The 141,631-nt window shown below is 42.8% G+C and overlaps 2 protein-coding genes across 6 annotated transcripts; one reads left to right on the forward strand and one right to left on the reverse strand.

The window, feature by feature from the left end:
- The first annotated feature begins 33,035 nt into the window (after positions 1 to 33,035).
- On the forward strand, positions 33,036 to 94,590 carry Scaf4 (SR-related CTD associated factor 4). 5 transcript variants are annotated; one of them, XM_041678482.1, is made up of 20 exons: positions 33,036 to 33,512; positions 54,854 to 54,937; positions 55,588 to 55,632; positions 57,723 to 57,884; positions 59,744 to 59,879; positions 60,459 to 60,598; positions 61,135 to 61,311; positions 66,363 to 66,553; positions 66,833 to 66,941; positions 69,255 to 69,620; positions 70,012 to 70,097; positions 70,990 to 71,180; positions 71,971 to 72,071; positions 72,478 to 72,591; positions 74,492 to 74,648; positions 75,985 to 76,142; positions 76,736 to 76,895; positions 76,982 to 77,068; positions 77,224 to 77,415; positions 90,086 to 94,590. In XM_041678482.1, the coding sequence occupies exons 1-20, from the start codon at positions 33,483 to 33,485 to the stop codon at positions 91,021 to 91,023; spliced, it is 3,624 nt and encodes a 1,207-aa protein (XP_041534416.1). In that variant the 5' UTR covers positions 33,036 to 33,482; the 3' UTR covers positions 91,024 to 94,590. The 5 variants fall into 5 exon arrangements, with proteins under 5 accessions (XP_041534416.1, XP_041534420.1, XP_041534419.1 ...); XM_041678486.1 differs by having other exon boundaries at positions 77,290 to 77,415; XM_041678485.1 differs by having other exon boundaries at positions 70,012 to 70,085.
- On the reverse strand, positions 93,474 to 99,257 carry Sod1 (superoxide dismutase 1). Its single transcript, XM_041678488.1, has 5 exons — positions 99,072 to 99,257; positions 97,047 to 97,143; positions 95,467 to 95,536; positions 94,675 to 94,792; positions 93,474 to 93,672 (listed from the first exon to the last, which is right to left on the reverse strand). Exons 1-5 carry the CDS (start codon positions 99,141 to 99,143, stop codon positions 93,565 to 93,567), a joined length of 465 nt encoding a protein of 154 aa, XP_041534422.1. The 5' UTR covers positions 99,144 to 99,257; the 3' UTR covers positions 93,474 to 93,564.
- Positions 99,258 to 141,631: the final 42,374 nt, after the last annotated feature.

Genomic DNA, 141,631 nt, shown 5'->3' on the forward strand with positions numbered 1-141,631 from the left:
TTAATTGTCTCCTAAAGGCTGATATTTTAACAAAGTTTCCTCTCCACTTATTTCATTATTTCTATTACATTTATGTATTTATCTAAATGTGTGTGTACACTCAGTGCATCTTCTTAGGCTCAAAACAGTAGGCAATTACCATTCTGTTGCAGCTTGAAAATGTTCAAAGACATCCTAGAGCCCACTCTCTTCCAGCTGACTGGCTGCTCAGTGAAGCATCCCCTGTTTTGCTGCTTCAATTTCCCCTCCTTGCATCATTTTAGCTGATCTCCTCCCGACCTCTTCCAATTTATCTGCATCTTCTCGATACCATGGCAGTCCGGCCGAATGCCAGGCAGTCGCCTCTTTGACTCATTATATGCCTTGGGCAGCAAATGCAGCAAAAATCAAGTAAGCATCTTATCCCATTATTATAATTGTCTTTAAGACCCAGACACACAACGAGACTGGGGTAGTCAGGGAATTAAATGCCTTCTGAAGGTCAAAGCCCGCATGTCTGAGGGTTAGAAAAGACAGAAATAAATAATTTCGTATAATTGAAGAGAATAGCAGGAGCAGTGGGTGAAGAACCAAGGATGTTAGCAGAGGTTTTCCTCTGCTCCCACAGTCTGGGAGACCACAGAGAAGTTATTCACCAGCCCAACTCCATTTCCTCATGAGTAAAAAAATATATATGAGTTACACAGGTCATCACAAAAGTCTTTCTCATCACTGCAATTTAGGGAAAGACACAATACCATTCAGTAATACCCAAACCAATGAGTTCAGTGATGGTGAATGAGGCTGAATCTAGACCTGAATTACACCCGAATCTCCAGACCTAATCCTGCTGCCTATCTAAGCATGTTAGTTTTAGGAAAAGGAAAGAGACATTTCTGTAACTGTGAGGGGCAGGGTATGATGCTCTTCTAACTACCAGAATCTACAAATATGCATGTTATAAGGCAAAGAGAAACGAGAGTGTAGGAATTAAGGTTGCCAGTCAGTTGAACTTGCGTAACAGCAGTATGTTGCTTTGTTCAGAAAAATAGGAAAAAGAAAGGGGAAGGAAAGGAAGGGAAAAAGAAAAAAGGTGAAGGGAAAAAGAAAGGAGGGGAAGAGAAAGGAGAGAAGAGAAAGAGAAAGGAGGGGAAGAGAAAGAGAAAGGAGGGAAGAGAAAGAGAAAGGAGGGAAGAGAAAGAGAAAGGAGGAGAAAAGAAAGAGAAAGGAGGGGAAGAGAAAGGAGGGAAGAGTAAGAGAAAGGAGGGAAGAGAAAGAGAAAGGAGGGGAAGAGAAAGAGAAAGGAGGAGAACAGAAAGAGAAAGGAGGGAAGAGAAAGAGAAAGGAGGAGAAGAGAAAGGAGGAGAAGAGAAAGAGAAAGGAGGGAAGAGAAAGAGAAAGGAGGAGAAGAGAAAGAGAAAGGAGGGAAGAGAAAGAGAAAGGAGGGGAAGAGAAAGAGAAAGGAGGGAAAAGAAAGGAGGGAAGAGAAAGAGAAAGGAGGAGAAGAGAAAGCGAAAGGAGGGAAGAGAAAGAGAAAGGAGGAGAACAGAAAGAGAAAGGAGGGAAGAGAAAGAGAAATGAGGGGAAGAGAAAGAGAAAGGAGGAGAAGAGAAAGAGAAAGGAGGGAAGAGAAAGAGAAAGGAGGAGAACAGAAAGAGAAAGGAGGGAAGAGAAAGAGAAAGGAGGAGAAGAGAAAGAGAAAGGAGGGAAAGAGAAAGAGAAAGGAGGGAAGAGAAAGAGAAAGGAGGGAAGAGAAAGAGAAAGGAGGGGAAGAGAAATAGCAAGTGTGCTGAAGAGGTATTAATGCTATTGGGAAATTCTGTGTTTATTAAAAGAACAAAAACAGTCTGCATTAAGTCTGATTTAAACATTGCACGGTTGGACATGTGCATCTCATGTTTATGTGTAAAATGTATGTTTTGTCCATCATTTAATGAATAATTTAAATTCTAAAAAGAATAATTTGTGGGCAGATGAGATGGCTGAGCAGGTAAAGTTGCCACTAAGTTGGACAACCTGAGTCCCCATGACCACATAGTGGAAGGAGAGAAGAGACTCTGCAAGCTGCCTCTCACCTCCACATGTGTGCCACAGCATGCACATACACATATACATGCAAAATAACTACGTGTCATTCTTAACACCGCATGCACATACATATGTACATGCAAAATAACTTCCTGTCATTATTAACACAGCATGCACATACACATATACATGCAAAATAACTACATGTCATTCTTAACGTTTTAAAAGTTATTCGTGTCACATGTAAACGAAATTCAGGTCTGGCATTAGACTGTGATCAACGGGTTTTTCACTGACATTAATGACCAATTAGGCATTAAAAATAATATAGAAAGAGCCGAGACCCGGCAAGTTCTTGCTGCCAAGCCTGATAACCTGAGCATGATCCACACAGTAGAAGGAAAAAGCTCACTCCCAAAAATTGTCCACACACACACACACGCGCGCGCGCGCGCACATACACACACGAGGTGGGGGAGAATAAATGTGATTAAAAATTTTAAAATAATGCAGAAAAGCCAGAGAGATAACTCAGCTAGGAAATTGAGTCCTCCAGGCCTTGTGCTTGATTTGCACAAGGATCATAGTTTAATCCCTGGCACCAATGTGAAGAAAAAGACCAGCATAGCAGTGCACTCCTGTAATCCTATAATGCACGGGAGAAGTAGAGACAGGGGCATCCTTGAAGCTTGCTGGCTAGGCAGTCCGATCAAATTAGCAAGCTCTAGGTTCAATGAGAAACACTGTTTCAAAAAATAAGGTAGCAAGCAGTAAAAGAGACACCCAACATCCATCTGACCACTACATGCACAGTCACACACTCACTAGCACACATGTGCACACACAAACATGTGTAATGTGCACACACACACGTACACACACACAGTACACACACATGCACACATACCGCACACACAAATACACACGCAATAATAACAGGCATTAGAGACAGTTCATCATGGAGGAAAACCCCATATCTTACAGGATGCCTACAAGTCCTGGCTTGTACTACAAAGTACTAGGAATGTCTACAACTACTGTGACTACAAAAACATGTCCTACATATGAGCATGGTAATACATGCCTGTAACCCCAGGACTTGGGACTTGGGGGCCAGTAGATCAGGAGTTCAAGTCAACCCTGGCAACATCATAATTTTAAGGCCAATCTGTCTCAAATAAATGAGGGGGGGGATAGGTAGGTAGGTAGATGGATGGATGGATGGATGGATGGATGGATGGATGGACGGACAGATGTCCCACAGATTTCCAAAAGACTAAGATGAACTCTCAATGAACAACATGGTTCCTACAGTAGACTGTGCTAATCCAAGCACTCCACTTTGAAAGGAGAGAGATGAGTGAGGTATGAAGTGAAACGTCTCATAGGTGCCAACTTTGGGTTTGTATATTTGTCCATCATTTAATGAATAATTTAAATTTAAATTCTAAAAAGAATAATTTGTGGGCAGATGAGATGGCTGAGCAGGTAAAGTTGCCACTAAGTTTGACAACAGTAGTTGAACATATTTATAAGGTACAGTGTGGCATTTCAATTCCTGCATTCTATGTATATCGGCTAGATGTGGTAACTGGCTTGCTTACTACCTCAGACACACAGCATCCCTTGGTGTGGGCAATGTTCTCTACAGACTGTCTCAAAGTACCCAATTAACAGTGCATGACCACAGCTACCCTGCTACACTATAGAATGCTAGAAGTTATCCCTCCAGTCTGCCTGAAACCCCTGACCCACTGATCATCCTTCGTCCCTCCCACCAAACTGGCTTTCTCTCAAAAGCCATTGGTGGATAGAGGATCCCCAGCGTGATGTGTTAAGAGACTGTCTTTGTGCTCAGCAAGAAGACTTCCACTCTCTACCCATAGTGTCCTGTGTGAGCCAGACCAGGGGGCGGGGTAGCCTGTAGAGCAGGTATTTACCATGCAGAGATGCCAACTCTTTTCTCCTAGATGGTTTGGTGGGTTTGTCTTGTTTTGCCCATACATTGAAATCAATGTTTGCCCCCGCCCCCAAGATGCAATTGACTCAGATCACACTCTCTTTTCCCGCATTTTGCAAACTGGTTCAGAATGTAGAACCAAGAAGGAAATACCGGGTTCTAATACTCAGAGCCATGTGCGTTCCAGAGAGCAGAGAAACCTGTGGAAGGGAGACAGAGGAGGGAAGTGCTGCTTAGCAAGACAGCAAAGCCCTTCAGGACAATTCACACACAAGCAGCTCCCTAGTTTAAAACTGGGTTCTTTCTTACACTGAAGACTTCCTTCCCCCACCTGCCCCCTGTAGGGTATAGGAGTAAGCTTCTTTAGAATCTTTCCAGGACAAGGAGGAAGTAAGGGAAGTAAGTAAAGAGAAACTGCCTTCTGAAGAAGGAGGAAGAAGAACCGGCTGCCACCGCTGCTGCCGCCCGCTGCTGCCGCCGCCGCCGCTGCTGCTGCTGCTGCTGCTGAAGATAAAAAGGCCTGTGCTGGTGGCAGTGATGACCTCACAACTACCTTGAAGGTCAGGGCCTTTCATGTTCCTATATAGACAGGTACTGTTTCCACTGGAGAAACTGCACCCCAGCGCTGCTATAGTATCTGCCCAAGGCAACACAGCTAGTAGGCAGAAAAAGAGGAAGGGGTTTCCAGCATCCTGCTTTGAAAACTAAATGAAACTTATTGTGGATAAAGAAAGGTTTTTTTGTGTATATATATATATGTGTGTGTGTGTGTGTGTGTGTGTGTGTGTGTGTGTGTGTAGATAAACAGATAGATAACGGTCTAGGAGGGACTGCAGAGAGATGACTCAGCAGTTAAGAGTACTAGCTACTCTTCTAGAGGACCTGAGTTTGACTCCCAATGCACACGTAGCAGTTTTACAACCATCCCACACCCTGCTCTGGCCTCCATGGACACCAGGCACATACATGGTATACAAACATACCTGTAGATAAAACACTCATTTATATATAAAGCAAATAATTAAATTTAAAATGGAAAAGAATACTGAAGACTCAAGAAGGGAAGTTGAAGCAGTTTTATTTAAGACTTTGGGGGGGGGGACAGACATCAGCCTAGAATGGCAGGTGCACTGACCATGGCTAAGAACAGTCTGTAAATCCTGAATGCATGACCCTTTCTTCCCTTCTTGATAGCCAGGAGGGAACAATCATCCGAGTCTTATCTATTCCTCAGTCACTTGCTTATCTTTGTCTTTTTCTCAACAAATACTGTGTGGTTTCCTGTCCACATTTTGCATTATCTTTGTTTTATTTTAAAGCTCAGCTTTCCTGTGTAGACAGAGGCTACTTGTTCATTCCCAGCTGCCCAGAACCAAAATAATCACACAGAAACTGTATTAATTAAATCACTGCTTAGTCTATTAGCTCTAGCTTCTTATTGACTAGCTCTTACATCTCAAATTAACCCATGTCTATCAGTCCATGTATCACCACAAGGCTGTGGCTTACCGGCAAGGTTCCAGCATATCTTTCTCTTGCAAAGAATACATGGCTTCTCCTGACTCTGTCTACTCTCTCTATATGTCTTTTCTAACCTGTCTATATTCTGTGAAGCCATTGGCCGAAAGCAGCCTTCTTTATTCATTTACCAATAAAAGCAACACATATACAGAAGGACTCCCACACCAGCCCTGTGACCTTGCAGGCTTGACCTTGGCCTTGGCTTTTGGTAATTTTCTAGTCTAAACTTCTAGTTTGGGGAGTATCTTAGCAGAGTTTAGGGGGAATAGTTAGACTAGAAGACATTAGCAGGGTAGAGTGTTTTCCACTCATTTGTAGCTGAACCTAAGCTGGCTTGAGGCACCTGTGAAAAGGAACCATTAGCTGTCATTTCTAACATACATGAATTATTTTTCATCCATAAAGAATGAAGTTCTGTCATCTGCAGGAAAATTAATATAATCGGAGATAACTATTGTCTGAGTTTCCTTTCTGCTGCTGGAACAAGCATCCTGTCCCAAAGCATCTTAGGGGAGGAAAGGGTTTATTTCATTTTAAAGTTATAGTCTATTTTACTGAGGGAATTCAGGACAAGAATTCACACTGGAACTTGAAGGCAGGTCTGCTTGCTCCTCCACACAGAATCACCTCTACTCAGGAAACTTGTTCAAAGCCAAGGAAGTTCAGCAGAAACCATGAAGGAAGAGGCTTTCTGACTGGCAGGTAGACTTACACTCAGCTAGCTTTCTATACATTCTGGGTACATGAGCAGCTTCAGTGACACATGAACACACATGTGCATGAGTAAACACACATGAAAGATAAGGTGAGGTGGGGTGGGGAGAAGAGAGAGGAGAGAGGATGGACTGTCTGCCCAATGACCATGTAGCAGTCAAAGCTGCCACTTCAAGTCACTGTCATGATAGATTTAACGGATCGGTCACTGCAGCTGCCTCTCAAATAACAAAACATGCATTGCATGCAAGCTTGGAGAGTTTTATGTACTCGCGGACTATGCTGTAGGCAAGGAAGGGAGGATGAATGGTAGACACACAGGGAGGGTTCCTTGTATTTATGATTGTCCCTGTGTGTCAGTGGATGTTCAGTGAATGTCCACTATTAACTAAGGGGAAGTTCATACAGAACGTGTCAGGGAAATCCCGGTGCGACATCTGATTCAACGCTGGTGAGTCACTGTGTCTGTTTTCATGGATATAGTCATATTTGCCCTGGATCCCAAAGCCATCCAGCATCTGGTTTCCATAAAGGGGTGATGTTAAGAGGTTAGCACTGGTACAATTCCTTCCACATACATGCTTTGACTTACTTGGTGAAGGAAAGCTTATGTTCTCAATTCTCCTCCTGTATTTTGTAATCCCAGGAGATGTAGCGTACGACTCAGAGATACCAGGAAGAAAGCACCAGATGGAATCTGAGGGCAACTGGTGATGGAGCTGGCAGGGGACCCCAGGGGGTAGTTAAGTGTTCCGGACGGAGCCCAGGTAGGAAGGGTGAAGAACAACTGGACCACGTTAGATCGGATCGAAAGAGTCTCTGTCCTAGTTACCTTTAACTGTCCGTGTGATGTAGCTTCGTGCCGTCTGAGAGGACAACCTGGACTGAGAATTTGCCTGGATCTTCTCTCTTTTTTTTTTTCTTTTTAGACAGAATAGCTGTCCTGGAACTTGCTTTGTAGACCAAGCTGGCCTCGAACTCACAGAGATGCACCTGTCTCTGCCTCCCGAATGCTAGGATTAAAGGTGTGTGCCACCACCACCCAGTTTATCTATTTTTGAGACAGGATCTCACTATGTAGCCTTGACTGGCCTAGAACTCAATATATAGTCTAGGCTGGACTTGAACTCAGAGAGATCCTCCTGCCTCTGTCTCCCAACTGCTGGGATTAAAGGCATGTGCCACCATCCCCAGGTGTCTTAATTTTCGATTGCTATAGGAGGACCCAGCCCACCGTGGGCAGCCCTATTCCCTAGGAAGGCAGTCGTGGACTGTATAAGAAAGCTAATGAGCAGTGCCTGTGAATGAGCCAGCAAGAGGCCTTCCTCTGAGATTCCTGCTTCAGTCTCCTGATTGAGCTCCTGCCCTAACATCCTCAATGACGGACTATAACACCGAATATAAGCCAAGCAAATCCTTTCGTCTTTCCCCCCTTACATCACTTTTGGTCAGAGTGTTGTCTCATAGCAACAGAGATGGAACTAGAACTGCATCTCTGAGGAGTCGACATTGAGTGTGAAAGGCACCCCCATGGGCCATGTGTTTGAACCTTTGGTCCCCTCATTGGTTGAGCTGTTTTTAATCCCAACAACACTCAGGTCACAGAGGTTGGTGGATCTCTGTAGGCCAGCCTGGTCTACAGAACGAGTTCCAGGATAGCCAGGGCTACACAGAGAAACCCTGTCTTGAAAAAGAAAGAAAGGAAGGAAGGAAGAAAAGAAGGAAGGAAGGAAGGAAGGAAGGAAGGAAGGAAAAAAGAATTAAGTCTTAATGAAATATTTGATACAGCATCTTCAGTGTTCTTTGGAGTTGATAGTTTGATTTTATAATGGTCAATGCTGAAAATGCAAAATTACAAACATCATAAATACACAGCAAAAAATAGCACAAGTATGCTTAGGGCCATTTCAAAAATTACTGAAAATTCTGTCCTAATCCTGAGCCAAATTTTATCTAAAAATTTTTCGAGTATATGATTTTTAATTACATGTATGTTGGAGAGTGCTTGTGCACGTGAGTTCAGTTACACACGGAGGCCAGAGGCGTCAGATTCCCTGAAGCTGGAGTTCGGGTACACACGGAGGCCAGAGGCGTCAGATTCCCTGAAGCTGGAGTTCGGGTACACACGGAGGCCAGAGGCGTCAGATTCCCTGAAGCTGGAGTTCAGGTACACACGGAGGCCAGAGGCGTCAGATTCCCTGAAGCTGGAGTCCCAAGCAGTAGTGAGCTGGGAGCCAAACTCTGGGCCTCTAGGAGCAGTGAGCACTCTGTATGCTGAGCCATCTCTCCAGCCTCTCATTCAGCGAATTTTTATGAGGTAAATCAGGAACTCAAGCAGCAACCTTTAAAACCAAATATCCTAACATAATATACTCCAAAGATATACTCATTTGATACTTACATGCTGAAGAATTAGAGTAGGTAAATATCAAAAATCTTTGTTTCCATAATTAAAACATTATTTTCTGTAAGAACAGAAAAGTTTTAGTGGACAGTAAAAACACTGATGTGTAGCATACAATAGTCTTGACTCTAAACTGAGGTACTTCAGGCTGTGTCCATGGATAATGTGTGGTGTAACAGAACGGTGTGAAGCATGAATGTAGAGTGTTCAGAGTGTTCGCTTGCAAGGCTGCAGCGAAGTCACATGATGCAATATGTGTAAACACCACAAGATTCACTATTGTTTAATGTTGAGTTAATTGCCAGATTTCTATGACCCTCCCACTGAGTGACCTAGTACCATACAACTTCCTAAACCACAGTTTAAGAAGCTGGGTTTTAAACACTAAAAGGCATGAATGACAGAGTAATTATACTCATCAAACTCATTGCTCTCAAGATGATGGCATGGAGCCTGTACACCTGCTCGGCTGCTAGTCAAAAGCAGGCAACCTTCTGTATTATGTACATAAGTGCCCTCTGCTGTTCAGAGTGGGTTGGTCCATTAATGTGGATTCTTCAGTTGAACAATACAGAAGTACTAAACAGCAGCTCTCTTAGATTTTTGTGAATTCTTGTCGGGGCGGGTAGCTACATGATGAACAATTTTAAAGCAATTTCACTAGCCATAATTGATAACACCTCTATAGTGAAAGATCAAATCCTTTGCTTCTCAAGAAAGCAGTGTTGTGTGAGAGAAACCAGGTGATTTGACATTCAAGGCTTACTCTTTTTATTGTAAATTATCCAACATCTAGAATATTTTATTCTTGAATAAAAGTGTCAATTCATGACTTATAGAAGATGGAAAAGCTGCTAACCCTTTATAAAATCTTCATAGGAATTCCACAAGACAATAAAGGTCTAAGATTTCAAACAGCTTTGAGAAACCCCATCACATTCACATGTGTGATTTCTTGGAAAATGGATACGGTGGTGTTTAAACTGGGCCGGAAGGGATGAGCTGCATCAGTAGATTCCTATCGATGGAGAGAGAGCCAGAGATGACACAGACTTTGTGAGAGAAAGTCACAGACTCCGAGGACAGTCTGGTGGTAGGGCCCCAGAAGACTCATTAACTGGACGATGAGCTATGTGATTGGATCCAAGCTCCAAAGACGCTCTAAAAGGCATGTGCAGTACACCTGAAGAGAGAAGGGAGAGGATAAAGAGAAGCCATCAAAGGACCTCTTACAAACAGACCCCAGGTCTCCAGGTAATGTTACCATGGCAAAGAAAACAACAGGAAAATATTGAGAGGAAGGGGTGAAAAAAAGAGGGGTATTGACTGGGAGAATGGAGAACCATTTCATAAACATCACATAGAAGCTTTATAAAAGTTAGGGGTTCTTTTCAGCAATAACCATATCTCTTATACTTCCCAGGCTTTTCTATGTATACTCCGTACCCTCTCTCTGTTCTGTTGAGTTGGTAGTGGTAGTGGTGGTGGTGGCGGCGGTGGTGGTGGTGGTGGTGTGGGTGGGGGGAGACAGGATCTCATTATACAATCCTGGTTGGGCAGGAACTCACTATGTAGACCAGGCAGTCCTTGAACTCATAAAGATCTGCTTGCCTCTCCTTCCAGAGTACTGGGATTAGTTATGTACCACCATGCCTGGGCTCCATGATTTGAGAACTGAGCCAAGAACTTGGAATTGTATTTGCACTAGTGATTCCTAAGATTCAACCTGTAGTGGTTTGAAAGAAAATGGCCCCCAAAGGGAATGCCACTATTAAGAAGTACAACCTTGTTGAAGTAGGTGTGACTTTGTTGGAGGAAGTGTGTCACTGTGGGGGTGGGCTTTGAGGTCTCCCATGCTCAAGGTACACCTACCTCAGTTTACTTCCTCTTGTCTGTGGATCAAGATGTAGGATTCTTAGCTCCTTCTCCAACACCGTGTCTGTCGCCATGTCCTGCCCTGATGATAAAGGACCTGCTATGATGATAGTGGACTAAACCTCTGAAATGTAAGCCACCCCAATTAAGTGTTTTCCTTTATAAAATTTCTGTGGTTATGGTGTCTCTTCACAGCAATAGCAACTATAACTAAACAGAAGTCCGTACCAGGAACCGGGGTATTGCTGTGATAGGCCTGACCATGCTTTTATTTGAAGGACTATGGACCTTGGGACTGTGGATTAGAAAAGCAGTTGAACGCTATAAAGTGCCGCTTACTGGGCTATACTATGAGGAGCATAGATGACTGTAGTGCTGAGGGTGATTTGATGAACTGTACAGGCCTTGCTCAAGAGGTTTCAGAGAAAAAGAATGTTAATATATGGCCTAGAGATTGTTCTTGTGACATTTTAGTAAAGAATTGGCTTATAGTGGTATTGTATTTGTGTGGTTTTTTTTAAAAGATTTATTATTATGTATACAACATTCTGCCTCGATGTATGCCCGCACGCCAGAGGAGGGCACCAGATCTCAGTACAGATGGTTGTGAGCCACCATGTGCTTGCTGGGAATTGAACTCAGGACCTCTGGAAGAGCAGCCAGTGCTCTTAACCTCTGAGCCATCTCTCCAGCCCCTTATTTGTGTTTTAATAAATAAAACTTGGGCTGGAGAGATGGCTCAGTGGTTAAGAGCATTGCCTGCTCTTCCAAAGGTCCTGAGTTCAATTCCCAGCATCCACATGGTGGCTTACAACCATCTGTAAAGAGGTCTGGCGCCCTCTTCTGGCCTTCAGGCATACAGACAGAATATTGTATACATAATAAATAAATAAATGAATGAATGAATAAATAAATAAATAAATAAATAAAACTTGCCTGAAGATCAGAATGCAAAGCAGCCACACTAGTCAGCCATACAGGCCTGACAGTGGTGGCAGACACCGTTAATCCCAGCAGCTACACTAGGTAGTCACAGAGCCTGGGCAGTGGTGGTGCATGCCTTTAATCTCAGCACTAGGAGGAATATAAGATGGGAGGAGGCAGGTCTCGCGCTCAGTCTCAGTATGAGAATTTGTGAGACAGGATCACGCATTTCAGTCTGAGGTAGAGTAAGAGCCAGTGGCTGGCTGCTTTGTTTTTCAGATCTTCAGCATGAACCCCAATATCTGTCTTTGGGTTTTTATTATTGGTGATAGAGTGGCTGCTTCTTGCCCTTGTCTGAAGAGTCTGCCTGAGACTAATGTGAAGAGATTTGGAGTAATTCTATTGGCAGAGAAAATCTCAAAACAGACGAATGGAGACTCTCTCGTGTGGTTTCTAGTGCCCATGCTTTTAAAGATTTATAATAAAAAGGAGTGAGCTGAGCAAAAAAACAATACAGAATATACAACTTGAGGAGAAAAAGAGTACCAGGAAGTGGAAGGGAAATAAGTCGTGTTCAAGAAGATAAACAGAGTAAGACATGGAATTAAGAGAATGGTGACCTCAGAACAAGTTCCCACACAGCTAAATTCCTATTTAAATACATACACATGTATATGAATACATAAGTAGTTACTGGCAAGAGTTAAGGAATAATAATAAAGCAGTGTTTGAGGTGTAGCTTAGGGATAGAGCACTTGCTTAGAATGTGTAATGCCCTAAATTCCATCCCAAGTTCAGCAAAAGGAGAGAAGGAGGAAAATCCTGGATAGTCTTCCTAACCAGCTAAGAAAGTCAACATCACACCCATGAATGTATGCAGAATTCCCTGTCGATCCCGCCCTGGTTACCCTCCATCCCTCTCCCTCAACAGGAACTACCCTGTCTGGCTTTGCCACTCCTTGTTTTGGTTGTTTAATATATCTGCATGCTTCCTTATATGTAATCCTGGTTTGACTATTTCTAAACATCATATAGTGTTATTAGCTTGTTTTTCTGAGACTTTCCTTTGTTGCTCAACTTCAGGTCCTAGAGAACCTCCAGTGGAGTGGTGTTCACACTATCCACCCACCCATCCATCCATCCATTGGCACTTAGTTCTTTTGTGATCTCAGTTTCATCTATGCTTTGGTCCATGGACATTTAGATGGGTTCCTTATTTATGTATTAGCTCTAACAAACATGATGCTCTGGCCAATGGTGGAGCTCGGTAGTGGAGCATATGTTCAGCCTATGTGAAACTGAAGGTTCAATACTGAGCACCAAAACCAACAAAAGGCTGCCAAGGGTTTTCTCCAGTGGAGGCTGTATACCACACTAGACTTCCTGGGTGCTCACCAATCAAGTCTGGAATGATAGAATAGTGCTGTGGGATAATGTTCTTGTACACTGTAAAGATTTGTCACTCCTATTAGTTTAATAAAATGATGATTGACCAGTAGCCAGGCAGGAAGTGCAGGCAGAGCAGCCAGACTAGGAGAATTCTGGGAAGAGGAAAGGCAGAGAGTCAGTCACCAACCAGGCACAGAGGAAACAAATGAGAATGCCTCACTGAGAAAAGATACCAAGCCACATGGCTAAACATAGACAAGAATTATGGGTTAATTTAAGTTGTAAGAGCTAGTTAGTAATAAGCCTGAGCTAATAAACCAAACAGTTTATAATTACTACAAGTCTCTGTGTGTTTCTTTGGGACTGAATGGCAACAGAACTGGGTGGGACAGAAACCTCTGTCTACAGAATCGACATAACTCTTCCCCTTTCTGCTAGCTACATAACTATGATCACATCTTTATTCCTGGACACATCTAAACACAGTCAGTAGCTGGTTAAGGAACAGCCATCTGACAGTGACAGGGTAGATGAAAGGGACGTGCCTTGCCAGGTAAGATAAGCAGGAGAGCAGAGAGTATCATAGAGTGTCCTCTAGAGGTCACTCCCTAGAGAGGCTCTTGGATCTAGCAAGATGCACACTCCTTTTGAGGCAGAATGCTTACAGTTTCGTTCCTGGATATGAGTTGCTCACCAATTGTACTGTACCTAACAATGCACTTAGGAATTTTAATGGGCCTCATGTCCCAGGTCTATTAAAAGCATCTGGTTACAGAAAAGGTATCAGGCATCTTCCAACCTAGCCCACTTGTTGGTCACTCAGGCATTCTGATCCACTCTGCAGGAATACTGTATGACATGACGGAAAACTGACAGTAATGGGCTGGGGGAACCTCTAAAACTGGGCATATGCTGAGTTCTGTTTACAAGTAAGAACAAGTGACGCATGAACCAGTTGGAAGCAGGATTGAATATGACTAGTCCATTTGGTGCTTCCTAGCGACAGCTTGAGTCTTTTTTTTTTAATATTTATTTATTATGTATACAATATTCTTTCTGCGTTGTGCCTGAAGGCAAGAAGAGGGCACCAGACCTCATTACAGATGGTTGTGAGCCACCATGTGGTTGCTGGAAATTGAACTCAGGACCTTTGGAAGAGCAGGCAATGCTCTTAACCACTGAGCCATCTCTCCAGCCCCCAGCTTGAGTCTTATTAAACTGAAAAAGGTTAGCTTTGTATCAACAGGACTTTCCCCAAACCTTGGGTTTCTTCACCTCCTATGTAACAAAGCAGGGTTAGAGTGGGGGAGATTGAGGAGGAAAGCAGAAAGGGCAGGAAGCATAGGCAGGTTTCTTGAGGGGCAGCAACTCCCTGTGAAGACATCATCTGCACACATGGCGTGGCCTCATCGTCATCACTCACGTTATTCTGTTTGACCAAGAACCCAGGAGATAGGCACTTCTCTCGCTGGCTACCTTGTGGCTGGTACAACTGCTTTGATAGAAATATGGACCCTCAGTAGCAGGCGACATCATGAATTGTTGTTATGTCCTCACTAGTTAATAAAGAGAAACCCTCACAAATCACTGGGGGCCAAATGTAAATGATGCTGATGGTGAGGCGTGGCCCGTCTCAGCAGATGCTGGTGGCGTGGTGTGGCCCGTCTCAGCAGATGCTGGTGGTGAGGTGTGGCTGTGGTGTGGACTGTCAACAGATGGTGTGGCGTGGCCTGTCTCAGCAGATGCTGATGGCGAGGCGTGGCCTGTCTCAGCAGATGCTGATGGTGAGGCGTGGCCTGTCTCAGCAGATGCTGATGGTGAGGCGTGGCCTGTCTAAATAGATGTGAGTCTTTAATTTGTGACAACTGCAGACCATAAACAAGAAGAAGGAATGTGATTGAGGACCTTCTATCTCGGTAAGCTCCAGCCGCAATCACAAAATATCACAGACTTAAAGAGTAAAAACTAGGACCTGGGGAAATAATTCAGTTGGCAAAGTCCTTGCCTCAAAAGCATGAGGATCTGAGTTGCATTTCCAGAACCCATGTTTCGAAAGAGCTGGGTATGGTGGCACATTTGTAATCCTACTGTCAAGTTGGAAGCCTAGGCCCCTGCCCCTCGCATCTATCCCAGCCCCCAGGCCTGGTCTGGACTCCAAATCCCAGCAGGCCAGGACCTGACCCCTCCCTGGACCACTCCCCAGGGTATTTAAGTGATCCCCCAAAAGAGGAACACGTGGTCTCCCTTTCTTCCTTCCTGGGGTTGCATTTCTGCCTCGGGACCACCCAAGAGCGCAGATCTCCCATTAAACCTGGATATGTCTTAATTTGGCTTGTTTTGATTTGGCTTGATTGGGAATTTTGCGTCAGCGGGAGCTTGTGTTAGGAAATACTCCTAACACCTACCACTGGGGAAGTAGAAACAGGTGGATGCTGAGGCTCATTGGCCCACCTACTTGGTCGGTTCCAGGCCATCTTGTCTCAAGAAAAAAAGAATGCAGGGTAACGGTATCTGAGGAAAAACACCCAGGGTTGACCTCTGGACTCACACAAACACATATGAACATACACCCCTTGTGCACCTACACATACATACAAATACACACACACACACACACACACACACACACACACACACACACACCGCAGTGGGGACAGCTGACTTCTAAGTCTATCTGCACATACATGATGGAAAGGAGGAGGGAGTGCTCCCTTGGGCCCTTTCATAGGGACATGTGTCTCCGTCATGAGGACTCCTCTTTCACGACCTCCTTCCTAATGCCATCACACGGGGACAGGGATGTCATTTGCAACACTTGAACTTAGAAAAAACATCCATTCACTCCACAGCACCCACTACCTTCTGGCCTCTGCTGAGAGGAAGGAAATTACATGAGAACTAGCTGTGTCTCTGCTCGGACAGATAAGCCTGACCGCAGCCTTTCCCTCCCGTGCTCCTCGGAGGTGAGTCCTATCACAGCAGTGCCCTTGCTGCTATCTGGATCTTGTGTGTCACAAATGTCTGCATGTTAAAGGCCTGGTTCTGAAGATGGCACCACTGAAAAGTGTTTGGATCTGTAGGATGAGGGGCCTGATGGGAAATCCTTAGATCTTTGGGAACATGCCCTCTGAGAGGATTGTGGAATTGTGACCCTGTGCTTTTCCTCTTCTTCTTTTTTAGCAATGGAATGAGTGGATTTGATCCAGTCGATGCTTGCGTTATATGGTACCTTGGCGCAGGCCCAAAGCAACAAGGTTAACCAATAAGAACTCCTCTGAAACTGTGAGCCGAAACAAACTTTACTCTTAGTGAGTTAATTATCTCATGCACTTTATCATAGTGGTGGGAATCTGGCTGGCAGGTCCCTATCAACAGAAGATATGTTCCAAGTTCTCCAGACACTTGAAACTGTAGTTAGTACCAGCCACTTTGGATACAACATTTTTTTCCTGTGTATACACACCTTCAATAAAAGTTAACATCTAGATAGGGTAAAAGAAATGACACCAATAACCCTAATAAAATAGAACAATAATAATGGCATACTATAATCAATAATAAAATTGCTGGTACCACTACTTTTGTACTTTGGGGGCCATTATTAAGTAAAGTTAAATGTTACTTGACTAGAAGCGCTGGAATAGCTAAATGGCTGATAGGATAACTGAACTAGCTCCTTACTAATGGGATTACAGCATGGATACATTGGACAGAGAGATGATTCCCAAACTCATTAAGACGCAGTGGAACAGCCTGCACACGCTAAGCATACACTCCTCCAGAGGTCAACACCCCCAGCCTTTTGCAGTCATTTGTAAGACATCCACGAAGGAACCCCTAGGAAAGAGCTCTATTGGTCACTTTGCAGACACGGAGATCTGAGAAGAAGGAGGTGGAATAGCTCCTCTAAGATCCCAGGGATGCTGAGCGCCAGGGTCAGGCTCCTCCTCAGAGCTCATGACAACCAATCAAGGTCTCTTCCTACCAGCCCACAGGAAGTGCTGGCTTCCACGACTCCAGACAATAGTAAGTTTATGCAATACTCCTACCTGATTCAGATAAAGAAACTGATTTGAGGAACAGAAACTTGGTCAAAGTTGGTGCACTGTAACAAAAGAGAAAGATGAACACTTAAAATAGAAAGATCTGTCATGTGATCAAGAGCATGAAAATTTCAGAGGTACTGGTCAAATGTCTTCTTTTCAGACTTGGAAACTCTAAAGTCCAGCACAGACTCATCCAGGCCATAAAACAACTGGTATTAGGAGAGAGTGGTCATTCAAAACCACAGTCCTCCCTTTGTGACAGCTTAACAAAGCACTGTGAGGGGCCTAGACTCTGATTCATCCTTATCGCCTCTCTACCCTTGAGGAGAGCAAGGCTGGGAGGAAAACAAACAAAACACTGGCTTTCCAAAATCAAACAACTAATGGCTGGGCTATGGATTATTATGCCCAGATCCGCGATGTCCACCAAAAACCAACAAGGAGTCTGAGTCCCATATGTAAAAATAAAGAACCTTTATTTTATACAAGTTTGCAAACTCAGCCTCTCCGTGTGTCAAATGTATTGGAATAAATGGAGAGCCCCGAGCTCAGTTAGAATTAGGTTTTTATAATAGTAAAGATGGGGGTAAGGGGCTTCTGAGGTTTAGGACCCCTGATTGACTGACACTTGTCTAGAGGTGTCCTGGTGCCTGTGTGCTGGCAGGTGATCCTATCTACAAAGGTTGGAACGCTACGCATTTCCTTTGGATGGTCTGTTCTTGGGTGGTGTTCGGGTAATCTCAGATTGTGGTTCTTCCCGCAACCAGGTATTGCTTCAGGGTAAAGTCCTGAGACTCAGGCCTCTATTAAATTTATTGATGGTTGAGTCCTATCTGGCAGGTGATAATGGTTGGAAATAAAGAACTTCCTTTGGGTGGTCTGTTTCTATTTAGCTTATTATGGCTGGCTCCTACATGAATCAATTGGTGGAGGTCTTGCCCACCATGTACAAGGTCCTGGGTTCAAAGAACAATACTGAATAAAAGCAGATATAGTGGTACCAGTCTGTATTCCCAGATCTAAGAAGATAGAAGCAGCATGATCAGAAATTCAGAATCAGTATGACTCTATAGTAAATGAGACCCTGTCTTAAAATAAAAAATAAAATCATGTAGCTTTTGAATCTCAGGCGGCTGGGTTTGTTTTGTGGGGCAGAGTAGAGGACGGTCAGGAAGATGTAAATTTAAACCCTGCCTTTGTCACTTTCTTATGCTGGTACTGAGCAGCTTCTTCGCGGATCCTCGGTTGACTCATTTGTAAAACAATAAAACTCAGCCATCTGGGGCCGCACAGGGAGAAGAGAATGCCTGAGAAGTGCCCAGTTGAACCCTGACCTAAGGCAGGCATCCAGAGCACTGATCTTTGTTTTCAGTGATAGGCATAGCTTCTTTTTATTATTCTCATTTTCCGTGTTTTCTAGCCATTCGTCATACAACACAGAACTTAAAGATACAACCCCCTTCGTTGGTTTGGTTTCTTATGAGGAAGCTCTTGGCTGGGGATTATAATTTGCATATGGTTTGTCCCCTAACTTATAGAGTGCTAGATCAGCAAAATGGCAGTTTAGGAGATGGTAGAATCTTTTTTTAATAGGTTTTCTTTTTATTTATTTATTTATCTCATTTTATTTATTTATCTCATTATAGACGGTTGTGAGCCAACATGTGGTTGCTGGGAATTGAACTCAGGACCTCTGGAAGAACAGTCAGTGCTCTTAACCTCTGAGCCATCTCTCCAGCCCGAGATGGTAGAATCTTTAAGGAGCCACGCAGAAAGTAATCAGGTCATAAGACACCATCCTTAGAAGAGACTAGCACACACACACACACACACACACACAAACACACACACACAAATCAGAAAGAAAACCCCCAAAAAAAATAAAAGCTCTTGAATATTTTTGAACATTTTACTAAGTAAATATTGTATTTTAAAGGAAATGAAAACACATATACGTAGACAAAACTAAAATCTTTAAAAATTTTAATTTCCATAAAAATTAAACTTTTTAAAAATTTTTTATTCACTTAACATTCCAACCACAATTCTCCTTCCCACCCCTCCTCCCATCCCTCTTCATCTCTCCCCCAACCCACCCCTCATTCACTCCCCCAAAGGGTAAGACCTCCCTTGGGGAGTCAACAAAGCCTGACACTTTAAGTTGAGGCAGGACCAAGCCCCTCCCCCCACATCAAGGCTAATCAAGGCTTCCCACCAGATGGAAGGGGCTTCAAAAAGCTAGCTCATGCACCAGGGATAGATCCTGGTCCCACTGCCAGGGGCCCCACAAACGAACAAGGCTACAAAACTGTCACCCACATGCAGAGGGCCTAGATGGGTGCCACGCAGGCTCCACAGCTGTCGGTCTAGAGTTCATGAGCTCCCACAAGGTTCAGATGTCTCTGTAGATTTTCCCATCATCTTGACCCACTTTGCTCAGATAATCCCTCCTCCCTCTCTTCGACTGGATTCCCAAAACTCAGCCGGTGCTTGACTGTGGATCTCTGCAGCTGGTTCCATCAGTTACTGGATGAAGGAACCATGACCACAGTTAGGGTAGTCACTAATCTGATTGCAGGGGAAGGCCAGTTCAGGCACCCTCTCCACTACTACTAGGAGTCTTAGCTGGGGTCTTCCTGTGGATTTCCCTAGCACCAGGTTTCTCCCTAACCCCATAATGGCTCCCTCTATCAAGATATCTCTTTCATTGCTCTCCCTCTTCCACCCTCCCCCAACTCACAATACGTACTCATGACTCATAAGTGGATACTACATGTAGAGCCAGCCAATAGCCAGACTGCAACCCACAGCTCCAGAGAAGCTGGGTAACAAGGAGGACCCTAAGAGGAACACATGAATCACACTGGGAAGGGGAATTAGATGAGAGCTCCTGGTAGAGTGGAGGGGATGGGGAATCAGAACATAAAAATTAAACTTAATTTATCGGGTATTTTTAAACATTCTACTAAATAAATCTGGGGTTTGAAAGAAAATAAAAACAAAGTATAAGCTACTTGGTGCTGAATCACAATACTGATGGTGGACATGCAGTTATAACTGCCGACCTGGCCACACATGCTACATGTAACATTATATATATATATAAAGAACCAAATTCATGATATATATATGATATATATCATATATATTATATATATCATATATATGATATATATATATCATACATAAAGAACCAAAGATACAGAATTTCATGTCCGCCAGTGTATTAAAGGAACAGTATAATACAGCCATTCAACCTTCAAGGAATGTAGGCTGCTTCCTTATTAAAAATTACTGAACAGCCTGAGAAGATGGCTCAGAGGGTAGAAGCCATGCATTCAAGCATGAAGACACGAGATCAGGAGAATGGCTGGGATTCGCTGGCTGCCAGTCTAGCCAAGAGCACAAGGGACAGTGACAGACCTTTTCTCCAGGGACTAAGGCAGAGAGAGGAAATAACTAAGAGACAGTAATTCAGAAAATAGAAAATATTTCTAATAGGGAAATTAGAAATGTTTATTATGAACTAATTACACATAAAAGTGAGCAAACAATACTCCAATTTTGTGTTGCAAACTAGTAATTATGGCTCCAGCTCACAGTGAAATGGTATTACATGTTCATTGATAACTGAGCTGTTCAGCTCACAGTGGAATGGTATTACAGGTTCATTGATAACTGCGTTGTTCAGCTCACAGTGGGATGGTATTACATGTTCACTGATAACTGCATTGCTTGCTTTCTATTGCTATGATAAACACAGAGACACTGTAGCCAAAAGCAAGTTGGGGAGAAAGGTTTAATTTTTGCTTATGATTCTCAAGTCACACTTCATCAGTGAGGGAAGACAGGACAGGAACTCAAAGTAGGAATGTGGAAGAACCGAAGCAGAGGCCGTGGAGGAGCTGACTAGTGGCTTGCTCCCCGTGGCTTGCACCGGCTGATTCTTACGCAACTAAAGACCACCTGCACAGGAGTGGCACCCCCACTGTGGAGCGGGCCCTCCTGGGGTGGGCCCCCCATCAGTCACTACTGTAGAAAATGCCCCCAGATTTGAATATAGCCTAATCTGACAGAGGCATTTTCTCAACTGAAGTTCCCTCTTCCAAAATGACTCTAGTTTGTGTCAAGTTGACAGAAAACAAAGAGAAAAGCACAAAACAGCACATGGGATAAATGAATGAGGTAATAATCCTAGTAAATTGGTTGAATCAATAAAAAAAAATTAATGAAATTAGCATAAGTGACCATGTACATCCTATGTAATACTATTTGTTTCAGGATCAGTAATACAAGTTGTTCTTGAAAAAAAAAAAAACAACCTGTTTCCTTAGCAATAGATTTGGGGCACTTCCTTACAGTTTAACAATAACACGCTCAAACACTGCTCCCCTAAGTCAGAACGCTGACACGGCAGAGCTGCTGTGCCTTAAGCGATCTCCTTAATGACATTATTGCTAGAGAGAAGTTTTCTAGGAAATAGATTCAAAAGGAAAAAAAACCTTTGAATTTTTACTCTCAGTGGGGGAGGGGTAAGCTCAGCACGATTCTGATAAAGGGATGTGGGAAATGTCAGGTATTCAGTCTTCCTCAGGTTGGGATGGCAGTAATGCCACTTGGCAAAGGAGTCAATGAAAATGTCATAGGTGATAACGACAGAATCTGTCGGTCCAAACAGTAGCACAAACAGTGAAGACTGATGAACGGATGTCATGGCATTAGGAAACGACAGGCAGGGCAGACAGACTCTAAGAATGACGAGAATTATGGGGGGGTCCTAGGAGAACTTTAAGACACGTTAAAGACAGATTGCCTAAAATGAGCTGTCTGGACACTAAGGGGAAACAATTCGCTGCAAGACGTGTGGTAATGGAGGGAGCTAGAGGCTAATACATCATTCCCGCACATGCACTACAAGTTTCATGGAAGACGCACGCTAACGCAGCCACACACCAAAACGTCGATTCATCCTATTTATAAACCAGCTCTTGTCCTGTGCCTCAAACCATTTCCCAGGGGAAAATTCATGACAGATTTAAACTGATCCGTTTGATTCTTCCCCTCGACTTTCTTATAAGCACAAATCTAGAAGGAAATAAAAATGTCCAGGATTAAGTGGTTGCGTTCAGTAACAAAACTGAGTAAAAGCTGCCTAGTAGAAGCCTGGCTTGAACTTGGAACGTGCTCCAGGAACTGTCTGTGAGCCTGACAGCCAACAGAAGACCTGGGTCCTTTGTTTCCCAGAGGGACTTGAGTCAGCCTTTTCATGTCCAAGGAGCCTAAGTTTTGTCTGAGGAGGGAAATAAACCTTCCCATATAGGTATATATGGGTCCACAGCTTCTCAGCAGGCATGGGCTGAGCAAACGCAATCTATAACTTGTAATAACAGGTTAATAAGGATTGACCCTTATCTGTGATGTAGGTAAGCTGGGTGATCAGTTATGTTGAAATCATTTCAGCCTTTGTTATCCAGTAGAAATAAAAGAGAAGTATGTACCTTGTTTGAATTATAAAATTTACTGGTTGTGGAAAGTGGCAAAATATTTTCTCCAGCCTGTATTTCACCAGCGCTGGGAGGCAGGACTTTAGTCCAGTTAAACTGCAGCTGGCTGTCACTCTTTGGGGACATCTTGCCGTTCTGCTCGTGGCTGTGGATTTTAGGCATCCTATCTCTCCCTTGTGAGTGGATAGGTCTGCTGATTACTTTTCTTCCCTGGCAGCTTGCAGGGCACCCACGCAGAACCGTGAAAGCTTGTTGTACTCGGGGAGTAGGCTTGACACGTGGGCCAAAGGAAGAAGGAATGTTCTATATCATTTTGGGGTACGTTTGTCCAGAAAATGTAATGAGGACCAAGAGTCAGCAAGCCAGCTTTGTAGTCTGGTATGTAGCATGAATAATAAAAACTCAGAAACAGAAATTAGGGTTCAACCTGAAGACCAGATAAGCAAGGCAGTCAAGTCACTAGAGAAGTCTTCCCTCTACCAAGGCTGGGCCACCGCAGACTAAGCAGATAGCGTCTCTCTCCTCTCATTTTATATTCCCTCTAGTGCTGGGATTAAAGGTGTGACTCCCTACTACTGGGATTAAAGGCATAGGCCACCACCACCTGGATTTATTTCTGCACTGATCTTGTGTACCCAGGGTGGTCTTGAACTCACAGAGGTCCATCTGACTATGTCTCCCAAATCCTAGGATTAAAGGTGTGTGTTACCATTGCCTGACTTCTAGTGGCTTTAGCTTTGCCTCTGGTCTTTAGGCAAGATTTATCAAAATACAATTAATATATCACTACACTGATAACCCATGTCTCCTGCTACCATATACAAAAACCTACAGACAGCCACTGTGGATAAGAACTAAACACTCAGTGTCAAAGATGTAAAACTGTGATAACAACAAAAGAAAGAAAGAAAGAAAGAAAGAAAGGCAGGCACGAAGAGGCTAAAAAGATTACCTAAGAACTAGCAATGAGCCAGGCCGTGGTGGCGCACGCCTTTAATCCCAGCACTGGGGAGGCAGAGGCAGGCGGAACTCTATGAGTTCAAGCCCAGCCTGATCTACCAAGTGAGTTCCAGGATGGTCAGAGTTACACAGTGAAACCCTATCTTGAAAAACAAAAAACAAAACAGCAGCAACAACAACGAAAAGTTAACAGTGAGAGGAAGACAAAACTGTCGAGTTAGACTCACAAGACTGTCACCAAACTTCTCCCTTAAAGACTGGTGAGACTTTCAGGTCAGTACGCACATTGTGGTCGTGACACCCTTTGCTGCCGATGGTAGAGTTACTCACCCATTTCAGACTGTGCACATGAAATGCTCTCTTACTCCCGTTTCCCTCGCCGTTACTTGTTAGCATTTGGCTATCTACTGACTATGGAGAGAATACCAGTCACAAGGCAGGGAGCCACGAAGGGCAACATCCATCAGCTCATGTGCTGTGTTTTCTTATTATGAAAATCAGCACACAAGAAACAAAGCATTTATGGGGGAACTGAAATCCATTCACGGGGAACAGAGCCATCTCAGACTGCCGGAATTGGTACTGTTGCAATCTGGAGCCCAAGTGACACCCTCAAGTGACCTGTGGTCTGTCCCATGGTAAAGGCTTGGTCCCACGAGAGGTGCCACTAGGTAGTGGTGGACCGTATAGCCGAGTGAGCCCTGGAAAGGGGTGGTGTGACTCTCACCTTTCCCCTTTCTCTTTCACTTCCTGGCCACGTGTTGAGAGGCTTTGCTCCTCCACACACTCCCCCTGTGGTGTGCTGCCACTGGGCTAAAGCAATACCGGTGACAGTCTTCATACCTGGGAGCCCAAACCACCCCGTCTCTATAAACTGAACTTTCACACGTATTTATGACAGGAGCAGAAGTGACCACTGCATGGACAAATATAAAAGCTTCCTCTTCATTGCCCTGCACCTTGTGATTTTTTGGCAGGTGTGAATTAATTCAATTATAATAAAAATCGTTGCACTAGAAGCTTAATCTTGAGAAAAATAAATTAATGTTACCTAAAACTGTGTTGCAAATCAATTCCCCTGGTGTCACTATGCCTCAGAATAATATAATACAGCTACTCAGCAGGAGACAGAGGTGGGAGAGGCAGCTTGGACATGTCTGCACACTCGAGAGTGCCTTGTTCATTTACGTGATATGAATGAAGCATCAATCTAGTGCATTCAAAAGTGGTTGCCTTGTTTGTTCGTTTGTTTTTTTTTTTTTTTTTTTTTTTTTTTTGGTTTTTCGAGACAGGGTTTCTCTGTGGCTTTGGAGCCTGTCCTGGAACTAGCTCTGTAGACCAGGCTGGTCTCGAACTCACAGAGATCCGCCTACCTCTGCCTCCCGAGTGCTGGGATTAAAGGCGTGCGCCACCATCGCCCGGCTGTTCGTTTGTTTTTGAGACAGGGTTTCTTTGTGTAACAGCCCTGGCTGTCCTGGAACTCACTCTGTAGACCAGGCGGGCCTCAAACTTACAGAGATCCACCTGCCTCTACCTCCCAAGTGCTGGGACTAAAGGCATTTATAATTGTTATATTGTCATCTTAGTCCAAATTCAGGCCACTTTCATCATACAAGACAGTAGTGATTATTATAAAGGATTATTATAAAGGAACACCAGTTTCAGAGACTATCACTAAGAGTTATAGTCATAGACAATTCTATAGTGACTTAACCAAGATATCCTCCATGACAAAAACCAGAAAAAAAGTAAGCAATTCAAGTTGGTGTAAGCAACCACAAATATATTGGCTCTCGTGATTGCAGATCTACAAATAAACTAGGCTCCAGAGTTGGATTACTCCAGTGGACCTGGTCTAGTATCTCCAGTAATGTCCCGGGCCTCCCCGTCATCCTGTGTCTAGAGATGGGCAGATACCACACACCGTACATGCTTCTGTTGCTTTCTTTCTTCTGCTTTCTCAAACAGGGAAATGTTTCCCCAGGATCTGCAGGACAGGTGCTCTCTGTTGCTCTTTAAAAGAGCAGATGCCCCATCCCTGAGCCAAACTCTGTGTTCAGAGGAACAGCATGTGCTAATTTACATCTGGTTGTCTGAACAAATCACTGGCAAGGGGGACTATATTGTTAAACTTCACTTGAAGAAATCATGGGTTACCTTTTGGGATGAGATTAATTTCTGAAACCTCGTGGTTATTAAGCAATAGAAGAGGTAGGGACCAGTACGATTAGCTCAGCAGATAAAGGTACTTGCTGCCAAGCCTGATAACCAGAGTTCAATACCGAGTCCCACACGATGGAAGGAGAGAACCAACTCTCCAAAATTATCCTGATCTGCAAATGTGCACTCACACACACACACATATACACACACGTAATTTTAGTATTTATTGTTTTTAGCTAAAGGCTGTGGAAACTTCTTCCTGTGTTCAGAATAGAAATCAGGACTTGTTTTCCCAGAACATAAGTTGTTTTTTTGTTTATTTATTTTGGTTTTTTGAGACAGGGTTTCTCTGTGGTTTTGGAGCCTGTCCTGGAACTAGCTCTTGTAGACCAGGCTGGTCTCGAACTCACAGAGATCCGCCTGCCTCTGCCTCCCGAGTGCTGGGATTAAAGGCGTGCGCCACCACCATCCGGCTTGGTTTTTTTTTGTTTTGTTTTGTTTTGGTTTTTTGTTTGTTTTTGGATTTTCCAGACAGTGTTTCTCCGTAGCTTTTGGTTCCTGTCCTGGAACTAGCTCTTGTAGACCAGGCTGGTCTCGAACTCACAGAGATTAGCCTGCCTCTGCCTCCCAAGTGCTGGGATTAAAGGCGTGCGCCACCACCGCCCGGCTCAGAACATAAGTTTTGATGGAGATTGACAGACTTTGCTTTCTATGACTGAAACTAAAAATGTTCTCTCTGTGACCCTCACTAGGCTCCTTTGTAGCTAGGGTGTGAACTTGCAACCAGTCTCTCTCCAGACCTCCCAGACAGTGAATCAAGAGAGATGTAAGGAAACAGAGACTGAACAAAATCAGCATGCTCTGGCTGGGGCTAACTGATTATAGATACGGTTTCTAGGCGAAAAACCATTAAAGAGCCCACACAGGTCTGATAAACAGATGCGTGGGCTTGACCACTGGAAGAGAGACTCTCAATTCCAAACCTAGAGTTTGAGTCACAGCCCCAGAGTCCCTTGAATGAAGTAAGATCAAAGTGGATATAATAAATCTTCGTCATGATCCTCCCCAAAACAGCTGCCTTCCACTGACCAGGTACATGTGTACCTAGATCTTTGGAGGATTGGGAAGTGGGCCTAGCACCAACACTATTTCCTGTGAAAAGAGAAGGCCAGTTTTGATCAGAGAAAGTATTTACGGTCAGTAGGGTAATAAACTATGTTTTCACGAACATTTGTCTTCATGGGGCTCAACAATCTCACGGACCCATGCTCCTCTCTCCAACTCCTGAGGGTATAAGTGGAATACGTAAAAAACAGAGACAGCCAATCCCCATAGTGTTTCTCAGCTCCATAGAGTGAACGGACCACTTGTCAATGGTTACCTCAAGGAGCTCTAGACATTTGGAATGGTACCTCCCAAACATGCCCTTCTCCAGAAGCGTGTCTGAGATGATGGGTCCTGATGATGCGCAGGCTGCGGGGGGGTAGCACATACCAGTTAAACTCTCTAGTTCGGTTTCTGAATACGATCAGATGGGTTGAGGAGCAACGGTGTGTTAGGAATGTCATCAGACCTGCTGCCCGGCTTGGCAGACAACAATAAGTATACAGACTGCCGGACACGTCGATGAACGAACATATCCGCCAAAGACTTGTTTTCTCCATTTGAACACCTAGAACACGGGAAGAACGTTGTCTATCTGTCTGTTTGTTGCACTTGTCTAGGGTAATGGTTAATGTTTCCCCTCCACAGTATGATGTCAGTTCTCTGACGCTGTGCTACAGTTCAGTTTGTGCAAACCCAGATCTTCGCACAGGAGGTTTAGACAAGGGACTCCAAAGGGCTAAAATGACAGACACTCACTCATCTGGGTGAAATGGTTCACACCAGGGAGTCAAAGGCGTATCTCAGAAAGTTACAGAAGACTTGGAGAGGAGCTCGGGAGCACGTCCTCTTGTCTATCTGCCGCATGCCTGCCTCTCTCTGCAGAACAAGTTGCTCTACCTTGCAAGTCTTCCCTGAAAGCAGTGCGGCCTGTGCCAAGTTTTAGACAGGTAGAAGGCATCTGGGTGTGTCTGATGGAGGCATGACCCACCAGCCCTCAGCTTGGAGAACAGAAGGTCCAGAGCTAGTCCAGACTTCAGTGCCGGCTACCCTACCACTTAGCCACTGTAAGCCAGCTGACCCAAGGAGCCTGACAAGTCTCTGGCCCACCAGGATGTGGTAGGAAATATCCAGTCTTTAGAGGACCAGCTCTTGGGTTCTGGGCCTCAAGGCCAATGGACCCTTCATATCTGTGTGTTCTGCACCCATGGGGTCAACCGATCGCAGATTAAAAACATGTTTTTAAAATTGCCTCTGGGGCTCAGCGTGGTCTTGCACACCCTTAATTCCAGGACTCCCTTACTGAGATAGGAGGCAAAGGAAGGAGAATTGTCCAGAAACTCCATCACCACTCTCTGCCTTTCCACTCCCTTCTAGAAAACAAACGAGTCACATTAAATCATGAACAGCTTCAGATATCAGCTAGGGCGCCAGCACACCAAAGTTAACAGTGGCAATTCCTCAACTTTTGCCTGGGAGTCTACGCTGAGGTGTGACGACAGAGACCTGTGGCCCTTCTCACCCTGCTTATGCTGCTCCCAAATCGCCAGCTGGTGGTGCAGACCCACCAGGGTGGGTGAGGAGGGAGTTGGGAAGGGGTAAAGGGTCTAGGTGAGCTCTTCTGGCCGGGGGCTTCTTGTTAGGTCTCTGGGCTGCAGGTGGCAAGAGCTCACTTTGTCATGGCTGCTTTGAGAGCCCTGTGGGTTTTCTGGGCCCTTTCTTCCTACTTGCTTTGATCATTTCTTCCTGTCATTAGTGCCCCACCTGGGGTGAATAGGCGTCTGTTCATGTCTTCTCAGGAAAAGCCACACAACACTAAGCTACAGAGTTCCAAGATGGGCATGGTGGGACACACTGGTAATCTCAGTACTCAGGAGGCTGAGCCAGGTGGATCTCAGCCAAATCCCATAATGTGAAGCCTGGCCACGTTAATAAGGAGAATTTCCCCCAATAAGTTAAACTAAATAGAAGGGAAAGCAGGAAAGACAGCAACGACTGGATACAGTCACGAAGGCTAAGAGTGGGGTGGCATTTCCCGTGTAAGCCTTTTCCACTCAACAGTGCCATGCCATGGCCGTTGGGCTAAGGAGGATGGAACTATAGCCATGCGGTACAGCAACTAGCAACTTAAAGGCAAGAACTCTTAGTTATTTACATATAAAATTTTTTAGGCTAACAGATTCATCACATATAGTTTTGAGCAAGTAAGTAGAAGTCAAAGGCACAAACCAAGCAGGCTGATCTTCGGACTCTCTAATCCTTATGAGGTTTGTATAATAGTTCACATGATCCAATGGAAGAAAAAAAATAATGCAGCAGAGGTAAAAGAGACCTGAGAAGGAAAGAAGAGCTGAAACAAGGGTTGGAGGAGAGAGAGAAAACCTTAGGAAGAAGAGTGGATCATTTACTTGCAGTGACAGGAGAGGAGGCTAGACACATACCGAGGCTAGGACAGGTGGATGCAGAAATGTCAGTCTGAGGAAGTCCTCCAAGAGACATGGGAGCAACATTATCATTTGGAAGTGAGAACGGGGTAGGCACTGGGAGTATGAGGACAGTTCATTCAGGAATGTCAGGTTGGTTTGATTCTCAAAATCAATCTCTGTAGGTTGTTATGCTAGCAAAATGGGGGAGCCAGTGGTCATCTCCGTGGACAAGACAACAGCATCTGAAGAAATTCAATACTCACTTATGATCTCAAAGAATAAAAATACTTGGTGATAGAGCATGTGCTTAGTATGTGACAAGCTCAACCCTCAACAGACAAACACACACTAAATGCCTGTGTAAGGCTTCTGTACATTTTTGAAAAACGAAGAAAGTAAAATTTCCCTAAAATCCCAACTGCTCATGCCACTGAGTGGCTCCCTTTTGACAGTCTTGGCTCTTTCCCGCACCCTTTCTAGTCTGTCCCACCTTTTTGGCAATAACAGCATAAGAGCTTGCAGACAGAAGTTGGCACAAGCAGGAGCCAGGCGGGGCCTATCTGGAATAAGACGTTAGAAATAACCATTTGTTCTCGATTCTTTGCCCTGTAAATAGTTTCTTGACCCTTTGGGGAATGAGATACTTTCTGGCCACATTTCCCACACTTCTTACAAAAATGAGTCAAAGGGTGCAGAACTGACCAGAAGATGACACCCGTCCATTTTTGTCCTCTGGATGTTCATTCTATTTCCTCTCTCAAAAGTGCAAGCTTGTTGACAATGGTTTTCTCAACTTCACATTTTCCCTTCTCCATTTTGAACAAATGAATCGGGATAAATCTAGGCTCCTAGGAAGAAGGCAAACTTGCAAGTCTGCAGTGTCCTGCTGGTTTTTATCATTCACATCTATTTATGATCCTCCAGCACGTTCTAAAGTAGGGTACGTTCTTACTGCTGCAAGGTCAACCACAAAGGACAGCTCTTGTGAGATTCTGTCCTTTGCCCCAAAAAATGTGTAAACAGAAGATTGCCTGGTCTGCCTGCAGTGAGAGAGAGAAGTCCAGCAGGAGCTGTGCACACAGCTGTAAAGGTCCCCTTTCTTCAGAACAGAGGAATGCAAAGAAACTGCAGCTGAGGTATCCAAAGTCTAGCTGATAGCACACATCTCTAGAGCCACTTTTAAACCTCCCAAGCACTGTCAACAGAGAAAACAAACAACCCTTTCCAGTAAGCAACCCCTATCTAAGTTACTCACCTCAACCACAAGGAGCTTTAACCTGAAATCTTGTTCCTTACACATGGACATCTCAAGAGGATGGGTTGCAGAAAAGGTACTCGCCTGGGCTGCCATTCTCTCACTCCAAACAGTTACACTCTTAAACATCCATTGTGCACTGACTCTCCAAGACACCACCTCACAGCTGAGCCTGTCATCTTCCCCCTTAGTCCTCTCTGGTTCCAGCTCAAATTTTCATAATTCCTTAACCCAGACCAATTTCCTTGATATCTAAGATAAAATAAATAAATAAATAAAACCTGTTGGTTGAAGAGGGGAAAAAAAAAATCTCGTCTTGTGAGCATCTTCATGGTCTTCTGAAGGTCACAGACAAGAGTAGTTATGACTTACAGTCAAGTTTCCTGAAGGCTCATGTTTGAATACTTGGTGCGAGCTGGTGGTGAACATTTAGGAGGGAGAGCCTCATCCTGAGAGGGGGAATACTGAGAGCATACAAAGCAATACAGTTTCTTTCCCAAGCTTTCTGCTTCCTGGCTCCCTCTGCCATGGACCAACCCATTCCAACCATCACATTTTCCCTGCCATGTTGGACCGTGTCTTCTCTCAAGCTGTGTCTGTCAGCTATTAGGTCACATGAAGAGAAAAGTAACTAATACACAGGTAGAGAGAAGGAGTATGCCATGCTTGATTGATGCAGGCTCTCCCACAGATAACAGCAATGCAAGTGGACAAGCGCTGTCCTGGATATATGGAGCAAAAGAGGACGAAAAGGATTTTGTCTTTGCTTTAGCAAACAAGTGAGCACACTCCTCTCACCTTCATACAAACTTCCCCCTTATCCTAGTGTCCCCTAATGTCTGCACCATGTGCCTGTAAAATCCCTTGACCTGCCTTCCTCTTCTGTGATGTGTAGTTCTTGGGCTTTTGCCCTCAACACTCTAGCCAAAGTGGAAGATAAATTTGTGGATACTAAACCAACGTCCCCAGAGCTTTCCAATGACTTAATTTTTAAACGATATGTAATAATTAGACGTATTTACTCGGCAGTGTGGAACAGAAGGCGCACGTGGACACTGAGTAATGGTTAGCTCAGGGTAAATGGCACCGCCATTAAAGCAGACTTTTATTTATTCATTTAGGTCTTTCCTTTGGGGGGATTGAGACAGGAATAGTTATCCTGGAACTAGCTCTGAAGACCAGTCTGACCTTGAACTCATAGAGCTCTGCCTGCCTCTGTCTTCAGGGCACTGGGACTAAAAGCGTGTGCCACCACCAGTAATCTTGCTTCTTTGTGTGCGAGATATATTTAGAATCCTCTCTAATGGCTATTTTGTTAACCACAACTATCATACTGAGGTATTTCTCAATCCTTACCCTGCTGGACTAGAACCTTCTCCCCGGACAGGGCTGGTCACTCTCCAGAGGTAATTTTTTTTTTCTTCCCAAACTCTTGTTCTTAAAGTCTATCTGTCCTGTTTCAGTTCCTTCCAGTTGTATAGGCTTGACCCCCAGGAACCCTCACTTACTATCTCAGGGCAACTCAAAAGGCACAAGCCTCCAAAAGAAAACTCCAGCTGTGTGACCTTGGGCATGAAAGTTAACTGAATGAGGCCTCTCTCCGTTGTAAAATGAGCGCTCTACTGATAGGTACTGACACAGAACCTTGGCACGGAGATTAAATGGCAGACTCACATGTCTTGTAGACCCTGGCACACGGAAAGTGACCTACAAGTGTTAACCACTACTCCCTCAAACTCATTCCCTTCTGTAATTACCAAGCTGACTCAAACCCACCACCCATGCAAGCCCTTCAAGAAGCATCATGCACCCTGCTTGACACCATCCCTCCTGAATGCCATCGTGTCCCTGTCCCACTTCCTCAGTATGTCCTTCTTCCACTGCCTGATACCTTCAGCCTCATCATCCCCAGGGCCTGAAGCCATGCAATCCCTGATCCCACTTTCTTTTCACACCCTTCTGAGCGCATACTTTGAACGCTGCCAACCTCCCCTTAGGAACAAAATCCTAACTCTATAGGACCGGGTCTGTGTAGGGTCGGTTGCTTTCCCTAAGTTCCAGCACGTTGTCCTCCAGGGGGAGGTGACAAAACGCATATGTCCCAGAGGGTCCCTTCTTTCTCTAATTCTGTTTTTATCTCACTCGTCATTTTCTCCGGGAAGTCTTTCCGAACTTCCAGTCCGATGAGTCAGGTCCTCTTGTTTTGATAATCATGCGCTCCTGTGTCTGCCCTCTCCACTAAAGTGAGGTTTCTGCAACAGAAAAAAAACTTTCATTTTTCACACACCCGACCAAGCACGTTGGGTCAGGCTGTGAGAACTCGAAGAAAGTGGATCCGAGCAGCGCTTCTACCGAGAACGAAACAACCGGGTTTAGGGAAATTTGCGTCAGGGATTTGGGAGCCCAGCCCTCGGAGGCCGCTCAGGGCTTCCTGCACGTCCGCATGGGTGTCCTTGCGGGCACACAGCCGGAACCCAGGCAGTTGGGTGAGCGCCGTCACGGGTGAGGTCGCAGCAGGGAGTTTAGGAAAATGCACACGTTCGCCCTCCGCGCTTTGTTTGTTGTGGCAGCGGGGCGAAGTCCTGCCCTGGCACGATGCACCACACACAATGCACCCGGCGAGCCCTAGAGACCCACGCTCACCGCAGCCACCACCGGCGGGAAGGCGCCCGGCGTAGCGCCGTCACACGCTGGTTCCCCGGCGCGCGGTGTGGGCGGGGCGTGGGCGGAGGCAAGCGCCAGCGGGGCGGGGCCGCGCGCAGGAAGCGCTTGGAGGCCCGAGCTGTCCCAGGGTGCCCCGCGCGGCGTGCACTCGGGTCGCTGCCGCCATCCTGCTGGCGAAAGAGAGGCGAGAGACAGAGAGGCCCGCCCGCTAGCCGGCCCGGCCAGTGTGGGCCAGTGCGTGAGGGCGCGGGGGGCCGTGTCAGCGCGACGCAGAGCGCAGCCGCCACCGCCAAACGGACATGTTGGAGCCCCGTGCTGCCGCCACCTCCCTTCCCTCCTCCGGCGCACGGGACTGAGCGGGGGCCCGCCGCTTCTGACTGCGCTCGACCGGCCCGGCCTCGCCGCCTCGGCCGCAGCCCCTTCCTGCTCGGCCTCGGCCTCCGCCGCTCGTCGCCTACCGTCCTCCTCCCCCCCACGCCCCAGGCCCTGCCGGCTCCCGGCCCTGCTCCGCCGCGGCGCGAGGTCTATGTGACCGGCGGGCCCGGAGCAGCCGCCGCAACACGAACATGGACGCCGTCAACGCCTTCAACCAGGAGGTGAGGGGTGCTCGGGGCAGGGCTGCTGCGGGCCAAGCGGGCCGCTTCTCCCGCTGCCCGAGGGTTTTTCGAGCACCGAGTCGGGGCGGAGACGCTTCCTGCCCGGGGTTCCGGGGCGGCGGGCCTGAAGCTGAGGAGAGGTCGCGGTGGGGGGCTGACCCCGCGCCCCTCCCCCGCCATGTCCCCTTCGCCCCCTTCCGGCCTGCGCCGGCTCCGGCTCCTCCAACGTGGCCCTTGTGCTCCCGGCCCGGCTATCGGCTCGGCGGGGCCGAGATCCCGCCAGGGGTTGCAGCGGAGCGCGGGTGGGAGGGCGGACTTAGGGGCGGGAGTTCCCGCGGGTTGGGGGACCGGGGCGGCCGCCGCCGCCTGCGCTCTCCTGTTGCTCAGGCCGCCGCGCGTCGGCCGCTGGACTCTGATCCCTGCTGGCGGAGAGTTCGAGAGGGTGTCTACCCTCCTCCTGCCTCCTGGCCTGACACGCTCACAAATAAGCAGAGAGAGGTGGTTCCTTAGTCTCTCGAGTCTGGAACGTACCCTTTCTCAACAACGTGACACCTGAAAAGTTGAATGGGAGAGCAGAGTATTTGCCCCGCCGTAGTCGGCGAGAAAGGCTGCGAGAATCTCGGCTTGCTCACCCTGCACTCTCCTCCCGGAGTACTTAGTCCTCAACTTCATTCTTCAGGAACATTTACACGTGAAAACCCCCCAAAACCGGGAACAAAGCTGCCTGCCGCCTTAAAGCTCTCTGATCGTCCAGGTGCTGCTTTGGGAGCATAAAGTCTATACCGTCTTATTTATCTTGAATGGGTTTGGGAGGAGGAGACGACCATTGATGCTTTAAAACGCAGTTACAGACTGGAAATATTGTGGGTTGAGTTCGGTTATGTTTCCCGTTTCAAATACTAAAGATAAACCAGCACTGAAGAAATCTGATGTCATAGTTTGACATGTGTTGATGTGGTGTCAGAACTTGCTCCATCGCACGGTAAGATTTCTGTGGCTGAACTTGCAATAGGATTGAGGTGTTACTCCCCTTTCGATTTGTAGTGCCCTAATAGGGGGCCGTCCACTTAATCCCACAGTTGAGAATATTTATTGTTGTACAGACTGTCCCGTCCCCCTACCCGTACCTCAGCTGATGAGTACATCACAGACTGCAGCACTGGCACATGGTGTTAGAAAGTGAACTGAGGAAGTTTACTAGGTGTGATTTTCAAAATAGCCAAATAATATTTCTGGAATTTGGATTCCCAGAATATTGGTACTAACGCTCCAGATATTCCAGAATTCAGCGTTGATTTTTGTGGCATTGCCTGGGACATTTGCCTCTTGGAGGGCAGTGTTTCAGTTCTTTTTCCCACCCCCACCCCCATGGTAGCAGGTGCCTGGCAAACTGTTCTTGGATAGATGGGAGCTTACACAAATGCCACAGTCGTTAAGATTTCAGGCACACCTCCCAAGATGAAAACTAACTTGTGTTTTTAATGAACAAGGATTTTTAGTGTGCTTTTAAAGGCCAGGAATATTCAATCTTGATTTGAGGTATTGTGGAAAGTGGTATCAAGTACTTTGTTAAGGTAGCAACATTAACGTCTGCATTTAGGCTTTGTAGAATACCAGGAGAGTGGTCAACAGATTAAGATTTAATGGCTGCTAAACCTTCTAAGAATGATAGAGTTTGAAGCTTAGAACGGATATAGCCTGAAACTGCAATAATTGCTTTGAAATACCAAACTTAGGGATGTTTGCACATTGAGAAGGGGAAATGCTATTTTGACCTTTTAAATGGCATAATGAGCATTTTCTCGTGTTCATTTTCCTTTTATTCCTCGTCTTTATGAACTTGAAGTCCAATTTGTTAGGCATATGTTTCCACTGCCAATTCTTTCTGCTAAATTGCAAAAATAAAACCTAGTTCTTCTGCCTTTTTGATTTGTAGTACTTCTCTACTCTTTCTCCCTGTTCAGAAAACGTTATTGACTGGGTCCTTGTGGTATCGACTCTCCCAAATCTAGTGTTGTTTTAAACATGCTCGCCTGTTCTTTGTTCAGTTGTGTCTTTAACACTGAGAAAAATCTCTTTTGTCACTTAGGGGTCTATCTGATGGAACTCTAGCTAAGTTTTTCCTTTGGGCTCTGCGTGTGCCAGGTGCCCAGGAGATGTCAGTGAGAACTTAGAAGGAGAAGGAACGGTGTCAGGGTTTCAGAGAAAGAGAGAGTTGGAAGGGGCAGCAGGTCTGCGGTGTGAGAAGTGGTCTGACTCTGGGAGCTGCCGGAAAGTAAGGACGGGAGTTTAGAGGGCCATGTTTTATGTTGAATGCATTTGAATGTCATGTTTAGGCTGTGGGAATCACTGAAGATTTTAAGTAGTACAATAGCAAGATTGAATTTAGCTTGTAGTAGTGTGGTGCTTTGTGGAAAGGCAGGTGTAATTTCGGGAGAGGCATGGAAGGATATGGGCCAAAGGAATTCATGGACCTTGGTGTCTAGTAGTTTTGTAAACACCTTTGTCCCTGTGTTCTGTATGCTGAGGTAGTGATGGTGCTAGCAGTACAAGTCAGTCGTCAAAAGTATGTTTAGCGGAGATCAACATGGGTTTGGTTTTGAAATAGGTTAAGTTGCTCTTGTGTGGAACAGTCATGGCTGTTTTTGGCAAGCAATCGGGCATCTAGTATTTAGAGTCAGAAGTAGCCGAAACAGGGACAGTCTCTCTCAGGTGGGTGCTGGTAAAAATTCCAGGGTGCAGGGGAGAGAAAGAAAATACCTACTATAGCATATTTGGCTTGTCATGCACTTTACATATGTCTAGTTTAACAGATACATATTCCTGCAGCCTTGCACAGACAAACAGCTACATATAGAGAGGTTGGTTTTCTTTCTTTCTTTGGAGACAGGATTTCTCTGTGTAATAGCCCTGGCTGTCCTGGAACTTACTTTGTAGATCAGGCTGTCCTCGGAGAGGCTGATTTTTCAAATATGTTAAATAATAATTCACACAAGGGCACATTTCTAAACTAATGGCAGAGCCAGGGTTTGAAGGTAGATCTCTTTGCTTATCTGATAAACTTTGTAGACTACCAAGGGAGTGGTCAACAGATTAAAGATTTAGACCACTGAACCTTTTAAGGGTAATAGAATTTGAAGTTTAGGGTTGAATGGATAAGGAAATATGAGTCTTTGGTGGTTTGGTTTTGAGCATTTAGAGGAAACGGCTGCTTTATGGGTGATGGAAAGAGAGAGGCTAACAGTATATATACTAGAACTGTTGAATGGCAGGCTATGTGTTTATGCATACTACACCGTAGGATTTTAGTCTTGGTAAGGAGGTAGGCTCTTTCTGAGATTGGGCGGTTGGAGTGGCACATCATAGACCCTAGTCTCTATTAGATAAAAGGAGGGGCCTCTGGTGTATAGACAGACAGAACATCAGTATTACTTGAAATCAATTGTAAAGGAGAGAATGGAGCATAGCATATTCAGGGAAGGGCAGGAAAAGGAAGTTTTAAGGCAACAAGAGAAGGGAGGTGAGGGTCAAAAGGAAAAGGACAGACTGGGAATGATGTCAAGGAAGTCTGTCTTTATAGATGGTGAAGAGAAGAGAGGTGATGTTACCAAAGGCACTCATAAACTTGGTATTTGGGTGCTTTATTCTCTCGATGACACACTGCTAAGTCTTGAGAAAGGTTGACCAAGGCAGGTCCACTATGGCCAGTACTTTGTGCTCTGCTATGTGCTTCTCCTCAATGTGAAAAGTTTAAAATTTTGCTGAAGTTTATTTTTTTTAAGGTTTATTTATTATATATAGTATTCTGCCTGCATGTGTGCTTGCAGGCCAGAAGAGGGCACCAGATCTCATTACAGATGGTTGTGAGCCACCGTTGGTTGCTGAGAATTGAACTCAGGACCTCTGGAAGAGCAGCCAGTGCTCTTAACCTCCAAGCAATCTTTGCAGCTCCCTGAAGTTTCTGAAGTTAAGGAAAGTTACAGAAATTTTTAGCCAGGCAGTGATGGCGCATGCTTTTAATCCCAGCACTAAGGATGTAGAAAGTTACAGGATTTTTTTAATCCTTTAATTATAAACTTAGGCTTTAAAAAGTAACATATCCTGACCTCCCCATTTATCTATAATTTTAAGATCTTTAAGGTATAAAAATAATATAGAAAACAATTTTTTAAATGAAAATATGAGTTATTTTCAATTTTAAAAAGTCCCTTTTCTCATTGTCCTCACCCAAGTCTTACTTTCAGCAGAGACAAGCAAATGATGAAATCTGACACCTGTTAATGATAAAGACAGAGTCTGTGTTTGTACTTATGTTGCTTATTGTGCATATTCTTAAACATGCTCACGAACTAATTCTACAGAGAATCCATGTTGGCTGATAAACTGCAATAAGCTTTGTTGAGTGTGCTCCTGTGCACATCTACTCTGATGACTCCTTTAGTCATAAATGTGAAGGACCACAGCAAACTGTTTCAGTATGTGTTAGAAATTTAAACTGGGGGGGCTGGAGAGATGGCTCAGTGGTCAAGAGCATTGCCTGCTATACCAAAGGTCCTGAGTTCAATTCCCGGCAACCACATGGTGGCTCACAACCATCTGTAAAGAGGTCTGGTGCCCTCTTCTGGCCTGCAGGCATACACACAGACAGAATATTGTATACATAATAAATAAATAAAATAAATATAAAAAAAAAGAAATTTAAACTGGGCATACAGCATGGGGACCATTGATGCAGCTACAGCCGGAAGCTCTGTTGAAAAAGCTCTGAATGAAAAAGGAATACGGGTTTGAACTCAGACCACAAAAAGGGCTTTCTGAGAGTTTTAGCAGCATACAGTGCTGCTTTGCAGTGAGGGAAAAATGAGTAATTTAATCTTCATTTTATATTAAAGTCAGACAAGTTAAGCTCATTTTATATTTAAAGTCAGACAAGTTAAGCTGTGAATATTTGTTACGATGTTCTACTGTCGGTCTTAACTCGGCACTTACCTGAGTATCCTGGTAAGTAGGGAGCTTGCTGCCCCTTCCTCTCCTCACTGTAATTGCTGGTCATGATTGTTCAGTGGAATTTAGATCTCTGATGAGGCTATTCCTTTATTTTAACCTGCAGTGTGAATCATTCTTTTTTGAGAGATCTGACTTAAAAAAAAATTCAAAATGCTTTTATTGTGTGAAGGGATAGGTACTATTAGTTTGTTATTTTATCTGACTGCAGGATGCTGTTATCCTGGGGGGGTGTTGGATCCTTTTACAGCTTGCTTCTGTTCCCTGTTTTCTTTTCATGGTAAAGAAGGAAAGCTGGCTTTTTGAGCATTCCAAGCAATCCCTAATGTTTGAGGTAAAAATATGCTTCTCTTTAACATTTTTGTCAAGTATTTTATTCTAGAAAAAGTTACCTACATAAGTAATAAATTGATTTAGAGATAAATTTAAGAGTAAAAGAAATGTTTCAGCTGGGTGGTGGTGGTGCATGCTTTTAATCCCAGCACTCAGGAGGCAGAGGCAGGTGGATTTCTCTGAGTTCAAGGCCATCCTGATCAACAAGAGCAGGTTTCATGATAGGTTCCAAAGCAACACAGAGGCCCTGTCTTAAAGAACAAAAAAAGAAAAAAAAGGTTTGATTTCTAAATACAGTAAAACAGAATTGGGGATAATCTATACCTAATCATAGAAAGATGGCAATATTGTGGTTTTGTTTCTTTAAAGCCAGAAACAAATTGTAGGTCTGTACACATTTAAATCTAATTTTAAATATACCTTGATAACAGTTTATTATATACCCTGAAGCATTTATGTGGCTTGCAGATTACATTCCTTGCTTTATAGTTAAAGCTCTTACTGGTGTGTTTATTTCCCTTACCATGTAGCCCTCACTCATTAGTCTGAAAAGCAGTGAAACTCGGGGAAACAGTTAAGAATTGGAAAGTAGGGTTGTTTTTATCAGGGATAAATGATCATTGGGCTCATTAAAAATGGACTATCCATTTACCTCTTGAAAGCTCTCAATTGTGTTTGGATAATTGGAGCATCTTGGTATAATCCATGCAATCACTAATCCTAGATGGGCAGAATAGTTGACACTCAATGTAGCTCCCCCCCCCCCAAAAAACATCTGTTTCCACAGAATCATTTTCAGACTTAATAGATACTTGGATAAAAATGACCAGAGAAGAAATTTGGCTGGTCATGGTGGTTCATGCCTTTAATCCCAGAGGCAGGTGAGTCTCTTGAGTTTGAGGCCAGCCTGTTCTACAAAGTGAATTCCAGGACATACCTAGGGTTGCACAGAGAAATCCTGTGTCAAAAAGAAAAAAACCCCACAAAACTTAAACTTTATATACATACATAGATTCATACCAGTTACAGGTAAGTATCACAGTGGAAAGTGTGGTTCGTTAGCACCTGATCTGTCTTTTTAGAGTCGTAAAACTTGCTATGTATTGAAGCAGTATATTAAAATTGACTAATGAAAACTTGAGAGAAATTGGGGTTCAATCTGAAGATCCAAAAAGCAAAGCAGCCACCTACTGGCTTTCACCTCAATCTCAGTTCGAAATGGCAGTCCTGCTTCCAGGAATCTCAGAATGAGACTGAGAACTGTGTCCTTGTGGTTTTTAATCTTCTCTAGGACTGGGATTAAAGGAGTGTACCACCCAGTTTCTATAGTAACTAGTGTGGCTACTGGGATTAAAGGTGTGTGTTACCATTGCCTGGCTTTGAGACTGACCAGTGTGTGGCTGATTTACTCTCTGAAACCCAAGCAAGCTTTATTTATTAAAATACAATTGAAATGCCACAACAGTGTATTTACTGTCGCAGTGGTTGTTAATAACATAATAGTATGCTAATCTCTTCAGGTTTTAAGCTTATTTTATCAATGGCTACTAAATTAAAGCATTACATATTTTTGTTCAGTAGACAGTTAATGACTAGACTTATCTTACCTTTAAAGAAAAAATGAGTTGATAGTTGTACATGAATGAGTAGGTGAAGAGGCAGGAAGTCCCTGGTTGCCAGTAGGAATTTTTAAAAAGCCTACTTGACAGTAGATTGAGAAGTCCTAACGTCATCTATGTGTACAGCATTGATTTTAGTGTTGGTTGTCATCTTGGTCAGAAAGTTACCCTTACTGGGGTCTGCGGGATGGCTCAGCAAGTGAAAGTACTTGCTCTTGAGTGTCTGGTCATCGGGATTTAGTCCCTGGAGGCTAAGTAAATTTGAAAAGAGTGAACCAAGTCCATAAAGTTGTCTGGCCTCCACATACACTCCACATATCACACACATTTGTTTTTTAATTCACTGATGATTTTCACCCCGAAGGCCCATGTCTGCTTCTACTGTGTTTATTAACCACTACACACGTCTACATAAATTCCCGGTTGCTGCTTGTCATTTAGTAATGACTATCTGCATAATTTTTGTTTGTGAACCTTTAGTTTTAAAGCTTAATATTCACAATATATTTGTTCAAAGCTGCTTCTGGCTCTTTGAAAATAAATATGTTAGAAGCATAATCTTGGGGAGGAGGCATTCACATAAGCAGCATAGTCTGAATATTGTTCAAGCACACTCAGGTTTATTACAAAACTGGAGACACGGAGCCCAAGCAAACCTCAGTTCTCTATCCTATTACTTTGAAAGTGAATGCATTTGAACTGGCAGCTTGAGGTGGGGAAGTAGGTATTTCCTGATGAATTTGCGCTGAGTGGATTCATACTAAAGGTATTGAAGTATTGGTTAATCTTAGCAGTAACCACTCCACCAGTCTGTAAGACTTACAAGTCTCCATGAACGAGATACTAGGGTGAGGTAGGGGGTTATTTTATTCCTGGTGCTATTATTGCAAATATATAATGGTAAAAGAAAAAAACCCCAAAGCTATATTGTGTTTAGACCTGATTCGCTATATCCCTTGCTATTCCCCTGGTGTTGTGATCCCTCTCTAAAGTCTGCTATTGTGTTAGAGAAGGACTTACCAACTTTGCAACCTGTCATTGCCCTCTGAAAGACTTCAAGTCTTTCTGTACGTTATCATGAGGTTTCCATTTTGTCTTTTCCTTGTTCTTGGTCAACATTAATTTTTAACTGAAGCAAAATTATAAAACCCTACCTATATAGGGTGTTACTACATTATTATTATTATACATGTCTTTTAAGTTTTTTGTAGATTTATGTGTATAAGTATTTTGCTTGCATGTATGTATTGTGCCATGTACACAGTACTGGCAGAGGCCCGTTAGATTTCCTGGAACTGGCATTACAGGTGGCTGTGAGCCACCATGTACGTACTGGGAACTGAACCTGGTTCCTCTGCCAGAGCAGCAAGTGCTCTTAACCATGGAGCCATATAACTCTTAGGAAGCAAGGTATTTTTTAAAAATTAATGTCTGGGCTGGGGAGGTGCCTGCCTTAGTATAAAGGGTTTGCTATGCAATCATAAGGACTTGAATGTGGCTCCTAAGACCCACATAAAAGCTGGGTTTGGTAGTGCATGCCTGTAACCCTAGCACTGGGGAGGTGGGAACATGAGGATTTCTGAAACTTTGTAGACAGCTAGCCTTGCTGAACCAGTGAGCTCCAGGGTGAGAGGGAAGCTCTCTGGAAGTAAGGTGGAAGGCATGTAATGTTAACTTTTGACTTCCACATATATACCCAACACACTTCATTCATTCATTGATATGGATGATTACCTGCTTTGTGAGCTGCACCTGAGACTGGAGTTAAAGACCGTTGTGAGCCACCTTGTGGGCACTGAAAACTGCATACCTTTTTTCCCTTTGCAGTTTTGGCTGGCTTGTAACAGTTGCAGCCTAGACAGTTTTTGAGCTTGCAGCATGCTTGGCTCTGCCTCTGAAGTTCTGGGATAACATGTGCGCCACCATTGTGACTGTCCAGATTTTTATAAAGTCCCACCGTTGTCCAGTATTCTAAAAACTAGTGAATTGTATATTCTTAGAATTCAGTTTTGTTATATAAATTATATTTCAAAACTTTAAAAACTCAAAAATGTTATAACGTGCCATTTCACTATTTTCTTTTAGCCAGCTTCATGGCTTTGTAAATCCTTTGATGGTTCTGAATCTAAAGTTTATTCAAAGGGTGTCTTTGTTTTTGACATGATATTATAAGAAGTTACCAGAGGAGACACTTCGAGGAAAAACAGGAGTGGGAGATACTGTGCTTGCTCATTAAATATCAGCCAGGTGCTATAGCCAATGTTATATATCTGTCTAAATGCTTTAAAAAAAAACTTTAAAACTTTGTTTTTTTCTAGTAAAATGACTTTATATCCTTGAACCAAGTATTTTTCTCTATCGAAGTGTAGGAGGAAATATCTCATGAAAATGTTTCTTCATAGGTAATTCCTTGAGATACTAGTTCAAGTTCACTAGTGAAGCTAATAATAATAACTTGATCTTGAAACCTGGTAGTAGAGCAGTAGTGTGGGTAAAACGTGGACATTTTAAGAAATTTTTATGTGTGTGTGATGGGGTGTGTGCAGGTGCCACAGTGTGCATGTGGAGGGCAGAGGCTTGGTCATAAACACCTGTAGTAGGAGGACACAGGCCTGCTTTTTGTCCCGGACGCCCAGCTCCTGGCCTCCCGGCTAGTTTAACCCCCCCCCGAAATAACCACACAGAAATTGTATTAATTAAATCACTGCCTGACCATTAGCTCTAGCCTCGTATTGGCTAACTCTCACATCTTGATTCAACCCATTTCTAATAATCTGTATGTCACCATGAGGTCATTGCTTACCGCGAGAGATTCTAACCTAAGTCCATCTCAGGCCGGAGATTCATGGCGTCTGCCACACTTCCCTTCTTCCCAGAATTCTGTTCTGTCTTCTCTGCCTATCTAAGTCTGCCCTATCAAAAGGCCAAGGCAGTCTCTTTATTCAACCATGAAAGCAACACACAAACAGAAGAACCTCCTACACCAAACACCTTTACTTGCTTACCTATCCTGCCAGCCCCATACATTACTAGAAGCATCTTCTGGCACATTTCTTGAGCAAGTGAAAAGAAGTTTTGGATTGACTGCATTTTGGTGAAAATGGGGGTTAGGAATGGAAAAGACCTGGCATTAGAAACTGGGGCTGAATGGCTAAAATCCTGGTGAGGGAATTGCACTTGACTCTGAAGTGAAAAAAATGAATGCAGGATGGATTTTTGGAAATTGTAGAGGAGGTTCTCCAAAATGAAGCATAAATTGGGGGTATAGTTTAGGGCAGATCATCGGAAATTACTTTGAAAACTTATTTTTACATTTATGTGAGTTTATTTTGTAAAATGTTTCTCTAAGGTCTAGAATTAAGGAATTTTATGCATTTGTGGGAAACTGATAAGTGGAAAGAAATGTAGGGAAGAGGGTTCTAGATGCTTGGGTTTAGGGAGGAGGGTTCTGGAGGGCATTATGTGTGGCTTTACTGTTAAAGTGTCTGGTTTGAAACGTGTAGAAATCCGAGGACTAGGTTTATAAAGAAGTAGGTGGGGGAAATGCACTATTTACAGCAAACTAAAGGCCTTGGGTTGGAGTGCATCTCTGTGTGAGAATTCTTGCCAAACGTGGAGTCCCAAGGGTGGTCCCTAGTACCAAGAACAGAAGGAAGGGGAGGAAAAGAATTCAAGACGTTGCTCATGGGAACAGTACAGTAATACAGTATCTTTCTCCTAGTTATTTTAAAATTTTTCTGAGAGATGGCTCAGAGGTTAAGAGCACTGGCAGCTCTTCCAGAGGTCCTGAGTTCAATTCTCAGCAACCACATGGTGGCTCACAACCATCTGTACTGAGATCTGACACCCTCCTCTGGCGTGCGGGCATACATCGAGGCAGAATGTTGTATACATAATAAATAAATAAATCTAAAAAAATAAATTTTTCCTTTTTGTAGTTTAACTGTTTTTGTGTTTATGATAGGCCCGTGTACATACCTTGCTCTAAGCAGTTGGAAAAGGATTGGTTTAAACATTTAGGCTTCAAGGGATTTGACACCAGAAAATGGAATTTACACAAAAATAAGATACTAGTAATTAAAAGGATTCTTCCTTTAATACACAGATGTCAATAAAATACATTTAAAACAGTAGTTTCCCATATTTGTGTTATATATTCACAAAGTTCTGGTAAGAATTTAAAGAGAAGGTTTTTTTTATTGTAGTTTTAAAAAGTATTATTAAAGCTTTCCAAATATAGCTGGCAATATATAGCTAAGTTCAGTATTCCAGCACTACTACCTTCCAGAATTTCCAAGCAGTGTAAATTGTTAACTTCAAATAAAATTTATTTCACTAACAAGTCATACCTGATACTAATGACTCTCTATAGTTGGCCTTTGATTGATTGATTGACCGACTGACTAACTAGTTTTGGGTTTTCAAGATAGGTTCTCTCTAATAGCCCTAGCTGTACTGGAGCTCTCACTTTTAGGTAGACCAGGCTGGCCTTGAATTCACGAGATCTGCCTGCCTCTGCTAGGATTGAAGGCCTGCATCACTCATTTAATTACATTTTAAAAAGACACGGCACATAGCTGTAACTCCAGCACTCAGGCTGAGGCAGGCAGAACTTTAATTTGAGGCTATCTTCCGAGCTAAACCTTGTCTCAAAAAAAGAAGTTTTGTTTGTTTTGATTTTCGAGGGTTTCTCTGTAGCTTTGGAAGTCTCCTGGAACTAGCTCTTGTCCAGGCTGGCCTTGAATTTACAGAGATCCACCTGCCTCTGCCTGGTGTTAAAGGTGTGTGCTGCCTCGGCCCAGCTGCCTCTGCTTTGTATATGTGTCTTAGACCCAAATTAAATTAATTTCTAAACCCATTAATTTAATGTTTTTCATTTTGAAACAAGTGCAAATTAGGGAAATTTAAATTAGAAAATGAAAGGGAAATGAAATTATCCCACTAAATGTTATACCTGTTCATTTTGAGTAAGGTGTTTTAGTATTTCTTTCTCTTCTGCTTACATTGGGATTTTTCCCCTTTGAAGACAAAGTCTCAACTGTGTTTCCCTGTGTATCAGGAGATTGTTTTATTTCTTTTCTGAATAGTAACAGCGAGAACTTTGGAAGCATGTCATTATTGCCTTGGGTACATTTCTGGAGGTAGAATTTGTTGAATGTTATGGAGTCTTATTTGTTTTTTAGTTCTGTTATTATAACTTGATATTTTTCTGAGGAATTGAAAGGCATCAGCTATGTCTCACCACCTTTTGGCTTTATGCTGGACTCACCACTATAGATAGATGAAGAATTATAGTTCACTTTAATTTTTATTTGAGTTTTGCTTGATAGAGTTGTTCATTGATTTACTGTTTATTGACGTTTCCTTTGTTAATCGAGTTCACTCTAGTAGACAGTTTCACTGTCTTTTGAATCATTTTTAGTGGTATTCATGGAGAGAAGGCATGTGCCTACTGCACATGGGGAGGTCAAAGGACTTAGCTGCAGGACCTTTGAGTCGAGGACATCAGACTCAAGTCCAAGGCTTAGCACTAAGCACTTTTCCTTGGGGAGCCTTCTCATCAGCCCTGCTCTTGATAGCTCTGTACACCAGAGTCATCTTTTAGTAGAACAGCATAATAGTATTTGTTTTTATTGTGCTTGCCTTCCCCAACATTAGGAAGAGTACTTTCTCAAACATGGCTTTCGTAAATGACATGTTAAAGCCCTAACATGAAACTGTCAGAAGGCACTGCACGCTACCCTTCACCTAATGGTTCTAGCAGTTAAGTTTTGTGGAATTGTCTTTGGGTCTAATTAGCTGGATAAGCATTTTTTCCAGAAATGATTGTTATCTTTTATTAAGAAATGTGTGTGTCATTTTATGTTTATGTTATTAAACATCCCAGTTGTGTTGACTTTAGTTTTTGATTTGGTGTGAACTAATGTATCTGATACACTGAGTCAATGTACAAAAGAGGAGAAAGAGTGGAATTGAATGCTCTTGATGCCTGTGCTCACTGGAAGGCTTCAGCAGCTGTCTGTCATTCTAAATGTCTATGTGGCTCTTTTAGAAGCCTGTGGGGGTTAGAGGACAATTTCCAGGAAAGAATTCTCGCCTCCATGTGGTTCTGGGGACCCAACTCACTCAGTCTTTGGTGACAAGTGCCTTTGCCATCTCACTGGGGTTTCTTGCTTTTTTTTTTGCTTTTGTTTGTTTGTTTCCCTTAAATTTTATAATTAAATGGAAATAACAGGACTTGAATGAAAAAGTGCTTTGTCATCTTGGAGTTTATATAATAGGAAAGGAGAAGTAAATTTGAGAAAAACAAAATTTTCATGTTTAAGGGAAAGAGGTTGGGCTAAGCTAAGTACTTTGGAAAGAAACGAAGGAAGGAAAAAGTACTTAAGGAATTTAAGAATTAAAGAAATGTTGAAGGTGCTGGGGAGATGGCTCCATGCTTACAGTGCTTGCTGTGGCAGCACATCCCTGAAACCCTGTGCTGGAGGGCAGAGGCAGGTCCTGCTCAGCTAGTCTGGACAGTTAATGCCCTCCACATTCAGTGAGAGACTGTCTCAAACAGGCAGTAAAGGACAGTTGACTTTGACCTCTGGCCTTGGTGGCATACACACACTTACGTGAACATGTACACACCTTTCTTTTAAAAATTAAGAGTGGGGCTGAAGAGTTGATTCAATGTTAAGAGCATTTGTTCTTTCCAAGGTCCTGGGTTAGTCACAGCACATACATGGTCGTTCACAGATGCCCATAAATCTGGTTCTAGGACGCACATGATACATGCTAATGATACTCATAAACATTTTAAAAATTAAGACTGCTATGTAATTTGTTTGTTCGTTTGTTTGGTTGGTTGGTTTTTTAAGACAGGGTTTCTCCGTAAAACAGTCCTAGCTGTTCTGGAGCTCACTCTGTAGACCAGGCTGACCTTGAACTCAAAGAGATCCGCCTGCCTCTGCCTCCTGGGTGGTAGGATTAAAGGCGTGCGCCACCACCGCCCAGCAAGAGTGCTATACAATACCTTATTTATTTTCATTTCCTTGATAGCTTAATTTTCAGAGTAGAACTTGGAGAGTCTGTGTCAGTTCTTCCAGTTCTGTTTCTCTTACTCTTACAAATATCTAGTCATGGCTAGTTACCAACCGTCGGAACTTTCTCAGTTATTAACATGAAAAAACTGTTTTCTCAAGTGAAGACTGCTTAACAGTTTTTTCCAGAAAGGCCATTGACTATGACTTCATCCTGAATCAGTTTGAAAAATAGAGGTCGGATGAAGTTATCAAGTAGTTTTAATAAAGAGCATTAGGACCATCAGTTGAGGTCATCCTAGACATAAGCCCCCCCCCCCCCCCCCCATATTACTTAGTCTAAGGCATACAAAGTGAGCACATAAATTGAAATGAAAGTTGACCTAAATAGACTGGAGAGACTCCTAAAAAAATCACCATGAAGATGGGGTTTTATGGGAGGTGATGATGGAAAGCGGTCCAGGGAGTAAGTTAATCACAGATGTTAACAAAGTAGATGAGCACTGTTTTATTTAAAGCTGTAAACACACCTCTCTTGTGTTTATTGGGTGCCAACAGTGCGATTCCTTGAACCTGGGGCTGTTGTTACCTTATGTATCAAAAAACTGGGGGTTGAATGGTCTTCACATGGAGTGTTTATCCTGGGTTATCTGAGGGGGGCCCTGTATAATCATAAAGGGTCCTTATCCAAGAATGGCAGGAGACAGAAGGAAGAAAGGGCAAGCAAAGATCAGAGAGGGAGAAGGCACTGTGCTGTGCCTTGAGGGTGGAAAAATAGGTCGTGCACATAGGCATGTGGTCAGCCAGAAGAAGCTGAAATAGCGAGGAATGGATTCTACTTGAGTCTCCAGGAGTGCAGCCCTTCTGCCATCTTGTTGTTGGCTAATGAAAGTCTGCCTTCCAAAATTCAGGGCATGGTGGGCACATGAGAGATCCCTACTCTGCCTGAGGCTGAAATGTAGGTCAGTACAAGCAATACTGCTGTAACCACTGGTACTGATTGACAGAGAGTTACTAACTAAAAAGTCTTGGTACTCCTGTGTTTTCACTATAAAAGATTTCTCTGAGTGTAGCATTTGTGTACTATCACATCAGTATAAAAATAAGAGCACTTGGCTCTGCAAACTTGAGGACTATGTGGAAAGCTGGTAGGATTGTGTAAGCATGATTTTGACGCTATTGCTGTGGTGGGTGGAGACAGGAGCATCCCTGGAGCTTAGCTGCAGGTTCACTGAGGGATCCTGTTTCAGGAGAATAAGGTAGGGAGTGGCAGAAGACTGTTCTGTGACCTTTGTGCGCTCTCTCTCTCTCCCTCTCCCCCCCCCCCCCCAGTCACATGTAGGTACACAGACAAAACTGGTCATTTTTTAAAAATTGAAAACAAGATTCTTTGGCTGGAGAGATGTCTCAGTGGTTAAGCGGTTAAGCCTTCCAGAGGACTTCAGTTCAATTCCCAGCAACCACATGGTGGTTCACAGCCATTTGTGATGAGATCTGGTGCCTTCTTCTGGCATGTAGGTGTACATGCAGGCAGAACACTATACCTAATAAATAATCTTTAATAACATACCAAGATTCTCAGGGCATTATGTTGCTCATTTACTGAGTGCTTATATGCCAGGAGTTAGGCTTGGGATCTATGTACATTGCCTTATTTAGTTTTGACAACCTTAGAAAGCAAGATGAGCACTATTAACATGCTTTTTTTCAAATTAAAAATCTTACAGTTTGGAATGGTTAGTTAGAATGACATTTATGAATGATTAAGTTCATGTGTATGGAATTATGTTCATGCTGTTTGTGCAAGTACGTTGGGAGATGACACCTAATCAGATACGGTTGGATGCCATTGTCATGAAAACAGGTTATTAAGCTGTTTAGCTGGCGGTGGTGGTGCATGCCCATCACTTGGGAGGCAGAGACAGGAGGATCTCTGTGAGTTTGAGGCCAGCCTGATCTACAGAGCTAGTTCCAGAATTGCCAAGGCTACACAAAGAAACCTTGCCTCAAAAAACCAAACACAAACACACACACAACCCTGAGAGAAGAAAAGAAGAAAGCTTGATCCCTTGCTTTCCTCTCTTTGTGCTCACTCATTGTCCTTTGCCATGAGATGCCATGGAACAAATGTCTCCACCCAAGAGGGACACCTTCGACTATCCAGCTTCTGGAATTATAAGTTATTTCCTGCAGCATCTGAGAGATTGCAGCATGAGAATTATCTTCAGTTCGAGTGAGGCCCTGGGTAAAAATATAAGTTCCTTAAAAATTACATAGTGGGCTGAGAATGTAGTTGCCCTGCACACCGTTTTAAAAATTTCCTAGAGTGGAGTATTCTATACAGTTACAGAAAACTGAGACATTTGCCAAGGTTTGTGCGGTTAGTAGAATGCCATTTGCTTTATCTGATCCACAAGTGTGAATGAATTCCAAAAGAAGCATAGTCTAAGTTCTTGTGTTCTTTGTCCTAAGTCTATTTACCAGGCAGGGCAAGGAATGAGGCTGAGGAGTAGTAGTCTTTGTGTCTCAGGCTAGCATGAGAGAGGACCATGTCACAGGTAGCCTTTCCTAACAGCTGATGGAACAAAGAGTAACTCAGGCTGGTTGGTGCAAACGAACATTAGGAAAGAGAAGGAACCTCCTCATCCTGGTGCTTTTGAGGTCTGCTGTTATCAGTGTAAGAGGAGTTCATGGCTCCTCACCCTTCTTCATGGTGGACTTTTCCTATTGATAAATGAATGGAAATGCAGGCCTGTTGGGGGGGCGGGGAGCTGTACCAAATGGTCTGAACACTCACTGCTCACAGGTAGCAGTACAGACTACAGATTTAGAGTCCAGTCTTCTAACTCTTAGTCCCTCAGTGTCTGGTGTTTTTCCATATTAGACAATGTTGGATTAACAATTTTATGATTTTCACGCTTTGTGTTTTAAATCGGTTCTTTTTTGTTTTGCCCTTGAGGTTTGTTTGCCAAGACTGAATATTGGTTAGAAATAACCAGTCTTGAGTTTCTTTTCTCCCCTCCATTTTAACATTTAGGCTTTATTTTTCTCATTTTAAAGTGCCTCCCCATCAGTGCTTTCCTATTTTTTAACCACAGTCCACAGGAAGACTTATAATTTACTCTTAGAGTTATGTGTTAAGTGCCCATAAGCAAAAGTGCAGATTTTGTGAAACAGGTACATTTGACTCAGTACTACCTCAAAGTTAATTAGTTTTGCCTTTAAAATCCTGGAACTGTTCCAGAGGGTGAGGCTTCTCTTGGCTGTGTGTTGGGCAGTGCTGGGACTCCTGAGTGGTGGTGTGCAGGCAGCCTGCTCAGGCTGCTCAGTGTTTGAGAATCTCCCATCCCACCACCATGTGCTTGAACGGTGTTGATCTCGTATCTCATTTGTAAGACAGGCTTCTTTTTCTCTTGTCATTATTCCCTAAATAATGCGCCTTAACAGTTGTTTTTACATAGTACTTGCTATGTATTAGATAGTATAAGTGGTCTAGAAATGCTTGAAAGTACACCAGAGAAAATGCAGCATCTATGCCATTTTCTATAAGGGACCTTAGTGCGGAGCCAGTGACACCGGATACGTGCATTAAGTGCATTAGTTGTGACTTGAGCCTGTAGTTTGGAACGCAGCGCAGTACTCTGAACTGGTTCCAAGGTGTCCTGGTAGTAAGCTGACCTCCTGAGCATCTGCTTTCCACTGCATTAATGATTTGATATTTACATTCCACACTTAACTTTTCTTAAGTAAGCAGAGCCTGGCATGATTTCCTTTCTCAGCATTAGCCGAACTTCGTGGGCTGTTAGTTGATTATTGGATCTCTGTTCTGACCGAGAATAACAAATTATGAAAAGTCAGGAGCTGTAATCAAAGTTGGGGATTGTCACAAGGCCAGCCTTTTTAAATCTGAGAGATTCCTCAGGCAATACTGGTGACCCTGACAAATTTTTTGTTTAAGATTATTAAATTGCAACTTGGCTCTAGATGAGGAGAGGAAGGACTAAGTAATTAGTCATTTACTTTAGATATGAGAAACTTATTGTAAATAGAAAATAGATTAACAATTTGTTACTTATTTTTATCCACTTCCTGTTTTGAGACAAGCTCCCACTAAGGCCGGCCTTGAACTTGTAACCTCTTCCTTAGCTTTTCAAGTAACAGGCATCATGGACTTTTGTATTGGGCTTGGCATAATTGATTTTAATTAAAGAAAACAAAATCGAGATTGGTACATGTGAGGAAGGGTGGACATAAATACCGGGAAAAGAAAAAAGGCGACTATTAAGGACAATTTTAGGTAGATCCATTTAGGAGTTGAATTGATAATAAACTAACCTTTAAATCTCCAATTTTGAAGCATTCCTAAAGTGTTCTTCCTCCAATTAACATCAAATTCAAATTCATAACTCTTAAGACTCAAGGAGAGTTGTTAAAACAGACTCAAGGTCCCTGGGAACCTTCTGCTTAACAGTTTACAGTATAAGCTAGGCATGATGCACACACTTTGATCCCAGCCAGCACTGAGAGGCAAAGGCAGGTGGGCCTCTAATTTCAAAGCTAACTTGGTCTACTCATTGAATCCACATCAACCAGGGATACACAGTGATATCTTGTCTCTAAATAAATAGTTCTGAATATGGTCCTGCTGCTTCTCTCTATGCTGAGTTCAGTAGTGTTTGAACTTTTGAGTGAAAAATTAACTCCCCAATACGTTTCTGCTTACATACAATCCTTATGACTGAAAAACTCGTGTCTGGGGTCTGCAAGGTAACTCAGTGGGCAAGGGCTATTTAAAGGCTTTAGAAAACATGAATCTGTCCCTGGTATCAAAAGTGGAAAGAGAAAACTGACTACCTAAAGTCCTCTGTTGTCGGACCCCCCTTCCCCACCACCACATGTACCATGACGTGCTCACACCTTATTCGTGTCACATAAAAATGCACACAAATGAACAAAAGCTTCATGTCCTATATGAAAGAACAAGGTTTGGTTTGTGTTCTTAGCCTCAGAGTATCTTCTGATAGTGCTAGGTGCTTTTTTGAGTTTTAAGATTTCACTTTGCTCTGATGTTCCTTTGTGCAGCTCGTTGTACTTTGTTGTATTTCTTAACTTTCAATAGACTCTGGGTTTCCTTTTAGCACAAATTCTTTGGCTTTCTTTGGAAGATACTTGTTTCAGACATGGACCTGTTAGTATTGTGTTAAAGATCCGTTTGCACATCTTCTGGCTGTTGAGTGCACAGACCACATTCTCTTTCATTGTCAAATGAATGCAACATTCAGGGAGGAGAATATGCCTGCTTGGCTTGGGATTTTTTGTTTCTTGAACTCCCTATCATGGTCAGTGCTCTGTGCATAAATGTAGTTGATAAACAGCATTAGATGCACCATTAGGAAGTGTTGACTTCAGAAAAGACTAGATTTGACTACTTCAGTTCAGATTCACTTCTTGGGCATCACCTAAAATGTGGAACCTTTCTAATAAGAGTCATGTGAAAACAGATCTTAAAGGCAGTGAGGTCACCCTGCTACCTTATGCATGCTAGATATGGAAGTAATGCTTTTCTTCCTTAGGTACCTCTTGTTACTCATTTGCCCAAATGTTGACTGTTGGTATATCTTTTATCTTTAAAATGATTAGTGATGGTTTGTTTTTGCTTGGACGAAGTAGCAGTCTTGTACACTCATTGGGCTTTATTTTAAAAGAAAACAGTGACTTGCTTACTGTTGACAAGACTCAACATGTGCAGTGAGATTCACGTATGAACTTTTCTGCAGCCCTTTCTCTGTTTTCAGTTACATAGATGGGAGGAATAGTAAATGTGTGCTATACGTTTATGAATCAGTTTTAGAGTTTTTAAGTTGAAATACTTAAATTTGTCGTTGTTCACTGATTTGATTAGCTTCGCTCATTACTGTGTGCTTTCTACTTTCCATTTAGTGTTATTCTCAAGGAGAACATTTTTGAGACAGAGGATGGGGGAGTTTGTTTGCGCATGCACACAGCCAGTAGAGGGGACTGGATCCCCTGTGGCTAGAGTTAGAGACTGTTGTGAGTCCTTTTTTTTTTTTAAAGTCTCTTCAGAAAATGAATTTGTATGTGAAATCTTAAGTTATTTCTCCCATTTTCTTAACATGTATAGAAATTGTCTAGCCTTTTCTGCTTAGAGTATCTGAATCCTATATTAGCTATATCTAGCATCCCATGCTTTTTCTATATGTAGGTACTCGCTATCCCCAGTTTAAAGAGCTATGAAATAGTGAGTTTTTAGGACACGCTGCCAGGTAGGGCTGCTTACCCTAGGAATAGACTTGTTTCTTAGACTGGTGTTTATGTCTAGTCAGTGTGGTATGAGTAGCACATACACACTTGAAACATTAATGTTAGCTAGAAGGAAATGGAGATAGCTCACGGGAGGTTGATGCTGCTCACAAAACCCTGAAATGTGCTTGACAGTCATTAGACCGCTCTTGAAGTGAATGTTGTTACCTAAAGAGTGTGTGAGTGAGTGCGTGTGGACTTGTGTGTAGAGAGGACAACCTCTCATGTCTTTCGGCTTCTTTGAGGTTACTCAGTCTTTGTGCTGCAAAAAAATCTTCCCAGACATGGGAACTCTATCCTTGGCTGACCTGGAGCTCACGGAGGTCTGTCTACCTCTGCCTCCCGAGTATCTAGGAGATTAAAGGTTTGCTGTCATACCCAGGCCTCATTTCCTCAGATCTTAAACTGCTTAATCTCAGGGTTTATATTTATAACCCTTTCGGACTCTGATTATTAACATTTTAGTTGAATTTAATTTATTGAATGTATAGAAATTTAATTTGGGGGGAAGATCAGTGCGTGTTTGGGGATCAAGAGGTTACCTGATTGCTGTAAACAGTCTGACTATGAGTGCTGGGCCAGGTTTCATATGAAGTTTTAATTCTCACACTAGCATCACAGATACTTGGATCTTTTATAATGGCGTTTTAAATCTGTTACTTGACTTTTTACGTGTTTGTCTGAATGACCTTAAGGTTATTGAAAGTCCTTCAAAGTCTCAATAAAGATTTGGAATTGAAAATACACTAAATATTGATAAAATCACACTACTGCCAGACTCCGTCCAGAGGAGATGTGTTGTTTCCCTTCACGATTTTTTGGGTTTTTTGAAAGACTAGTTTTGTAACTTTTTAAATGTTTTTGCCTTTATATTCATACTTTTCTTCTTTTCTATGTGGTGAATAGTGTATAGAAAAGTTGCTGATGTTGGACGTGTAGCCAGAGTGACAAATTGTAGTGACAAAGGCCAGTGGGTATAAATATCTTTGTAAAATGGGGGATTGACCCCTGGATTGACCTTTATTTCTTGTTTTTTAAGCTTTTTTCACTGATGGACATGAAACCTCCCATCTCTAGAGCCAAAATGATTTTGATTACTAAAGCTGCTATTAAAGCTATTAAGGTAAGAATATTTAATTTGGAAATACTTTCTAAGTGTTTATTATTGGCAGGGGTGAGGGGCATGCCAAGTGAGGTGCTTTGTGAAGCCCATTCTCCTCTTCCACCTTGATATGGGTTTCAGGGATCCAGCTTAATTTTCTGTGACAAACACCACACCCACTCAGCCATCTTGCCAGCTTCGATTTTGAATTGTTTAAAATATTCTTAACATCAGAATTTATCTCATGAATTAACTTTTGCCGGAGCTTTGTGACTATACTATTTTAGTCCTTACAAAGCAGCTGTGAGAAAAGTCAAAATGTGGGCTTTGGGAAATGAAGTAAGTTAGTTACCCAAGATGACATTTTAGTAAATGGCAGTTTAGAAATGTTTTACTCATGTGGCGGTAACAAGGTACTTTGCTTCAGGAAGGTTGGTCAATTAAGAAAGTTCATTCATTCTCTTTGGAATGGAGTATGTTTCTGTTTTGATTAATTCCTTTCTCAAGGTTTTTTTTTTTTTTGCTGTTGTTGATTTTGAACTATTTCTAATGACTCTTTGAGTTAATTGCTAAATTTTTAAATTAAAATTTTTAAGGATTCGAGTGCTCTCACTAGCTGGAGATGTAGAAATGTATATATAACCTGGCTGTGGTTTCCCCTTCTTTTTCAGCTTTACAAGCATGTTGTTCAGATAGTAGAGAAATTCATCAAAAAGGTAACTATATCATTATTACCATGTTCATTTATGATATATATTCACATATTGTGTGGATTGAAATTGGATGTGTGCTCCTAAAAACACTCTAGAAAAAAGTAGTTACTGGGGTTGGAGCCATGGCTCAACAAGCTAAGACTACTGAAAGCTCTTCCAGAGGACCTGGGTTCTCTCCTAACACCCACATGGGTGCTCACACTCTTCCATAATTCCAGTTTCAGGGAGTCCTATGCATTCTTTTGGCCTCTTCAAGCCCCAGACATGTACATGGTACTCTCGTATCCATAATATTTTAAAAAAAATAGTAATTGAAAAAAAAATTTTTTTTTTTTTTGTTTTTTCGAGACAGGGTTTCTCTGTGGCTTTGGAGCCTGTCCTGGAACTAGCGCTTGTAGACCAGGCTGGCCTCGAACTCCCAGAGATCCGCCTGCCTCTGCCTCCCGAGTGCTGGGATTAAAGGCGTGCGCCACCACCGCCCCGCGAGTAATTGAATTTTTTAAACACGGAAGTTTTATAAGGTATTTTTTCATATTACTCCCATTCGTTGAATATTGTAGAAAAGCTTGGCACTCAGCTTCTGTCATACCTGGCGACAGAATTTGTTGTCTTGGTGTTGGGACCTTTCCCCAAGCCTAAGGGCCTGGCTGTTTCATATCTTTTGGCCTATCCACTCTGTTGACATTTAATTCTCCTGTGAGTTTTTCAGATGAAGTTACTTTTTAATTACTTTTTTTAATTTAATTTTTTAATTTAATGAAGTTACTTTTTTCCCCTGACTTTTCCCTGTTGCCATCACATTAAACTTTTTTAGTTACATGGTTGTGTCTTGTCTTAAAGTGTATCTAATTAGCAAATCTTTCTCAGTAGCATCTGGGAATGATTTCAGTCATCTTAATCAGTTGATCTACCTTGGGGTCATGAAATGCAGAGTAGCTGGCTTTGTCAGTTAGAAGCTTCTTGGCGCGGCAGGTCAAAGTGCAAAGAAGTAAATGGGGAGAACATTTGATTACATGTGTGCTTTGGTTTCCAGTTACTAGTGTGTGTCTGAGTCTGCCTAGGTTTTATTTATGTGTGTGCATTTGTAAGGAAAATGGACACAGTACTGGTTGTTGACGTGCCTTTCCTACTGAATATATTATAAACATCTACAAAATAACCCTCTGGTTGATTATTACTGATTTACTTATCTAGTAAATAGTTATTTTTCATTGAAAGTGCTTCAATAGCTAACCTTAAAGGAAAACATACATACATGTTTTCCTTAGCATAAATTTTTAACCGTCAAAGAAGGCTTTATTTTTGTTGCTGAATTTTCTTCCCAAAGGGCTATACCTTTTCCTACAGAAATGCCTGTAGTGTTTTGTTTTTCCTTCGTCCAGTTTATAGACTCAAATGACCCTTTTACTTTTTTTGTTTTGTTTTTGTTTTTTGAGACTGGGTTTCTCTGTAGCTTTGGAGCCTGTCCTGGAATTAGCTCTTGTAGACCAGGCTGACCTCAAACTCACAGAGATCCGAGTGCTGGGATTAAAGGCGTGTGCCTCTCTGCCCAGCTCCTTTTACTTTTTATTTCTCTGGTAAACCTAACATGTTTAAAGTATTTTTTTAGTAATTTCAAAAGGTGGAAATCATTGAATCAGAGATTCATTAATAATAACTCATTTTGTAGGAAAGTGGGATGGTAATGGCCTCTGGAAAGTTTTGGAGAGGAAGAGAGGAAGTCAAGGATCTGGGGGCAAGTCCTTGGAGTCTGAGTTAGCAAAGAATGTAAACTGTCCCTAGACTTGAAGTTTGACAGCTAGTTAGGTGGTGGAACACTTAAGTAGTTTCTACGCAGTAGATGATGGGTGTATGGAGCTGCATACTTGTGAGATAATGGGTGTCAGATTTATTTTGGGTCTCCCTTTAGGGAGGTGGGGAGACAGAGTTCTGCTTTGGAGCTCTGGATGGCCTAGAACTCACTAAAGTGGAGCACACTGAGTCTCCTAGATCCCTCCTGTCTCTGCCTCTGGGGTGCTGGAATTAAAGGTGTGCGCTACCACACTCACTGGTTTTCCTTTCCTTAGACTAACTGTGTACCTTTATCGTTGCAGTGTAAGCCAGAATACAAGGTTCCAGGATTATATGTCATTGATTCCATTGTGAGACAGTCTCGTCATCAGTTTGGAACTGATAAAGATGTTTTTGGGCCAAGATTCTCTAAAAATATAACTGCTACATTCCAATATTTATATCTTTGTCCATCTGAAGATAAGGTATGGTTAATCACTTCTAAAATTTTGCATTCTTGTTGGATTTATTTTATTTTTATGTGTTTAGATTCATGTTATTTAAAGCCTGTTGTATTATATGAAAATATCTTCATGTAGTAAATTCTTGAGTCTTAAGTTTAATTTCTCTGCAGTGGTCATTTCCTAGTCTAGCTTCCTTGTGAAATGGCACATTCACATGGTCTTTGCACAAGGACTTTTCTCATGTTGAATTGCAGAATCTGAGAAAAGCAGTAATTGCTGGAAGTGTGGTGTGAAGAGTTAGTTGGTTTAGTGGTAGGTCTGAAGTTTTGGTTAGGCAAGGTAAAGTTCTGAGATCTGCCAAACACTGCACATTACTGGAGAAGGTGTTGTTAGTGTTGAATGTTCTTACCATAGTGTAAAGAAACCAAAGGGTTTGTGCAGAAAGCACTGTCTTTAAAGACAATATCACTAGCTGTGCAGGGTGTCACATACCATTGATCCGAAGCGCTTAGCAGGTGGCTGCAGGAAGATCTGCTAGGAATGGTAAGCCCTGTAGTGGAGAGAATACTCCTCCCAGTTTGCTACTTTTTCTAGAAGGCCCAGAATTGTTCTTCCCAACATGCAGGAATGTAAGTGATATTAATCTGCAGTAAGACTGCGCGCGTGTGCGGTTTCACAGTGAACTGTAGAAAGAAGGAATATTGACAGTTACACATAAGTGCTCTGAATAGGTGGGAATTGCAGCAGTTTTATTGAGTACTCACATAACCTCATGCTTTAGCTTCCCTGAATTCTGAAAGAAAATATGAAGCAGAAGGAAATGTGAATTTAAGTTTGATCAAAACAGAGAAAGAATGCTTACTTCCTCTCTCATGTTCCTCTGTTAGACTTGAGACTCAAAGAAAACCCTAAGGTAAAGGCCAGCAGGCATGCAGGTTTAGTTAGGAAACAGCCTTTTCTGAGGCATCTTTTTTGTCTGCCATTACTGTGGCCCACTTTCTCAGCGTGAAATCCTGAGTACAATACTCAGTAATGAAAATGGAGACAGTTTACATAAAGAGGAACACTGTGGGTATTAAGAGTCTGTGTGTATATTCTTAGGCTCTTGAAGCATAATTTTATAAAAAGATCCCTTTGAATAGGAGTTAAAACCTGTACCCATGAATAAGAAAATTTTGTATCTCCTTCATATTTTCTTGGCCATAAAACATCTTTTTCTTGTTATCAGCCACTTTCTTAAAAACTGGTTTGTTTTCATTGTTTTTGGTGCTGTGGTGTTGGGCCTCAAATTTGTAGTCTTCCTTTTTTGAGTGCTGGCATCACAAGCATGTGTGACCATATGCAGTTAGTCTCTTAAATGAGACTAACTTGGTCATCCTGCAGAAAATTTTCACTTCATGAACTTTTCTAAGATGATTGAGTTTTGTCAGTGTTCTCCTTTGTAACTCTTGTAAAGAACAGTGCTATCAAATAGTGTCTGTTTTTTTTATTTGCTCTGTGTGTAGTCTGTGTTTCTTTCTTCAGAGTATACCATGGAGGAAAGGTTAATCTGAGTTCCTTAACTGGGGAGTGATTCCGATGGATTTTTTTTTAAATATTTATTTATTTATTATGTATACAATATTCTGTCTGTGTGCATGTCTGCAGGCCAGAAGAGGCCAGCAGACCCCATTACAGATGGTTGTGAACCACCATGTGGTTGCCGGGAATTGAACTCAGGTCCTTTGGAAGAGCAGGCAATGCTCTTAACCACTGAGCCATCTCTCCAGCCCTGGATTTTTTTTTTGCTGATGAAACAGTAATGGTTTCTCTTTACAGTCAGATATGATAAGCTTTTTCTATAAATATTTATTGTATGTTCATTTTCTTGCATATAACAGAGTAAAATAGTTCGTGTGCTAAATCTTTGGCAAAAAAATGGAGTATTCAAAATTGAAATTATTCAGCCTCTTTTGGACATGGCAGCAGGAGCCAGTAATGCTGTTCCAGTAGCAGAAAATGTTACCAACAATGAAGGTACAGTGGTGTGTCTGACTAGAAGAAAAGTTCCTGAAAGTGCACTGGTGTCTTGGCTCTTTTCCTTCTGTTTGTTTTGTCCTATTGTGGTTGGTTGGTTTTTGTTTTTATCATATTTTATTTTATTCTTTATATGCCTGTTTGTTTTCTAGTGAGAGACAAAAAGGAGTGTGAATTCAGAGAGTGGAGGTGGGGAAGATCTAGGAGGAGTTGGAAGGAAAACCATAATTAGACTATATTGTATAAAAAAGCTTGATTTTTTTTTTTTAACAAAAGAAAACTTTAAAAAGAATTGAGTTTCTGTACATGAAATTTCTGAATTGATAGACCTTTCCCATAGGAAGGAAACTTGAGTTTGCATTTGGAAGGTAGTTTTTCTTCCTATAATTCTTTTTTTCAAACGAGAATGTGCACACACACCCCTACTGTACTAACGACAAGTTAAACTGAACGGAATTTTGTTTTAGCAGCAAAACTTGAAAGGTGTTTTAAACCAGGGGTGGGGGGAGGGTGTTGACTTTAGTTCTTGTTTGGTTGGTTGGTTAGTTTTTTTGCGGCCTAATGCACTTTGCTTTTTAGGCTCACCTCCACCCCCAGTAAAAGCCTCTTCTGAACTTGCACAAGCTTCCACAAACTCCATGCCTACTTTACCACAGTTGCCGAGCTCTGATGCCTTTGCTGCTGTGGCTCAGCTGTTTCAGACAACCCAAGGCCAGCAGGTAAGCTGCTTAATGCTCCAGTGGCTTGCAGAGCTAGGTTCTGTTGGTTCTGTTTCCCATTGCTCCTTCATATGCTCCTTGATGGGAGAGTATCCTTCGCTAGGGAGCTAATGTGATGAGTTAGAGCTAAGAAGGCAATGCGGATGTGAAAAATAAGGAAATGGTAGTACTTCTTTGAAAGACCTTGAGCTGTTGAAGTGGCAGGTGTTGTTGCTCACAATTCTAGTATTTCGGATTGATTATATGGAGTGACATTTTCTGTATTTCTAGAAAAGTCGCTGTTACAATTCCATGTGTTTTCTCTTTTCTTTGAGCTTTGTTTGTCTCTTTGGGATTGTCAGCATACATTTGAACTGTAAGCAATACCCTGTAATGTGTTCATTCACAAATTTAGCCATTAGTGAAAGGTGGATTCTTTGTCCAGTTTACTTACTGCTTATGCTATTTCAGTCCCTCTGAGATTCTTTGCTTTGTAGTAAATTAACTTTGATGATGATGCTTTGTTGTGTGGTTTATCGGTTTTCCCATTCTTTAAGCTGCAGCAGATCCTTCAGACTTTTCAACAGCCTCCAAAACCACAGTCTCCCGCCCTTGACAATGCTGTGATGGCTCAGGTTCAGGCTATCACAGCTCAGTTAAAGACAGCTCCTACACAACCACCTGAGCAAAAAGCTGCTTTCCCCCCACCTGAACAAAAAACTGCATTTGACAAGGTACGCTTCTCACATCACCCCACTTGTCTGTCTTACCCATGTGCATTGTGGGCTCTCTTCCGCAGCTTCTCTGGATTGTTCGTTTTTGTCTGTGGTTTGAGTTTTCCTCCTCAATATCAAAATGTTTTTTCCTGGTTACACGTGTCATGCAGGCTCACTATAAACAAGTTTAAAGAATAAAGAACAGCAAACAGAAGGAAAATCTTCACTAGCCCCACTCGTCCCTAGCAGTGATGCTGTCGGGTTTTGTTGTATGCTTTTCCAGAAGTAATAACTATGAGTCTGTGCTTTTGTTTTGATCTTTATCATTAGGTCTGTGTACATTCTGCATGAATGGTTATTAAGACTCCAGTAGATGGAGCCCTCAGATTATCTGTTTTGCTCCTGATAGACATTTGCTGTTGCTGTGATAACTGTAGTTACCATGTCTGTGATGTGAGTCCTGGGGTGACCCCAGCATCTCTCTGCTTACTCAGTGTGCCTTGCCATCCTTAGCTCTGTTTCTGTGTGATTGGGACAAATACCAAAGAGAACAAATTGAAAGGGAAGATTAATTTTGGTTCCTGGTATCAGAGTTGAATCCATGGTTTGCAGCAGGACCACATGGGCAGATGAGCCTCTTCAATTTAAAGTGGACAGGAAGCAGGGGAGGGGAAAAGGATGCTGAAAAACATGCCCTTGGTAGCTTTCTTTCAACTAAGTGCCATCTTCCAAATTTTCACTATCTCCCAAAAAGGCTACTAGCTGGGTAATTTACTTGAGCCCATGGGAGCATCTCAGAATGAAACTTAATAGGCATGTTTAAAATACTGCCACCAGGGGCGTGGGTAAGCTGTGGGTGAGCTGTGGGGTTCAACCTAGACAGCTCTACTTTTGTCTTGTGTTTTTGTTGGGGTTATGATTGTTTAAAATTTCTTTTTCCAGTTTCATAGTTTAAAAAAAGATGGTTTTAAAATCATAGCATTAAATGGCATGTTTGATTTCATGAGCTCTAAAATTTATGATTATTTCTAAGATAAGATAAAAATTTTATCTGCCAATGATTAATAATCAGTGTTGTAGATAAATGCCAGTTTTCATTATTTTAGCTTAATGATTAATAAGTGACTACTGAATGTAAGAAAGACTGGATTAAATTTTGAGTGGGAAAGGAATAACCAGGACTAGAGAGATGTTGTGGAAAAGGAATAACCAGGACTAGAGAGATGTTGTGGGAAAGGAATAACCAGGACTAGAGAGATGTTGTGGGAAAGGAATAACCAGGACTAGAGAGATGTTGTGGGAAAGGAATAACCAGGACTAGAGAGATGTTGTGGGAAAGGAATAACCAGGACTAGAGAGATGTTGTGGAAAAGGAATAACCAGGACTAGAGAGATGTTGTGGGAAAGGAATAACCAGGACTAGAGAGATGTTGTGGCTACTAAGATTTTTGCTGTGCCGGCATGGTGCCCCGAGCTTCCGTCCTGGTGTCCATGTAAAAGCCGTATGGAGATGGCTGCTCACCCAGCCCAGCTGAGCCTGTGAGACACAGACCTGTCTACACACACACAGGAGGATTGTAAAGCAAAAGAAGCTGTTCCAGGGTGCTTTGAAAAGATGTTTGTATCTGTGCTTGCAGGTCTATTTCCATTAGTAAATGAACATAAATTCCTGTGTGGTTTCCATTTGGAAATCTCTCTGTTCTTTATTACCACCACCACCACCACCACCACCCATTCCACCCTCAGAAGAAAAGCTCTGTATTCTTCTAATAGTTCTCTGCTTTCTGTGTCCTGTGTTTGTCTCTCTAGTCTTTCTGGAGTGAAGTCTGTTTTACATTCTCATTCAAGGGTTTTTTTAAGTGCTTCTATTTTTAACGTGGCTAATTTACCTCTTTTTTTTTTTTCTCTCTATTCCTACTTGTTTTCATGCCTGATTTTTGTTGTTTTGGGGGGGGGTGTTCTTTTTTGTTTTTGTTGTTGTTTTGTTAACACTGCCTGTCACACCAGTGTTTATTTCTGCATCCTAACAGTTAAAGAGATACATATATCTGGTGCTGGGAATTGAACTCAGGGTCTTAGCCAGTGCAGGTACCTGGCCACTGAGCACATGTATACATGCTTTACTTCCAAATGTCCCTCTGCTTAATTATTTCTCAGGCTTACTTGGGCTATTCCTGGTCTTATGTCTAGGTTCTTCATATAAATCATAAGCAGTATCTATGATGGCTGAATGAATGGATGGGAAGATTCTTCTTAGGTTTATTTTATATGCATAAATGTTTTGCCTCGGAGTATATATGTGATCCATGTGCATGCCCAGTGCCAGTGGAGGTCAGAGAGGGCATCAGATCCCCTAAAACTGAAGTTACAGATGGTTGTGAGTCACCATGTGGGTGCTGGGAACTTGAACTGGGTCCCCTGGAAGAGCAGTCGTAGCTCTCAGCTGCTGAGTTGTCTCTGCAGCTGTGTGAGATGTTAGTGTAAGAGAACATTCCAAGGAGCAACAGACTAGAAATTGAGGTACAGTTTTGTGCTGTGGCCCTTGGGAAGCTTCTTCAGGACACCCTAGTTCTTGTTGGGAAGATTGAGACCAGAGCCCTCTTACTTTTCTGTTCATTAAGTGATAATGTGATCTCAAATATTTTACCTTCACAGTGACAGCCATATGACATTGGACCTTACAGCTGTTCTCTATATTAGATATCAGAGTTTTAACATACATCACCCATCAAAACCTGCTTATTGGGTGGACGTAAATGGACCTCTTTAGCTTTGGTATGCACTGCTCCGGAATCTCCATAGTAAACTCCAGTGTTTTTCTGGCTTTCTTTATATAAGCCTTACTGCTTTCTTGTTTTGTTTATCCTTGGATTCCTAGTCTTTTTTAATGTTCCTTAGCACTTTGAATTTGGATAATAATGCCATAGAGAAAAGGCTGACTGTTGTAACTGGCTACAGTATTGAGTGCTTAGTTCTCCTGGGATTTCTAGGTAGTGCTGAATCTGATATTCTTCAACATCTGCTCCTGATACTTCTCTTCTTACACCAGTGGTAGGAAATACTGAGTAAAGACCATGGCTATGGGAATACTTAGCTTGCTGGTTTAACTGAAGTAGTTGTTAGTTCCATCAAGTTTCCAAAATGGAATTCCTCTGCTGACGAGTAGAAGTATGGCTGTGTATGTGTGCTTTCTGTGCTTTTATTGAACTAACGTCTGTTTTCAGCTAGGCACTGGGAGCACTTTTACTCAGATCTTCCTACATCTTTCATTTCCTCTAAACCATTGAAAATTAATTCTTTTGCTAAACTAGAGATTCTATAATTGATTTAAGTCTTTCCAGATCAATATATATGGCTATTAAAACTTAAATAATGTATCTTGTTGGTACCATAAGATAAATTAATATAATATAATCTGCAAAGTACCTGAAGGACAGAAAACAACTAGTGTTTTTTGAATAAAGAAATTTGCTGCCGAATGGCAGTGCACACCTTTAATCCCAGCACTTGGTAGACGAGGCAGACGGATCTCTGTGAGTTAGAGGTCAACCTGTCTACAAGAGCTAGTTCCAGGACAGTTAGGACTGTTACACAGAGAAACCCTGTCCCCAAAAAAACAAACCAAACAACAATTTAAAAAAAAAAGGAAATTTGCTGTGTCATATACTCTTCACACTGGGTTTAGTTCTGTGTGCCGTCTTGTCTCAGGAAAGCCCGTCTCCAGTCATGACTTTGAGTTTATAAAGTATACCATAAATCTGTTCTAGGCAGAACAGTGCAGAAAGCATGGGGTAGAAGCCATGGGCACAACAGGCACAGCTGGAAAGGAACATTTGCATGTTGGAAGCTGAGCACAGGCATTTGAAGTACAAAATATCAGTGTTCACTGTGATTCAATATTCACCAGCTGTAGTTTGGTTTATGTTTCTTAACCTCCTGAACCTTGGTTTCCTTGTATATATATTTTTTTTAAATAGATCTATATCACAGGTTTTTTTATGATTGCAAAGTGTTGTACATTCCCTGTTTTTAATAAGAATAATTTTTAAGTAAGTTATAATGTGTGAGAGTGATGTATATATGCCATGGAATACATACATGTGGAGGTCAGAGGACAGTTTCTAGGCGTCTCCCCACAACCCCCTTATTGGGTTGGGTTCCGAGGATGGCACTTAAAGGTGTCAGGCTTGCATGACAGGCTAACCATCACCCTGGCTCAATAAGTTTTATTTTAAATTACTGTTATTTTTAACTTTTTATCTTAAAATGCTGTTATTTTTATTTTTTTAAATTTATTTTTATTTTAAATTACTGTTCTAGATTTGTGAACTTCTGGATTATTTGAGTTTGTTTTTAAATAATTATTTTTATTTTATGCGCATTGGTGTTTAGTTGCATGTATGTCTGTAAGCGGGTATCAGATCTTGGATTTACAGACAGTTGTGAACTACCATGTGGGTCTTGGGATTTAAACCCGGTTTTCTAGAAGAGCAGTCGGTTGTGCTCTTAACCACTGAGCCATTTCTTCAGCCCTTATTTATTGCTTTAATGAAAGTTTCTGGTAATTGGTATAATCTGTAAAGTTTTGAGAAAGAAATTGCTAGGGTAAACAGCTAAGAGACTTCTGTTCCTGTCCTACACCATAATTTTTTCTTTGATTATATTAGTATATTCTTGACTGGGCAGTCTGTGGACATAATAGGTCTAGCTGCCTGAAAACACACACATGTTGGCATGTACACAGAACTCTAGAAGCTTCAGTAAATAAATATTTAGATACGTAAGTGTATGGCTGAATTTATTATGAAATAAGCGGTTAATATTCAGAAAGAAAACATTGCTTTTATGATTGGAGAAGGAAAGTAGAATTTAAATTGTATTTTTCTAATGTGACATTTATGTCAAAATTGTCTCTCTTTGGACCAAACTCCTCAGGACATAGAAGAGAAAAAGAAACTGTACATTGTGTAGTAGGGGTGTAGCTGATGCAGACATCTGTTACTCTGTAAAGTTTCTGGTTTGGTGACTCAGTCTGTATTTTAAGTGGAACATTGCCGTACACATTACAGAAGCTGCTTGATAGATTTGATTATGATGATGAGCCTGAAGCTGTGGAAGATGCAAAGAAAGAGGATGCTGCTGTCACCGCTGTAGCCTCTGCTGCTGCTGCTGCTCCTACACCCACTGTGGCCACACCTGCCATTGCTCCTGCTGTGCCAGTCCCCTCTGCCACCTCGCCCCCTCCTCCACAGGTGCCATTGTGAGTCTCTTCTTAATTCTTTGGTAGTTGGTAACAGTTACAAAGCATAATCTAAGTAACAGTTAGGGCTGAAACACATTTCAGTGTGGTCTTTATTTTATAAACTTATATTAAGACAATTTGTATCCTTTTCAGAGTTAGAATTTTAAATGTGCAGCTTTTATGTTGGACAATATTTGTTGATTACCTGTGACTCCTGAGTGGCATTCTGCAATGTAAATGTGACTAAGAGTCTTAAGTGCTTTTGAATAAGTAACTAAAGTACTCACCTTGTTTTAGTGGCTATCCTGGGGATGGCATGCAGCAGACAGCCTACACACAACATCAAAGTATGGATCAGTTTCCCCCTCGGATGATGGGAATGCAGCAGGATACAGTGCACCATCAGGTACTGTATCCCCTAAGCCCCAGGTTGAGGGCCATTTGTCCTATCCTGTGTCCAGGCGGGTCCTGCCCAGCATATTTGTCCATGCTTGGAGGGAAGCGTGAGGATTAAGAAAGGGACTAGAGACAACTGATAGAGCCAGGAGGGCATCTAGGAAATACTGAGATTTGCCTCATGTTTATTTCTCAAAGACTTTATATGCCCTGATCCAAAGAGAAGGGGGGAGGCAAGAGACTTCTTTACCAAGATGCAAAGAACAAAGTAATTAACTTTTCAGTACCCAAAGCATCAAATAACCACACCCTAGGTCAAAACATCCTGGTAGTAGCCACACCCTGGGTCAGACCGAAGGAGAGGAGACTCTCTGACCTTTAGTTAAGGGGAAATGGATCTGCTTTTGTGAGCTCCCACAATGTACAGGCATTTTTCATGTCTTGAGTTTATGAATTCAAGATCTGTTTTTGGAGACCTGTTTGTACCTCTGAGCGTTGTGATTACTTTGTAATTTGCTAAGGAGAACTGCAGCCCCAGTGAAAGCTGTGGAATGGCAACTATTTTGAGTTGCTTTTTATCTTAATTACAAGTTTATAAACATGGTCATCTTATAATAATAGATATTTTAGTTAAAATAGTTTAGTGACATTACAGTTCTGTTTTCTTTGCTGTACGTCTGTTTCCTGTGTGCTCTGCTGTGGAGTACTTTAAGCATTGGTGTTGGTGATATAGACCATTGGTATTATGCAACAAAAACATATAGCACACTGGAGAGTTAACAGAAATTAGGGATTGGGTTATCGAATTTATTTTGCTAAATTCTGTAAGCTCACTTTGTTATGAATCTACATTAGGGGTGGAGTGGGGACTTTAAAGACATAGAGCCCACACCCACTACCTTATAATCATTTTAGGTAATCTATGGAATTTGTTTGATTTCTTCTTCTTCTTTTTTTTTTTTTTTAAATACTACAGTGGTTTTTGTGCACAACCAGCCTTGGGAAACATTGCTTTATAGCCTGTGGGAAGGGTGCCTAGATACAGCCTTAAACTACTTGCAAATTTTCTTGTCTATTATTTCCAGATAATTCTTTTCATTCGAAGACATATAGTTGGTACTATGATTTTAATGGCTTATTTAGGAGGCCTGTTCAGATAATGAAGAAAACACATGACCATACTGCCAGATATTTTATTACACACATATTAGTACCAATTTCTGTTTGCTGGTTAGTTGTAACATCCCTGACAGTCCTGGAACTCACCCTGTAGGTCAGGCTGGCCTTGATCTCAGAGATCTGCCTGCCTCTGCCTCCTGAGTGCTGGAATTAAAGGTATGTGCCATCACTGCCCAGCTCTACCAACAATTTCATTCATTCATTCATTCATTTATTTAGTGTGCAGTGTTCTGTCTGTATGTTTGCAGGCCCGAAGAGGGTACGAGATCTCATTATAGATGGTTGTGAGCGACCATGTGGTTGCTGGGAATTGAACTCAGGACCTCAGGAAGAGCAGTCAGTGCTCTTAACCTCTGAGCCATCTTTCCAGCCCCTCTACCAACAATTTCTGAATTCTTATAGAAAGGTATTTTGGGACGTGATTAGTTGAGTACAGTCAGTTGGTGTTGGAATTGTACATGCAGAAACGTCAGCTTGTTCTTTGCTCTTATATTGTGAATTTTACTTGAAATTTTAAACAGCCTTTGGTAGACTTTTTTAAATTGCCCACATAGGAATGACATTAACACACAGTCCCAGCATTTGAGGTACTGAGACAGAAGAATTGTATGTTTCAGGCCAACCTGGGTTACACTGTAAGACCATTTAATTTGTTGTTTTGTTTTGAACTTGTTTCTTTGTAGTTCTGTCTGTCCTAGAATTCCATTTTAAACAAGCCTGGTCTTTAACATATGACACTCAGGTGTATACCATCATGCCTAGCAAACAAAATACTGTTTTTTTTTTCAGGAATCTAGAAATTACAGCCATTTTTTTCTTCTGTTATAAAAACTTACTTACTGTTAAAAAGTTGAAGGAAGATGATTTGTAATTGAGTACCTCTTTGGCTAAGGGCTAGCCTGTCACACTGCTACCTTGGGTAAATAAAACAGTATCTTGAATCACTGTTGAGAATTGTGAGTCTTAGAACCTGTCATCTATGTCATACTTGAATATGTAATAGTGGTTTCGAGAAAAGTTAGACATAGAGAAATTAAGTTGCTTTTCTTAATTAAAATTTAATGGTTTTATATAAACTAACTTCAAAATTACTTTAGGCTGCTGATACTTAAAATAGATTTAACTCTTTTTTTTAAAATGAAAGGTTCCACTTCCTCCTAATGGACAGATGCCAGGATTTGGGCTTCTCTCTGCACCTCCATTTCCTCCCATGCCACAGCCTGGAATGCCGCAGCCTGGGATGGCCCAGCCTGGGATGCCTCAGCCTGGGATGCCTCAGCCTGGGATGCCGCAGCCTGGGATGGCCCAACCTGGGATGCCGCAGCCTGGGATGGCCCAACCTGGGATGCCGCAGCCTGGGATGGCCCAACCTGGGATGCCGCAGCCTGGGATGGCTCAACCTGGGATGCCGCAGCCTGGAATTCCACCCCCAACGCCACCAGTACAACCAACTTTCCAACCTACTTTTCAGCCACAAAATGAACCCCTTTCACAAAAACCACATCAGCAGGTAATAGTTTGTGGGTTGATTTATATGCACATTCCTTCTTCTTTGTCTGCTGTTTTGATTTTTCAATATGTTGAAGATCTTTGGGCACTCGTTAACCCTTTGTTCTAAAAGCTGAGTGGAAGTCGCACACCACAGTACTATAAACTGTGAGTGCTGAAGCTAGTGTGTGTAGGCGCTTAGTTCACAGTGTTTTATGGTGTTCTGTTAAAGTGTCGTTTGTACAGAGTAACTTCCCCTCGGTTTTCATACTGTCGAAAGGTTTTGTTTTTCCCTCAGTGGTGGCTAGTTAGTAATTGGTATGACTAGAAAATTAGTATTTCTAAGATTTTTGGCCTCTTGCCCTTACGATTTCCAGATTTCTCATTTTCTGATTTTTTTTTTTTTTTTAAAGGAAATGGAAGTAGAACAGCCTTGTATCCCAGAGGTTAAGCGGCACGTGCCAGAGAGCAGAAAATCGAGATCTAGGTCAGCATCCAGGTAACTTAAAGGAAAGCTGCAGCTGTGTGTCAGGAGACAGAAGAGTCAGTTATACTGCTTTCTTTAGTTTTGTGTTGAGATAGATAGGGTCTCACTCAGCGTGTGTAGAGCAGGATGGCCTTCAACTTCGAGCAATTCACCTACCTTGTCTTCTGTGTCCTGGGATTAAAGATATGTCCACCATGCCTAGTTTGAGGTTTTCCTGATATTCACAGTGTTAACCCTTGATCCATAAGCAGAAGACGTCAAAAGTAATGCTGTTTTTTATTGTTTTAGTCCCATCTTGGGTTTTAGTTATTTGGTAAAGTGCTTTCCTAGTGTGCTTAAAGCCCTGGACTCCATCATTAGCACTTCACGATCTGGTGGTATATACCTATAATCCCAGCCTTTGGGCGTCAGAAGTTGGAGGCCAGCTTGGGATATATGAGACCCTGTCTCAAAAGACTCAAAAAAGTAAAAATGTCTTCAGATCCAAAGCTCTTCTTCACCTACATTTCATCTGGGTTGATTTAGTGCCGGTGAGTATATGGTTTTGTAGGAGTTATATGTTCAAGTGTTGCCAACAAACGTGGAAATGTCATAGTATTCACAGTTCAAGTGTGTTTTCAATTGCTAAAGAGAAGACATTTGTAGAAGAAGGTAATAGTAGCAGCTGTATTTCCAGCCCTGAGGACTGGCTTCTTAATCATGCAGATGGAATTGTGGGCAATGTTCAACAGAGTACAGTCACAAGTGGTCTAGCCATGTTTACTTGTGTTTGAATTATATCCATGCAGTCCCTGTTAACTGAGTTCTTGTAGAGTCAAACATTCACCTGGTGTGTTTCATTTTTCAACTTAATATGTTTACCTTTTTTCTTTGTGCTTCCATCTCATTGATGAAAATGTATTAGGTCACCAAAAAGAAGAAGATCTAGATCTGGCTCTAGGTCTCGGAGATCCCGCCACCGACGTTCTCGGTCCCGGTCCAGGGACAGGCGCCGGCACTCACCTCGGTCTCGATCTCAAGAAAGACGGGATCGAGAAAAAGAGAGGGAACGGCGACAAAAAGGCCTCCCTCAGATCAAGTCAGAAACTGCAAGTGGTAAGTAATGAACCTTTCTGCACACTTACTTTGTCTTTTCATGGTGTGGGTTAAGATGTTTTATGACTGTTAGCAAAGCCATCAATGAAACTTTATCATTATGATTCAGTTTTATTCTGAATAGTGTTTCCTTATGTCTTCCTTGTGTACTGCACAGTCTTAGTGCTTCTTTATACAAGAAGGTGTCTTTCCACTGGCATAACTATGTCCTTCTTTGATAAAGATTTAGCCGTTTATAAATTATGTTAGCTTGTGCTACCTCTTGATTTTCATCATTTTCAAATATGTATAGTTGGAAATACTCTTTTTGTAAATCATTAACTATTACAATTTAATTCATAATAGTGATCAGTATTTACAATGAGACTCATACATAGGAGACACCATAAAAAAACTCAGGTTAGGAGTGAGTGCCTATACATGTTAATGGCTGGGTTGCTTGGCAATAGAGACTCAGGTTCAAGTCAAGAGTGACATCTTCACAGTGTAAAAGAGCATTATCCTATAACATTCTGTTCTTTGCCGGCAGATAATGACAGGCAAGTTACTTAGGACCTGGGTTTTCATGAGCATTTTTAGGTCTAGTCACAAAGTAACCATTGTTTTTCCAATTTAATGTCCTGGTTAATTTCTAAATACCTAATTTTCTAAACTCTTTAAGTGTCTAAAATTTATAAATGGGTATTCCTATTTAAACTTTGACATTGTAATGTCACGTAGAAATGCCATATAATGATGTGCTGTTCTGCTTGGGATAAAATGACTGTTCTCATCACTGATTTACTTTCAGTTTGTAGTACCACACTGTGGGTGGGACAGCTGGACAAAAGGACTACTCAGCAGGATGTTGCCAGTCTCTTAGAAGAGTTTGGTCCTATTGAATCAATTAATGTGAGTACTTACTGCCCTAAGGGTGCTGATTAAGATATGCTCAGTTCTTGTTGAGACTCTTGCATAGGCTTGTAGGAGGCAGCTGCAGGCTGGGCTTCTCCTGCTCACTTTAACATTCTCTGTAGTTATTTCTTGCACAGCCATGTTTAAGTTAAAATGTTTTTCTTGGAAAGTATGTAACAGAATTTGCACAACTCAATTAAAACCAAATTGAATGAGTTTAACCCTCCAGGTCTGTCTTTGAGGGTGGGAGGGGGACACCCACCTTTGTTCGCAATCAGCAAGTGCTTGGCAAGACCTTGAGCTCTTGTGCACTGATGAGGGGGTCTATTGCTACTGGCTGGGGTCTGTGCCAGGGTCTTTGTTTTTGTCATTGCCTTGTGTAATGCTGAAATATTTTGGACAGATGATTCCTCCCAGAGGTTGTGCCTATATCGTAATGGTTCACAGGCAGGATGCATACCGTGCCCTGCAGAAACTGAGCCGGGGAAACTATAAAGTGAACCAGAAATCCATAAAGGTACATTTTTATCATTTATAAAAGAGTTTAATGCAGAATTATATGGAGTTTTGGGGGGATTTCTTTTAACTATAATTTTGCTGCTTGGAAATGGCCTGAGTCATAAAAGCCTCCTTAAAAAGGCGGGCGGTGGTGGCGCACACCTTTAATCCCAGCACTCGGGAGGCGGAGGCAGGTGGATCTCTGTGAGTTCGAGGCCAGCCTGGTCTACAAGAGCTAGTTCCAGGACAGGCTCCAAAAAGCTACGGAGAAACCCTGTCTCGAAAATCCTCCTAAAAGCAGTTGCACATTAGTTGACATACAGTTTTATGTGACAATTTCCTTAGTTTCTTTTTGATTAAGAAAGTTTTTTTTTCATGCAGTGTATTCTAATCAAGCTTTTCTCTCCCAGATCCTACCCCACCCCCAATTCCATACCCTCTCTCTTTAAAAAACAAGCAACAACCCAAAGGGGAAGCACAGAAAACATCATACACTCCATAGATGCAGAATCCAAAACACACAAGCAAAAGATCAGTGAGACAGAAATGCCCAACAAAGCAGCTGAAGACCAAGTTCCCTCACCCCCACCCCCAAAAAATAAACCCAAACTTGTTTAGTGTTGGCATCCACTGCTGGGCGTGGGGCCTCCCCTGAAGTTACTACATCTAGGGAGACTCCCTTAGAAAAGGGTTTTTCCTTTGTAAGAAGATTTCAATTGCAGATGACTTCTTGGTTAGAGGTGGGAGCCACGTCTGCTTCCCTTTCTCAGTGCTGGCTTGAACTAGAGTCTCTAATATCCTTCATTTTTCTCTTCCACATAGTTCCCTGAGCCCTGAGGGGTATTGATGAAGCTTCCCATTTAGGACTTCTGGGTCTTTGTGTTATCTCCCATCAATTGCAAGAAGCTTCTCTGGTGATGGCCTAGCAAGGCACTGATCTGTGGATATACAAGAATACCATTAGGAGTCATTTTATTGTTAAGCTGACATAACTTTTTTTCCTTGGATTGTCAAGACAGGGTTTCTCTAACATTAGAGCCTATTCTGGAACTCCCTCTTGTAGACCAGGCTGGCCTTGAATTGACAGAGATCCACCTGCCTCTTTCTCCCAGGTGCTGGAATTAAAGGTGTGCACTGCCACCACCTGATGCTAACATAAAATTCTTTTTTTTTTTTTAATATTTATTTATTTATTATGTATACAATATTCTGTCTGTGTGTATGTCTGCAGGCTAGAAATTTAACCAAGATCTTAATGTAGGCTAGATAAGCACTCTGTCACTGCCTCCGGCCAGCATATTTATGTTCTTGTGTCGTTTAGAAACAGGTCTCAGACTGGCCTTGAACTCAGCTCCTAATCCTCCTTCATCTAAGTACTGGGATTACAGCATGCAATACCACATCTATCTAGCTTTAACTGGAGCTTTAAAGATAATATTTTCTAGTAAATTTTTTTATTTAAAAACGTGAATGTTCCACAACTTAAGGTTTGCCATCTCTCCGTTGAATTAACTGGTAAAAATATCGACAGACATAAAGAAAAATACAAGCACACAAACAACCATCTCTGAGGGGTCCAATTCAGTGTTACCCTGTGTTAGCACCTTCGTCTACCCTGGTGTATACTGTAAAAAGATGTTGCCATATCTGTAGACCTTGAGTGGTCTACAGTGCAGTGGGCTTCTTCTTGATGAACTTTTTCTTTGTTGTATGCCGGCTCTGCTGGGTGTGAAGAGATTTCTATCGTGAGGCAAAATGAGAAGACAGAAGAGCCACTAACATAAGTGCTATACGGGGGCAGCAGTCCAGGGTGCTCACTGCCTGCATTGCTCAGATGAGTAGAGTGACGGGGATGTGAATTCTGAAGACTTCTGACCCACTTTCCTTTTCCTTTCTTTGTGTATTTTCACTGGTTATAGATTGCCTGGGCCTTAAACAAAGGAATAAAGGCAGATTATAAGCAGTATTGGGATGTTGAATTGGGTGTTACTTATGTCCCGTGGGACAAAGTCAAACCTGAGGAGCTGGAGAGTTTTTGTGAAGGAGGAATGTTGGACAGTGACACACTTAACCCAGGTAAAACAATGTTTAACTTCTTTCACAGTTCATGGTCGTGTAACAAACAACTTTATTCTTTGCACTAGGAAGAATTTTGGGTGATCTTAAAGTTCCAGGTATAAGCTAGTCTCTCTACTGTTAATTGAAGATACGGTAACCTTTATCTGTCTAAGATGTTAGCATAAAATACAGACCCTGGTTAAATCCTGACTGTTAGACTTAATAATTAGAACTTTGCATTAAAAATGGACTGCTTAGACTCCAGTTGCACATCAGTGGTATAGACTGAGAATCAGGAGATACCTGTAAAACCAGAGCCCTTTGAGTACTAGAAGCATTTCAGGGTGCAGACACTGATTAGAGATGCTTACCAGTAAGATACAAGTGTTTAAAGCCCCACTTTGACCCCAGATATTTGTGGTGATGCTCAACTCTGTATTATGTTTCAATTCATGTTTTATAATAGGTCTTTTGAGAAAGTTAAGCATCCCAAGAAAACACACATTCACACACATGTATTGGACCAGGAAGTTGATTTGTTTGTGGATAGTAATATTATGAGTGCTGGGTTATTAGTAAGATTGTGGTGGAGATAATGGATGTTTAAGAAGTGTTAACTTGACCACCAGAAGGAGGGAAAGTGGTGTGATGATGCTAAAGTGCCCACCCCCTTGGATAATGCATGTTTTCATGTAGGAGGAGCTAGATTTCTCTTCAGGCAGATGAGCCTACCATGCCCCAGTTAAGCCCCAGAATGCAAAATGTTTTTTCTTGCCTAGAAGATGGTGGAAGGGTGTTATAAGAAGGCTGCTAGCTTGTTTTCCTGGCTGCCCGGCAGCTCAGCCCCAAAATAACCACTCAGAAACTATATCAATTAAATCACTGCTTGGCCCATTAGCTCTAGCTTCTTATTGGCTAACTCTTACATCTTAATTTAACCCGTATCTATTAACCTGCATCACCAGCGGCTCCATGGCTTCTCCCTGACTCCACCTTCTTCCTCCCAGCGTTCAGTTTAGTTTTCCCCACCTATCTAAGTTCTTCTCTGCTATAGGTTCAAAGCAGTTTCTTTATTCATTAATGGTAATCACAGCACACAAAGGGGAATCCCACACCAGAAGGGTGTCTTCAGTATTTTTTTAGTGTTAGGGAGAGACTGAGAAGACAGGCATTAGAAGTGGATGTGTCTGGATTCATCCATTCTGCTTACATATTTCTGTTGTCAATTTGAATAATTACTGAAAATTAGTGTAGGGATTTCTTTAATGAAGCTGTTATTTTCTAATTTTCAATGTTCATTTCTATATTTAAAGTTGTAAGTGAAAATGCTAAACGTTTCCTGTTACATTCATAGATTGGAAAGGCATCCCCAAGAAGTCTGAAAATGAAGTTGCTCAAAATGGAGGTGCAGAAGCCTCCCACACAGATCCAGTGTCACCCGTACCTAAGCCTTTGCCTGTGCCTGTCCCTCCTATTCCTGTTCCTGCACCTATCACAGTGCCCCCTCCACAGGTAGGGCTGTCAAGAACATGATTTAAAACTTTAAGGGTCTGAAAGGTTGCTTTTTAAATCTTACTGTTCTGTCTAAAAGTGAATACTAATTTTTCACATTTTGATATATCACCTCTATTTTTGAACAACTTTTTTCATGAATGTCAATAAAACAATTAATTTAGATTGTTTCACAAGTGTTATTTGGATGACTCAGTACCCTGACTTAGAGTGTCTTAGATATTGAAATCCAGAACCACTAGTAATTTGATTTGAACATTGTTTATCTTAGCCTACTACATAAGTTGTCAGCTGTTCTTTCTTAGACTTGTATTTTCCAATTTTTAAACAATTCTGCCTTAGAATATTTTTAAATGTCTCCTATGCTGTCAGAACACCGGTAGAACCCAATGAAATGCAGTGTAAATGGCCAACTCACAGGAGAAGCAGAGCTTAGATTTATAGCATTTAGGTAGGCACAGGTTACCTACCATCTTTTTAATCTAATAAATGTAGTGGTATAATAAAATTTTAAAAATAACTGCTTTTATTTTCTTGGTGCACATACACTGTATTTGAGAGTAGCTAGATATGTATTTGGCTTTTCTTTCCAGGTCCCACCTCATCAACCGGGCCCTCCTGTAGTTGGTGCTCTCCAGCCACCTGCTTTCACACCTCCCTTAGGAATCCCCCCTCCAGGCTTTGGCCCTGGCGTTCCTCCTCCTCCACCACCATTTTTGCGCCCAGGATTCAACCCGATGCATTTACCACCAGGTACACTGGCACAGCTGAGACTACCGACAGTTTGGGGCTCTTGATAAAATGAGCAGAAGGCATTGACCTGATTTCTCTTGCCCTAGGTTTTCTTCCTCCTGGACCCCCACCTCCTATAACTCCACCAGTATCCATTCCTCCTCCTCACACTCCACCAATAAGCATCCCGAACTGTAAGCATGTCTTTCCTCTGTGTTGGCTTGATGTCTTGGAGTTGGGGTAGGAGGGGAAGTGAGCACATAGTAGGGTCTGTAGTCTGGTTAAAGGTTGTTGACTGGAAACATACCTCTTACTCAGCTTCACATGTCAATGTAATTATATTCCTTAGCTGCTATCGCTGGTATAAATGAAGACACTACAAAAGACTTATCTATTGGAAATCCCATTCCAACAGTGGTGTCTGGGGCTAGAGGAAACGCCGAGTCTGGTGACAGTGCGAAAATGTATGGCTCTGCTGTGCCACCTGCTGCACCCACGAGTCTGCCTACCCCTCCTGTAACCCAGCCTGTTTCACTTCTTGGTAAGTTAATTATTTTTTTGTTGTTAGTTTTTTTTTGCCCCTTCAAGTTTGGCTTGGAAGATCTTAAATGGTTTGTGCAGTTCCACTTTACCAGGAGACATCTTCATGGGTGCCATTATGGCCCAGTTGTCTTCAGCAAAACATTTTCATCTGCACATGTTAATTTGATACAAAAAAAATCAATTAAAGTAATTTCTATGAAAGAAATGGTTATATGTTCTTAACATGATTCCAGACTTTCAGCTCTGAGCAGCTGGTTTCTCATATATAATTCTCTGTTCTTATTCCTCTAAAAATCCTGGAAATTTTTTTTTAATATATAGACTGGCAAGTCCATCATCTATGATAATCTTAACAGACTGGTGTTGTTTTCTGTGTGAGGGATGTACAGTGAGGTTAGAGCTGAGGCCATTCTCACCGGCTCCTGGGTTTCCTTCTGCTGGAGCTGCTCCTTCCCACAGCCACATCGTTGCAGTCAAGGGAGGTACAGCCTGGAGGTTTCCCAGTTATCCTTGTGAGGGTGTACTCTAGTTTGCTTCAGTTACATTAAGTACATCAATAGTTTTTATGATAACCATCTTTTAAGTTAAAAATTTGTATTTGAAGTGATATCACCAAGTATAGTTCATATTTGATTCTCCTAATGGGAAGTTAATGCTTCTGTATGGGTCCTTTTTATTTTCAGAGTGTATGTGTGTGCACATTTGCTTTCAGAATCTTGCTTTAGGAAAGACTCTTGCTGACCTGAGATGTAGGATTGTGGGACAGTGGTTTCAGGTAGAGCACTTCACTTTATACAAAAATCTTCTGGATTGAAGTTTTTACTTTGTACCCCATAAGTAGTGAAAAATGCCAATTTCTTTTTAAGGTGAAGTTAGGACTGCTCTTTAGTGTACATAATGAATTTACTTTTAATTTCCTTAGTATACAGAGGAAGGACTGTTTGTTAGAGGAGGATTTGGGGAGATGAATTGTTTAATGAAGGGTTGGTTCAAAGCTTGCACTGTATGGGGATGGCATGGAAGGACACACCACTGGACTGGGAAATAAGGAAAAACAACATTGCCAGACCTCACTAGGTTACAGCTATTTTTTGTATTTCTAGTGTAGTTGTACAAGTATCTGATGTAGTTTTCTAATTGGCCCTTTCCTACACACCCTCTCCACCTATGCACGTCTCTGCCTTGGAAGAGAATCTTGTCCAAGGGCCGTGGTTGTTAGGCTCCTTGAACTGTTACAAAATTGTGTGTATTTGTCATTTTCTTTGGACTTCATAACTTCACTGAATGAGTAGAAAGATTTCATGATCTGCAAGAGTTTGCTAGCTACTGCTTGTAAGTAGTCCTGTTTGGAGTGAGTACCTGTTTCTATCTATTTCTTACTATCACCCAACAGACACTTTAACCTTTGCAACCAACATGAAACAAGTGAAACAAGTCAAGGTTAATTTGGCATGTGCAACATTGCTGAGGAGCACTGAAGTGTTCTCATTACCTCACACACCTTTCTGTGGATTCGCTCACAGGAGAGCTCACTGATTCCATAAGTGAGGTGGGATAGGGAAATGGGAGACTTTTAATGTGGGCTCTTTGATTTTGGTTATCTTTGTCTATAACTTAGAAAATATAAATTGGAAAATGAAGGGTTATTCAAATTCTGGAAGGTTTAAAATTTGAATCAAAGTAAAAACAGAAACTATTTTATTAAAATCAATTCTTTAAACTAACATGAAATAGTCTAGTTCCAGTTAACAGAAGGAAACATCTGGAAACGTGCTGGGCCTTGTGGCACTGTGTTCCCAGAACTCGGGAGGCTGAGGTCCAAGGATCTTGAGTTGGATGCCAGCCTGAGCTACGTAGCAAGCCCCTGTCTCTGAGAAAGAAATCTTGAAAAAAAAAAAAATGGTCACATAAATCTTGACCTTTCAGAGAAATGAGTTTTGGTTTTCTTATTAATACAAAGGTCTAATATGAAAATATTCTTGACCTGATTTTTACATTGTAGTAAAGCAAGCCCTTTGAAGAGGTGAATGGGTTTCTCCCCTGAGCTGCCATTGTGCTCATTCCAAGGCTTCTGGCATGGTGGCCCTAGTCCCTCACAGTCCCACCCTTCCAGCATTCTTCTCTTGCCTTTAGTTGCCATCTCATACTGCCATCTGTCACAAGAGTCAAAAAGGAATCCGACCCCTGCAGTATTCCTTGGACATACCTGTCACCAGTAAATTTCAATAAGTTCTCACCCATACCTCTCTGCCTGCTTGAGAGGGTGAGCTTTTTTCAAGTGAGATGTTTTTCCTTTTTTGTTGTTGTTGTTTTGTTTTTGTGTGTGTGCAAATAAAGGAGAATTTATACAAAAGAATCACAGTTCCACCACTTGGGAACGCAAGAATCACATTATGGTATCACAGTGGACCGGGAGCTGGTTGCCGGTGTAATCCTCCTGTGGGAGCACGGAGACTAGATGCTCCCTCTCTTATTGGTGCTCTAATGTGTACTGTAAGTCTGTAGAAGGAGATGCTGTGTTGACCAGAACACCTTAAACCTCTAGAGGCTAATGCTGAAGTCCCATTTCTTCGTCTGTAAAGGGGATACGATGGCATCGACACGCCAGGGTGTGGTGGTGATTCAGTGGCTAACATACAAAACTGCCACCTGGGAGGCATTTAGTGAACAGTGGGTGCTATCACAGGTAAGAAATGCCATAGGTGTGCTTAGGACATCTAGAAACAAGTGTTTATACTCCAGTCTGTGATGACACTGCTGAGCTCTGACTCATTATAAGCTCTGGTTTGCTCTCAAGGAGAAAGCAAGATTTTTGGAACAATAGTCTTTGTATAGTTGCTTGTGCATTTGAAGGAAGATAAGACCAGATCACAAGCAATCAAATTCCATTGTTTGACTTATTCAGAAAATATGTTAAATCATAGCAGCATTTTACTTATTAGCACAACTCAGTATTGAAGGTCTCTACATAGTAGGTACCAAATAGTTTTCTTGCAGTGTGTCGGTATTTTTGAAGCGACACAAGCCTGTCAAATGTTAAGCCGATCAAAATTTCACACTGAGGACTAGTTGTAATGGGAAGGAAGACAGTGAAGTGCCTGGTGCTGCTGTTGATTTCTGTCATCAGATTTGAGTTTAGGTGTTAGTTTGTAGGTAACTTTACTGTTTCTAGAGCTGAGCTGAGGTGCACACCTCCCCCCTCAGTAAATTGAATTTGGAAGAACATAAGCTTCCATCATATTTTTAAAAATATTTTGATTCTTTGAATAATGCTCATCATTTGAAAATAATAAACGACTAGGCATACAACAAGTATTCGTTATTATTTGATTTTAAAGAACACTGTGTTTAGTTAGCATCTCATGGGCCAAAGTAGCTGAAATCAGTAGTGGTTTTGTCAAACCTAAAGATGACATCTACAGTTGTCAGTCATCTCGGAGAGAAGATGGTGGCAATTCAGTTCATCCCTTTGATTGTATGAGCATTTATGTTTGCCTTTCAAATCCGTTGTATGATATGTATTGCTAATATTATGTACAGCGTATTTATTAAAAAGTTAATTGTAAATGTAAAGTTTGGGTTACTTTGGTGTTCCAAACAATAAAAAAGTACACAAAAAATTGTTTGTTTGTGTTACCTATCTGTCCTGTGTTACAAGGATATCCAGAGTATGCTTCAGACACAAACTGCCAGGTGGCGTGAATTCCTCTGTGGGAAGTGAAGCCACTTCCTGATACATGCACGCACTTGTTAATTCTCAATACGAAGCGATTGTCACCTCACCTTCCCTGCTTTTGTCACACTAATGCAGATGGTGAAGTTTGTAAATAAAATTTGACTTCTGAGAATAATCTTACAAATGGGGGTTACTTTTTCTCTGCTCTAAGTCACAGTGTTTTTGAAGCCAGACTCACATGTTGATGGCCCATTAGTGGAGTTACTGGTCCATGGGTTGATACCCTTGAGTCTCTACCTAGCTGCAGCAGGCATTTAAACTGATCTCGGACTAGGGCACCGCAAGAAAAATTGAAAATTAAATTGTTTAGTAAATTATACTAAAATGTTTTTGATTTTTATATCATTAAGTTAGGAGCCCTAAAATGTGCCTAGAAGTCTTCCCTACATTTTGCTGATTGTTTCAACATGGGTATTTGATTTCTGATGGTTTAGCTTTGGATTTCTCTGCTCAATCTTGAAGTTTATAATTTTTATAGCTAGTAATTTAAACAGCATTTAAATTAGAGCATTACAGCACCAATCTGCTAGTTGCATACTAGTTATAATATTAAACAGCAATAGAAAATTAGAGGAATTACATTTTTCTTTTTTTTTTTTTGAGAGTAATGCCTGATTTATAAAAACAGTGCATTTTGATACTTTTATACTGAACTTTTGTATGGTTACATTAAATTACAAGCTGGAAGGATATACCAGAAGGCCTCTTGACATTGTCTTCTAAGAGTATTCTTTTCAGAGCATTAAACGTACCTAAATTGGTGTTCTAAACACTAATATGTTGTTCCTCTCGTCACTAGTATCACATAGAAATGACTTTGAAATATTCCTCACAGTGCCTTCAGTTTGATATATACAATATTATTCAGAGGATGGACTGGATAAGGCAAAAATAATGGTTAAATCTGTAGCAGAAATTTGCCTAGGATATGAATTTATGCACGAATACAATATGTTATCGCAAAAGGTGAAGCTCTTCAAAGAGAACACGAGGAAAATAGTGTGTGAAACTTCCAAGGGCTTGCACATTGTCTCCATGTCTCCTGAGGCTGTCACTAGGAAGTCCAAGGTTTGTTCACTAGCCTGAAGAGAACCTGTCATCTTGTTTCTAAGGGACATTTTTTGAAGAGTAGGAGGGCATAAACTTGGGAATCTAGATAGGTTTTGATAGACACAGATATTGCTGTGAAGAGTTTCAGGTAAGACTTGTCTGGCTAACACTAAAAGACTGTCTACAGAAAATTATGTTGAATAATAGAAGCTAACTATGTATCAAGTTTACTAGCCAGTAGTGTAATTTTCCATTAAAATCATAGATGTGTCTATTGGTTGACATAAAGTAGTTAGCAAGTAGCACAAAAATGATTTTAAAAAGTAGTTATAAATGGTGCAGACTAATAGCTATACAAAGTCTAAAAAGATCCAAGCCGTCTTTAAAAAATGACTGTCTGATCAGATATCATTTAAAATTCTTGAGTCCATATATGGTATGACTTTTGACAAGACATCTCAGTATACCTTCTTCCTTAGCTTAAAAAGTCTCCCATTTCTCCGAAAGATTTCTGGTGACATGTTAAGGTCCCGTTTGTAACAGTAAATGGAATGTGCTTTCTCTTACTCTTGACAATGACCTTTAGCTTCCAACATGGTCCACTGTGAACATTGTCTGGGAGTGTTCTCAAGGTAAATGTTCATAAATATCATGAATTGGTGAGTCTAGGAGGGAGGAAACCCAAATGTTGGTTGTATTGTTGTGTCAGGGTTTTGAATGTAGGATATCAAAAACAAAATGCCTTTTGTTGGTTGATTGATTAAATAAATACTTTGTATATTTGCCTACAGATAAGGCATTGGTTGAGAAGTTAAGGGTTGTTGGTAGTGAGCTGGAGGGAGATGTAGTTCAGTACACTTGACTCGTGTGTACTAGTTCCTTGGTTAGATTCCCAGCAGTACACATAAAAATGAAATGAGTGGCCGATAGATGTTTTCCTCGGGTGTAAGAACCCTTCCCCATGGAAAATACTACAGTGACCATTCTCTCGGTCAAATTAAAAAACAAGTAGCAGTCAATTTCAATTAAGAAAAAAACTTAAAAAGTGACGTAGTTTTCAAAGTTCAGGATCTCCCAGGTTTGTTATGTTGAAAAGATTCTCACCATTTTGGGACCCATAGCCTCTGCTCTCATCGGCGGTATCTTCTTGATGAGATTGCTCATCACCTCTGCGACCACCGTTCAAGTGTCAGTGTTACTTCTGGGTCTGCGTCTACTGAGAACCTACTCCGTATCGAGTATCCCTTCAGGTGCTAAAGAGAGCAGAATGAACAAAATGAGATCTGTCTCTCTGGTGTTTATTCCTTTGGATAAAAAGTAAACTAATATTATCACATGGAGTCATCCAATGAAGAGAGAAGAAAAGTAGAGGTGGTGTGTTAGGGGTGAAGACATTGAAGATATTGAAATGTGCCATTTGTTATCAGTAAGATGGCCAGAGTGGGCATTTGGAGGAAGTAACATTGAGAAAGAAAACCAAGTAGAGGAGAGAGGAAAATAAGCCACGTAAGTACTGAGATTTGGCATTTCGGGCACACCAACAAAAGAGAGAACCTGGACTAAGAAGCAACTTTACCTGGAGGAGCCACGAGGAACTGGTAGAGCTGGAACAGAGCAATATCAGGCTGACAGATGAGTGTAGGGGAGTTGTGGGAGTCAGGGCATGCAGAGCGAAGTAGTGCTAGGTTTTAAGACAGGCCTTTTTTTGAGGAACAGTCTGGGAGCTGATACAGTAGTTTGTCATCTGAATGCATTTTAAAGGTAGGCCATTCAGGACTGCCCACTTTTTAAGTATGTGCTATTCGTACACTTGTCACATGTACATGAGCAGTTGGTGCTATGACTTTGATTCTTGAGATGCACAAATCTCAGGGGTGCTGGCTATTTTGGAGTGTGAGGGTCATATTTACGTGCTCTTTTAATTTTGTCCAGGTGCAAGTGCCAAGTACACTGGCTAAATTATAAAGGGGAACACTCACACCATTAGATAAGGATAATATTTAATGTCACAGAGGCCTGTGAGTTTCAGAAACAGTTGGTATATGGACATAGCCCTAGAATCCTTAAAGCATTTCACAGTTGAGACTAGGATGCCGGCGCTAAAGGACATAGACCGTACTTGGCAGGATCTCCAAGGAGTTGGTGCGCATTAATGAGTTGCTGGAGAAGCAAAGGGAGGAAAAAGCTCCCAGGGTCTCATGGCAACAGATGACGGAATTAAAGTCATGGTAACCTGCATTGGGAGCCTGGCATTTAGCCACTCATGTACTGTTTTATCCAGCAAAGGGTAGAGAAGGTGTAGCCAGTGGACTAGAACATGAAGAAGTAATCTGGAGGCCATGCAAGGGCAAAGGGTGAAAAGATAAGCTCCCAAGTGCCATCACTGTTGGCTAAAAAAAAAAAAAGTCTTGGTATGGTGGCTCATGGCTGTAATCCCCAAACCCAGCAAGTAGGAGAAGCAGAAGAATCCTAAATTGGAAGCCAGCCTGGAGCATGTAACAAGCTGTCTCAAAACTAAGTGCTGAGTCTTGGCAGCAGGACTTAACAAAATGAAGGCTCTTAGTGACTTGAGAAAAGTTCACTGAAATGAAAGATTTGTAATCCTGATGTAGGGACAGAGAATGGGGGTGAGGAAATATATATAGACGTGATTCTTTTTTTTTAAACCCTGAGGAGAGTTGTTTTATAGGGACAAATGGTAGGTGAATGCTGAAAGATGGAAGAGAAAGAAAGTGAGTTTCTTCATTTTTATTCCTAAATAGTGGGTGATTCTGGAGAAGCTAGTCTGAGAGAGAACCGAAGGGTAGTGTAGGGTAGCTTAGTAGAGAGGTGAGAGTGGGGCCAGCATGGAGCAGAGCAAGGGGCTTTGATGTTGCACAGGCATAAAACTGACACGGGGCAAGTAGGCTTTGGAGGTTTCAGGGTCAGGTGGGAAAGTAACAGAAGGTGGTTTTGCAACAAGAAAAAAAGGTACAATAAAACAAAATGGTATGTTCATACAATGGAAGAATATTTGGTATTAAGTACTTGTTCGTGCTACAGAACTTGGATGAGCCTTGGAAAAATGCCAAGTGGAAGGAGCCACTCACAAAGGACTACGTATTGTATGACATTGTATGATTTCTTTCTTTTTTTTTTCTTTTTCTTTTGAAAATGCTGGTTAGTAGACAAATTCACAGAATAAAAAAATAGCTGGGTGGACTGGGGGAGGGGGAGATGATTCATAGAGCAGGCTTTCTTCTAAGGATAATGAAAGTATTCTGAAAGCACAAAGGCCATTGGCTTGAGGTTTTTATATGAGCACATTTAGAATGTGGAAAAGTTAACCACAAAGCAAACCAGCTATACCTGGTAGACTAAGGAGAAGCATTAACCTATGAAATAGATGCCCTAGATATGGGACTGTGAATTGACTGGGAAAATGGAGAGTTGCTGATGAGAGAAAAAATGTGTTCTGTATTTAAGAGTTTAATTTCTTGAGTCAGTTTGCTTGGGCTTGGGGTGGGAAAGATTTGACTTCCATGCTTAGGCCCAAATTTAAATTAGTATTGGGGGTGAAGGCATAGCTGTGTGAAGTCCTGTGATCAGTCTCCAGTGTCACAAATTTTTAAAAAATACCAGTGTTGGGAATTTTCTAGGAATCTATGATGGGAGGGAATCAAGGACTAATAGGAAGGAGATAATTGAGGAAGTCTCAAGAGAGGATCCTGGGCAGGGTGGTTGGGATTTGGATTGAGTGATAGTTGTTAGTGACGAAGCTTCCATTACCTGCTAGAGGTGAAGCAGTGGCTGCAATGGAATAGAAGGCCAGGTTAGCCAAGTAGAGATTGAGGGACAGATTCTAGGCCATGTACACTTGGTGCTTCTGGTCCTCACCTCTGCACATGGGAGGTCCGTCTGTTCTTTAAAGATCCATTTATGTTTCATGCCCTCTGTGGGACTCCGCTGAAAGCCCTTGTGTGTGTGTGTTTCTATGTATCCTTTTCACATCAGGTGTTGAGGACAACCTCCTAACACCTGTCCCTTAGTCACCATGGTGTGCTGTCTCTGTAATTTAATCGTGAAACAGCCATTTTGGGGATCATTAGGAAATTGGTTAGTTTGCTGGTGTGTTTTAAGTTAAACAGACTTAGGTGTAATTGTGTTTGTTGTCCCACCAACACCACTTTACCCCACATTGCCATAGAACCCTGGCTAGTCTGGAGCCCAGCATCCTTATGCCTCCACAGTCTGAGGCAGGCATTTCAATGTTTTATTTCCAACCTGCTCCCAAGCTTTGTTTACTAAGAATTTGTGAGTGTGATGTGTTAGCTCCCCAGGTCTGAGCTTTTTGTTTAATATTGGCCAATATTAATGCTGTGACTCTGCTCTGCCTGCTGAGCCCTATGTATTAGTATGAGTAAGCTCATACTAATCTACCTATTAGGGTCTGGGCGGCCAAAAAACGAATGAGCAGCCTCCAGACAATGCCTATGTGTATACATGACTTGCTGCCTACACATCCAGCAAGGTAGTCTGTTAAAATAGGACATTTCTTATTGATCTCCTAAAATTGTTTTCTGCATTCTTCATCTTGCATTGACACCTTTATTCATGCAGAGATCTGTGTTTCTTAATTCCAGAACTCAGTCCTGCCCACTAACTGCCATCAGTCTGTCTCCTACCCTAGTTCCTGTCTTTTGTCCTTCTTGGGGGGTAAGAACCTAATAGTCTGGCCCTCTTTGCTTTTTGTATACCACTTACCAGAAAGTTTTCAAAACCAACGGGATCATCCTCTGCTCATGATCCCTCTTTGGTTTCCTCCATTAAATAGGCAAAGACCAGATTCTTTATTATGGCATTCAAGGCCCCTACATTGCCTTGGCTGACCCAAGCAGCTTCATAAGCCTTGTCTATGGGTAGGGTCTCCTTCCTTTGCATCAGAGGTCGTCTGCCTCACGGGAGTACTGAGCTGTTGTGAAAGCTCCCAACCCCCTCCCCTCTATTACACTCTCTCCTACCCATGCTGGTTTTGTATTTTTTTCTGCCTCTCCTTCAGACTCAAAATCAGGCCTCTTCTGTGATTTCTATTCAGGTCTGCATTGTTGGTTAGCCCAACCCTCTCTGTGCCATCTGTAGCACATTACTACAGATTGAAAGGAAGATTACTTTTTAATCCTCAAATGAGTTAATAGTAAAGTTTTGGTTTATTTGTTTTTTACTTTATAACTACCTATTCTAGATAAACCTAATTAAACATAATTATGGCCAGCATATCTTTTTTACTTTACGAATCTGTATTGCACTGGTGTGTAATGCCAGCCTAGATTCCCTAGCAAAAGTTAACGTTACCTGTGTGCCTACTAAAAGATTCACCGTATACATTTTAATTATATCCTTTATTACAGAAGCAGTATAGTTTTGCAAAAACAGCAAAAGGAGCTGCAGTTAAAGGGGTAGGGAGCTGAGTTTACCCAGTATCTGAGGGCCAGTGGTGTATGTGATCTATAAATGTTACTTCTTCCCTGTACCCCGTGAGGACAGCCTTTCTGACACATCTTCCCAGCTGATAGAATGAAAAGGATTTAGTTGTTTACTATTTAGAACAAATACCAAATAGGAAGATCCATGTGTAGAAAGGAGATTTGGGCAGGTGTTTTGTGTCCTTTTTAAGTGTACTTTATGGGAGGTTTAAATACATGATTACTGCAGATTGGCCCAGTTTATTCCTGAATCTTGAAATCCACCCTATTAAAGACTTACAAGTGGTCCTAGGGATAGTCACTTACATTTAATAAAGACTCTCATTTTATCCTCTGTGATAGGGAGTTGGCCTTACATCTTCCATCCACTGTCTGCTTGGTGTTTAAGGACTCACCGTTGCCTGGCATGAGGTCTAACTTTGATTTCTCAGACTTGTCTGAGTACTTAGAGCATTTTGAGATTGTCCCCAAGCGCCTATAGATGAGCACGGGAAGATGCCACAGCAACCTAACAGCATGCATTGGTTCTCTTAGTCCTTGAGAACAAACTTTTTCTAATAACTGTACTGCAAGCACTGGCTGCATTTGCCACTTCAGTATTTTAGTCTTAGTCTAGTCGATAGTCTGTATTATTTTTATTGTCTAGGATTTTCTGGTGGCATTCTGAAAGTCCTTGCCAAATTTACCCATTTTACAGGGCTTCTCAACTTACAACCTTACATTGGGAGTGTCATTGGCCTAAAATTCTTTTTAGCTACTAAACTTTTACTTTAAATTATAATTGATATTGGAAGAACATGGATTTAAAATACTCTGCTCGCTTGGTGGTGGTGGCACACGCCTTTAATCCCAGTACTCAGGAAGCGGAAGCAGGCAGGCAGATCTCTGAGGCCAGCATGGTATACAGAGCAGCAAGTTCCAGGACTGGCTCCAAAGCTACTGGGAGACCCTGTCTTGAAAAACAAAAAACAACAACAAAGTGGAAATGTTGTGCTTAGTCCTGTTTGTTTAGTCACTAAACAAAATGTGTCTAGTGATAGTATCTGCAGTTACCTCAGCAGGCACTGAGCTCTGTCATACTTTAAGTGACAGGTACATGTCAAAAGTAACTCCAAGCGTGGTGATCCACCATCTTTAATTCCAGCACTGGGGAGGCAGAGATAGGCAGATCTCTTGAGTTTGAGGTCAACCTGGTCTACAGAGCAGCAAGTTCCAGGACAGCCAGGGTCACATAGTAAAAAACCCTGTCTTGAAAAAACAAAAAATAAACAAAAGGCAACTCCTGAGTAGACCATGTTTGTGTACTAGAGGACTTTGTTGTTATGTAAATATGTGGCTGAGTTAAAATAGTGTAAGCTGGTGTTCATACATTGCGTGGGCTCGTACATGGGTCACAGCTGAAGTAGGAGTTTTGGTTCCTTGGTAGTACTGGTGCATATAGAAAACAGAGGCCCTTGCAGGGCTTGCTAGTTTTCTACAATACTGACTCAAGTTACACACCTGAAATTAACAGTGTATTTCTGTCATAAAGGCACTTATGACCACTGTCAGCTGATGGTCATAATCCCAGTCTTCCTCACAGACTTTGGTACATGGGCAGATGAGTGACTGCTACCTCTTACTATCTGGAGCCTTTTCTAATGGCTTTTTGATCATAGTGGCTTTTGCTCTTTGTATTTGAAAAGAAATAGATGTGATACCTGTTTATCAGGACCAAAAGAAATCCTTGTTTCTTGTTTTTCCCTCCTCCTGTAAATGCTGGGTTGAACTTACATAATTACAGGGCCAGGATGAGCAGGCTTCCCTACAGACCAGAAACAGGCAGCGAGCTAGTGACTAACCAGCATCAGCATCGTCAGTCTTGCTGCCTTTGGGAGAAGAGTAGAGGGTATATGGCCAAGGATCAATTCCAGCCCTCGTGTTGACCTAGTGGATGACACTTTCAGCAGGGCTTAGAAAAAAACTGAAAAATAAGCTTTATGTGCATATGGATCTTTATCATAGGTCCTAGAATGATGGTGGATACTGCATGGTAACTACACAGCGTAGTCTAACAGAGTGGACACATTAAGACATGGGATCAGGTTGTACACTTTGAGAGAACACATCCCACTGTCTTGACATGCTGGCAGTGAATATAGACTTTTATCTCGTTGAGACTCAGGACTGTTAGATGTCACAACTTCTGAGAGAAGACTGACAAGAACTACAATACTACAATTTCCTCGTTCAGCATTTCTTGTCCTCTGCCTGAATTGGGTACCCAAACAGTGAGTCTACCATTGCTGACCTTGGTTATCACTAATGTGAGGTTAGTTCAGCATGAATTCAGAGCGAAACCAATTCAGGACTAAATCGTGTTTTTCTTTACACAGGAGACAGCTAAAAATCGTTACATTTTTGTTTGTGTTATCTTTCAGGCACTCAAGGAGTTGCACCTGGTCCTGTAATTGGGCTCCAGGCACCATCTTCTGGTCTTCTTGGTGCCAGACCTGGCATGATCCCACTCCAGCGCCCCCCAGGGATGCCTCCACCTCACTTGCAGCGGTTTCCTATGATGCCACCTCGCCCCATGCCACCGCACATGATGCACAGAGGTCCGCCTCCAGGACCAGGGGGCTTTGCTATGCCCCCTCCTCATGGAATGAAAGGGCCCTTTCCACCACATGGCCCTTTCGTTAGGCCTGGTGGAATGCCAGGGCTTGGGGGCCCAGGCCCAGGCCCGGGAGGACCAGAAGATAGAGATGGAAGGCAGCAACAGCCGCAGCAACAACAACAGCAGCAGCAGCCGCAGCCACAACAGTCACAGCCACAGCAGCCACCACCGTCACAGCAGCCAGCACCAGCTCAGCAGCAGCCACAGCAGTTTAGAAATGATAACAGGCAGCAGCTCAATTCAGGTAGAGACCAAGAAAGGTTTGGAAGAAGATCTTTTGGAAATAGGGTGGAAAATGACCGGGAACGTTATGGCAACCGTAATGATGATAGAGATAATAGTAACCGTGAAAGGAGAGAGTGGGGAAGAAGGAGCCCTGACCGGGACAGACACAGAGACTTGGAAGAGAGAAATAGGCGCTCTAGTGGGCATCGGGACCGAGACAGGGATTCTAGAGACAGAGAGTCTCGTAGAGAGAAGGAAGATAATCGAAAAGAGAAGCATGAGCTCACAGACAGGGCAGGTGGTAGCAAAGCCAGTGAACCTCCCCTTAGCCAAGTGGGAAACGTAGACACTGTTTCAGAACTTGATAAGGGGGAGGCCATGGCCACAGTGGTAAAACCTGAAGAGTCACCTGCTGAGGCTACCTCATCCGTTGAACCCGAGAAGGATTCTGGCTCAGCAGCAGAGGCTCCTCGCTAGAGACTGGATATGACAGAATGTGACAGTGACACTTGGGTGTAGAGCTGAGGTGTACAGATGCTGTATAATATTTGCTCCTGCTACATCACCCCACAGTAGTTGATGGGGACTGTAAGCAATTTGATTGCTTCCCTTCTATTTAAAAATAGCCACAAAATAACAAAAAATACTGAAAATATATTACCCTTTTTTGCTGTAACTTTTTAAAAGTTTTGGCTTTTAAAAGTTTACAAATCCTAATTAGAAGTGCTCTCTATTTTTTTTTTTAATTTAAGACAAGGTAACGGTGAAAGCTCCTCAAACAATAGGGATGTTTTTAATAAACTCTATTTTCGTAACAAACTTTAATGTGTGCTATTCTTCATACACTGCATTAAGGTGGAAAAGGATGTTAGCCATCTAAGTTTGAGCTGTTGATAATGTATTGGAGTCTAGACTTTTTGGGGAAAAGAACACTTACATGAATTCTATTTTAATATTTTGGTCATAATTTGATTATAAGGTAAAAATTAGTGAGCTTAACGTTAAACTAAGAAACCTGTGTTCTTTTTTCCCGTTGGCTTTGTGGTAATGTTGCCATAATTAATTTGTAAAGATTTGCTAAGAGAAATAATTGGATTCCCAACATTACACATGACACTACAAATTACCTGATTGCCTGGGCTTCACTTAACTTAGAAAGTTGAGTGTGTTGTTTATAATCATTCTGTTCAAATTGCTAAGGTGTAAAACAAGGTCAAGGTTAATGTATGCAACCAGAAAGTGTTTTTATAGATTAGGTATAGTGTAACATCTCTTGTATGCTTTGTTTCCTTCATCTTCAACAACCCGAGTACACTGCACTTTTTGCTACTACAAACTGAGACTCCAATAGTATTGAAAGCGCTGACATAGAAGTCAGGGACTTAATGTTAGTTAGGTATTACAGTTCTCAACCTTCCTAATGCTGTGACCCCTTATGTTTTGGTGACCCCAACCATAACATTTTTTTTGCTACCTCATAACTGTAGTTTTGTTACTGTTTTTAATCATAAATATCAGATGTGGAATCCCCCCCCCCCAAGGGGGTTCTGACCCACAGGTTGAGAAGCACTGATTTACAGTCTGAACGACTTTTTCCTAAACCTACATTAAGGACAAGTACAATAACTCAGCCAGTAAAGACACTTTCTGCCATCTTTGATGGCCTCAGCTTCATCCCTGGGACCCAAGTGGTGGAAGAACTGGTTTTCCCCTCATACACATACCCTAAAAATAGGTAAATGTGATTTTAAAACTGCAAGGTCCTAAATGGGCTTAGCTGTAGAGTGCCGAGAAGTTCCTTTTTGTATGGTCTCACTTGAATTTTAAATGCAAGGTCTTTATGATAATGCAGCTGTCCTGGGTTTAGTTTTATGCTGACCCTACTTAGATTATTAAGTTTTTGCTCTAGAATACTTCTGAAAAATTATATCCAATTTTCCAGTGCCCAAATTTCAAGAACAGGCTTGCATTCCCAACTAAAAGTACTGAGAAATGACCCACTAAGCAGAAGAGCTCTTGTGACTACACCAGATGCTTACTCTCTGCATTTGAGTCACCCCACTCAGCACTACTTAAGAAATATGTGACAGTTTCCTCAAACTTCAGCATAGCCACTTAGGAACACATTCCAGTTTTCAAACTTGGAAACACCAAAACTTGTACCAAGTATGTGATTGTGAATGAGTAGGACTATGGCTTACACCTGATTTGTCAAAAGTATTTCAGTTGAATGAACTATTTCAGATAGCCACAAGCCAGTTAGGTTAGTTTTTCCTGTAGTTAAGTCAGGATTAAGGCAGGACCTCCAATTTGGTTTCCTCTGCCTCCCCCAGTGCTGCTGTGATTTTTCCAGAGCACCAAAGATGACACCAGCTTCGCCTGAAAAGTAGAGTAGGTAATTGCCTTTTACAAGTTCAATGCAAGTTATTCAGGGGCTTTTTCTTAAATTATAATCACTAAATTTTTATTTTAAAATAGCTATTTTGAATCTAAATGAAGAGCTTTAGGTAATTTCTCTGAAGCTACTAATGAAGGGCAACATATTTTCTAAGACCAAGTTTGGTTTGGGCTACCACAGTCAAGGCCAGCCATACATTTTGACAGTATCATACAAAACACTTTCAAAACGGAGTACTATGAAAGTTAGCATCACTTACTCTTCTTGATGCTTAATATATGTAAAGCACTAGCTGCAAATTTATATTTGTGTACATTAATAGGCTCAAAATAAGTGTCACTTTGTTGTTTACTCACAGGTTTAAATGAGAATTAACTTGAGTTTCATACCTATGTGTAACTAAGTCCGGAAAACAGAGGCACAGGAAACCGGCTTTAGTTCAGTGAGTTATAGAACTATACACATCTCCCGAGCATCATCAATCAGTTCTCATTACAAGTTAAGCAATCAAAGAGGAGTCACACAGTTACACCTTTAATTTTACAGTTTAATGTTCTAGGTTTTTTCTACAGTTTAGCAGGACAGTAGATGAGTTTGAGACTCAGCCACAAAGGGAATGTTTACTGGGCAATCCCAATCACACCACAGGCCAAACGGCTTCCGGCATTTCCAGTCTTTGTACTTTCATCATTTCCACCTTTGCCCAAGTCATCTTCTTTCTCGTGGACCTTTGAAAAGAATAATTAGGAACATTTAGTTTGGGCAATCAAGTAATTAATTAGCACTTTCTGGCAATACCACAAAGACTTAAAATGGTCACGGACATTACAAAATTTTCAAATCTATTAGTAAATTAAGCTAATATTTATACTAGTAGTTAAGAGCAAACAACTAAGTTTTTCCTTGCTAGTGTATGTTACTGTTTCTAAATGAAACACTGAAGACTCAAGTGCCTGTACCAGGCCATGTGGTATTATCCTCACACATACATAACCCCAAAATTCCTTGCTATCAGAATCTCATATCAATGAACTACAGGCCTACAAATAAGAAGCAATTCTAAATATCTTTATTTAGCAACAAAACTAAATCTTATTTTTAGAACATTTATAAATGACTGTTCTGCTTCACCAATAGGGCTGAAGAAAATTCTAAGGATAAAGGGTCAACTGAAAGGAAGTGCCTACTGAAAAGGTAGCTGCCTGAGGTGGGCAAGAGCCTTTACTGCTTGTTCTGCATGAACCAGATTCAGCTCCCGAGGGTAACTTGGGAAGACGGCTCCCATATGGTAACCAAGCGATGATAACCTACAGACTTGAATATTGACATCCATTGCAGATTTTACACTCAACGAAATGTTTAACTGTAAGGGGGCAATCATGGCAAGAAAATCTGGCTGTTTCTTCAACTTAGACCCAGTCTGATCAAATGTAACCTGCTTTCTACTTACTACATCTCAGCAGAACAGTGTTAATGGACCTAGGCAAATTAACTTTTCACTATCATATCCAATAAAAACTTTTTCCTATTCTGAACTCTTAACAATTTATGTGATTCTTTAGAAACGAGTCTTGTTAATGGACCTAGGCAAATTAACTTTTCACTATCATATCCAATAAAAACTTTTTCCTATTCTGAACTCTTAACAATTTATGTGATTCTTTAGAAACGAGTCTGACCATATCCATGTTAGAAGAAATCCTACACATGTTCTTAATACGAAAACTTACCACCATTGTTCGACCAATGACGGAATGGTCTCCTGAGAGTGAGATCACACGATCTTCAATGGACACATTGGCCACACCATCCTTTCCAGCAGTCACATTGCCCAGGTCTCCCACATGTCTAACATGAAAAGAGCATCAGGTGAATAAGTACTGCGCCCACTTCTTTCACATCAGCAGAGTTCAGGAGCTAAATTAACCTCTGACCAAGTCAAACGTCAGTGGACTAAGAAGTACACAATACATAACCAACATGACCACTTTTCCAGATTGACAGCAGTCTGGAAACAAATTTTAAAGCATATAGCTAGGACATCCTAAACACAGAGATCAAGTTTAAAAGTATGCTCTGGGAAGTCATGATTTGGGTCATACTTTTCATTTCAGGGATTGCAGCAAAAGATGAACTCACCTCCTGAGTTAGAATACTTTAGCAAAGCTTTGCTCCCTCCCAGGCCTCCAGTATAAAAACAAGCCAGTCCTTTAAATTAGGGCTTTCCTGAGAGGTTTCACATATAAATGGAGTCTCAACTAGCTTCTGCATTAGTGTCCTGTTTCACAATGACTTTACTAGTGGGGCTGGCAGTACTGTTTTCTGTACCAGTTCATCTTCAATAAATGCTGCAAAACTAAATCATATTCAGAGTCCCCATTTGTCAAGACTTTTACCCACCCCTTCCAGCACTTGGGGAAGTTGGATGAGTGCAAATAAATACAAAAGCAGAGGTAGGGAGACCACTCAGCTGTCTCACAGGTGGGCTCTCCACCATCGTGCACATGGAGCATGCTGCTCACCTCTCTTGATCCGCTGGTCCGCCATGTTTCTTGGAGTGAGGATTAAAATGAGGTCCTGCACTGGTACAGCCTATCCACCAGAAACCAGCAGTTAGATTATGAAGCAAACGCCTGTATGTAACAATATAGGCATTTTCACCACTCCCAACACAGAAAACATTGGGTGACAGAAGCAGGAAGCAACACTGGTATAAACAGCAGGGCTGTATAGCCTTACACACATTCTCAAGCTACCTTCTTCCTCTAGTTGCCACATTTTCCTCCCCATCCCCTTTTGGTTTTGAGTTTTGAGACAGGGCCTCACTATTACAGCCCAGGATATCTGCAGCCTATGGTCCTCCTGCCTCAGCCTTCCAAGTGCTAGGAACAAGAGTGTCAAACCATGCTGGCTCCTACACCTTTTAAGTGGAGCAGATGCAATCTTCAATGGCTCTTCTGAAGTTAAAGTCCCACATCTAAGATCTTGGCTTTTTAAGAAGGTGGCATACCTTTATGATAAAAGCACTTGTCTTTAAAGACCATGTGCCACCAAGCAGCTCACCTATCTGGCCTTTACTTGGTTGGGGCAGGCAGATTCCTAAATAAAACCCTATGCCCAAGGGCCAAGGCTGCTGCCATACACAGCTCAAGGGGTGTAACCAGTATTACAGGTACACTCGGCCCAAGGGATGCCATTCACAAGGAACACTGATGACAATGCAGCAAGTCCTTTCATGCAGGCTTTCCATTGTTTATAACTTCTACCCAGGCCCAGAGAACAAGTACAGGGCAGCATTCAGAAAGGAGTTTAGCAAATCAGAGCTATCAGAGCTGAGGCGAGGCAACTTGGGGAAATTTTAATACGTATCAAAATGGATAAAACACGACCTTAAGTAACTGTGGAACAAATTACACACAGGTTCTTCTGATGCATGCCATAATCCAGCACACACAAGACTAAAGGAGGATGGTACAAGTTCCAGGCCACCTTGGGCTATGTGAAGAAGGGAAGGAAGCAGGGAGGGAGAGGTGAAGGGAGAGAAGGAAAAGGCTCTAGCAACATGAGTGAGGTTCTTCTTACAAGTATGTGAACAAAATTCAAATTATTCTTCCAATATGGCAAAAAAAAATCACTAAATTCAATTTAACCCATCTCTTTTTACTGACTTGAGAAAATACACCTCATTCTAAGCATCAATGTCACATCTCAGCTCTCATCGCTTCTGTCCCACCACGCCTCTCACGCCAAACACTGTCAAAAACCCACTCAACCCCCAGCTCCAAGCACCTAAAAGAATTATCCAAAATAAGTGGGAGCTTGATTTTTTGTTTGTATCTGTGCTTTAAACTCAAGCCATTATCACAATCAAAAAACATCAACTCCTTCACCTTCTCACACTTAAGGAATCAAACATTACTTCCTCAAGGTTGACCTAAGTGGTTATTTTAACTTAAATCTCGAAGAAAGAAAGAGAGAGAGAGAAAGAGAAAGAAAGGGAAGTTTACTCTTTTTTAATCGTTAGCAATTGAGTTTTGACTCAGTCCCATTTGTTTTCCTGGTCAGCCAGGTACAGATGGTCACTAGCCAGCATAACACCAACCTTGTGTATTATCTCCAAACTGATGGACGTGGAACCCATGTTGGCCTTCAGTCAATCCTGTAATTTGTCCTGACACCAAAACTGGTTCACCACTTGCCTTTATTTAAAAAGAAAGCAAGAAAGAAATTAGGGCATCAAGTTTTAGTGTAAATGCCTCCGAACAAAGGGAATTGCTGGTTACACCTTTGCCCTTCACAGTAAAGGCACAAGAGTACCCCCAAACCAAACTAGACAACACTATGCCTGGGTGCATCCACTCCAGCAGCTTAGCTCCAGGCCCCTCTCCCTAGCAATCTCAGCGCTTGCTGTGACACCAGGTCGGCAGTCTCCTGGACTGCACATTTAAAAAGCACCTAGCAGAAGAACAAAACTAAGGGCGCTACTAAATGTCAGGCCTAGGGAGTAGCTGGGCACTGCACTGACTTGTGAGACTCTAACTTGACTCTCACAGAAACGCACACTGGCTACACCAGGACCCTTGTTTTTCACTCAGCACTCGGGTGTTTATCGTGTCCATCTGGGTCTAACCAGAGCTACTTTTTAAAAAAAATCTTATTAGGCATTCAAACCTAGAGAACATCCCACTTAACAAAAAGAAAAGACAGCAATAACACTAGAGTAGAGAAACCAAGGAAGTATCACCCCCCCATCCTCCTCATCCAGGCAGGGCTTGTGATGGTTAACTGAGCTGTAATATTATGTTCAAAATTCAAACTAGTATAACTCCAGAGAGACTGTAACAAGGAGAAAATGCAAGAAGCAACTGCATTCCTAAAACACACATGCTGATATCTTTCTTTTTATCTTATTTGTAAATCGCCAACTTTTTCAACAAAATAAGGGACGGCAATTTTGATTTTGGTAAAGCTGGCAACAGGTTAAATCAAACAGCGTTGATAGCCAAGTTATTACAAGTGCCAAACTGGAATGTGTAACTATCCAAGGGTCCTTTTCGGGTACAAAGGGCACCAGGACTATGCAGCTCCTCTGGGAAGGAGGAAGAAGACAGGAACCTGGACTCAGGTGGACCCCTAGCTGGTACTTTGCTTTCTCACAGCGGAGGACTACATGTGGAGGAGAAAAAAAGGCAAAAACAAACAAACAAAAAAAACTTACACAGAAAAAGAACAGAATGCATTAAAAAAATGTCAAAGGAAGTGCTGACACCGAGCCAGGTGAAGAACTAAATTTCACGTTATCAGTTCCCCCTCGCATAAGGGAGACACTTGCATTCACTATAGAGTCCGGCTCCTCACGTTTATGTAAAACATTCTAGAGCGCACAACCACACTCCATTTATCAAATATTCTCTCGGGATTAAGCTAAGTTTAACAAACTCCTCCTGCAGATGGCAACCTCCCTGAGGCTCTGGACACAATCTCACCACAAACACCGGCCCTGTGACGCATGTGTTTCTGCAGTATTACAGTAGTTTTCGAAAATATCTCTCCATACTTTTCTTCAAAAATGTCCTCAGACACTCGCTGCCCTAAAAACACCCAGTCGGGCGTCTTTCTGGAGCTTTGAGAGCAGAAAAGCACGGAACGACAGTCCAAGGCCATCTTTCTTCCACCCTTCGGCCCGACCCTGACCTAGCACGCAACAGCCCGGGACGTTGTTTTTAACTGCCAGAAACGCCTCCTGCTGCGTTACTCCGAGTCCTCACCACCACGATCGAGTATCTGAAAAACCCACTCAGCCGGTGGCCGCAGAGCCCTGAGCCCGTGGACAGGGACACCGGAAAAGCAGCAGCCCCAAAGAAATAACGGACGCCAAGAGGTCTCTGTCGGGCGGGCCCGAGCGCTCCGGGGCGCGGAAAGGGACCCGCCCGGGAGGCCCCGCGACACCCCGGCCTCCTCCCTCCCTCCTCCCCCGGGCCCAGCCCCTGCCCGAGGCCGCGGTGACTCAGCACCTAGCGGGGCGCAGGCCGCGGCGGAGGCGTGGACGGCTCCCTGCGTCCCAGGTGCGCGGCCTGCGCCCCGCGCCCGGGCCCCGTTCCCCCGGCCCCGCGCCCCCGGGCCTTGCCTTCTGCTCGAAGTGGATGGTGCCCTTCACAGGGCCGTCGCCCTTCAGCACGCACACGGCCTTCATCGCCATGCTTCGCTAGGAGAAGCGCGGCGACCTCGGGACCCGAAGAGGGCAAGAAAGCCGGACGACAGAGAAAGACGCGGCAGGAAAGGCCGGCGCAAACCGAGGTTCCGCCGTCGCCGATCTTTTATACGCCCGAGTCTGGTCACGCCCACCCTGGCACGGAACCAATCGTTACCCGCGGGCTCCGCCCACCCAAAGTGGCGCTCCGGGGCCGCGGGGCACGCTGGGGGCGGGGCCGAGGGAAGAGCTGGCTTCTAGAGCGCGGCGGCCGAGAAAGTTCCAGGGGAGGAGGCGCGCGAAAGACACTATTGTTGCCTCCCCACAGGGACGGCGCGTTGTCGCCGCGGAAACCCAGAACGCGAGGCCTGCCTGGCGCGCCTTGGAGGTCAGAAGCACCCCCGCCTAGAAATGCCGCGTGTGGGCGACTTCGGGGAACGCGCCGCAGTGGCGCTTTGAAGGCTGGGGTGCGCCGAGGCGCTCGGTGTGTTAGCAGTTTTCTCCTCGTGAGGTTAAATTTGTAAAGCCCCTGCCCTTCCTCAGCTTTCCAAGCCCGCCGCACATAGCCCGTTGCTTCTTTTGATTTTGTTTCTTTTCCTGGTGCTGGGGATTGGACGACTGACGACCTCCCACGTGATACACAAATGCTCTACCACTCAGCCATCTTTTTTATTTTAAGGCAAGGTCTCACTGTGCATCCCTGACTGTCCTGGAACTCACACTGTAGACCAGGCTAGCCTCGAACTCACAGAGTTCCGCCTGCCTCAGCCACCCGACGTGCACCACCACCCGGAGTCTTTTTTTATTTTTGAGATAGGGAGTGAACTTGAATTTGAGATCCTGCTGCCTCAATATCGGAATAACTAGAATTGCTTGTCTGCCCTACCATTCCCAGTTAAGTTCTATATATTCTTTTCTTCCCTGTTTGATAGGTCTCTACTTAAGACACCAGAATGGCAACGGAGTGACTCTCAGGAATAATGCTTTAGTGGCTTAAGCCATGACTGGAGGACAGGAGGCCTGATGAAGTCATTTTCGATACCTCCATACAACAGGTGAAACACAGTCTGTCAAGGGAAAGATTTCTAAGTTCTATGGACTGAGGAAAGGGTGCAACTACTTCTGAACTATCTAGAAAGGCCTAGAGAAGTCACTGTAGCTAAGAAGGGGCCTCAAGAAGAGATGGAATTCTTTTTTTTTTTTTTGCCTTAAATCTTTTTTGTTTTTATTGAGCAATATCTTTTTCTCTGCCCCTTCCTCCCCCCGTCCCTTTCTGCCCTCTCCCATGATTCCCCACACTCCCAATTTACTCGGGAGATCTTGTCTTTTTCTACTTCCCATGTAGATTAGATCCATGTATATCTCTCTTAGGGTCCTCATTCATTCTCTGGGATTGTGAATTATAGGCTGGTTTTTCTTTACTTTATGTCTAAAAGCCACTTATGAGTGTATACATATTATATTTGTCTTTCTGTGTCTGGATTACCTCACTCAAAATAATGTTTTCTAGCTCCATCCATTTTCCTGCAAATTCAAGCTGGTTTTTTTTTCTGCTGTGTAGTACTCCTTTGTGTAAATGTACCACATCTTCCTTACCCATTCTTTGGTCGAGGGGCATTTAGGTTGTTTCCAGGTTCTGGCTATGACAAACAATGCTGCTATGAACATAGTTGAGCACATGTCCTTGTGGTATGATTGAGCATTCTTTGGTATTTTGTGATATTGCTGGGTCTAGAGGTAAGTTGTTTCCAAATTTTCCGAGAAATCCCCATACTGATATCCAAAGGGGCTGTACCAGTTTCTACTCCTACCAGCAATGAAGGAGTGTTCCCTTTACCCCACAGCCTCTCCAGCATAAGTTGTCATCAGTGTTTTTGGTTTTGGCCATTCTTACAGGTGTAAGATGGAATCTCAGAGTTGTTTTGATTTGTATTTCTCTGATGACTAATGATGTTGAACATTTCCTTAAGTGTGTTTTAGCCATTTTAGATTCCTCTGTTGAGAGTTCTCTGTTTAGGTCCTTACCCATCTTTTATTGGATTATTTACTTTTTTGATGACCAATTTCTGGAATTCTTTGTATATTTTGGAGATCAGACCTCTGTCTGATGTGGGGTTGGTGAAGATCTTTTCCCATTATGTAGGCTGTCGTTTTGTCTTGTTGACCGTGTCCTTTGCTTTACAGAAGCGTTTCAGTTTCAGGAGGTCCCATTTATTAATTGTATCTCAGTGTCTGTGCTGCTGGGGTTATATTTAGGAAGTAGTTCCCTGTGCCAAAGCGTTCAAGTGTACTTCCCACTTTCTCTTCTTTGAGGTTCAATGTGGTTGGCTTTATGTTGAGGTGTTTGATCCATTTGGACTTGGGTTTTGTGCATGGTGATAGATATGGGTCTATTTTCATTCTTCTACATGTTGATATCCAGTTATGCCAGCACCATTTGTTGAATATGCTTTCTTTTTTTCCATTTTATATTTTTTGCTTCTTTGTCAAAAATCAGGTGTTTGTAGGCATGTGGTTTGATATCTGGGTCTTCTATTCGGTTCCATTGGTCCTCCTGTCTGTTTTTATGCCAATACCAGGCTGTTTTCAGTGCTGTAGCTCTGTAGTAGAGTTTGAAGTCAGGGATTGTGATGCCTCCAGAAGGAGAGCCTTAATTCTAAGAGTTCTCTATCATTCTGGAGCTTTTGTTCCCTTTCTATAGAAGCTTGTTCTTTTTTCATGGGTACACTACCCTCTTTCAACTCTCCAAGAATAACCATACTGTAGTGTATCCTGTTTGTAAGTGGCTTCACGTGAGTTCCAGGCCCTCCTTATTTACTTTGTTTAGCTCCTCCCAGGCTTTTCTGAAGTCTGGTGGTCTGAGGAATGTTCACATAGATGAATGAGGTACACCACATGTTTTGTACAAGAAACAGGGCTCTTGTCTGGCAGTTGTCATTGCGATGTGCTCTGGCAGGGAGACTCTCCAGACATTGAGTATTTGAGTATCTGGAAGTCCCTTGGCTTCTCCGATGAATAATTATCAAACCTGCCCGAAATGTTTGTTTGCCTGCAAGTATTCTAGGAGCTGAGAGGCACACAGTGGTAGCCATTTCCCCCTTCTGTATGCAGGCCTGCGTGAATTTCAGCTTTCCAGGACAGAGTGGACAAGATAGAGGATGGAACTAAGGATCGTTACAGAATTTCAACCTTCCTCTTCCTCCTACCTTACTCCACATATACATACACATGCACACACACATATTGCCTGTAGCCCTGTAATAGAGTTTGAAGCCAGGGATTGTGATGCCTCCAGAAGTTCCTTTTATTGTACAGGATTGTTTGGGCTATCCTGGGTTTTTTGCTTTTCCATATGAAGTTGAATGTTGTTCTTTCGAGGTATGTGAAGAATTTTGCTGGGATTTTGGTGGGCATTGCATTGAATCTGTAGATTGCTTTTGGTAAGATTGCCATTTTTACTGTGTTAATTCTGCCTACCCAAGAGCATGGGAGATCTTTCCATTTTCTGGTGTCTTCTTCAATTTCTTTCTTCTAAGATTTAAAGTTCTTGTCATACAGGAATTCCACTTGTTTGGTTAGAGTTACTCCGAGATATTTTATGCTATTTGTGGCTATTGTGAAAGGTGATGTTTCTCTGATTTCTTTCTCAACGCATTCATCTGTATAAAGGAGGGCTACTAATTTTTTTGAGTTAATCTTGTATCCTACTACATTACTGGATATGTTTATGAGTTGTAGAAGTTCCTTGATAGAGTTTTGGGGTCACTTATGTAAACTATTATATCATCAGCAAATAATGAGAGTTTGACTTCTTTGTTGATTTGTATCCCGTTGATCTCCTTTTCGTGTCTTATTGCTCTAGCTAGGACCTCAAATACTATATTGGATAGATATGGAGAGAGTAGGCAACCTTGTCTTGTTCCTGATTTCAGTGGGATTGCTTTGAGTTTCTCTTCATTTAGTTTGATGTTGGCTTGCTGTATATTGCCTTTATTATGTTTAGGTATGTTCCTTGTATTTCTGCTCTTTCCAAGACCTTTATCATGAAGGGTTGTTGTATTTTGCCAAAGGCTTTTTCAGCATCTAATGAGATGATCATGTGGTTTTTATTTTTCAGTTTGTTTATATGGTGGATTACGTTGACAGATTTTCATATGTTGAACCATCCCAGCATCACTGGGATGAAGCCTACTAGGTCGTGGTGGATGATTTTTCTGATGTGTTCTTGAATTTGGTTTGCCAGTACTTTACTGAGTACTTTTGCATCAATGTTCATGAGTGAGATTGGTCTGTAATTCTTTCATAGTAAAAATAATTTGGCAATGTTCCTTCTGTTTCTATTGTGTGGAACAATTTGAGGAGTATTGGTATCAGTTCTTTGAAAATCTAGCGGGATTCTGAGCTGAAACCATCTGGTTCTGGGCTTATTTTGGTTGGGAGACTTTTGATGACTATTCTATTTCTATTCTTTCACTGTTGTATGTCTACTTAATTTGCTTATCTGGTGTTGATTTAATTTTGGTAAGTGATATTAATCCAGAAAATTGCTCATTTCCTTTAAGTTTTCCAATTATGTGGAGTATAGGCCTTTGATGATTCTCTGTATTTCCTCCTTGTCTGTCTTATAGCCTCCTTTTCATTTCTGATTTTGTTAATTTGCATATTCTCTCTCTGCCTTTTGGTTAGTTTGGATAAAGGTTTCTCTAATTTGTTGATTTTCTCGAAGAACCAGCTCTTTGTCTCATTGATTCTTCCTATTGTTTTTTGTTTGTTTGTTTCTATTTTGTTGATTTCAGCTCTCAATTTGATTATTTCCTGCCATCTACTCCTCCTGGGTGGGATTGTTTCTTTTTGTTGTAGAGTTTCCAGGTGTTCCCTTAACTCACTAGTGTGGGATTTTTCCAGCTTCTTTATGTAGGCTTTTAGTGCTGTGAACTTTCCTTTTAATACTGCTTTCATTGTGTCCCATAAATTTGGGTATGTTGTGTGGTCATTTTCATTGCATTTTAGGAAGTCTTTAATTTCTTCCTTTATTTCTTCCTTGATTCACGGGTGATTTATGTGAGCATTATTTAATTTCCAGCCGGCCCTGATGTGAGAGACTCACAGCTCACATTCTCTCTTGAGGCACCCCATGCTTTGTCATCCTTCAGCTCACATCCTGCCCTTAATGGTCATGCTTAAAACTTTATGAAAACCGTTGTTTAAGGAGTCTGTGTAAGATAAAAGGATGGTATACATGTCTGTGGTTTCGATTGTTATTAGCGTTCTCCAGATAACTTGCGTGTATACTGGAGAGTTACATAAACACAAATCCCAGCCAAAGGGCCTTTGCCCAAAGCCAGACTTCCTTTGGGTTCCAGGAAGTCAGAGTTGGGTTTCAGTTCATTGTAAACTTGCCGAGAAAGCAGGCCATGGGTACAAAGGGCCTCCCTGGAACAATGATCACCACTTTTGAAACACTCAGTGAGGCTGAAGTGGTCTCGTTTGGCTCCTGGGAAGCCAGGCAAGGGCTTCCCATTCCACATGATTAGAGAAGTTGACCTCCCTCCCCAGGACCTGCACAGAGGGGTCCCCAGCAGAGGTGGAGAGAGAACTGCACTTTTCCTCAGGCAGCATCTCTCAGGTGAAGCCAAGAGTTACCCTCACCAAGAGCCTCACCTCTCCTCCTAAAACAGGAGTACAGAATTTTGGTGGCTAGATATTTAATAGTATTTGTGTTCTATAACCTTCGCACTGTTGACATTTTATCTACATAAATTATGGTAGCAGTCCTGTATGTTGTATGCTTAGTAACATCCCTGGCCTCTTCTCACTACGTACAAGAAACACTCTTGCTCACAAGCTGTGACAAACAGAAGTGTCCCCAGACATTCAGCTCTTCCTTATCAGAGCAGGGTGTCTAGAGGTTAGACCCAGGTCCTTCCACATACATACGAGAGAGATGTGGACTCTACCAGGCTGAGAACTCCTGTCCTGAAACACCAGCTGAATGCTCATGATCTTGGCAGTCCCTACTCAAAATGCCCTGTATTTTTCCAGGGCCTAAAGGTACACAGCTGAGCTGGCTATAGCTCTCTCTCTCTCCGTGTGATAAGGAGCCAGGGGTAGAGGAAGAGGAAATGCCAAGGGCAGGCAGGCAGGCAGGCAGCTGTACCTACCCCTTTCCTACACAGAACTCAAAAGTCCAAGAATTCCAAATTTGAACTTGCCCTTTGGAGTTTATAAAATATATTTGTTAAGGCAGGATGAGAGAGTGTAAATTTGACATAAGACATCTGTTGGGGGGCATAGTTCGTCTAAATGTTTCATGCATTCTTATGCCGGTCAGTTTCTTCCAGCTTTGATTTTCCAGGGTCCTCTGACTTTGAGATATTCCTGACTCTTAATCTTGTCAGAATCCAATAATTCTGACTGGAGCTGGGAAGCAGTGTGGGATTCCGACATAGAGGTTTGAAATGATGGCTCCTACTCCAAGCTGCTTCCTCTGAGAGCCTTCATCCCCAGGAAACTGACAGGATCCTAAAGTAGTTTGGGGCTCTTGTGCTGTTGCATGCTGGAAGGGGCTAGAGTCTATCAGGATGGGGGTGGACCATCCGCAGACTCTGGTTCCCTCAGGAATGATGGAGAGGTACGATTCCTCTTCTCCACCACAACTTAGTGGAGCTTTGGTTTTTGTGGTTCTAGGATCGATCCCAGGGCCAGGCACCCGCTAGGCACCTGCTTCCCTCCAAGACATCCTCAACTCTATTTTCACTTCTTACTGACTTCCCTGCTCTAGCCCTGAACTCTCTCTGTCGCCCAAGCAGATCTTCTTTTGTGCTGCTTTTCCTTGGCCTGCAGAATGGCTGGGATTACAGGCCTGCACCTGGCATGCCGCAGCAGAATTTAGCTCTCCCTGAGAACTGCATTTGCTGACCTCAGTGAGTAAGAGGTGAAAACAAAGAAGACTAGAAGTTCGGACTTGCGGTTCCAGTTTTTCCTCTTTCTTTTTACAAACAGTTCTCCCACTTCTTCTTTTATTTCATCTTTCTTTTTCCCTGAAGTACTTTTCTTCTGCGACCCAAAACATCCCCCTTTTATACCGGCATTCTCAGTCACTTGTAGGTTTTGTGTAGCTCTGCAGATCACAAAACACAGAGGGGTTGCCATCAGGGCCTTTGCTCCAGCCGCTGAGGAAGGATCTTCTTTTCTATGAATTTAGGACAATATCAGAACTAAGTAAAACTCCACAGATGGAATGGACAAAGATATTATCTTTTAATGCCAAGGAACAAATATACTCAGTGAAGGGGGATCCCCTCTCACTGCCCCCAACCTCGCACGCAATGGGTACTCCCTCCTGGACCCAGGATTAGATGACACAGACCACGCCCAACACCTATTTTCACAGAGAAATCCTTTATTAAACAAGGGAAGAAAAGTTAAAGTGATTGCTTTCTGACTCGGGCAGAAAACAGCAAATGACCTTGCAGGTGTAACTTTTAGGAGGAGCAAAAGGGGAGGTCTGTGTTAGACTGGGCTAGGATGAGGTGGTAAAGGAGTTAGGGGTGAGGGAGAAAAGGGAAGGGGTATTTGTCCCACTGGGACAGTGGATTGCCTCTGGATAGAGGGGAGACAGACATGGCACATAGCTAAGTGGCAGTTTATAAAGGGAAAAGGAAACCGTGTGTTAGTACTGTTAAGTGTTTTTCCTTGACTGACAAACCTCTCCGCCAATGCAATAATCCAAACCAAACCAGATCAGACCAAATTAGAAAAGAGCCCAGGTTTAAAGGATGGCAGCACTCCATGTGCTCCCCCCTCCCCCTCCCCCTGCCCTAGAAAACACGGAGAGAACTGAAAGACTATGTGCTCATTCTCTGGGGGGCAGTTGAAATAGCCCGTGGGAGTGGTCTCCCCGGGGAGAAGTCACCCTTTGGTGGGCTTTCTCGGAGGTGGAGTTTGGACTGAGGCAACTTCTAGGGGAGGGAGTTTATGCCAGGAGCTGGGGTGAAGCCTCCAGCCAAACATTCCAGGATTTTTTGGATAAGGATGTTAGAGGCTGAGGTGATGCTTTTTACTAAACATTTTTAGACTTCTTGTATATATGGATGCCAAGGGCCTGGGGTGAAGCCCCCAGACAAACAAGGAAGAGGGGCTTAATCCCCCACCTCCCCACCGAGACAGGGGTTCTCAGTGAAGCCTTGACCGTCCTGGAACTCACACTGTAGACCAGGCTGGTCTCAAACTCACAAAGATTCACCTGCCTCTGCCTCCTGAGTACTGGAATTAAAATACCTGAGGTGCGTGTAGCCACCCAGTGAGGTGTTTAATTGGACATGTTAATTAGCTGAGCCAAAGGGGTTTTCTGATTGCTGGACTTCAGTTCTTCCACAGCTGGACCTTGGTAGTCAGCCTCAGGAGGAGGAAGTGACCAAATAAGGGAATAGGCCTTGGTGGCCAGCCTTAGGACTTAATCTAACAGTTTTTAGCAAGACAGAGGGAATGGGGAAAAGGGCAAGGCCTTGCTTGCCACGCTCAAACTGGCCAGAGTCCCTTCACTTAGAACTAGAGCACAAACTAGACAGTCAGAAGTGGCATTAGTCCTACCTGTATGCATTTAAATGTGAGTGTTTGAAAAAACTAACCTTAACAATAAAAATAAGCACAAACTCTAAGATTAGGGCTGGAGAGATGACTCAGTGGTTAAGAGCACTGCCTGCTCTTCCAAAGGTCCTGAGTTCAATTCCCAGCAACCACATGGTGGCTCACAACCATCTGTAATGAGGTCTGGTGCCCTCTTCTGTCCTGCAGACATACACACAGACAGAATATTGTATAAATAAATAAATAAATAAATAAATAAATAAATATTTTAAAAAACAAAACTCTAAGATTAGACCAAAGAGGCTTGACGTATCTGAGACAGATTTGAAAGTCGGCAATGGGGAAAACAAAATGATTTTACATTTGTTAAGCAGGAATAAACAGCCTGAATTAGCACTTTACAAATGAATTGGGAGTTAGGTGTGGAGTTGGGCATCTTGGCAATGAAGAGCATCCAAGCCCTGTGCTGCGATGTCCCAGGTAGGCTTCAGATTCTCAGGAGCCCATCCTTCTCATCTTACCTTACTTAGCAAGCTGTTAGTCGGTCAACCTGGCTGGAGCACATCAGAGCCACTGTAGGAACTTGGGCCTCACTAAATGAAAAGCTGGCTCTGTGTATTTGTATTATAAATGTATATTACATCGCTATGAGATAGGTAAGAGGTTATCAATGTAAAAAACAACAAAAGTTACCAATAGTTATCCTAGAAATGGACTGCCGCTCTTGGCAACGTTTTTGCCTGTGTAGGTGTGTAGGTTACACACATGCCACATCTTGGGTGTGGAGGACACAGGACAGCTTTGTAGAGAGAGTTCTACCTTTACATGGGTGGTGGGGATAGAACTCAGGTCAACAGGCGTTGCTCCTCATACATGAAAAGTAAACTTTTATATAATTAAGCAAACATAATGCAATTTTTATTTTTTTATTTTTTTGTTTTTCAAGACAGGGTTTCTGTGTGTAACAGTTCTGGCCGTCCTGGAACTCGCTTTGTAGACCAGGGTGGCCTCGAACTCACTGAGATCTGCCTCTGCCTCCCAAGTGCTGGGATTAAAAACGTGCACCACCACAGCCCGGCTCACATAATGCAGTTTCTGTCACAAGTGCTCCAAGACAGCTTCTTTTTTTTTTTTTTGGTTTTTCGAGACAGGGTTTCTCTGCGGCTTTGGAGCCTGTCCTGGAACTAGCTCTGTAGACCAGGCTGGTCTCGAACTCACAGAGATCCGCCTACTTCTGCCTCCCGAGTGCTAGGATTAAAGGCGTGCGCCACCACCGCCCGGCTCCAAGACAGCTTCTTACTGACAGGTAAAGCCACCATAGGCAGTTAGCAGGGACAGCGTGATTACGTTTACCTGTGATGATGGTGACTCCATATCTTATGTGGGTAGAAAGAGATGGGGTGAGGCTGACGGCAGAGAAGCCTTTGAGGAGACATGATAAGTTAGGGCCTGTTCTGAAACCGTTACCAGGAGAAGGCAGAGATAATGCCACCGGAGCCTTAAGCTAACAACCTGTGGACTTACAGGGCGAATGAGACAGGTGCTGTTTACTAAGGAGAATGGATTAAGCACAGAGGTTTAATTGAGAATGTGCACATATGGTGTGTAAGATATCTACAATCACCAAGCTAGGAGGCTCCATCTGGACACCTGTCAGACCCCATGTCATTTCTAAGTCTGGGCTGTATCTGCTATCCCCTTTAGGGGACATAATTTGCTTCACTGTCTACCAACATCAGTATTAGCCAGCTGAATGCCAGTTCTGTCACTTTGTTTTTATAGTTTAGTGGTCTCTCTAGAGCAGCGACTCACCAACTTTAGTGTGCATCAGAGTCCAGGTGGAGGGCGAGTGAGATGGCTCAAGGGTAAAGGGGCTTGCGGTCAAGCCAGACAGCCGGAGTTCAGTCCCTGGAACCGATATGATGTAATGCAAGCTGTCCTCCGACCCTCACAGACATGCACATCTAACAAGTCTTTCTCTGGACCTCCAGCTCCCAAATAAGGACATGGAGACTTATGAATTATGAAAGCTTGGCCTAATTTAGGCTTGATTCTAACTAGTTTTTATAACTTAACCCATTTTTTTGAGTTTTGGTTTTTGGTTTTTTGAGTCAGGGTTTCTTTGTGTAGCTCTGGCTGTCCTGGAACTCACTCTGTAGACCAGCCTTGCCTTAAACTCACAGAGATCCGCCTGCCTCTGCCTCCTGAGTGCTGGGATTAAATGTGTGCATCCCATATTTTTTTAATCTATGTTTTTTCATGAGGCTCTTTCCCTCATCTTCATACTGGCTACCCTGCTTCCTCCGCATCAGGCTCTCGACTCCACCTTTCTTCTTTCCAGAGTTCTCTGTCTAGAAGTCCCACCTATACTTTCCTGCCTAGCTGTTGGCCGTTCAGCTTTTTATTACACCAGTCACAACATTACATCTTCACACAGGGTACAAATATCCCACAACACACACACACACCACACACACACACACACACACACACACACTTTTTAAAAGAACCTTGATGGAAGGCTCGTGAAAACAACTTGTATAACCAGTAACCATCAGGAGATGCAAATCAATCCACAACGAGTGAGTCCCTCATAGCTGTTAGGATGGTTGTTCCCAAAGGGCCAAGAACCCTTTTGTATTTTTGGTGGGAATGATTATAGAAAATAGTATTAATTCTCTGAGTTTGAGGCTGGCCTAGTCTACTGAGTTCCAGGACAGCCGGGACTACACAGAGAAACCCTGTCTCAAAAAACCAAAAAGAAAGGAAATAGTATTTGCAGTAATACCATAGAGCCCAGCAATCCCTCTGCTGTCCTGTCTCCGTGAAAACTTAGTTTGTCAGAGATATCTGTGCTCCCAGGCTTGACGCACGATAGCAAAGATATCGAAGCAGCCTGCATGTCCACTGGGGGATAAAGAACTTCCGGTAAAGGTCTCCCTTTCCTGACCCACTCCCCTAGGATGCTGCTCCGTTACAGGAAAGAAAATACTGCAATAATAAACAGTGAAGCTGTGCAAAATGCAAGTGGCTGCACAGCAGAAGAAGAGCAAGTTCCTGGTCTGTCTTAGGGTTCCTCCCACTGGGAGAGACACCATCACCATGGCAACTCTATAAAGGAGAACCTTTCATTGAGGCTGGCTCACAGTTTCAGAGGTTTAGTCTAGTATCAGCATGACAGGAAACATGACAGCATGCAGCCAGTCGTGGTGCTTGATCTGCAGGCAACAGGAGAAACTATGTGCCCCACTGGGCGTAGCTTGAGCATATATGAGACTCTAAGCCCGCCCCTACAGAAACACACTTCCTCCAAGGTCATACCTCCTAATACTGCCAGTCCTATGGGCCAAGCATTCAAACGTGAGTCTATGGGGGCCGTAACTATTCAAATCACCACATGGTCTTAGGCATATGTGCAATCTAAAAATAAAGTCAGTATGGACAGGGTCATGTACATTTGTAATCCCAGTGCTCAAGAGACTGAGGCAGGAGGATTGAAGTTCTAGGCTGGCCTTGACCAAGACTAAGTCTGTCTTAAGAAAGCAAAAATAAAACGTTAGTAAGTACTCAGAGAGTAGAACAGTGGTTGCTGGGTGTGGCCAGCATTCTGACTCTCCTGCCCGCCCCATCCCCCCAACAACATGCTGTCAGTGTCATAGAGAAGACTGCATTGTCCCTTCATTATCAACAAGATGGCAGGGATGTTAGCTTTCAAACCCAGGAACCAATGGCTGAGGTGCCTACTTAACATATCAAAACCGACCTGGCAGCCAGGTTCTCCCGCACCTCTCAGTGCCTGCCTGTTACAGGGCTCTGCTACCTGGCACACCCTGCCTCCTACCCTAAACTACTTCAGCACGGGTTGGGCTTCCCTATATAATCAACCATTTTGTTTCCATTTCACCTTTGGGCCTCTCGGCTGCTGTACTTGGTTCCCTCTCTCCCCTTTCCTCCTCCTCTCCCCTCTCCTTCCGTGGCTCAGGGTCATGTCCACCTGGCCTCTGGCTATAAACCTTCTCCTCCACCATACCTAGGCTAAACCTTCTCCTCCGCTATGCCTGGGATAAACCTCCTCCTCCGCCATACCTAGGCTAAACCTTCTCTTCTGCCATACCTAGGCTAAACCTCCTCCGCTATACCTAGGATAAACCTCCTTCGCTATGCCTAGGATAAACCTTCTCTTCCGCCATACCTAGGCTAAACCTTCTCTTCTGCCATACCTAGGAGCAGTCGTGTTCCATTCCTTTTTATTTCCGTTTTCCAGCCAATTGCGAGTCAGGGAAGAGATGCAGGCTAAAGGGCACATCTTGGACTTGCAGTCTCACAGGCCTGTCATTAAGATAAGACCGATAACGGTGTAAGTACTGGGATTAATGCTTTCCTGAAAACTGCTGGTCAGGTTGAGACAAAGGGCATAAACAGATACTGGTGTTTGAATGAGAAATGTCCCACAGCAGACTCAGGCATTGAAACCCTTGGTTTCCAGTTGGTGGAACTGTTTGGGGAGATCTAGGTGGTACAGCTGTGTGGGGCAGTGGCAGGTGAGCTTTGAGATTGTATAGCCTTGTCCTGTTTCTAGTTAGTGCTGTCTGTTCTCTTGCCATGCCTGCTGCTTGCTGCCAAACCTCACCCCATCACCAGGAACTCTTATCCGTCTAGAGCCATAAGCCAAGTATCTTATCACGTGGTTACTTTATCACGGCAACAGGAAATTTATAATACAGATATATTCTGTTTGGTATCATTACATTAGCAAGGTTAATCAGGCCATAGGCCTTTTCAAATACAGCGGTCCCCTCTTACCCACCAGAACTACACTCCAAGCCCCTCGCTGGATGGATAATACCACTCCCCAGTATGCTGTTCTTGCTATACACACATATAATAAGATTTAGTTTATAAATTAGGCACAGAAAGAGAAATTACAAATAACAAATTAGATGATAATAAATGTTATGTGAATAAGGCTTTTCTTTTTTCAGAATATCTTGCGCTTTCTTCTTTTTGCCTAAGAAGCACTTTGTGGCTTCTTCTGTTTACTTTTTTCCCTGCCAGGGCTTGGGCTCAAACCCTGGCCTTGCCCATCCTTGGCCTCTATCCCGATCCCCACCCCAACACACTTTGTGCCTTCTCTTGACACTTCCAGGTTTCCAGCTTCACTGTTCTCACAGCTTGGGTCTGGTTCCGTAATAGTTCACTGTAAACAGTCGGTAGGAGAACTTGACAGTGGCTCTGTAAGCCATGCCCGCTACTAAGGGACTCTCACCACTTATACAACACACGTGTGATGGAGGAAGGTCATTGGCTAATAAAGGTACTGCCCTGGCCCATTTTATTGGTTAGAACATAGGTAGGTGGAGTAAACAGATCAGAACACTGGGAGGAAGAGGAAGTGAGGGCAGAGACTCCACCGCTCTGCTCTCGGGAGCAGACGCCTCAGGGAGACGCCATACTCCCAGCTCCCAGGCAGACACACGCCATGAAGCTCGACCCAGGATGGACTAGGCTAGAATCTTCCCGGTAAGACCGGTGCTCACCGATTATTAGAGATGGGTTGATCCGGATATCAGAATTAGCCAGTAAGGGCTAGGGCAGAAGGGCCAAGCAGTGATTAAATGAATACAGTGTCCCTGTAATTATTTCGGGACATAAGCTAGCCAACAAGCAGGCAGCCGGGGTGCTGGGAACGCAGCCCCGCCACCCTTATTACTTCATATGGCGCCCAACGTGATGGACTAAATCCACTTAAAAAACCTGAGAAGACTTAAAAATAAGGGAGCGAGAGTTTAACACAGATTTTTGCTGTTTGTTGGTGGCGTGCTGTAGAGAGATTTCCTGATTCAGCAACAGTAGCAGAAAAAAAACGCTGTGTCATTTTAAAGCGCGACTTCCTGGGGCTGTGCCGCCATTGCGATCTCGGTCTGGCTCCTGCGGGAGACAGAGCTTTTGAATTCTAAGAGGAAGGAATTCTAAGAGAAGCTTCCTGACTCAGCTTTAGCTGCAAAGCCTGCAGCTCATTAAGAGGTCCTGCCACGAAACACTTAAACGGTGTTGACGAAAAGCCGAACGCATGCTTTTCGGTTTTCAGCCGTAACAGGAAAAAAGCTGCGCCATTTAAAAATGCCGACTTTCTGGGCTGTCCTGCCAGGACAAACTCTGACTCTTTTACGCAGGCAGTTTGTGCGGTTTGCAAGCACAGGCTGCTGAAGCTCGCTTGCTGGCAAGGACCTTGAAATGCCATAGAGTTGTCACAGTAAACTTGGCTACAGCCAGTACCTCAGCCAGGAGGCTGGAAAGCTAAGGAATGGGCTGGATCCAGCCGGCAAAGCCACGCCTTTAATCCTACCCATATTGCTTGGTAAATTAGACTCCTGTGGTCAGAAAAAGAGAGATATACAGTAAAGAGAGATTCAAAAACAAAGAAAATTTCTAAATGGTTTACTGTGTGTTAAAAATATATGCAGACTAAAAGTTTAAGTTCTTAAAGTAAAAAACAAAAAAAGGAAGAGAGTTGTTGTGTGTAGTAGCACACGCCTTTAATCCCAGTGCCTAGAAGGCAGAGGCAAACAGATCTCTGTGAGTTCAAGGTGTAGTAGCATACACCTTTAATCCCAAATGCCTGGGAGGCAGAGACAGGCGGATCTCTCAGAGTTCAAAGACAGCCTGGTCTACAGAGTTACTTCAGGTCAAAGATACAGAGAACCTGTCTCAAAAACCAAAAAGTTAAAAGTAAAAATAAACAAAATAGAGGTTAAAACACAGCTGCACAAAGATGGAAAATACACAGAGAATTTTGATACTATATGCTATTATGCTCTCTTTAAATTGTTTGAATGCTGAGAAAGGACAAACAACTGCTAAAAGATATTTGTTTATAAATGCTGCTGAACTAATCCAACATAGATACTTTGAAAATGCCTTAAATTTGAAATTTGGATCTAAGGACATGATACTTTGGAAAGGAGTTTCTTATTTTGTTTTCACAGAGGATGAGACGCTGTTCATTTCTTCTACTCCGATTTGGTATGATGGACCACGCCCTCCTGAAGGGTTGGTGTGAACACCTTCAGAAAATTGCTTCGCTCAACTGCCAACTGAGATGAAACTAGCACACAGGTTGTACCATGAAAGACCTAATTAACGACGCCCCCATTCAGCAGGAAGCAGTTTGGAGAGAAATAACTGCGCCCATATTCCCAAAAAATGTTTATAAATGTTCTTTTACATTTAAAGGGGGATATGATATAGATATGAATAATTTGCATTAGTATAGATTTTGCTTTATTGATAGAGATTTAAGGTCAATTTTGTTATATGTATAAGTGTTTCTGATTTTGATTAAGGTATTGTGATTGTGTAGTTCATTTAAATACGTACTGTATAATTAAGAAATATAGGTTGTTAATGGATAATCATCGATAATAGTAAAGCTTGTAGTCATGTTAATTAGATTTTCTAGATATATAGAGATATATTTTAGATAGACATTCTTCATGTCTTTCAAAGATTACAGAATAGGACTTTTCATGACAATGAGACACTCTGCTCCTGACAGCACCAATATACTTCAAGAGGAAGATGGGCATCGAAGAGGCTCGTTATGGAGTTTGATAGCCATTTGGGCAAGAAACTGCTCTTGCCTGGACTATTGCATAAACTGGACACAGAGAACCCGCAGAGAGAGGACTACTGAACTTGCCTAAGGTGAGATGATCTTTCGGGGTTCCTGATTCATGAAAGAGTCTGCGAGACATTCTGCAGGACACAACAGATAGTGACTGAACTGACTTTGAATTTTCCTGCTTTATGGAAATGTCTGCTGGATACCATGGGTCTGAAGGCTGAAGATGGATGCCCCAACGGTACAGAGGAACTTTGGGTGACTGTCCAGGCAGCGAGATGTCTCTATCATTTCTAGAGTTTTAAAAGTTGCTTTTTTCCTGTTTGCTTATGTAGTATTGTATCTTTCTGGAGTCTTTGATGGAGTTAAAAAATAGTTGGTTATAGTTATAGTTTTCCTTAGTTATGATAAAGATTATTGTAACTTTTACTTGATAACTGTTTTGTTATATGTAATTTTGCTATGTGAAAGTTAAAGCTTTTTTTTGGTTTAAACCGAAAAAGGGGAAATGATGGAGGAAGGTAATTGGCTAATAAAGGTACTGCCCTGGCCCATTTTATTGGTTAGAGGATAGGTGGGAGGAGTAAACAGAACAAAATGCTGGGAGGAAGAGGAAGTGAGCTCAGAGACTACACAGCTCTCCTCTCGGGAGCAGACGCCTCAGAGAGAGACGCCATGCCCCATGCCCCACTCCCGGGATGAAGCTCCGACCCAGGATGGACTAGGCTAGAATCTCCCTGGTAAGCGCACCTTGGGGTGCTACACACAGATGATTATAAATGGGCTAAATTAATATGTGAGAATTAGCCTAGAAGAGAATGGGCCAGGCAGTGTTTAAATGAATACAGTTTGTGTGTTATTATTTCGGGGCATAAGCTAGCCAGGCAGGCGGCTGGGGTGCTGGGAATGCAGCCCCGCCGCCCTTATTACTACACACGTGGTCTGGGCAGAGGGATGAGTCGTGTCCTTGTGGGGCAGAATGAGGCATAAACTTTAATACTGAAGAACGATTATTTCTGGAATTTTCCATTTAATATTCCAGACTTCACTTGACTAGCAGTAACTGGAGCCTTGAAAAGCAAAACTGCAAATAAGGGCAACTAGCCTAGTCAGATCCTCTGTCACAGGACGACCCTGCTGGCAGGTGATGCGGCTCAGGGAGGGAGTGCACGGTCAGCAAGAGGGAGGCCCTGAGTTCTGCCCCTGACTCAAAATAGTTTCTAATGACACTGCTTCATAAGAAAGATAAATTCATTTGATTGGACAAGTGTAACTGGATTTCCATTTTATGTGGTCAAAAGCAGCTTCTTAGTAACCGAGAGGACAAGCACCAAAGGAGGTTTAGCAGCGAGTGTGTGGTGATAACTGCTTCTCTGTTTATAGAGAAGAGTTTTGCTGATTTTACACACACATGCACACACATGTATAATCACACACACACACATGTGTGTGTGAGGCTCCACCTCCAGAGGGTTATTCGTGTTTTAGAAGTTTTATTAACATATAATTTACTTATCATAAATTCACCATTGCTAAGTGTTTTGGGGTTTTTGTTGGTTTTTTTTGGAGGGGAGTTGTTTGTTTGGAGTAAGTTCAGGTGCTGTCTTCTACTAACAGGGTACTTTAAACCATGTTCCCAGCACAACAAGTTTCTTCATGCTTAATCCTTTCTCCCTTCCCAAGCCCCAGGCAACTCCTGATCTGCCCCTTCAAAAGATTCTCCTGGTTTGTCTGGTCCTGCTGTCCTAGCAAACTCTCCACCCTATGACTGGGGAATGGTGGATTCAGTTAACAATAACCTCAAACACTTTTCTCATGACTGTCTTGAGTGTGTTGTTTGCTTTTAGAAACAGAGTCTCTACATAGTCCTGGCTGTCCTGGAACTCACTCTATAGACCAGGCTGTCATCACAGAGATTATTAAAGACTTGAGCCACTATGCCCAGCTCGTGCCCCCTCGCATTCTCTCACCGTACTGTCGTGCGCACAGCAACACTAGAAGCATTCCTGAGGTGGCTGCAGATAGAGCTCAAGGCCTTTCTCCCCACTGCTGAACCTCCCCCTACCTGCTGCTTTCTCTTTCCCATGGCTGCAGAGGCCCAAGGGGGACAGCTGTGTGGTTCTGCAGCAGAGCAGCTGCCCAGCTCCTGTCGCAAAGTGCTGGCTTCAGGGAGACTGGTTCTACACTGTCACCCAAATTTGCCTCACATCGCCAAGTTCCACCTCCTGGCTCTACCCACAGCTCTACCAATACACAGAGCATTTTCATATCCTCACAGGGGCCCTCTAAATGTTAGGGTGGTAGGCACAGGCCAGGTAATGCTCCAGCCTTGCCTATCTTCACACCCTTCTCCACACCCACCTGCTCTGTCACCACTTACAGTGTTGAAACATTTCCAGATAAAGCTGCTCCCAGATCTTTGCTCCTTTCCTCTACTGTGTACATTTCATGAGTGCCCCTACAGTTCTCAAGATCTTCTGTTACTGTGTCTCCTGCTCCCAAAACTCTGCTCAGGCCGCATGCTTCCTCTACAGCTCTCTTCTTTAAGGTGTTTCACTTTTTCTTTTTTTTTTTTTTTTTTTTTTGGTTTTTTCGAGACAGGGTTTCTCTGTGGTTTTGGAGCCTGTCCTGGAACTAGCTCTTGTAGAGCTAGCTCTTGTAGACCAGGCTGGTCTCGAACTCACAGAGATCCGCCTGCCTCTGCCTCCCGAGTGCTGGGATTAAAGGCGTGCGCCACCACCGCCCGGCATGTTTCACTTTTTCTATCTGGAGGACTAAATGTACCTGCCTTAGAATGCCCGGGGGATGACTCAGCGATCCCCACAGCTTCTGCCTGGGTAGGCCAGGAGAGAAATTGAACTGTGTGCATTTCCAGCACTTTCCAGAAGCTCTACTCTGACCTCTTTCTTATTTTGCAATTTTTTTTGCACTCTGACTTGGTGATAGTCCTGGTTTTTAGTTAAGTGCATTTACCTCTCCTTTCCTTTCCCTTTTTCCTCTTTCCACTGTTGAGGTTAAGCACAGTCTTGTGCTTTCCAAGTCTTTGCTCTTCCCCTGAGCACTAACCCCAGCCCCATTGGGGCATAGTGATTCTTTTTTTTTTAAATTTGTTTATTTTTTATTATTTATTATGTATACAATATTCGTCTGTGTGTATGCCTGAAGGCCAGAAGAGGGCACTAGACCTCATTACAGATGGTTGTGAGCCACCATGTGGTTGCTGGGAATTGAACTCAGGACCTTTGGAAGAGCAGGCAATGCTCTTAACCACTGAGCCATCTCTCCAGGCCTAGTGATTCTTTTTAAAAGAAAACTACTTCTGGATTTTGAATCCTAAAGGGATCTAGAAAGCCTTTGATTAATAAGAGATAGGGTGTGGTGAGTTAAATGAGAAACGCCCTCACAGACCCAGATACTTGACCACTTGCTTCCCAGTTCGGGTGCTGTTTGGAGAGGTCTAGGCGCTGCAGCATTGCTGGAGAAAATGTGTCACTGGGGAGGGTTTCGAGATTGCACAGTCCTTTGCTTTGAGCTCTGCAGCTGCTGTGCCTCTCACTCACGGTGATGGACTCTTACCCTATGCCCCTACTTCACCGTGATGGACTCTTACCCTCTAGAACCAAAGCCAAAATAAACTCCTTCTTATAGAAGTCACCTTGCTCATGGGATTTTATCACAGCCAGAGAAGTGACTACTTCTTAGATAGGGTGGCTCCACAATTCCTTATCCAAACTGGGACTTTTGAGGGTCAAATGGGTTGCTATTGACAGTATGATACTATTCATGTCCGCCGCAAGTGTGGACGGCACCATCCCAGGTTAAACAAGCTGTCTGGTCACCTCATGGGGGTGAGTACTCCTTTCTTGCAACACAAATCAAATCTGGAAGTGGAAGCCGGGTTATGGTGGCACACGTCTTTAATCCCAGCACTTAGGGGGCAAAGGCAGGTGGATCTCTGTAAATTCAAGGCCAGCCTGGTCTACAGAGTGAGTTCCAGGACAGCTGTGTTGTATGATGTTTTACTTTTGACTATTTTGGAGGAGAGGGAACTACCACCCAGGTCCCAAATAAATCACACACAGGGAGGGAGGCTTATTTTTAGCCTGGCCTTAGCTTGGCTTCTTTGTTGCCAGCTTTTCTTAACTTATGTTATCCCAACTACTTTTTGGGCTTTTATCTTTCTCTATTCTGTATATCTTTCTTTATCTCTTTCTTTGTGGCAGTCTGTGTAGCTGAGTGGCTGGCTCTGATATCCTCCTCCTCTTGTTCTCTTGTTGCTACTCTTTTTTCCCCTCCTTCTACTTATACTCTCTGCCTGGCAGCCCCGCCTGTCCTAGCTCCTGCCTTGCTATTGGCTGTTCATCTCTTTATTAGGACCATCGGGTGTTTTAGACAGGCACAGTAACACAGTTACACACAGAGTTAAATAAATGCTGCATACACAAAAGTCACACCTGAAAATACTATTCCCCCATCCAGCCAGGACTGTTACATAGAGAAACCCTGTGTCAAAAACCAAGCCAAACCAAAACCTTGGGAATGGAAAGTTACATTTAAAAAGCACAATAGTTTAATATTGTTATAACATCATTCTCGTTGCACACATTTGGAGTTGCCCATCTACTGCCCAGAGACTCTTAACACCAGGAAACACAGGGTAAAGCCAGTCTGCATTCTTCTGGCATAGCCTCCCACCATCTCTACTGGAAATTAGGCTGCACTACATCCCCTGGGGTCTTTATGGGCATCCCACAGCAGCTATTCTCGTGTGCTCACAAACCAGATGTCAGCTGCAGCGTTGCAGGGCATCTGCCTTACTCCCTTCTGCCTTGTTCTCTCACATCTGTCTGGCTCCTTGATTCAGGCATCATCCACAGAGCTGCATGAAGTCCATCCCATGCCCTTGCCCACTATGAGGCCAGCCAATCCCATGCCGTAGGGCTGGTTTCAGATGTTCTCCACTGCTCTGGTACTGGAATGCGCTGGTTTTATGGTGATACAGGGAGGCCAGCCCTCTTCTCTGCAGCTTGACACACAGTCTTTTGAGCTCTAATGTGGGTGTATTTTAGGAGCAACATGGACAGGGTTGACTGGTGATTTAGGATGTAGAGTTCAAGAAGAAAGGAGTCTGTAATGACTCCAGAATGTTGGCACAGTAGAAGGGGTTGTTAATAATAAGGGTGGTTGGGAAGGCGTAGGTAGAACAAGTTTGAGAAAAGGAGGAGTTGATTTTGGAGATGGTTAAGTTCTTAGTGTCTCTGACGAGGTCATGGTGGGCCTTCCCTTTGAATGTCAGCATGTTAACCAACAGACCCTTGAGGTATAAAGGGGCCTTTCTGGTCCAGCAGGCACTGTTGTTTGCTTCTCTGGCGTCCCCTTCTGTTTAGTCCACGCTGACAGAGCTTGGGTTTTGTCCTGTTGTCTGTCCTCCTCTCCGTGACTGGAGATCTGGTCCGTCATTCTGATCACCAGCAAGAGCTCGACTGTGAGCTTGTGCCCCACCCAATTCTGATCCTCAAGACAGAAGGAGAACTATCTGGAAAGTTCTAGGAAATGTTTTTCTTAAATGAATATAGACGAAATGAAGAGTTAGACTGGCTTCTTCCTATCCCTAGGGCAGTGCTCTGACAGACATGAAAGAAATTAACTTCAGGAAAATGAGCCAAGACTGTTGCTGCCGAAAGACACTGTCTTTCCAGCCCATTAATTAGCTGAGGTGAAGCCAGCCCTTGTGTTGATGCTTTCAGGAGATAGCCCAGCCTCCATCAGTTAAGCCTCTTTCAGGAGATAGCCCAGCCTCCATCAGTTAAGCCTCTTTCAGGAGATAGCCCAGCCTCCATCAGTTAAGCCTTTTTGAGATAAGGTTTCTTCGCCTGCTTATAAAAGCATCCCAGTTGGTACATAAAGAGAGGGGGGAATAACCATTGCTTGTCTGTTCTTGAGTATTTTAATAGATGGACTGAAGAGGGGGTCACTGTCACAGACCGGGCAGCAGATACCAGTGTCTTAACTAGCCAGGGCATGAGAAGGGTGGCTCCTGGAGTAAGGGACTGACTGGATGTGAGGACTTGTGTATGGAACTGCGTGTGTGGGACAGAGGTCTCTCATTTTTGCTTTGCCAGAGAAGATGGGCACGTCACACTGCTGGCCACCATCCTGGTGTCTCTTTCCTGTTACTGTCTCCTTCAAATACCCGGCTTTTCCGTGGCTTTCAACCCATGCGTTGTCTTCATGCTCTTCATGTTATTTTTACATGCACAGGTCAGACAGATGTCGTTAGATGTCATTGTAAGCTGGGAATTTAAAATGACAGGTTCACAAAAACCATCACAATCTGGAAATGGGTTGTGAACCTGAGTCGGGTTTCCTGGGATTTTTTGGGGGGGGGGCAGGGGTTGTTTTTGTTTTTCGAGACAGGGTTTTGTTGTAAGGAGCTGCGGGCTGCATTCTTGCTGCCGGGCTCTCAGCCGCCTGGCTAGCTTATGCCCCGAAATAATTAGACGGAAACTGTATTCTTTTAAACACTGCTTGGCCCATTAGCTCTAGCCTCCTCCTACTGGCTAACTCTCACATCTTGATTAACCCATTTCTATTAATGAGTGTAGCACCACGAGGTGGTGGCTTACCAGGAAGGATCTTAGTGTATCCATCTTGGAGAGGAGAGCTATAGCGTCTGCCTTACTGCCTTTCTTCCTCCCAGCATTCTGTTCTGTCTTCTCCGCCTATCTAAGTTCTGCCCTATCAGGCCAAGCAGTTTTCTTTATTAATTAACCAATGAAACAACAGATAGACAGATGACCCTCCTCCATCAGGGTTTCTCTGTGTGGCCCTGGTTGTCCTGGAACTCACTTTGTAGACCAGGCTGACCTGAAACTCACAGAGTTCTGCCTGTCTCTGCCTCCCAAGTGCTGGGGTTAAAGGTGTACTGCACGACCACCTGGCCTCTTGGACTCTTTAAAGTGATTGATGGCTTTTGTTTCAGCCCAGAATAAGCTCTAATTGTTGCTCATAGTTGCTTACTCTTACTTTGCATAGGTCCGAGTAAAGTAATTAGACATTATGTCTCCCAAGGATATTGATTCAACAAGAGGCCATGCTGTTACCTAAGTTTTTAGAGTATGTCAGCTGGTTTTTTTGGGGGGGGGGGGTTGAGACAGGTTTTCTCTGTGGCTTTGGAGCCTGACCAGGCTGGCCTCGAACTCATAGATATCCACCCACCTGCCTCTGCCTCCTGAGTGCTGGGATTAAAGGCGTGCGCCACCACCGCCCGGCGTCAGCTTTCTTTTATTAACCAAAATAATGTTTCTTTCCATGCCACTTGGTTGGGATTGCCTTTCCCCTTCCAGTTTCTTCCATGGTCTTTCAGTTAATCTTCTGCCGGATTGTAGCATAGGGTCCCACCTTAGACCACACAACACGTGAGTGAGTGTGATCGGCTGTAATTCCTGACAGTAATCACAGTCATCCTCTGCTGTTTGCATTAACTTCTCAAGGAACAGAGTCATCAACACCTTTGTCTTTGGGGGAAATTCCTTGTTTTCTTTATTTTCGTGGGAATAAAAACTCGAGTGAGCCTGAACTGAGAGTGCAGGCTCAGTTTTAGCACAGGAGACAAGTCTGACCAGTCCGGCAAGGCGAGAAAGTATAGAGTGGTACCTTGCTTATTTCTGGAGCGAGAAATGTTCCAGAAATGTTAATGAGCTGTTGTTTTTTAAAGAGTGGAGCATAGTTTAAATGTTCCAGAAGTCTTGACTATAACAGATGTATTTGAGAGGGAAAGCAGCTTATCTTCTAATTCTTTGTATATACATATAAGATTGAAAAGAAAGAGTTGTGGTTGACCAGGAACTCTGTAATCCAGCATCGACTTCTCCACTTTCTGATGTTCTTGGCTTTCAGTTGTTTCCTCTTTAAGATGGTAACTTGGTGTTTGGGTCTCCTAGTCCTGTCCCAAGAGATGACCATGTATTGTGCTGGTAAGATGGCTCAGCTGGTAAAGGCGCTTGCCACCACGCCTGATAATCCGAGTTTACCCTGGGACCCGTGTGTTGAAGGAGTGAACTGACTCCCAAGTTTTTCTCTGAGCACCACCCAAGTACTGTGACATGTGTGCATGCGTGCCCCTGTGTGTGCACACATGCACGCACATACACAGAGAGAGAGAGAGAGAAAGAGAGAGCAAGAGACATAAATGGATACAAACTAACACTTTTAAAAAGAAACGTTCACAGGGCTGGAGAGATGGCTCAGAGGTTAAGAGCATTGCCTGCTCTTCTAAAGGTCCTGAGTTCAATTCCCGGCAACCACATGGTGGCTCACAACCATCTGTAATGAGATCTAGTGCCCTCTTCTGGCCTTCAGGCATACACGCAGAAAGGATATTGTATACTAAATAAATAAATATTTAAAAAAATAAAATAAAGGTCTTGAGTTCAATTCCCAGCAACCACATGGTGGCTCACAACCATCTGTATTGGGGTCTGGTGCCCTCTTCTGGTCTGCTGGCATATACACAGACAGAATATTGTATACATAATAAATAAATATAGAAAGAAAGAAAGGAAGAAAGAAAGAAAGAAAAACGTTCACACACGGTGTTTGAAGCAATGTAAGTTTATTCTCTCACCTTCTGGAGGTCAGGAGTCTGGTGCAGATCTCACTAAACTAAAGCCAAGGTGTTGTTCTGCCCATGCTCACATGAAGTCTTAGGGAGGCTCCGTTTCCTTTCCTTCCCAGTGCTGTGGCCTGTGCTGTGTCTTCCAGGCCAGCACAGCTGACTCTTCTTCACATCGAATTAGTCCAAACTGACTTTACTGACTCCTCCCCTTCTGCTCCTCCTTCTCTGGTAGTGAGGTTGAGCTCATAGGCCTTACCTATGGTAGGCAAGTGCTATATGCTGACCGGCATCCATGGTCCTTTCCTGTCCACTTTCTTTTTAAGGCATGTGTATGTGCACACCCAGGTTCATACACTCGAGTCTGGAGGCCAGAGAGTAACTGTGGGAATCATATTTAGAAATGCCATCCACCCCCTTTGAGACAGGGTTTCTTCAGGCCTGGAACTTGCCAAATAGCATAGACTGGCTAGCCAGAAAACCCCAGGGACCTTCCTATCTCTGCCTCCCCAACTGTTGAGATAAAAAGGGTGTCCCACCATGTCTGCCATTTTCACGTGGTGCTTGGGATTAGGGTCAGGTCCTCAGCTGTGAGGCAGGCACTTCGCAGACGGAGCCAGCTCCCCAGCACCACCTTCCTTACTTTTTATGAGCCCTTGGCATGACATTGGGGCCACGTGAATCCTCCAAGGAGCAAAGTTTAAAGCCATCTGGTTAGCATCCATCTTCTACTCTAATGGCCCTTTGTAACACATTGTGGTGCTCTGAAAACATTGGCCCCCAAAGGGAGTGGCACTGTTACAAGGTATGGCCTTGATGCAGGAAGTGTGTCACTGTGGAGGCGGGCTTTGAGGTCTCTTTTGCTTAAGCTTCCCTCAGTGTGACAGTCAACTTCCTGTTGCCTCTCAGTCAAGATGTAGCACTCCCAGCTCCAGCACCACAACTGCCTGCATGCTGCCATATTCCTGGCCATGATGATAATAATGGACCAAACCTCTGAAACTGTAAGTGAACCCCACAATTAAATGTTTTTAAATGTTTTCCTTTATAAGAGTTGCTATGGTCATGGTGTCTTCACAGCAATAATAACATAACTAAGACACATACCCTAACAAACTCACAGAGTCTGGAAAGTGAGTTGTGGACATAGTTGGGACCCACTATTTTGTATGTCAGACTAGGTAATTTCTTACATTTCTTTCAATGTAAGTATTACGATAAACAATATAATACTTTTTTTTTTGAGACACGGTTTCTCTATGTAATTTTGGAGCCTGTCCTAGAACTTGCTCTGTAGACCAGCCTGTTCTCGAGATCATAGAGATCTGCCTGCTTCTGCCTCCCCAGTGCTGGGATTAAAGACATGCGCCACCACCATCTGGCTGTCCTTCAGAATATTTGTGTTCATTGTCAGTCTTCTCTTAATTCCCATTTCCTTACCAATCTGAGAGCTTCATTTTCAGTTTTCACGTCTTTGATTATTGATCTGCTAATGATCAAACACAGGTCATCATGTTTGTGAGGCAGACAGTTTACTAATGAAGCCCCTTTAATTTGTTTACTGCTGGTGTTTATGTTGTCTTCTAGCTCCTTGTTTGAGTGGCCGTCTGTTCTATTTCATCCATGTCAGCTATTTCAAGGGCTTACCTGTTCGTGTCAGTACTCTCTGTTGCTGGGCTTCTCTTACTTGACTGGAATTTGATCTTCACATCAGCTTGAAGAGACAGATTATGAGAAATTATATCTGTAAAGAGAAAGGTATTCAGTCCAGGGCATGGAAAGTCTGGGATGGAGCGGTGCTTCGAGTCTGGGAAGTGCTCAATGATAACATCTGTGTTAACGCAGCACTTGGAGTCACACAGGAGTGCGGATAGCAGTGTGTGTGTGTGTGTGTGTGTGTGTGTGTGTGAAGTGTGACAGGAGAGGACTTTATCAAAATCTGTGAGGACATAAAAATCTCGTTCTGATTTATTCTGGTTGTTTGGTTGGTTTGGAGACAGGGTCTCGATGTGTAGTCTTGACTAGCCTGGAACTCACTGTGTAAACAAAACTGGCCTTGAATTCTTAGATCTGCCTGCCATCCCCCCATCCTCTTGCTAAATAAGATGACTTCATTTAAATTGACAAACTAGTAACACAAATCCAATAGACTGCCTGTCCATCCTGTCTTTCTCAAGACAGAGTCCTTTACTTTTAGTTAAGGATCCCAGGGGATCCTTGCTTCTGGCTATCCCCACCCCACATAACTGAATGTAGAATGTAAGTAGGTGGGTGTGTATATGCTCATGACCACAGCAACATTATTCCCGAAAGCCAAAGGGTGAGAGGAAGTCACATGTGTATATTAGAGCCAATGCTCTGTTTTCTTATGAGTCTGTATATGTTTCTATGTACTTGTGCATATATTCTTTTTCTTGTTTCTCTTTTTTTAATAAAGGGATCCTATTTAGCCCAGGCATACATTACCATGCACAATTATTCATGATGCTGAATATCAAACCAAAGACTTTGAGTATATCAGGCAAGCAATCTACCAAGAGGGCCACATCTCAAGCCCATTGTGCTTATTACTGTGAAACACTATTGAAATAAAGATGAACGGAGCTGGAGAGATGGCTCAGTGGTTAAGAGCACTGGCTGTTCTTCCAGAGGACCTGAGTTCAAATCCCAGTAACCACATGGTGGCTCACAACCAACTATAATGAGATCTTGCACCCTCTTCTGGCCTGCAGCCATTTATGCAGGCAGAACAACACTGTATACATAATAAATAAATATTTTTTAAAAAAATAAAGATGAGGGGGCTGGAGAGATGGCTCAGTGGTTAAGAGCATTGCCTGCTCTTCCAAAGGTCCTGAGTTCAATTCCCAGCAACCACATGGTGGCTCACAACCATCTGTAATGAGGTCTGGTGCCCTCTCTGGCCTGCACATATACACACAGACAGAATATTGTATACCTAATAAATAAATATTTAAAAAAAATAAAGATGAATGAATAAACAAAATTTGGCATATTCATACATTGGAATATTATTCAGCTCTTAAAAGGAAGGGAATTCTGACACAGGCTACAAATAGATAAAATTTAAGGAGTTTCCAAGTGAGAAGGAGAGGATGGGGGGAACTTGGGGAAACAGGATGATTGGGATAAAGGAAGGCTGGATAGGGGAGCACGGAACCACAATTCTTAGTTAAGGGAGCCACCTTAGGGCTGGCAAGAGACTTGAACCTAGAGTGGCTCCCAGGAGCCCAAGGCGATGTCCCCAGTTAGTTCCTTGGGCAGATGAGGATAGGGAACCTGAAACGACCCTATCCTATAGCAATACTGACGAATATCTTGCATATCACCATAGAACCTTCATCTGGTGATGGATGGAGATAGAGACAGAGACCCACACTGGAGCACTGGACTGAGCTCCCAATGTCCCAATGAGGAGCAGAAGGAGGGAGAACATGAACAAAGAAGTCAGGACCACACGGAGACAGTGGGGCTGATCTATTGGGAGCTCACCAAGGCCAGCTGGACTGTGACTGAAAAAGCATGGGATAAAACCGGACTCTCTGAACATGGCGAACAATGAGGGCTGATGAGAAGCCAAGGACAATGGCACGGGGTTTTGATCCTACTTCATGTTCTGGCTTTGTGGGAACCTAGCCAGTTTGGATGTTCACATTCCTAGACATGGACGGAGGGGGGAGGACCTTGGACTTACCACAGGGCAGGGAACCCGGACTGCTCTGTGGACTGGAGAGGGAGGGGGAGAGGAGTTAGGGGAGGGGGAGAAGGGTGGGAGGAGGGGGAGGGAAATGGAAGGCTGGGAGGAGGGGGAAACTTTTTTTCCTTTTCTCAATAAAAAAAAAATTTAAGGAGTTTATGGTAGGTGAAATATGATAGACATTGAAAAGAAAAAAATTGTATGGTCCCATTTATATGAGGTATTTAGAATAGTCAAATCCACATGGAAGAAAGTAGATTGTGGTTGTCAGGGTCTAATAAAGGTGGGAAATGGGAAGCAGTTGCTTAATGGATACAGAATTTTAAATTTACAAGATTAAAAGAGATTTAGGGATTGATTCCACCACAATGAGAATATACTGAATGCTGCTGAATTATATGCTTAATGTGTAAGAGAACCTCATAAGACTCTGAGTGAATTTCTAATGAAACTTTACAGAACACGTTGGGTGTGAGCAAGACATTCAAAATAATGGAAGGAAGAAGTCGTAGTAGAGGAAGACAAAGAAGCAGGGAGGAAGAAAGAAGGGCTGCTAATCAAAAAAAGGAAAAAGAACCCTTCAAAAATGATGGAGAGTCAGGTGGTGGGGACACACCTTTAATCCCGACACTCAGAAGGCAGAGGTAGATCAGCCTCTCAGGGAAGCCTGGTCTATAAAGCATATTTCAGTACAACCAGGGAGACCCTGTCTTAAAAAAGCAAAAATGGTGGCAGGCTGGTCACATGCCTATAATGCTAGCACACAGGAGGTTGAGGCAAGAGATTAAAAATTCAAGGATATCTTGGGCTACACAGTTCAAGGTCATCATGAACTATGTAATAAAACTGTCTCAAAAGCAGTATAATCTTTGTTCTGAAAAACAAGTGATGAAAATGGTCATCACCATTAAAACTGTCTCACCAAAGACAGAAACAAAAGTACTCTAAATAACTGTGACCAAGAGGCAGGTAAAAAAGGCCTACAATGTAAAATACATGTAAATCATGCCAAGGACACACATATGTGGATAGTGGAGTAAAATGTTAAGCTTTTTCATGTTACTGAATTTAAGTTATTTAACAATCAACCATCATGTTTGTGGTAAGCTCTGTGGTAACGACAGAGAAAAATAACCCACGATATATCAATACGTAGCACGAATAATAAAAATCCAGAGACAGATTTAGGGGTTAAAGCTTAGGACCAGAGAATCAGAGCAGTAAGTCACTAGAGAGACCTTTTACCTCTACCAATGCTCAGACAGAAGGGGCAACCCTCAGACTGCTTAGACTGTACTATGTCTCCACCAAACCTCAGACTCCACAATCCAGTGAGTTTCTGTCTATCGCAGGGAGAGCGCAGCTTGTTGTTTCCGGCCACTCAGCATTTTTAGACCCGAAATAATCACACAGAAACTGTATTAATTAAATCACTGCTTGGTCCATTAGCTCTAGCTTCTTATTGGCTAACTCTTACATATTAATTTAACCCATTTTTATTAATCTGTATATTACCACAAGGTTGTGGCCTACCAGCAAAGTTTTAGCACATCTGTCTCTGGCAGTGGCTCCATGGTGTCTCTCTGACTCTGCTTCCTTTTCCCCAGCATTCAGCTTAGTTTTCGTTGCCTAGCTGTTTTTCCCTGCCATAGGCTTAAAGCAGTTCTTTATTCATTAACCAATAGAAGCAACACATAGACAGAAGAACCTCCCACACCATTTCCCCTCTTTTGTTTAAATAAAAAGAAAAGCTTTAACATTAACACAGTAAAATTACATATAACAAAACAGGTATCAAGCAACATTGGGCAGGAGGCCGCTTGTTTGTTCTAGCCACCCAGAACCAAAATAACTACACAGAAACTGTATTATTTAAATCACTGCTTGGCTCATTAGCTCTAGCTTCTTACTGGCTAACTCTTACATACTAATTTAACCCATTTCTATTAATCTGTATATTGCCATGTGGCTGTGGCTTACTGGGTAATAGTCTCAGCGTCTGTCTCTGGCAGCTCCGTGGTGTCTTTCACTCTGCTTCCCTCCTCCCATGCTATAGGCCAAGGCAGTTCTTTATTCATTAACCAGTAAAAGCAACACACAGACAGAAGGACCTCCCACACCACCTGTCTCTTCCCCTTTATATTACTCTCTCTGCCCAGCCATATCACTCCTGTCTCCACCTTCCTAGTGCTGGGATTAAAGATGTTTGACTCCCAAACACTGGGATTAAAGGTATAAACCACCACAACCTTAAAGATGTGTTTCTGGACTGATCTTGTATAGCCCAGGGTAGCCTTGAACTCACAGAGATCCACCTGCCTCTCTCCAGAGTCCTGGTATTAAAGGTGTGTGCCAACACTCCCTGGCCTCTAGTGGATTAGCTTTACACTCTGTTCTTCAGGCAAGTTTTATTTATTAAAATACAAATAAAATGAATAAAATACCACCACAATCAGCCATCCATATTTGTGGTAAGCTCTGTGGTAAAGACTTAGAAAATACTTGTAGGAGTTAAAAAAGAGGAAGATAATTTACAGTATATCAATACAAAAACAAAGAGAGTATGTACAGAAGGGTTGTGAGAAAAGAAAGACAGTTATTAAAAGTGCAACAGCAGAGCAGCCGGGCGGTAATGGCGCACGCCTTTAATCCCAGCACTCAGGGAGACAGAGGCAGACAAATCTCTGTGAGTTCAAGGTCAGCCTGGTCTACAGAGCAAGTTTCAGGACAGCCAGTGCTACACAGAGAAACCTTGTCTCGACAAAAAGAAAAAAGAAAGTGCAATAGCAAAACTTTCTCTGTCCATGATTATTTTTAAAGTAAAAGGATTTAAATTTATCAATCCAAGGACATATAATAGCTGAATGGATTTAAAAATAAAAAAGCTAAATTATATGCTTTCTATAAGAAGCTCACTTTGGATTTAATGACACAAGTAAGCTAAAGGGACAGGAAAAGATATCTCCAAATAGAGCAGAGGTAGTTATACTACCATCAACAGAAAGTTGATGTGAAAGATGTCAGTATACGAGAAAGACATGACAGTTGTGCATCTGTGTGTTCCCCACCTCAGAACACCAAAATGGAAACATTGACAGAACTGAAGGAAGAGAGACAGCTCCCCAGACATCCTGTCAGACTTCAGCATCCTGCTTTCAGGAGCAGGACACCCGCACAGATGTCTGGTGAGGAAGCAGGTGATCTGAAGACCACTGGAGAGGTTTCAGAGTCCATGATGACAGACCACAGGCATGGTGGCAAGAACTCTCTGGACCCATCCGATATAAGACTCGCTGGACCCGTCCTCATCCAAGCTTCCACAGATGCGCCCAGCGTCTTCTACCCAACAACTCAGAAGTTATCGTCTTCTTAAAGACGTGTGGAAAATTCTCCAGGCTAAATCCCAGTATTAGGTCATAGTCTCAATCTGGTTCTATAACAGAACACTTGGGAACGTGTAATAAATAGAAATGTCTGCCTCACAGTTTAGGAGGCTTAGAAACCCAAGATCAAGGCTCCCATGCCAGTAAGAGCCTAGCGTCTGCCTGCAAGGTGATCTTTCAAACACTCCATTTCCAGAGGGAAGAGCGTTGTTCCTCACATGATGGGACAGAAGGGTGGAAGTGAGGTAAGCCGCTCACCAAAGCCCTTTTTATTACAGCAATAATCTGTTCTTGAGGGTAGAGCTGTACCTTCCACCCTGTTACTCTGGTCCAAGAGGGACCAACACTCCAAACCAATCTTAAATCCTAAAGCATAAGACGTTTGGAATCCTCCAAGTACCTTCTCCTACTACAGTGAAATGAACTCTAAAGAGCAGAGCTGAGAGGGACAGCCTGGAAAGGCCACCGATACATGCAAACTAAACAGAACTCTTGGATACAGCGAGTCAAGAGCTCACAAAGGAAAATTTAAAATATCTTGAGGTTAGTGAAGATGAAAATACCACACACCAGGACTTATGGAATGAATCAAGAGGGTTCCTTCTACTAAGTGATTTTTATATACATAGCAAATGCCTATATTAAAAAGATAAGGCTGTCCAGGCTCAGTGGTTCAGAGCACTGGCTGCTCCTGCAGAGGACTGGGGTTCAATTCCCAGAACATGTGGTGGCTCATGACCATGTGTAACTCCAGTTTTAGGGATAAAGACACCCTCTTCTAGCCTCTGGACACAAGGCACAAAAAGTGGTGCACAGACATACAGTCAGGCAAATACATATAAACAGAAAATAAATTTTTTTTTAATTAAGAAGAAAAACTCACAAGGAAGTTCTCTAAATTTATATCACATGTAACTAGAAAAAGGAGAAAGTGTCCAGAATTAACAGAAGAAAGAAAAATAATCACTAAAGTTGAAATAAAAGATTTACAAATTTAAGAGTTCATTTCTGAAAAGGTCAACAAAGGTAACTTTAGATCAATTTAATGGAGGGAAAAGAGAATAAGATAAAATGAGAGATAAAGGAACAGACATTACAGATGGAGTCACAGAAGTAAAACAGATGATACCAGGCATGGTGGTGGACACCTGGGGTCCCGGCACTTGAGAAACAGGCAGTCAGGAGTACAAGGTCATAACTGGCTACACAGCTGCAGAGCAAATTCAAGACCAGCGTTTAAAAGTTTAAAAAAACCTGACACCATACTAGTTTATCTATAGACTAGGAATACTAGTCTGTCGATTTCTTTTTCTTCAGATACCTTTGACTTTGGTTCTGCATAATGTTGGCCAAGAGAAAGGAGTCTGAAATTTTTTCTTTGTGTTTCTGGAAGAGGTTGAGAAGGGTTAGCATTAGTAATGTTTTAAATATTTGGGAGTGCTTGCCAGTGACATCATCTGGCTCTAGTCCTATTAACTCAATAGCCCTGTTAGTTACAGCTGTTCAGACTTCCTTTCTTTTCCTCCTTTTTTAAATTTTGCAAAATACAAAAAAAAGAAAAAAAAAGTGCCTGGTGTAATTCTTCAAAAATCATCTGTGAAAGTTCCAGGCCAAATGCAGCTGCGTGTAAGGAGGCCACACACCATAGCCAAGAAGGGCTGCTCCCTGGGGTGCCAGGTGAGTCAGCACACAGAGATGATAAGACATACATGTACATGACAACATTAACATATAATAGAAGACGAAATAACATGATCATGCCAACGTATGCAGGAAAAGCATTTTACAAAACCAATTTTCCAAGATGAAGAGCTTTCAAGAGGTTAAGAACGGCAAGGAAGTACCCAGCCTGTACAATACACAGTGGTGAAAACCAGACGGGAACAAGGTAGGTACTATCTCGAGTGACTCCTCTTCTAGCCTACTCTGTACTACTTTATTTAAGACGAGGTCACACTCTACAGCCCAAGCTGGCCTTGAACTTGGATAGTCCTGCCTCATTCTCCTGAGTGCTGGGATTACACACCTGGGCCACCATGGAAACTAGAATACTGAAGAGCTGTCCACACTCCCGTGTTCATGGCTGCATTGCTCAGAATGACCAAGACATTAAGTCTATCAGAAGACAAGGAGATGGGATATACGGGATGAACGCATACAGAGGGATGCCACTCAGCTTTCTGAAAGAATTGGGGACCAGTGAGATGCTCAGAGGCACTTGTGTTACTGCCTGACAAACTGGTTCCTCCCTAGATCCCACAAGGGGGCAGGAGAGAATATATTGAGTAGACTCCAGAGAGGTGTCCTCTGTTTGCACACATGTGCCGCGGGGTGTGTGTGTGTGTGTGTGTGTGTGTGTGTGGTGTGTGTATGTGTGTGTGTGTGTGTGTATGTGTGTGTGGTGTGTGTGTGGTGTGTGTGTGTGTGTGTGTGTGGTGTGTGTGTGTGTGTACACAAATAAGTTTTCAGAAAGTTAAAACTACAATATACAGCAGCATAAATGAACGCTGTGGACTTAGCCAAGTGAACAAGTCTGTCACAGAGGTACTGTGGTTCCAGTTTTAAGTCTGTGAAATTGGCAGATTCACCGAGTAAGAGGTGCAGTGGGCCTTGTCCTCTTCTAGGGATGGTGTCTGGAGTCACAGGATGTATCCCAGTATTCTGACAGCCATGGGTTTCCAGGCAACATAACTGCCAACAAAACAAAGCCATTCTGATCCCTGGTTAAACATACAGGGTCACAATGATGCTGGGAGGCAGAGGCACAAGCTTAGCATGTATAATGAAAGTCTGTTTCCCCAAAACACAACAGAAAACCATGCCTACCTTCCTGCCAAGTTAACTCTGAATGCTTAGCAGTCTTGTAAGACTTTAGTGCCTTGTTGTGTTTACGTTAAATGGCTTTGGCCCCTAATTTAGGAAGGAAAGGAAAGATGTCATCAATACTCAAACCTGCGTGCATAAAATCACGGAGCTTTGTCAACAGTGCAGGGGCTGCAGCACACCTGGAGTGCACCTCCAGCAGGCTCCAGCGGTGGTGATGCGGGGTCAGGGCATGTTGTGAGCAGTACAAGCCAAGTGAGAGGCCAGTGGGTCCCTCTGAAAGACAGCAGACTGCTGTTGAATCTCAGCCCTCAAGTGGAGTTTGCTTCTCCAGAGTGCTTATGTAACCTGTTGTGTAACAGCTGCTAAGACCTGCGCATTTGCCACAAGATATGCTTGGAAAACAGCTCTTTAGGTATACAAGCTTTCCTCCTCCCTCTCTGGGGCCACCATAGCATGCCCTGTGCAGAGGCTGCCTCTCATTTCCCCCCAACTCTCTTATGCTGGGACTCTCTACACACATCATTGCATTTAACCCTCAGTATCCCTTAAAAGGCTGCTTGCTTTCTTTCTTTCTTTCTTTCTTTCTTTCTTTCTTTCTTTCTTTGTTTCTTTCTCTTTTTGAGTTTTTATTATCATCATCATCATTATTATTATTATATTATTGTTTTGGGTTTGTGTGTGTGTGTGTGTGTGTGTGTGTGTGTGTGTGTGTGTGTGTCCTGGCACACGCAGAGGCAGAGGAGTCAGTCCCCATTTCACTATGGATTCCAGGATCAGACTGTAGTGTTAGGCTAGTGTGACAAACGCTTTGCTCTCTTGAGCCATTGCATCTGCCCAATGGTTGAAGGGAAGGATTCTTTTTTTTTTTTTTAAGTTTATTTAATTCTTTTATGTGCATTGGTGTGAAGGTGTCAGATCCCCTACAACTGGATCTTCAGACAGTTGTGAGCTGCCATGTGGGTGCTGGGAATTGAACCCGGGTCCTCTGGAAGAGGAATCAGTGCTCTTAACCACAGGGCCATCTCTCCAGCCCAAAGGGAAGGATTCTTACAACTCCTTTTATAGCTGAGGAAACTGGGGCTCCAACTTAAGTGTTTGCCTGAGGTCATACCTAGAACTCAAGAGCTCTGTCAGAATGAGGACTTGTGGAGCCTGTTTGTTGGGTTTCAGGGTTGTACCAAAGACCCTGATTTCATTGTTTGTTTTCCTTCACAGCGCTCTGTTTACTTGGGCGCTGGAGAGCCAAACTGATGTCCTCAAGCCACAGCCAGCGCTTTACCAGCTGAGCCAGCGTCTCGGTTGAGGGTCACAGCTTACTTAAGTTTTGTGTAACTGAAATTGATGTCTATATCAAATATTCTTTCTGCCGGGGGTGAAACTCCATCTCAGGCAGCGCAGACTCTCTTCCTTGTCTCCATAGCATCTAGTACAAGGTGGGCTTCCTTAGTCCATTCAAACCCAGTCCTCTCTCCATAGGCCACATCTGTCTCCCATACATCTGTCTAAAGAAGGACTGACTGTCGCAAATGTGTGTTCTGAAGCACCTCTCAAGGACCCAAGAACCATTCTTAGGAAAGAAGGCCTCAGTCTCCCGGACCCTGCCATGTTAAAATCCTGACTTTGATAATTACTCAGCAAGCATAACCGCCCACCCTCTCCTTTCTTTCTTTACTTATTTAGCCTTTTCTCTCCCCTCTGCTTCCATACCACTCGGTTCACAATTCCCCTCCTCACCTCTCACTCCTATACCTTATGGCTCTCTCCTTCCTTCCTGGCCTCCACAGACATTGCATCAACTTAAACACAAAAATCTGAAAACTTGAATCTATGATCCGCAATCGAGAGAGAACATACAACATTTGTCTCTCAGACCCGGATTACCACACTCAGTAGAACATTGTCCAGTCCCGTCCAGATCCTGCAGATTTTATAACTTTTCTTTACAACTGAATAAACCTCGATTGTGTTTCTGCACCATATTTTCATTATCCAGTCACCAATGGATGACTATCTAGGCTGACCGCATTTCCTGGATATTGTGGACAGCGGCAATGAGCATGGGTGTGCAGGTACTGCCACGGTCCATGCCCAGGAATAGTGTGGCTGGCTCATGTCCTAGTTAGGGTTTTAGCTTTGAGCGACCTCCACACTGATTTTCACAGTGACTGCATCAGCTACTCATCCACTGATAGTGAATTCGGGTTCTCCTTCCCTCCCCCACCCTTACCAGTATCTTTGTCATTTGTTCTCTTTATTGCTGTTCTTACAAGGGTGAGATGGAGCCTTACTAGGATGAGATGGAGTAATTTTGGTTTGGATTTACCTGATGGCGAAGGATGCTAAACACTTTTAAAAAAATATTAGCCATTTGTATTTCTTTTGAGAACTCTCTGTTCAAGTCCAAACAAATTGAGGTGTTTGTTTTCTTGCTATTCAGTTTTTTTGTTTTGTTTGTTTTCATTTTTTTAGTTCTTTGTATATTTGAAGTATTTGTATATCAGATGTACACTGGCAAAGATTTTTCTCCCATTCTGCAGGCTTTCTTTTTACTAGATTGACTATTGCCTTTGCTTTGCAAAAGCTTTTTAATTTCATAGTCTGGACCTCTTGATCCTCCTGCATCTGTTTCCTGAGTATTGAGACCACAGGCATGAGTCACCGTGCCCAGTAACCAGCCCTCTGCTGTGCTTGTGCTTTGAGCATGCTGGGAAAATGCCCTACCTCCGAACACATCCCAGCCATTTTTTGGACTCCTTCCTTTTTTTTTTTTTTTTTTTGACTCTGAAATCCATCCTTCCAGCCCCCAGTTCCTTGCTTTTCATTGGCTTTGGAAGTCACTCATTCTGGAGGTTAAGGCTTACATTTTACGAGTCACCCACTAGCTTGGCTGCAGATGGGTTCTCTGATACGCGGCTGGAGACGGTAGTGAAGCCTCAGGAACTTGGAGGACTTTTATTGGAACTGCTGGCTCTCATTGCAATCTGATGGCTGACCTTTTGATGTCAGAGACTGAAAAGTCTATCCTTAGGTTATAATAATACTGTGGCTTTCTCCTCTCTCCTCCCCTCACCCCCCTCTTTCTTTTCCTTCCCTCTCTTTCCTTTTTGCTCTGGATTCCACTATCTCCACTTCCCAAGGGCTAGAATCGTTGATGTGCCATCATGTTGGACTCTCCTCCAGTTGTGCATCTCATGACAAACCACAAAGCTCCATTACAACATCACAGAGCACGGACTGATACCCTCTGGACCTAACCCATTCCTTAGGCTGACATGCTGCTGTGCTCTGTCATAGCCTAAGCTCTGCCATGAGTCTCCCTTCTAAATTTTCTACAGCCTCCCAACAGCGCCACCCTCTGGACACCAGCTGTCAACGCGTGAGCCTTTGAGGTGCAGTCCAGATCCCCACTATTTTCCTTGGAGGACTGGAGGAGAAGTGAAACCCTAAAAGGGGCAGAGAGTGGACCTAGAACTGGGGAGAAGAGAAATGTGCTAGGTCCCCCCTGAAGTCAGCTCAGCTGTGGGGTAAAGTGAGAAAGCCTCTGGTTCCTCCAGCTCTCCACACTGTCCCAGCATTTCCGCCACTCTCTATGCCTCCCCCAAACTGTTCTACTCTCCCCTTTCCCAGGTCTTCTGCCAGAAGTCCTGGTCTGTGGAGAAACACCGTGTGTCTTCTGAGCTATCAGCACTCCGTATTTGCCTTCCTTCCCGCTCCACCACCTCTAAATGATATGCCTTGGCTTCCTTCCTATTGAACTTTGTCCTCGTGGTGGTGGAGTCCTTTTTCCAATTGCCAATAGCAAAGATAAAAAGTGAGCACAGAGGTGAACCTACACCGATTGCACAAGCTGCAAGCCAACCGTCGTCGTCGTAACATTACCTCATGGGGAATGCAACTTGATAGAAGAAAGAATTTGGTTGGCTTTTCAGAGTCTTCACCCTCAGTTGAACCAGTTGAACTTGGACTAGGTATCTGCACTGTAATCAACCAAAGGACAGGATTGGAGTCAGCAACAAAAGGACTCCGGCTAGCACGTTCCTTCTACATTTGAAGCATAGAGAAAAACACTAGATCTGATTTCTCTATACTTAAAACTTACTCTATTTTCTTCTTCACAGAATTCACCCTCTGCCTTTCCTTTCCCTTCTGGGATGCTCAGTTTCTATTTCCCAATCATGTTTTGCCATTAAATTGGCTCTTTCTTTCTTAGAGTCATGTGGTTATAGAAACTACAGAAACCCACATAAATTCAATATGATGGTCCACAAGGCGTCCATAGCATCGGTGGATTGCAGAGAAAGTAGATTGTGCAATAAAGAATTTTAAACCTTTGTCCTTGGCTCCTGGGAGGCCTTCTCTAAACTCTTAGGATGACTTTCTGATAAGAGTGCTGTTTACTAAAAGGACTTGGGTAATGCCAGATAGTTTAACTTACTGTGGGAGATTTGACCCCTGAAGTGATTACAGACTGAGGTCAGTATCTGAGGAGCCAGCCATTCTTACAAGATTTAAGCAACCTGAGACACTAATACTCTGAGACACCCCTTGTCTTTTTTTTATTGATATTTATTGAGCTCTACATTTTTCTCTGCTCCTCTCCCTGCCTCTCCCCTCCCCCCTCCAGCCCTCCCCCAAGGTCCCCATGCTCCCAATTTACTCAGGAAATCTTGTCTTTTTCTACTTCCTACTTCCCATGTAGATTAGATCTATGTAAGTCTCTCTTAGTGTCCTCATTGTTGTCTAAGTTCTCTGGGATTGTGGTCTGTAAGCTGGTTTTCTTTGCTTTATGTTTAAAAACCACCTATGAGTGAGTACATGTGATAATTGTCCTTCTGTGTCTGGGTTACCTCATTCAAAATAATGTTTTCTAGCTCCATCCATTTTCATGCAAAATTCAAGATGTCATTATTTTTTTCCGGCGGTGTAGTATTCCATTGTGTAAATGCACCACATTTTCCTTATCCATTCTTCAGTTGAGGGGCATTTAGGTTGTTTCCCATCCCTTGCCTTTTGATGCATCGTACTGTCACACATTATTTCAAAAACCATTTAATATCATCCAAGACCGTCAAATGATGTTGCTGTGGGAACTCCTTCAGCCAATAGCCTTTAAGATACCGGCCCACTTTGGGCATGGTTTCATGTACTGTCTCAGGCCTGCTCCAAGAAAGACTTCAACATCCATAAATAATCAGGAAGCAACCTCGAGAATCTGCTGTCCCAATTCCTTCAACTTGCTATGCCTAACTCCCACCTTTTCATTATAAGAAAAAGATGGAAATGTAATCTGCTGGCCTGATCTGTCACCTGGGTACTCTGTCCCTTTAAGAGACAAGCCCCATCCACTCCCAACCTCCCTTTACCACCAAGGCAAGTGGATCTCCTACTCTCTCTCTCCCCCCTCTTTCTCTCTCTGTCTCCCTCTCTGTGTCTCTCTGTCTGCTCTTCTTCTGGAGAGGCAGCTTCTGCCTCTCTCTCTTCTCCCTCCTTCTTTCCTTCTCCCCTTCCTCTTCTCTTTCCTCTACATAACCCATTAAATAAATTCTGTATTCCAGCTCTTTCTGCATGGTATATCTGTCTGTTTCATCCCGAGGCCTCAGGCCACCTGCCAGGGGACCTGCCGAGGCCACTAGGGACCAGTCCCTGACCACCTCTTTATAAATGATAACACTGCAGATTGCTGCTACCCTTTCGGTGAGTTTATCCCTAGATAAATAAACCTTTATTATACTCCATTCTGGGCTAGTGTGGTATGCCTACAAATGACACCATCATGGGTAGCTACATCCACATAAAAACGGAGAGAGCTTGGGAAGGAATCCTAAAAGAACAGAGTTAAGCGCAGCTTCTTGGTAGCCACATTTTTTTCAAATAGGCTCTGTTTGTTGGCAGTGAGCAGAGGTGTGGCTCCTCTCAGAGAAGGCTCCTGACGCAGCATTAGCAGAAAAAAACTGTGCAGCTTCTTTGAAAAATGGTGGCTTCCTGGTTCGTGCTGGTAAAACAAATTCTGGCTCTTTCAGGAGCTCCTGCACTTAAATGGGGTTTGTGAGCAGAGTGCTACAAGTCGCTTAGTGGAAGCAGTATAGACCCGCTGTGTCCCTGGAACTGCAGTGGTCAACATGGCTCTCAGAGCTGGTGATAAGCGTACATCTGCCGTATTGAAAGGCTGAGAGAGACAGAGCCAGCATCCAGGGCTGCTGCAGCCACACTGCTTACCATCTTAAAAAATGCTTCTGATCAGAAAGGATTTCAGAGACACAATAGGACAGATTCAGACATAAAAGACCTCTTAACGAGAAAGTCTGTTTACAAAATGTATGTAGGCTTGAAAGAAAGGGAAAAGAGTATAGGCAGTTATAAGTAATATAAAAAGAGTACAGATAGACATAGATTAAGGGAGAAATATAATAAATATTAAAAAGTAATAGAGAAAAAAGCCACGTAAAGATGGAAAATACACAGAGTCAGGATTATGTATACTACTGTGCTTTCTTTGAATTTTTTGACTGTGAATGAGCTAACTTGTTGAGAACTGGCCTTGGCAACATCACCTCTTACCAGGGTAGAAGCATAGAAATTTTAGAAATATAAGTAAAGAATATAAAGACACATAAAGATAAGACAGAAACTATAGAATAATACCAGGAGGGTATTTTATACCCAATATAAATGGGGGGATGGGGAGAGAAGGTAACAGAAGACTTTATTAACATGATACAAAGGATAACTCACCACACAGTCAATCACTTTATCACTCTGAGACATCAAATCATTAGCATTCTGATATCTAGGTAGCAAAGCTGTTCTAGATCACATAGCCTTAAGGCTGCCCTTTCCCAGTAGCCTCATAGTTACTAAAGAAGGGGTAGAAGTACATTTGAATAGCCTGAACACCTGTCAGGATGGCATGGACGTACTTGAATGAGCTATTTTAGTCTTAAAGAACCAACCAATCACATTCTGAGTTGGGACATTTTGAGTTGTTGATCATTTGAGAAACCTCCAAACTCTCTGACTGTCAGACAAGGTGGAATTAGGCTTACATTTTTGGGCCTCCACACTAACTACAAAGAGGCATTTCATTGTATGGGCTGCTAAATCAACATATATTTTTTAAAAGTATCTTGACTTCAAAGTTTGAGTCTAAGGATATGTTATTTGGAAAAGAGGTTCTGCTTTTGTTTCCATGGAAGATGAGAATCTGTGGATTCCTTCCAGACTAATGTGGCTTGATGGAACAAGCCCCCCCACTAAGGTCTCTGTGAACCCTAAAAAATACTTTATCTAACAAAAGCAGGAGACAGTTTGGAGAAAATTACACCCAAGTTCCCAAAATGATTGTTTATAAATGCTTATTTTAAGTTTAAAAGGCTTGATTATAAGTGATTAATGGTCATATTAAATTTCTAAAAAAAATGAGGATATGATATAGAGATGGATATTTTGCATTGGTATGGATCTTGGTCTATTGATACAATTTTAAAGTTAATTTTGCTATATGTATTTTTGTTCTTGTTTAAGGTATGTTTAGAGAGTTCATTTTAAAATGTAATATATAGGGCTAAAGAGATGGCTCAGCAGTTAAGATCACTGGCTGCTCTTCAAGAGGATCCAGATTCAATCCCCAGCACCCACATGGCCACTTATAGCTGTTTGTAACTCCAGTTCCAGTGGCTCCGATTCCCTTATACATACATGCAGGTAAAACACCAATGCACATACAGTAAAAATAAAAATTTAATGTAT

This window comes from Microtus oregoni, unplaced genomic scaffold (assembly GCF_018167655.1).
Source record: "Microtus oregoni isolate MIOR12 unplaced genomic scaffold, Mior012 000030F_ref0000283, whole genome shotgun sequence".
Taxonomy (NCBI): domain Eukaryota; kingdom Metazoa; phylum Chordata; class Mammalia; order Rodentia; family Cricetidae; genus Microtus; species Microtus oregoni.

Bases quoted from the DNA above. Each gene is read 5' to 3' on its own strand.
- Scaf4 (XM_041678482.1), top strand. From the start codon at position 33,483: ATGGACGCCGTCAACGCCTTCAACCAGGAG. The intron at 70,098-70,989 runs GTAACTTAAAGG...AAAATGTATTAG, and splicing joins AGATCTAGGTCAGCATCCAG to GTCACCAAAAAGAAGAAGAT. The intron at 72,072-72,477 runs GTGAGTACTTAC...TATTTTGGACAG, and splicing joins GTCCTATTGAATCAATTAAT to ATGATTCCTCCCAGAGGTTG.
- Sod1 (XM_041678488.1), bottom strand. From the start codon at position 99,143: ATGGCGATGAAGGCCGTGTGCGTGCTGAAGGGCGACGGCCCTGTGAAG. The intron at 97,144-99,071 runs GCAAGGCCCGGG...TTTTAAATAAAG, and splicing joins CCATCCACTTCGAGCAGAAG to GCAAGTGGTGAACCAGTTTT. The intron at 94,793-95,466 runs GTGAGCAGCATG...TTTTCATGTTAG, and splicing joins GGACCAGCGGATCAAGAGAG to ACATGTGGGAGACCTGGGCA.